This window comes from Oreochromis aureus, linkage group 10 (genome assembly GCF_013358895.1).
Source record: "Oreochromis aureus strain Israel breed Guangdong linkage group 10, ZZ_aureus, whole genome shotgun sequence".
In the NCBI taxonomy this organism is placed as follows: Eukaryota; Metazoa; Chordata; class Actinopteri; order Cichliformes; family Cichlidae; genus Oreochromis; species Oreochromis aureus.
Genome location: NC_052951.1, coordinates 25,586,311 through 25,695,194, shown reverse-complemented (window position 1 = coordinate 25,695,194; position 108,884 = coordinate 25,586,311). Strand labels below are relative to the sequence as shown.

Sequence of the window (108,884 nt, the reverse complement as noted above, 5' to 3'; positions counted from 1 at the left end):
AATGATCACATTTATTCTTCAACACAGCCTGAACTTTCTTAGGGAGGCTTTCCTATAATTTCTTTAAGCAGTCTTCAGGAATACTTCTCCAGGCTTCTTGAAGGACATTCAAAGCTCTTCTTTGCATATTGGCTGCCTTTTGTTGGCTTCTCTGTCAAAATGATCCCAAACTGCTTCAGTAGTGCTGTGGTCTGAGCTCTGCGGAGGTCAATCCATGTCTGATAGTGTTCCTTTGTGTGTATTTTGATCCACCAGCTATGTAGTAAAAGCATACAAAGAGATAAAAACACACAAAGGAACACTGTTGTACCTCTCTCCTGAAAACCTCCATATATATATATACTATACTCATAGTTGGATTCATCACAGCCCTGCGACAGGCTGGCTATCTGTCCAGGGTGTACCCTTCCTCTCGGCCTATTGTAACTGGGATAGGCTGATAAGGATAAGCGGAAGAGAATAGATGGATGAATGAATTCATCACTCCATCAGAGCTGTTGCTGCTGATTTTCAGTCCAGCTCTTGTGTAAATTGGCACACCTCAGACTTTCCCTGTTTCCCTTTCTTAAGAATGGCTTCTTGACAGCCACCCTTCCACTGAGACCATTTCTGATGAGGCTTCAGTGAACAGGTGATGGATCAGCCGAAGGGCCAGGTGCATCTCTCAGGTCCTGTGTGAGGTCTTTGTTGGATTTTTTTTTCCTGTTTCAAAAGAACACGACTTTCAGACACCGTTCTCATACATTTTAAGCTTGCCACTTCTTTTTTTGGTCCTCCACTTTTCCAGTTTCTTCAAATTCTTTAAGGACACAGTGCACGCCATGCCGAGATATGGAACATTTTAACACTTTCCCTCATAAATATGACATTTGGCAGAGACCACCCTCACTAACTTCTGATACTTCATTTTGTTTTATAAGCATGTCTGAAATATGACAGAAACCAGTCAGTTCAGAAAACAGCTTCAAAGATTACTCCTAGATGGCTTTTAAGGAGTAAAGAGTATGAAATTGATGAGAAAGTCTGTCTCCACGGAAGCAAAGTATAAAGAAATGAGACTTTTGCACATTACTGATATAATAGATCATGTCAGGAATAGCACTAAGACTAACATCTTTAGAAGAGAAGCTTAATTTTCCAGGTAGGTTGTGTTTGGTTTCATGAATAGCAGTACACTTTACATCCACTAGATGGAGCTGGACTCTTTGGACATATTTTCACTGAACTGTAGGTTCCCACACTCCTAAAAGAAGCGACTTGCACAATTTATGTGCTTCATCTTACAGAAGAATTTAGGACGTCAAATGCATAATTTTCTTCGGTATAGGTTTCTTTATACCTTTAACTATGTTTTTTTCCATTAGATTTGTCTGACACAGCTCCAATTTTACAAAAAGAAAACACGATGTGCTTATACAGAGACAGCACACTAGTATAATCAGACCACTCGGCTTCTGATTGTTCACAAAAATCAGTGCATAGTTTGTGTCCTTTAACACATTTTATATGTTTGTGAGTTGGTAGTTGTCAGAATACCTTTTAAATGTTTCAAGTGGTTTAACTTAAATCACTCCCAGACACTCAGACTAAAGTACAAAAACAGGTTTGTTAATTAGTACTTAGAATTTTCTTTTTTCTTTTCCCAGTAATCATCACACAACCTCTGAAAATGATCTCATGGCCCTTTAGGGCATCATGCCGTAGTCTGGTGGACACAGAAGTAGCAGTTAAAAAGCTTCTTAAAGACAGTTTTACATTTGTTTCTGACTGTTCTGGCGATAGAAAGAAGCAGGTGCATGCAGATGAGAGGTTAAAAACAGTAGTTTTCTTTGTGTGTGGGAATCCCATCTGCATTTTAACACACTCTGATTCTCAGATTTTCTCTTGGATAACAGAGAACCAGGAAGTTAATGGGCGATCTAGCTCACACACATAACCTTCAGGAATGTGCACACTAACAGGGAGGTTAATAACAAAGCCAAAGACACTGATTCAAGGTCATAAAGACTCGAGGGAACACTCAAATCTGACACTTCACTTCAGTTAAATTTTACATTCACTGACACATTAACAGATTTTTACATTTCAAGTGACTCTTAAATTTTTTTTGCTACTTTTAAGAGTACCTTTTAAACTCATCTCACTGATAACACATCAATTGAAACTAAACACAATTTTACTTTTTCTCTCTTTAACCGACACCTAACAACCTTTCAGGACTTTCTCTGACCTTCTGCTGTCTCACTTTTTAACTCACACTTCACCTGCTTGAATTTTGATTGGCTATTAGGTCATAACAAAGTCAGTCACCAGAACTTTTCTTTTGATGCAGAGTCAGGCCTGTGAGTATTTTGCTTTTGATTCATGTCATGCATAAACAGCATAAGTCTGGTTTCCTTTAGCTCAGTTAACCAGATTAGTGATGTGGTCCCTCAATCTTAAAACTTAAAGAAACACCCACAGTTTTTCTGAAGTCTTCTCCTTTTGCCATATGAGTATGAGAACAGTTGGTCCATCACAGTTGGTCGAATTTAGTGGAAGTGAAGAATATTTCCAAAACATATTGATCCATCAAAACAAGACTTGGTACGTGGAGCACATAGACTGTATATAAAAGATAGAAGTGGACGTGGCGGTGCCTTGAAGCTGCATTCTTTCTGATGGCCAGCAGGGGGCAACTCCTCTGCTGACAAAAGGGCATCAAGTTGTATCCAAGTCTATAGGTTCCTTTGGCTCCCTCACTCTGTGACCTCATTAAACTCAAATGTGATGAGTTTATGATCTTAATCATTAGTTTCAGGTCCTTATTGAGTACAGTATGAGGGTTTTTTAGTAAATTATTATGAAAACATCATAATTTACTACAAAAACGCTCAGCTTGAATGCTTTACTGTGCTTTATCAGTGCGTGATGTCACAGATGCCATCTTTTATATACAGTCTATGGCATGAAGTCTGGCTCCCATTTATTGAGAAATATAAAATAAATAGATAAATAACTGACCATGAGGATGTGCTACAATGAATAAAATTCCACTATGGCATACTAATTGAATCTATCGCAGTATGTTTACCTTTAAAAGGATTTAAATTTCTCGAGGGTCAAAAATATTTTTATACAGATTTTTTATAAATTGTATGAAAACGATTTTTGCATCCACATGTTGACATTTCAGATTATGGTTTCAATTTTGAGTCATTTTTTTTTTCAGAAGTTTAAGTTGTATATCAGTTGTATGTATGTCAGACATCTGATCAGGAATTGCAACTAGATGCCGAGACATCCAACATTTACTTTCCATAACCACTGACAGTGTGAGGTGTTCTGCAGTAAACTGGACAAACCAACATAAATGACTCCGAGGCATCAGCATTGCACTTTTTAAAAGTGTGTTTTCTAAAATTTCTTTCATGCTTGATTATAAATTAAAAGTCAGTGCTGTAGTGCAGACATTAGCTCTGTTGCTTTGAATGTACTGATGTTAAAATGTGCAGCAGACACCTGACGATGAGTCACTGAAATGACTTTTATGTAAAACACAAAAAAGCCATTGTGCCTGCCAAATCATTAACTAACATTACTGTTGCTGTTCTTTTATTATGAGTATTATACTGTAAGAGTAACAAGCTGGAGATCTTTTACAGTCTATAGAAATTTACTTACTATTTGATTCTGTCTCAAATGGCCACCAGTGGAACTGCAGGCTTAGTCTAAAATATATAAGTTTGTATATATTAATATATAAATTTGTGAAGGGAAAAAAAAAGTAAAAACTGATTTTTTTATGTTAAAAAAATGTCCACAAGGGGGCACTAATCCATCCCAGGCTGACATGTTTAAAGGTTTACTGACTCAACAGGTGCAAACATTTGTAACAGTCGGATTTGTTTTTGTGTTGCACTACAAAGGATGCGGCATTGGGTTAATAAAATAACAACAATGTACAATATTGTTGTTTTCGCTTTGACAAGAGTATTACTTATTGACAGTTACTTATTATTAACTGTTTGCAGTATTTTGACATGAAGCCTTCTGCACTGTTTTAACACAAGCTGATTTAGTGTCAAATTTCATCTCCTTTTGCCATCTTAAATTTAAGTTGTTGTAGTTTACTAATGATTTGGCTCATTTACAAGTAGTTTTGACTTCACTTTAACACCAACTTTAATTAAAACTTGTGCATCAGCTGCACTTTAACTCCTGTCAGTACTTTTGTCTTTTACCACCTTTACAGCTTTGAATTCAACTTTTTCTGTCTTCACTCAAGCAAATCTGTGCATGCATGTTTCCTTAGCACTATTTATTTTCAGTTACAACCCGAGGGCTGGATTTAGACAGACCACCTTTTATTCGTTTTTAACTGAAACTGTCCTTCAGACAACTTCTGCAAGCAGTAAATCTGGGCATGTGTGTAAAGCAACAACAACCATAAAAGCAGCAAAACAAACTTGAATGTTGTCCCTACCTGCGGACAGGTAGAGGAGGAGGGCGAGGGGGAAAGGAAAAGCCAGCCCACATTCAGATCACAGTTTACAGCCCAGCATTGTCTCCCATTTCTATTCTACCACTGAATACCACTGTGCCAAAGTTCAGATCTCACAGGTGGGCACAATAGGCGAAAGAAGACACTGAACTACATGTTCTCGGGCAGCTTCATCTTGCAGATCGTGTCAGAGACAAGTGAAAGCAAATATCTGGGACTATTCAACAAGGCAAGACAAAAGAATGTGAGTAGAATACAGATTTATCAAGTAATTAATGATTATTTAAAGTTATGGCAGGTGTTCTCGGGCTTCTGTAATGGTTTACTACCGAGTTAACTTTCAACCTTGTCTAGCAGTACTTTGTAATAGCAGCATATTATTATATATCATGTGGGTTTTTAGAAATATGTATGTGTTCTATTCATTAAATGATTATTTTGCTACATTTTTGTATTGTTCTCTACTGTGAATACAGATTTTGCTTAACTTTGAAATAGCATACCAAGGTTTTTTCATGCTTTGCCTTATGAGACTGAGTCCATTAATTAATGTAAACTGTATATTTTTGAGGTACTGGAGAGTTTTTGTTATATTCTCCTCTATTTTACCGCCACGCTTTCATTTTTACACTTGTCATGAGGCTGTCTGAAATATCTAACACTTCCTTAACGATTAATTATGTAATTTGAGACTGACCCTTTGCCTCTTAATACAACATCCATTGATAGATCTACTTCTTTTATGACTTGATTAGGTTCCTCTGCTATTGTTACGTGACTTTTTCCACTTCAGTCGGCTACTCTTTTCCCTAATTTATGCTTATATAGATAAACAATATCTTCAAGGACAACGGTTTCAAACAATCTGGCCCATTTGATGGTATCAAAACTTTGAAGGAGGGATAATCTTTTGACTTTTAACTATCTTCAAAAGTTAAAAAAGTGAACTTTATCAGCTTTCCCTCCTGATTTTTAATTCTTTAGAATTAAAAATAATTAGATGTGATCAGTGATCCAAGTCAGTTCTTTACCTGCAAATTATTTTTGAAGAATAAGCAAATGACTATAATTCTGTGCCTGATTCTTTTTGCCTAGAATTAGGATTGATACCAGCTTCTTTTTTGAATGCTAAATAGATAGTTAGCTTAGCGGAGAAGCAGTTACCTATCTCTGTCTAAACGTTAAAAAAAACAAACAAGAAAAAACATTAACAACAACACATAATATTCTTATATAATCAGGAACAAAAACTATGTATGCTATATTTGCTGAAACTTCGTTAAAAAGCTGCAAGCTTCATATCCATATACTACATATAGCCATAGCTTAACCTAGCATGGACTCAGGAACCTGAAAAAAAAGCTATCTGGTTACTATTTTACTGTTAAAAAAGTTATTTTAATTATTAAATTAACGATAAAATGATCAAAAGTGTTAAATTACTTGAAAGTTAGATATATCTAATTATCTTATTTCTGAGTGAGTTCAAATTTTAAGTTGATAAATAGAAATTTAAAGATGCGTAACTTAAAATGTTTGAATTATATCGGAATATGTCAAAATTTTCAGATATGTAACTTATTACATTAAAAATTTCAGATAATAATCCAAACTTTTTTGGGATAAAAGCTTAGATGAAATGGCTTCACCTTTAGTGGTAAATTATTTAAATTTCATATTTGTGTTATTTTACTATAACTCCAAACATAGGCTTGCAGATCAATTTTATTTTATCTGCAGTGAAGTTAGGGTATTAAGTAGCACGAACTTAAAATTAAAGTACCTCAATTGTACTTACAAGTACTTTACCAAATGTACTGTATGGCTGTACTGCAACTACATAGTATTGAATGTGCCCTAATTATATCAACAGAACACAGTGGATGGTTCATTTCTCTTTGAGTTTTATGTTAGATGATACTTAAAATATTAAATGTTTACATCATAAATGGATATTTGTTGTTGAATCATTTCCAGTCAAAACCTGGTGGCCTGCACAGAAGGAACACTGTGTTATTTTTAGCAAAACTTAAAGGTACCGACAGAGGCCATAAACTCATTAAGAAAGTGTTTGCTAAGGCCATAAAACAACTAAAAGATAGGCCCACTCCATCATAGACTTCAACACAAGCAAACTTTACATTGGCCTCGCTTTTCAGACCGGGAAGCTATGTCAACCTTTTATATACTGTCAGTGATAACACAACTGGAAAAGTATAGCTCATAAAAAAAATTATAAACAAAATGTCTCAAATCTTTGCAGTTGCTTTGATAACAATTCTGCATACCCTATCATCAAGTTCTAGCACACAAGCGACCATCAGATTGTTATGATACTCACTCTAAATCTAAATAAAACTGAACTAAAAAAATTATTTCAGTTGAGTTTTGCTCCAGTTGAATTTCCTTGGTCCAACAGCCAAGTCACCATGAAGCCTTTTCTAAGCTTCACGGTGGGAACCATACATGCATTTAACATCTGTTCACCTTCACTTACATTTAGCAAAGACTTAAATTGAGATGTTATCTGGACAAATATCCATTCCTAATGTTTTTTGGTGTAAGCAGTTCTTTACTAGTTGTTGACCAGATGATGATTCCTGGCAACATCGAGCAACCAGGGAAAAATGTGTGTTCCCTGACCAGTTGGTGAGTGGTTGATGGCTGTTGCTGGGTGAAACTGGTCACAGAGAGGGTGCTCCACCAAAATCTGCTGTGTGTTGCTCTTAGCACAAGCAGATCGCCATGGTTTCCTGTAAATTGCATGTAACATATCTGCAAATATTTGCCATTTACTTTCTGAGATATAGTGAAACTTTAAAAAGTGTGAAAAAAAACCAGGAATGGAGCTTTCAGAGTGAAAGTTGTACATACTGCTGCAACCAATGCATCTCAAAAGGCACAACTTTTTACTTTAAGGAAAACATTCTCTATTTCCAGTTTTACTACTGCTCAGCATCTTTTTGCAGACAAGTCTGTGTCTTTTGTGCAAATTATGGGTAACTGTGGCAATCTCTTCGCAAACAAAGGAGCACTGAATACCCCTTCAGGATTATACGTCAGCATCCACTCTCTAGTTTGTCAGAGAACACACTTTTGCCAAGCAACCAGGTTGCCAGAGCATCACTGAAAGGTCCAAAGGCTTGCGTGAATGAGGCACTAATGGCGACAACCAGAAACCTCTAGCAACCACTTGCTAGGTGGTTAGGGAATACACATTTTTCCCTGGTGAATGGTAGATGTTAGATGGTTGCCAACTGGTCTTTAGGGTTTTGTAACTGAGGAGTAAGACTAACTTGTTAATTCAAAGCTGTTCTAGGTGCCACTTTCCTTAGGCAGGTTAGGGCACGAGGTCAAGACAACCTGGCTACTTTAACAACCCTTCAGTTTTGTTCCACATTACAGAAAATAGAATAAATAAGTAAAGAATTAGTTGCCATCTCCACTGATTTGACTGGTGCTTCAGCTCAAAGTGAGATATTAATAAATATCTTTTATCTTTTTTGCCAGACCTTCAATTGGCAATGCCAAACTAAAACCTCAGAAGTGACCTTCAGTTTGAATTGACCCAGAGCATCATGGCTAAAGGGAATAAAGATTTCCAGCGAAGGATTGTGTCCAAGGATGGCCACAACATGGTAAGGATCGATAACGTGGAGGGCATGGTCAAGCTGTACCTGCACGACATCTGGACAACTGTGGTGGACATGAAATGGCGCTACAAACTCACCTTATTTGCCTCGACCTTTGTCATGACCTGGTTCATCTTTGGGGTAATCTTTTACTTCATTGGAATGGGCAACGGAGACTTTGAGCCAGATTTAAATTCTACCCACACCCCATGCGTGATGAACGTGGAAACGCTCACTGGAGCCTTCCTCTTCTCTCTGGAGTCGCAGACCACCATTGGTTATGGTTTTCGTTACATCTCTGAAGAGTGCCCTCTGGCCATCTTCACTCTGGTGGCTCAGCTTGTCATCACTGGACTGGCCGAGATCTTTGTTACCGGTGCCTTCCTGGCCAAACTAGCTCGACCCAAAAAGCGAGCGGAGACCATCAAGTTCAGCCAGGTGGCGGTGATCTGCAAGCAGCAAGGAAAGCTGTGTCTGATGGTGAGGGTGGCCAACATGAGGAAGAGCCTCCTGATCCAGTGCCAGCTAACAGGAAAGCTCCTTCAACCCTACGCGACCGAGGAGGGCGAGAAGACGCAAGTCCACCAGAGCTCTGTTGATTTCAACATGGACTCCGGTGGCGAGTGCCCCTTCCTTATCCTCCCTCTCACCTTCTATCACGTCCTAGACCAGCACAGCCCGCTGGCAGGACTGACGGCAGAAAACCTGGAAACCCGTAGGTTTGAGTTGCTCATCACCCTCAATGCCACCATGGAGTCGACGGCAGCCACGTGTCAGAGACGTACCTCCTACATGCCTGACGAGATCCTGTGGGGTTATGAGTTCAAACCGGTGCTGTATAGCACCCCCAGTGGACGCTTTGTGGCAGACTTCAACTTTTTTGACAAGGTGCAAAAGAGCAGTGATCCAGACTTCCACAGCGACAGTTCAGAGAAGCTGAAACTCGAGAGGGACTTCAGGGAAGAATAGAGGATCTTAATAATTACTGTTAATTGATCTGAGGCTCAGCCACTGTGTTAATGTCCCTTACAGCTATGAACTTTGATTTAAACACGTAAAACATTTCTATTGAATCATATAATGTGATTTTTTTAACCGTGCTTCAAACTCTGAATAGTTTTTAAGAAGACTAAAAACCTGACATTATATCTTCACTCTACATTCTGTTTATTCATTTAATCATTGTGATGTTTTTTGTATCAATATTCAAGTAAAATTAATTAAATGTACCAGGATGAAGGGCTAACAGCCCTGTATGATTCTTTCATTTGGGTTTTAATAATGGGAGTCTCTTTATAAATGCTTTTGAAGACCTTTTAAAAATAGAATGTTAAGTTATACACTGATAAAGTAAGAATTTAGTATTTAAAGACATGTTTTGGAGAATTATTTTATTATTAAGAGTTAGATGAAGTAACTGATACTTCTCTCTGAGCTGTACTTAAATATGAAGCTAGAATAAGTTGTTGCTTAGCTTAGTTGAGACGGGGAAAACAGTGCCCATGTAGTTCTGTCAAAATATTCCTCTAAACATCACTACTAACACTTTACAGCTTCCTTTCTAATCGCTCCCAAAAAGCCAGGTGTAAAGATGTAAAATATCACAGATTTTCACTTGTGATTAAAACATTACCTGCAGAGCCCCCCAAAGATCAAGAGTTTTCACTTACAGGACTAGTGATGACACACAATTAGCTCACAGTGTTTGTGCATTTCATCTGAACAGCAGTAGATCCAAACTAATTTTTAGTGGAAAACCATGAGGACTCTCATAAAATGAGCTGTTTATGTAACCATCAATTGATAATTGTTAAGTTTTGTTTTTAAAATTGTTGTTACACATAACAAATGATTTTTATTTTGCTTAACTGTTTTTAAAGTTCACAAGACATTTACAACTCTGTTTAGAAATTTTGCAAGCATTGAGAAATGGTTCCATAAAACAGTAGTTACTATATATAACTCGTGTTCTATGAATGTAAGCCCTCCTAACAGGCTTCAGCACTGGGCTGGTCAGACCTTCCTGTGAGATCAGATGTAATGAAAGAGACTGAGATGGATATTGGTGCCACAGTTTAGACTGATCCACATTCTAAGTATCCCAGGGAAAGATACATAGAATAAAGCAGTGATTTTCGAAGTGTGGTCCAGTGCTCCTTAGTGACCTTTGAAGGTACTACATGTAGCCGTGCAAGAAGTTAAAAAAAAAATTAAAATTAAACCAATACAATACCAATGAAAAATGTACTTTTATATTAAGCGCAGGGCAGGGTGACCCCCAGAAGATTTTCAGATTTTACAATGGCTCGAATGAAGGGATGTAAGTGTGTGTGAATCTGGCTTGTAGTATAAAAACGGGTTGAGTGGTGTATCAATACTAGTTTATTTACCACAGTAAATGTGCCTGCTTCGGTACAAATCTTTGAATCCTACTGATGTGCACTATCTCTCTCACTGACACCTGCTGCAGAAGTGAATTTATGTTTTTATGGTGACACATCAGTTTAGGTAATTATAGGCTCAAAAACATAAATATGGGCTCTACAGTGTATCTGGCAGAAGAATTAGTCCTAAATGCTTCGTGTAACGTTTCAGTTTCCATAATATCTGCAGGCTTTCGATTTTGTGGCCGTCAATATATAACTGGACTAGACAAACACCACCAAAATAAATCTGTAATTTCCTCCTTAAATAAGCAGTTCCTCTGCAGCTTGAGTAATGTTGCACCTGCCAGAGGATATTTCTACATATGTTTGAATCATCACAAAATGTTAAAGCTTATTACACATTTGCAATTGTTAGTGTATTTGTATGACTAATGTTGATTGTGTTATTCTTGGAAAAAACGAATGTAACCTTTGGTTGTTGTGTTTCAGACATAAATATCATGATGGTATTATAATAATAAATCAGGGATTGTGATACATAGGAGTACGGGCTATAAAAAGTAATAAAAATAATCTGTTTTGTTTTGTTAGTGTGTTTCTTTTTACTTAAAAACAAAGTGTTGTGTTTAAATCATCCAGTGCTTTCACCTCCCCCCAACCCCCGTCCTCCCCCATGGTGGGATGATGGAAAGGTGGAAAGTATATTTACTCATGCAGTATACACACCCGTTAATATGACTAGTTGTTATCGAAAACTAAAGTTATATAAAATGACTGCAGAAAATGCTTCTTTTACCTCAGGGCATCTGTATAATAGTAAATGAATGTGGCTGTTCTCTATTAAAAAAAATACTGGCAAGCAAATTTGCACAGCGACAACATCTTCACTGTAAAGAAAGTAGCACCGTAACTGAAAGATGAAGGGCTAGAGCCTTTCAAAGGACGAAACAGGCTCAGCCCACACACAGTTGTCGTTAGCTGTCAGCCTTTTGTTGTGGCAACACTGTGGAGCAGCCATTGAAGTTGAGATGGCTGGTGGCGTTTGTATCTGGTCCAAACAATTTGGTCCAAGGTAACTAATATTTACTGTAAGAGACAAAGCAGTAACACGTCAGCAGAAATTTTGGGGGGGGCTTGAAAAGCATTAAAGCTGCACTCAAGATGTCAAATAATGTGAGAACCACCGGTGAGATATTCTGGAGGTAACTCACAACCCCTGATGCAACATCCCTTCACATGAAATGAATGTTGAAGCAGGTGTTTGCAATACAGTACACACATACAGTGATGTGAGCTGAATTAAAATGAAAGTTGAAAATATAATGATCTGCACACTAAAAGAAAAAAGCCCCTGTTAAAGGATTTTATTTACTGTGACATCTTGTGTGATGTTTTCTGCCTGAAATCTGAGATGTGACAAGTATCCTGTTCCAGCTCCAGCAAGCAAAGAGGGACTTTGTGACATTTAAAAATGTGTTTGAAGGGTGCTTTATTTTCATTTTAATTAAAATTAAGGGTTTATTCACTTTTACTTTCTTAAAGAAAAGCAGGGTTTTTTTTGTCATGGTTCAGCTGAGTGAGGCCTAGTTCCTGCCTTTTCTTCTTTTTCTTAACTTTTTTGCTTTTAGTCTCCGGTGGAGTTGCTAGGCTGGTGCTGAATCTCTGTCCAGCCAATAGGTAGAGCTTTCCTGCCTTGGCCATCCTTCCCCCACCTGTTCCTCATAGTGTAATCAGGTTCTGAGTATTTCTTATTAGTGCCACAGTTCTCCGCTGGATTTTTCCAGGACCCACTGGAGAGATTATATCTTTCAGATAGCTTGGGAACGCCTCAGTGCTCCACCGGATAAGCTAGAGGAGGTGACTGGGTAGAGGACAGTCTGGGCTTCTCTGCTTACTGCCCCTGCAACCTGGCCCCAGATAAGTGATAAGGGGTTTATATAAAACAAATAAAACTTGTAACCTCAGTCAGAATTACATAACGTTGAGATTTGAGAGATATGAGGTTTTCAATAACGGACTTTAATTGTTTGGTTTGTACAGCATATTGACAATATCCGCACAATAACACCTGTTACAAGTACATCAAATCAAAAAACAAGGAACAATCTCATATATCTCATTCTGAACAATTAAAATCTAAACGTAAAGATAAGATTTTTATATATTTGTTTAGTGTAAAGTAGCCCAATATAGCCATCTAGTGGTAAAATCTAAAAGTGACTAAAATTTCCAAAATAATAAGCAACAAAAAGGTAAACCCCAAATATCCAAGGTAAACAGTGGTAAACACCAATTTACTTAAAAATAAATACATAAATAAATACATAAACTTAGGCATCTAGTGCAATTGCTGCTATATTAAAGCAAATGTGTCCAGGTCTACAAATATTCAGGATATATGTTGGTGATTGGCTAACACACAAAACCATGGTAGTAAATTATCTAAATATTAGTCTGAAGTGATGTCACTTTAAGACATCCCAATATGCTCCAGTACCAGTTTGTGGGACACCTCTACTGAGCTGGTTCGAAAATCGTTTTTTTTTTCTCTCCAGGCACCAGCAAAGCTATGAAGAGCGTGTTTTTGTTTCATGGAGAATGTTCCACAGGGTTTAACGGTTTTTTTCAAGTTTTGATTTTTAACTTTTATAAAGTATTTCTCTCCCTTTAGCTTGTTTCGCCTTTTACTTTGAATCATTTGGACCGGAAATCCACACCGTCTTTCGCGTTGTCGCTTTATTGTGAAGGATCGGACCGGATACTGTGTTGTTGTTAGTCCAAAACGGAACATGAATTCGGCTAACAGATGTGAAAATTAGCGCTTTTAGTGTGTTTGTTTTGATTAGTAAGGAGGAGACCGGAGAGGAGGTAGCATTTTTTAACTGTCTATGTGCCGTGTAATAATCAGAAATGAGCGTCACGTTGGATATAAGGCTGAAAAGAGCAAATAAAGTTTATCGAGAAGGGGTAAGTTGCCACAGCTAGCTAGCACCAGCAGCTTCTGCTACCTCTCCAGCTAACGTTAATAATACAGCATTTTTCTTTATTTATGAATAATGCAACTGGTACTAAACCAATGTACTGTAACAACCCGAGCTAGTTATCTAGCTACCAGTCGCCGGCGTCACATGATCGGGCAGCTGACTGTTGGTGTTACGGCGAAATGTGTCTCTTGTGAGGTTCGCCGTAGAAACCCTCACAGATTGATAAGATATATACACATAACATCGTAGCTTATGGTGGAAAATATAAGTGAAACCACAAGCAGAGACTAATGCATCTACACTTTTAGAAGCTCAAAAGTAACTGGACATTTTACTGACAAGCAGTTCCAGCCATGGTGGAGATGAGTTATGGTATGGGTATGCCCTTATTGATCATGTGACTGCTGATAGAAGCAGGAGGATGAACTGTGAAGTGTTCAGGGTTATTTTCTCTATGAGATTCGGCCAAATGTTGCTAAATTGATCTTAGTTTGACCAATTATTTTTGAGACTTTGATAATGTGGGACTGTGTATATAAAAAAAACTGATAGACTGCAGGTCATCCGTGTTGCTTGGTGTGCAGGAAACAGTGGCTGGTGTCATCCTGCTGATTTGTAAGGAGGCACTGCAGCATCATGGCATCTCTCTGAGCATGGAAGGAGTCGTGAATCTGCAGCTGAGTTCCAAGAGTGTCGGCGTCTTTGAGGCTTTCTACAACTCTGTCAAGGTGAATGTCTATTGCTTTAAAACCACTTTGAGTGGAGATGAAGACTACTAAAAGGGTCATTCCCTTTACCATTTGTCACCAAACCCCACTGATCATTTGATAAAGAAGTTTCACCAGCATAAATATGAAACAGAAGTGTTAAAAAAAAGAAAAAAGTATATAAAATCATCATAAATTAATCATCCAGAAGTTTTATTTACCTGAGCAAAGCAATAATTATGAACTTTCAAACAAAACAAGACTATTATAAGCATCTGCCAGGCCTTTTGTTTTGAACTATTGTATTAAGTAAACACTGAAATAACTTGAAATATGATTAACAGACTCTTAATAAGTGATATAAACTGGCTAACCCATTGTTTGATGGTAGAGTCCTTATTTTTCATCTGACAGTGTTTAACTGTCACTGATCTTGTGCTATATTTTACCTACAGGATACAAGTTTCACTTTATACTTTTATAATCATTGAACTCCTGGTTTAAAATGTTTCACTGCTAGGTGAGTCAATTGTTCCTGATAATAATCACATTGAAACATGTTGCAGCCCATCCAGCTGATCAGCAGTAACATCGAAGTGGCCAAGGCTGGAAAAATTCCTGGAGGAAAGACTGAGATTCCCTTCGAGTTCCCTCTGCACACCAAAGGCAACAAAGTGCTGTACGAGACCTACCATGGAGTCTTTGTCAACATTCAGGTGAGTGTGAAGAACATAGTGTATGTTAGGGTTTTCTGTTGCTTTCAGGGCAGCAGTGCAGTTTGTTTGTCCAGAGGAAAGAAAGAAGAACATACAGTTTAGCCCTGGACCTTCAAAACAGACATTTAACTCAGTGATTGGACAGTTGGAGGGAAATTATCACGCATCATCGTCAGCCACATGGGTAAAAAAAGTTTTGTCCCTTTAATGAACCTCACAAGATTCAGTTCAAAGAATGGATGGGCTCCCACATATCTTTAAGACTTCACGCTGCCATGCTTCTTTTAATGTGCCAGAGTTTTTATCTGACAGAAAACACCCCTGCTCGTCACTCCGAACACCAAATTCACACAATGATTAACTAACAACGAATAAACAAATAACTCCTCTGGTTTGTGGGGTTAACATGAAGTCTGAATGAAAGAGCTGTCTGGCAGCTGGCAGGTAAAGAGGTGAAATGTTATAAATATACCCTGCAGTTCAATCTTTACCCACAGCAGTTTAGGGATGTAACAATTCAGAAACATCCTGAATATTCTACCACACTTCTATCTTAATGTAGTGCAATATACATTTGGAGCTGTTAATGTGTGGTTAAAAGCATGATGGTCAGTGTTAAAGGTCCTTTATGTAACAAGTTAACCCAAAATACATCAGGCCAATTTTCTTTTTTTTTAATTCTTTTCTTTCTGGAAAAAAATAAGTATGAATCAAAAGTCTGGCCCACATGTAGAGATATGAATAAAACATATTTAGGATTGTGTCTATTGCCCAGCCCTGCTTTGGGGTTAAATAAAGTGATAGCAGCAACAAAGTCAGAGTGATCAAGTTTAATATTATGTGTCATATATGTATTTATATATCCCTTTTACCTCCTAAAGCAGTATCTTGTACATTTTTGTTATTTTATTTTATCTTTTAAATGAAAACTTTTAAAGAGTATAATGTCGCGGCGTCCCTGCTTTATACCTTTCTGTTCAATCCTCAGTACTCCCTCCGCTGTGACATGAAGCGCTCCCTGCTGGCCAAAGATTTGAGCAGGAGCTGCGAATTCATCGTGCACTGCCAGGTGAGTGAAACACACCTGGTTATTGTGATCTGCTGTGTGTGAATAAGCTTACAGCAAACCTTCCCCATTTTACCCTGTTTCCATCACTGATAGGTAATAAAATATATCAGGTCAAATATGGTAAAGAAATTATTTAATAACACTTTTATGAATCATAATTACCTTTGAATCTTTAATCATAAATATTTGATTGTAATTTCTAACTTTTTCTATCATAATAAACTTCACCCGCAGTTTTCTCTCAGTGCACCAGGGGGCAGTAGTCCATGCTTTGGGAATCACTGTATTAACAGGACTTTTTTTTAGGACTGTACTGAGGTATTTAAAAGCAGCTGGATGATGATATTTTTGTTCTATAAAATTGACATATTGGTAGCCACAAAAGAAAAGACATTTTTACCAACAATTAGTTTCTCTCATTTTTGTGCCACTCACTTGGCCTCTTTGTTGTTCCAGACTTATTTACAATAAAAAAAAGCAAATTTAACCTTTTTAATGCTCACCAATGCTCTGTAGCTCCTGTAAAATCCCACCTGTGCTCAGGTTGTCATGCTTTTTTGTTTGTTTGTTTGTTTTTTGTTTGTTTGGGGGTTTTTTTAAGGAAGAAAGTATCTGTATCAAAAAAAAGACTTGTTTCATCACTTCCTGATTTTGTTGAAAAGTTATCTTTGAACGCTCACAGTCACATGACAGCAGTGTGGGCGATTAAAAACTCAGCAACTGCTTTTTATGGAGGTGCAAACTCAGATGTGATTTTCTGCTGTGTTGAACTGCGTCACGTCATTTTCTGTTTGACTTCCAGCCTCAGAAATCTAAAGTCATCCCCACACCGGTGAACTTCACCATCACTCCAGACACTCTGCAGAGCCGCGAGGTCAGAAAACATGTGTTAAATATCTTTTTATTTTTTTGCTTGATTTCTTCAAATTTAAAGCTGTAAAGCTGTTCTCAAAGGATGAACTTTCTTTGTGTTTTTAGAAAAATTCACTTCCGAAGTTTCTCATCCGAGGACATTTAGACGCCACTAACTGCGTGATCAGCCTGCCGCTTACCGGAGAGGTGGTGGTGGAAAACTCGGACGTCCCCATAAAGAGTATTGAACTACAGCTGGTACGGGTGGAGACCTGTGGTAAGTACACGCTGTGAGACAATCAGTCTAACTTTCATTGGGCAGGGCCCAAGGTTTTATGAGCATGTGCTGTGTTCAGGCTGTGCTGAGGGTTACGCCAGAGACGCCACAGAGATCCAGAACATCCAGATAGCCGAAGGTGACGTCTGCCACGGCCTCGCCATCCCCATCTATATGATCTTCCCCAGACTGTTCACCTGCCCCACGCTGGAGACAACAAACTTCAAAGTCGGTCAGTAAAACCCATTCCTGTGATTCTCACACAAACAGTTTGCTCCAAGGCTCATTTTAGTCTGTTATTTACTAGATTTACTGGTTAACAAGCCTGTGGCTCTTATTTTGAAAGTTCAGCAGACAAATTTTATTATAGTTTAGCATTTTTAACCACAAGTTCTTACTCTGAACTTTTAAATATTTTCAGTTATGTTAAATTCTAGAGTGTGTTTGCTCATGTTGTTTACAATAATGACATTAAAACAGTATAAAACACTCATCACAAAGAGACACTATATGGCAAAAAATATTCATTTGTCTGGCTTCACATGAATATGAACTTGAGTGATGTTCCATTCTTCATCCAGGGGGTGTAATATGATGATCATTGAGTTCCTTTGACTTGAACTAAGGTGCTGAGCCGAACTCCTGAAAAACAGCCCCGCACAAAAATCCCTCCACTGAACTTTACACAGTGCAGTGATACCGTTTTCATGGAAACTGCCAAATTCAGTCTCATCCATCAGATTGCCAGATAGAGAAGCACTATTGATGATGAGCGTTTCTTTCCTTCAGAGTTTGAAGTCAACGTCGTCGTAGTGCTCCATGATGATCACCTGATCACAGAGAACTTTCCTCTGAAGCTGTGCAGACTCTGAACGCATCATTTCTGAGAGAAGCTCAGAGACCTTCACACTTCTCATCCTGCAACAAACTCATCTGCCTGAACAGCCGAGCACATTCTTCAACGTGCAACTGAAGCCGGAGAAATTACTCAAACCTTCAGAGACCTCCCTAATAATACATCATGTTAATGTGACCAAACTCTTTTCTTTTTAAAGTTTTATTTCAGTTTAATAAATTTCACTTGAAACTATTTCATATTTCCTAGTTGTTGTTGGTGTTTTTTTAAGGATGTGCAGCATCACAGGGACTGTTCTTTCAAGACCTGGCGGTTTAGAAGTCCAGCTGACATCGAATCAGCTGCAGCTCTGTGGGTCTAGTCCTGAAAACCTCAGAGCTGCAGCAGAAAAGTGAAAGTCATCTGAGAGTACAGCTTGATTAAATGAGTCAGTCAGAATACAAGTGGGTTTTATAACTTTAATATTTTTTTTCAGTACAGCTAATGCTTCACCTCTGAAGTCAGAGCATCTCTGACTCCAAACCAACACTTTCCTCTTTTATTTCCAGAAGTCACATAAGAAAGACATAACCAGCAGTTGGTTAGCACAGCTTAGCATGAAGATAAAAATAAATAGGTTTAAAAAAAACAAACAAAACAAACAAAAAAAAACCCCATTCACCCTAGTAGCTGCTCTGAAGCTCACAGATGAAGACTTGTTTCATCAAGTCTGAAAGCGGCACATTGTGGATTTACTGGGACTTCTGCAGCCGCTCATTCGCCAGCTGCAGGAGTCTCAGCAGCTGTCCACAAATCTAAAATAACCCTTATTTTATGGCAAATTTAGCCACCATAAAATAACCCCGAGCACCAACACAGAACAGTTATTTCTTTCAATTACATGAAACCTTTCATTTAAAAAAAAAAAAAAAAAAAAGTCAAAAGCCTTTTTAGATTTTGATGCAATAAGAAAAGCAAAAAGATAAAAGCGTACACATGAGCAGTGAGTGGAAGCGATGTTAAGACTTCATGGAGCTGGGCGTCTGCGGCCAGTCAGCATGGGGAAATCTTCTGGCAGCAGGGCGTGAGTCCTGCAGGTTGGACAGGTGCTCTGCTCCTTCAGCCACGACCTGATGCACTGAACACAGACAACACAGCGCTTTAAAGCCTGAAACTAGAGCAGACACCACATCTGACTGGATTTTTAGTGAAAAGCATCCAGTGTGTGGTGTTAACGCTTCCTTCCGTTTCCTAGGCCTTTTTATAAATAAAACAAAACAAAACCAAGCTTAGGTCGTATTACACTGTGCGGCCACAACATTACAACCAATAGGTGAAGTAAAACTCATGCAGTTTGCATGATTTAGCAGCAGCCCTCTTTCTTTGCGGGTTAATATCCCAGCGCCTGTGCAGAACATGGTTACACCCTCCTCTAGTTGCCTTCTTTTCCTTGACCTCACTGAAAAATGATGTGGAGGAAAATTCCTCAGGGCTAGGAAAAGAAGCACAGTGCTTCTCCACTCAGACACAAGACTCCTCAATACTTCAGATGTTGTTGAGAATGTCCTGAAGATGGACTACAACAACTTTCATAGGCCACATGAGTGAAAATATTAGTTAATTACCAACGTCTGGATTTTAAATAAACAGGAATAAACAGACCATAAAGAGAAATGACATGTTGCTTATCCAGCTTGTAACCCTGCCTCTATTCAGGCTTAATTGATGATAACCCCAAAATTGGCACTACTGCAAAGGATTTAACTAATGCAGACTAACTAATGACAAACCTTAAAATTCACTTTAACAGATTTTTATATGTAAATAATCTTTTAAAACAAGGAAATAACTTGATAAGAAGATGCATTATGCTCATAGTTAACCTTTGGGTTTGACGTGCTGTAGCCAGCTGTGTGTCCTCTGCTAAAGGAGGCAATAAAGGAAGCACTGAGGCACCTTACCTTTTTCTAAACACTAAGGAAAATAGCTCCTGTTGTGGCTGCCAAACTAATGCTGTGTTACAAATCTCTGCAAGCAAAACTCAACTATTTATCTGCTGCCATATTTTGCACCTTGCTTGTTCCACACCTTAGACCGTTTGCCGTGAGTCTCTGGTATTGCTGCTCACCTCATTGTGGAAGCTGTGTCTGCACTCCAGCACGCAGGTGTCGTCCGGGCTCATTTCGTCATGACAGATGATGCAGGGATCCTCCATGTTCAGCTGCAATCGACACGCACAGTCAGGCCCTGCTAAACAGCGCTCACCCAACCCTACCAATGCTGCACATACCAGGCTGCCGGCAGGCAAAAGTGTATTAATTCACAAATGAAACTAGTTCTCAGTAAATGCACTCCTTTTGTTTGAGGTTTGCTCAAAGGAATCGATTTTTTCAAAGTAAATTTGAAGATTTACTGGTCACTAGAAATGAGTTACAACTCTGATCAAGGCTTATAACAGCTCTGCAAGTCAACAGCAGGAAAACAACACTAACAGTGAAATGATGGAAATGTGCAGCTTTGAGTCAAACTTGAACACCAGTACTAAATGATGATTTCTGGACTCACAGCGTTGGAACTTCTGACTCTCTGTTGTCCGATTGGCTGCCACACCGGTGCTGGGTTTATCAACGGAGGGGTAGCACACTGAGCTGGACTCCCACGACCCAGAACGCTGGATCTAGCTGAGTTAAGCCTCTCCTGAGAGGAAGAAATGAAGTCAAATAGTTAAGAAAATACTCAAAGTCTCCACAAATCCTGGTATCCGTCACCTGAGACAGGACCTGTGTGATAAAGTAGACTGCAATATGCTTCTTAACTGGTTAGTTTTAAATAGAGACCAATGGTGTAACAGCTCCTGATGATTTTACTTCTGTAGGCAAGTCCAGTTTTATGCTTTTCTGCTTAAGTGGCTTAACCAATAAAATAAGTCTTGGGTGTGGCTCAGGGCCTCCTCCCGGTAGGACATGCTCAGTACACCTCACTGAAGAGGAGGCCTAGTCAGATACCAAACCACCCTAACTTGATCCTTTGGATGTTGAGAGAAGCTTCAGAGAAGCCCGTTTCAGCTGCTTCTATCAGCAATTTCATTTCTTGATCAGAGCTCGTGATCAAAGGTGATGGTAAGAACGTAGCTCAGCAGTTTTGCTTTCAAACTCATCTCTGTCTTTATTGTGTTGCTTCACTAATGGCAATAACCCCCTCACTTGTGAACAAACACTCTGAGATGCCTTAACTCATCCCTGACGTGGAGTGAGTGGGCCACCCTCTTCTGGCTAAGAACCATGACCTCAGAGTTGGAGGTGGTAATTCTCATTCCTGATGCATCACACTCGATTAGGTAACCAAAAATAACTGAAATTATACTATTATCCAGCTCTCCTCTTGTGTTGTGTTCCTTCATTTGCCAGAAGCTGTTATGCTTACATCGGTCAGAACAGACCAACAATTCTGAGATGCTAGCCTTTCTATCAGGGCATCACGATGGTCCAAATATACCATCGGTTTAGACAACACTCAGATCAGTCCATAATTAAACAGATATGGTGTAGTCTGAACCCAGTATTAGCACCATCTCCCCATTTGAGCTTCCACCAAGTCTGTTTCACCAGGAACCTCACCGCAAACCCTTAAAACCACTTTAAGAATGTGTCTACCTGATGGTCCAGGATCAGCTGGGTCACTCCTCCGACTACATCCTGTAAAGTCATGCTGCTAAAACTTCCACCGCTGGATGTACGCAGCTCCTGAACAAACCTCATCAACTCCGACCTGAGCAAACAAACACAGTTAATACATTTTATTATGTGGGTTTGAACACTATGGTCTAAATGTGAGTCTGCAGCAGGAGGATGACACTTTTCTTTTTAAACAGCTGCTTCAGTGTTACCTTGTATAGTCAGGGAACATGGTGGACAGCGTCTCCATGGCTTTGCCGAACACTGTGTTGTGCTGCGGAGGCTCCGCTGTCCTGATTGGATGTTTGTGCTGAGAGGGCGGGGCCGGTGCCTCAGCCGCAAGGGGAGCAGAGTGGTGGATGGGTGGAGGAGTGCCGCGTGAGGCCTGAGCTGAAGACTGAAGAGTAAACTCTTTGGCTGCTGCAGAGAGCTGCAACATTCACACAGAAGAGCAGGAAGAGTTTTACAAGTGTGCTAACAGAGAGATCCTGATCAGGACGTTCGGTCCTTTATCCAGTTCACCATCTGACTGTTAGCTGAACGTGTAATAAATATGAAGTAAAAGGAAGCAAACTATTTTTGACTTCTATTTGATGCACAAAAGCTAAAGAGAATTTATAATAAATGAAGAATAAATGAACATAAAAATATAAATAAATATATATGTGCATATGTATGCATGTGTGCTTGAGTCATTGATTACACAACTGATGTTAACTAATAATTGTGGCCTTTTTTATGAGCTACTTGGTCGAAACACCAAAGCAACTGCTGCAAAGCTGCTCATGTGATCAGCCCAAGTTATTGACATAAAGCTCAGCTGAGTGTGTAATTTTTTTTTTTATATCCTAGAGAGAAAGCTTTGAGTGCTGTGAGTAAACTAACTTTTTGTACTGGTTTTACTGGAGCAGCTGCAGGTTCAGGATGGCTGTTGACCGGATGCAGCTCAGTGACTCGCCTGCCGGTCTTCACCTGATCCATCTGATCCTGGTACTGCCGCTGTGGACCACGTGCAGACAAAATGTCACAACAGGCTTTGAAAGCTTTATAAATCATCTCCACGTGCACATTTAAATCCATGCAGAGCCTCTCATAAACACGCAGACGGTCAAATGATATCAGATTATGTATATTTTAAAGGCAGACTGACTGTGCGTGGTTTTATTTTATCAGGCTGTTCTGGAGAGCGTCATAAGGTGTGGGATGTCATTATGGTAACAGTGATCTCTCCACACAGGTAAAATATAAGCTGCTGCGTTTAATTCAGTCCACCCATAGAGGTGATGGGCAGGACTGAAGACCTCTCAAGCAATGTCAAACAATGACAGCTAAACATTTGACGGAGACATTTTTTTTTTTTTTTAAATGACTGTATGAGGCCTGAGTTTGATATCGCAGTGGAGGATTTGTAGCAGCTATATGCAAAATCTTTATCGAGTCGATCTTACACCTGCGCCACAAACATACGTCTGAATCCATTGTTAATGTGATCTGAAGGGTTCTTGTACCTCGGCAGTGGAGATTCTCTTTTCCACTTCTTTGATCTTGTCTCTGCAGCTGTTTCTTGCTGCTTCCAGGTCTTGATTTGGGAATCTGCAAAGAAGTCAGATATCACACATAAGCCTGAAAACATCTGAGCTATGTCCGGTCCATTCCAACATCAACACCGGCCACTGGGAATATTCACATTCCCAAAGCACCAAGACCTTAATAAGATTCAGCTCACTGAGGCAGAGCCAACCACTCTCCACTGGCTCAGTAAAAGGACGGTGTAGAAGGAGTGCATACCAGGCTGGCATGCAGTCTGGTCTTATGGCACCAGACATAACCCTACCTCACTCCAGTGCTTTAAAGAAAATCCATTTAGTTTGAACAGGAACAATTTCCCATCCTTTTTAACTCACATCACTGCTGCTAAAAGCTTCATAAAGAAATTTTAAAAAGTAATTTTCATCTGGTGCGTGCAAAAAATAAAGAGGTAAACTTTATTATTTAAGGAGTGCTGCAGACTTAATTTATTTTTGCAAACACTTTATCTTTAAACACAATATAGTATAGTCCTTTTGTTACTTTACTTAATTACATGCACTGTTTGAGCAGATTTTACCGACCGTCTTGCTACAGATTACTTTTGGTACTTTAAAAAAAGCAAAAGCATTTCAACGTTTTGAAGCAAACTCAGGCTGTTGTGAGACATTAGTTCAGTTTCTTAAATGACTAGGGTGACATGTACTCTTTCCTGCTCTTACCTGTGTAGCGCTTCATCCAGTTTGTTCAGCAAAGCCTTGGCGTCTGCCAGCTCTTTGTAGAGGCCATGCAAGCTCTGATCGCGACTGCTCTCGATTAGCGACAGCTGGTGAAGCAACACAAGGCTGGGTTAAAAGATGGGTCATTATTTCAAGTCAGTTTTTGAGTCAACAACACGCCCAAAAAACCTCTACCAGCGATAAATAACATGATATTAAAATAAAGATTTCTTGTTACTAAAGCAGTGGAAACATGGAGCTGTGAAGGACTCGAAAAACATCAACATATCTAGTCAGAAATAAGAGATATCAAAGTATAGGCAATACCTGAGCTGTGTGAGACCTCCTGGTGGCCGAGCTAATCAAGGCTTTACATCGTTTGATCTCATCCTCCAGACTCATCTTTTCAGCTGCTAACTGATTACTGGAGGAAAAAAAAGGTGAGAGAGAATCTTAAAAAAAGAAAAAAGAAAAAGAAACTTTCAATTTAAGTGTCACTGTCCTGTCTTACCTCAGCTCTAAGAAATCATTCAGCTTGGCTTCATAGCTGGTTTTCTTCTCCTGGATGCTTTGGGCAAGTCTACAAATAAAAATAAAAAGACCACAAAATTGAAGAAATTTAGAGATTAATGTAAGGGCAGCCACGACAAAGAAACAATGATTTAAGATAAGATTTAAAGTCTTACCTCCCTTGTTGCTCCAACAGCTCTTCTATCTCCTGCTTTAGAGACCTCAGTGCTTCCTGATTGGCTTTCTTCTCCTTCTGGTCCTTCTTCACCTCCTCCTCTAGCTTCTGCTGGAACAGCGTCAGCTCCTTATTGGTGACCTTGACGAGAAAGAAAATATTAATTAAAATACAGACATGATAAGTTTCAGCTAATCACATTTATAAATGTCAAATGTATTGAAATTAAAACTGCATTACTTGAATATTGGCTGTGATCTTCTGCACTTCCTCCTGTAGTAAAATGACGTCTTCTCTCTCGCCTACGTTTACTTTGTTATTTGTCATTTTCTTGATCTGCTGCTCCAGCGACCTGTTGCTCTTCTCCTGCTTGTTGATGTCACCCTGGAGAAAATGTGAACAGTAAACGACAACTTACTGTAAATACTGAAGCAACGCTAGTAAATCTTCATATTTTACATTGAATCCATGCAAGTACAGCGACTTATAGTCTCTCTCAGTGGGAGACTGGAATGGAGGCACTTATAATTTGCGCAGTAGATAAGACTACTACTACTGCTAATTAAATTTACTCACAGTATAATTATTTCTTTGTTTTCTGTAACAACTGTCTTGTTTTCTAGTGTACTTACCTTTAAATATTTGTATATTATTATTTATAAATATACCTCAAAATTACATTTAATTACAGGGGATTTACGCTCTTAGTCGCAGGCCATATTATAAAGTGTTACTGAATATTCTAAGCTTCAGTAAATAAAACTCCACTTACAAAATACTTGCTATGAATCACATTGCTGGAGGCTTCCCTTTTATGGGAAAATCTGTGACTGACCTGGGATTTCTCAAAGCCCTCATGAAGCTCCGTATTCACCGCTACACTCCTCATGGCCTCCTGGCACGTCTGAGGCCACAGCAAACACAGCATTTCAGACAGACACATAACATTGTGCATTTATGTACATATTCCATTTAGTTAACTAAAAGAAACAAATGAGGTGTTGGTGTTGACCTGCACTGCTGCATGGCTTGCATGGCTCAAAAAGATCTCATTGGTTGTCACCGACGTCCCTAAAGTTGCATTAGTTTCCCAAACTCCAGGGTTAAACTCAGATGGATCAAGATACAGCTCCTCGTAGCCATTGGGTAAAAAGTTAGTGTCTGGCTCGTGATCATCACCGTTACTCCAAGCAAAGTAGGACCCAATCTCTGTCTGGTATAGGGGCTGAAAACTAGATGGATAAGGATTTGGGAGCACTGGATAGCCTTCAGTCTGTGCAGATGAATAGTCATGCATATAGCTTGTGAAACTAGTTTCATCGCCTGTATACAAAAAAGGAGATTCAGAGTTATTGTCCAGATCAACTATTTCGTCGAGATCGTCCAGGCTGGCTCCACGTTCAGTCTGCTGCAGGGACACGGCATGCTTCGCCAGGCCAATACACCTCCCGATCTTTATGAAGCGAAGGGAGTTCAGGAGGAACGGCTCGAATCCCCCAGCTGCTTCAATCTTTTGCTTAGCTTCAGAAGGGAAATTTTCAAGTTCACCCACCAGCAGAGGGTCTTCAGCTACCAAGGGGCCATGCTCGTCCAAGATCTGAGCAAAGTAGCTGCAGGGGGAGAGAGACAGTCCAAATATAACTTGCACTTACATATGCTCACATAGGAAAGTGTAAGCGTAACCTCTTTAATGTGTTTCCACTTACTCATACAAACTCTCTTTTGTTGAGTCAGGGTTGTTGTCCAAAATTTGTTTATAGTGACTTCTGTGTCTCCTGCTGTCATACTGATCCTCGAATTCCGCCACTTGGTCTCGAAGGTGGCTCGGCACAGTGAACGAATCGAGCGTGTCAAGGAATGATCTGTAGACAGAAAGCTTGATGTTACCAACAAGTTTCAGCTAAAACTGCATCTGCATGTCAATGAAGGCAAGGGAACTTACAAAGAATCATCTTCAAAAAACTCCTGGTCCCACTCATCCCTTGGATTAACACCTCTCATCCCAGACAAAACAATAACACCCTGAGAGGAAAACGAGGAAGAAACATTTTAGTGTGACGCTGCATAAATTAATTGCTCTTACATGAAACAACTAATATGGCAACCTCTGACCTTTGGCTCTTTCTGTTTCTTTTTCCGGCCTCGACTCTTAGCTTTGATAGGAGAATTCTGAAAGAAGAACAAGTCTGATGAGCATAAAACTAAAACTCCAGTTTAGTGTTGTCTACTCCATGTTTTGTTATTGAGAAAAATTAGTTCACTTTAAAAGAATTAGTTTGACATTTGAGGAAATTATTTGTGTGGACAAACCAAGTTGAAGGTTTCAGGAAATACTTTCAATAAAGTGCTTTATTTACCTCTTTAAAAGCAGCATTTACCTCTGACCAGGTAAATACTACATTATACTACTACAAAATTGCCCCCGATTCAATTCAGTTTTATATATTCAAAACCGAATGTCATCAACAGGCGCCTCATGACACTATATATTGTAAGATAAAGACCCCACAATAAACCCCAAAAATCAGACGACACCCTATGAGAAACCAGTTGGCAACAGAGGGAAGGAAAAACTCCCTTTTAATAGGAAGAAACCTCTGGCAGAATCAGGCTCAGGGAGGGGCGGCCATCTGCCATGTACAAAAGGAGGGAAGAGAGATGGGACAAAAGGCACATTGTGGCAGTCATTACTCACCCTGTGCCTCCAATTGAGTGTGTGAGATAGTTAGAAAGTACTCAAAGGTTTAGAAAAGAAAAAGTTTATATTACCGTAGTTTTCGGGTCATAAGCCGCTACTTTTTCCCCACACTGTGAACGCTGCGGCTTATAGTGACGTGCGGCTAATGCAAATTTTTTTTTCCACCCGGCCAAAAACATTTTGCCTGGTAACAGTAGACCGATAAAATTAATAAGTAGTATATATACGGTATATATTTTTACCAGTTGTTAAGAGACGTTGTAATGTTGTTTGTGCACTGTTCTGTAAAAAAACCATAAGCAACGTAATTTGTGTGTTACCGATACGTAAGTATACTTAAAGGCAGCCGTGTTACAGGCGCTGTTCGAGGAAAAAAAGCATTTGCAGTATGTATTTTTGTTTATGTTACCATGTTTATGTTACCTTACGGATTAAATCCTCACGTGTAATATTTCTGTGTAAATATCTCATATTACAAGTGAAACGCATACGGCTTAAAATCCGGTGCGGCCTGTACAAGTACAAAATTGATCTTTTTTCTACAATTAGAGCATGCGGCTTTTAATCAGGTGCGCTCTGTAGTCCGGGATTTACGGTCATGTGTGCATGAATGGGTAGATGAGGCTTGTGGCGAAAAGTCCTTGTGTGCTAATTTTGAGAATCCACAACTACAGTAAACCCTGTAACTACTCTAAATCATCTATGGTGATAGCACTGAGTAAACGTCGGTCTCTCTCACTCGCTCACACACACACACACACACACACACACACAGGCTACAGGAGTCCTCTCTGCTGTTTAAACCTTCAGTTGGGAGGGGTAGCCAATCAGATTAAGTCTGGTTCAAAGGGGAGGAGCTCAAATGTATTGTTTCAGGCAGAGGAAGAACAGGTCTCTTGTCCCATTTACCCTCCCCTTGACTCCAACTGGTCATGGCAAATGTTTTCCCCTCCCTGAGCCTGGTAGTGCCAGAAGTTTCTTCCTTCTAAAAGGGAGTTTTTCCTTCCCACTCTCACCAAGTGCTTGTTCACAGTGGGTCATCTGACCTTTGGGGTTTTCTCTCTTATCGTAGAGTCTTTACCTATATTATATGAAGCATCTTAAGGTAAATGTTGTTGTGCTTTGGTGCATTATAAACAAAACTGAAGTGTGCATCATGTAAAGCTTCTTTAATGAAGCACAAGATTAAAATTCTGGAGCTAGAAATAAGCCTAATACGTCCACTTTAAAGATCTTTGAGGTAAAAACGTGTAAGTAGAATACAGCAATGTGTTATTCTGCTGTGTGACCCAGTTATGATGTGAAGAGATTTTTTTCTTAAATGAAACAAAGCATGGATTTGGGTAATTGCTCCACCCCTGCTATGATATTGAATAATAACCCAAATCAGAAATCATCAATGCAAAAACGCCCTAAAAATATCGTTTTAGTGCTTTCCCCACCACCAGTGTATTTCTGAAAACGTCAAACTAATCCTTTAAGTTTATAGAGCTATAGTCAAATATATTTTAGATTTCCAAAAACCTTACATTTTGACTTTCATCTGACTTTTTTAAGACCGAACAATGCCCATCTGAAAAACAAACAAAATAAAATCATGAAGTAAAATGAAGGCTCTTCCGATCAAAAGTTAGTCGAGCTCAAAATACGTACCCAACATATCAAAATATTCATCCAGAATAGTGTGGCAGGAGACATACTCATCCCTATGCTCGTCCATAGTCCAGATAAAGAGTCTCATGTCATGTGGCGGGGCCTGTTTAAGGTATTCAGTCACAGTTAAGCCAATGCTCGAAAATAACTCCGGGCTCGTGCCCAACTTCTCTATAATCATATCCTGCAAAGGTCCAAATTTTAGCAGAAGAGACAAGTCCAGTTGCTCCAAGCGTCCTGCGTAGCGTTCAATGAAGCTCTGGGCAGCATTCAGACCTGCAGCAGAAACAGTAATCCATTTAACAGTATGAATACTTAAAACAGCCACTTGTAATGCAACAGAAACTCTTCTGACACGTATTTCAGAGTATCAGATTAAGTCGGAAAAACACCAACCTCCATCATTGAGCCGGTGCGCCCAATTGCTGAGTTTGGGATTTATGTTCACACATCGACTGAGCTCCTGGATAAATACACGAGCCCAAACCCGGTTCTTCCTCTCCAGCAGCAGCTCAACAACTTGTCCTAAAGTCTCTAGCTGCTCCTGCTGCCAGTTCAGCATCCTTCCAGCTAGCTGGTTCCCCCTAGCAAAGTCCAGCTCTAACCAGGGTTTCAGACTGCTGAAGAGAACAGAAATATGGAGGCCATTATCCCCCCTCAGAAGCTCCACGTTCTGGTTGATCTGCAGAAGAACCCGATCTCTGTACACTAACCAGACTGAAACAAGGGAAACAGACAAAAGGTGAATCAACAAGTGTTGGGGTTGAGAAAAGTCAAAATGTTACATTCTAACTAAAGGAAACCTTTTTAACAAAGTTTTAACAAAGCTACAGGAGGCACCTTTCTGCTGACTCGGAGCTGCCGAGTCTTGCTGCTGTTGCAGAATCTGCTTATCCTCCTTATCCTGAAAAGACACTTTATGCTGCTTCCTCCTTAGCTTGTGCTCCTCCTTTGATTTTAACTTCTTCAGACTGAAAAACAGCAAGAAAAAGTACAGATTTTCAGAAAGCAGCTGCACGTGAATGTGAATCATAAAACTAAGGTCATGGTTCGATCCCCAGGTTCTCCAGTCTGCTTGTTGAAGTATTCTAGGAAAGAGAATCAGCTCTGAGTAGTCCCTGATGCATTCACTCGAATTTCATTGTGCGTGTGAACATCAGGCCGGGCGTTAAACACAAAATAATAAAAATACTGGTAGTGGCCAGTGTTCACTGAGACTCGAACTTGTCCACGATTTTTAATATACACACCTAACTCCTACACTGCCCTCTCTCCATCATTGGCTGTCGCTCACACTTTGTAGCTGAGCCGTTTGAAATAGAAGAGCTCTGCAGATACTGTGACGCAAGTTTTAAGCATGTCAGAAAACATTAGAGACGTGTGTGGCTTCTTCAACTGAACGAGCATCTTTGGCAGTCATTGCAATTAGAGTGTTTAAAAGGCCTTACTGGTCAGGGAAATCTTTGAGCTTGGCTTTAAGTGAACTGCCTGTACACACATGCAGATGAGTCAGCTGCTTGCAGGTGTGAGACGGACACACTGTCACTTTATAAATTCAAGAGGGAGTTATTTTCAGTAAACCAGGTCCCTACTACAGCCAAAACAGCTGCTGATACTAAAGTATAAGCAAGAGTGCGAAATAACCAGAACCTCTAGCTGGTAATTATTAGCTAGCAGCTACATAGTTGTTAATTTTTTCTTAAAGTTTCCAGTAACAAACATCCAGGATGAACTGTGTGTAACTTCAGCCTCACCTTGTACATTTCTGATTCACCTTTGGCTTCTTCACAGTCTGTGGTTTGGGGATTGCAGCTTCAAACTGAAAAGACAAAATAACTCAAGTCAACAACTCTGTGACTCATGACCAGAGTTTCTACTCCACCCCTCAAAGACCTTTCACCTCTCACCTTACACTTCACCACGCCCGTCGGACAAAAGATTGTTATACTACAGATCTGACCGATGCAGTCTGGAGTCAAACAAGCTTCTTGCAGCAAATCCTGCAACACAAAAACAAGTCGGTCTGTTCACAGCTGGAAATTGTAGCTTCATGATAACAAGAAAGCAACAGAATACACAGAAGGATGATGTAACAAGGTCTAAAATTACCTTTTCGCTCTTTTCTGAGAAGGCTGACGCTTTCAGGGTCTTCCAACATGTGACGTGATATTCAACTGTGCAGTCCTCACAGCAGCATATACGAATAAAGCCCTTCATAAAGTAGAAAAAACATTATGGTTTCTATCTTTTCTTTCTTTCCTTTTTTTTTTTAAACTGTGAAAAATTGACTGGATGCTGTTTACTTTAAAATCTGGGTCAGTAAAGTAGATTTCAGCTTTCACTGGGCAAAGACATTTGTCAAGGCGACAAATGGCATCAGGTAGGGGAGGAAACTTGCACAACTCTATAGCATTTTCCAGAATTTCCTAAAAAGAAAGAAAACATGAGCAATGCTTGATTCACATCACACATTTGTTAAAATATAAAACACCTGAGACTCACCTTGAAATAGTCTGGCTCTGTTTCTTTGACAATCTCTTTTGTTAAAGGCCAGGTGAGTTTACCAGGTGTTATTTGATTCTTGACCATCTGCAGGGAATCTAAAAACTGCTCCAGAGCTACTGCAAACCTGTCAGAAGCAGAAGAATCCACACATTGTACAGTTTGAAAATGCAAAAGTCAAAATCTATGACAAAACTGCTGTTAACTGATGTTATTTGCGTACCTGTTCTCTCTGAGATACAGCTTGCCAACGGCGTAGTAAACTAGACACTGAAACGTCCTCTCGTCATAGGATTTGATCTTCTCCAGCAGTTTTTCTGCTTCTGTCAGTTCCTACATACGAACAACAATCACATATAAAGTGAATGCAACAAAGTTCACCTTGTTCCACTTCGCTACTGAAAAATTTCCTGCCTTAACTGCTTTTTTTTTAAAAATATATAACAGAACTTCTTTTTACAACAAGGATGTACGCTGACTTAGCTGTAGTCCCCAGTGCTTCTGCCAAAAAAAAAATAAAAAAATAAAAAAAATTGACCACTTTTGCTTAAAGCTTACCTCCGGCCGGCCGATCTGTATCAGAGCTGACGCATGGCCAAACAGTAACAACAGCTCATCTATTTTTGAAAGTCCAAGTTCCTGAGAAGAAGAAGAAGAAAGGAAATTAATCATTCTGCTGAAAGTGTAAATCATCTAAAAGGATTAACATTAAAACCTTTACTTAGGGCTTCGAAAGTAATTGTTCGTACAGCTTAGGGGAGCAGAAACTTAGTTTTTTTCCCTCACAAGAAGAGTTTAATAATCTCACAGGTTTCTACTGGGTTTTTTTTTTCCCCTTCTTAAATAGTGTATAATGAAAAGTGAGAGGAAGCATGGTAGAAGAGGAAGGAAGTGACTCGCAAGAATAGGCTCCCTGCTCTAAATCAGCAATTGACCACAGTGAAAAACTCACTGGATCAAGATCTGAGAAGCTCGACCTAATTTCAAATAGAAACTTCTTATTTTGGATCCCAATTTTAAATTAAAAAATAAAATAAAAAACGTTATTTATCATCCTCAATTTACATCTTACATCTTAGGCCAGATCTTACAATTTTTCTGACTTTTACAAAGACAAAAATATTTCTCAAAGTTTTCTGCAAGATTTTATTTACGGCGATTCTTTTTTCTTTTTTTAAATCTTGCACTTTGACGGACTTTGGTCTGTATGTGCGTATGAAGAGTGCTATGTAAATAAAGCCAAATAATCCAGTTAAGTTTCGTTTCAGTGTTATGTCATCACATCTAGAAAGGATCAGTGTAGTGTGAGAGATGTGGAAAAGACAAAAATTTGTACACAACACTGCAAATCTGCAGACAAACTAAAAGTACTGACACATTTTTTTGTATTTGGAGTTCATTGGGAATTCATACGTTTAGCCACATTAAGAACTAATATTACCTTGGGTGTTACAGTTTCCAGTAAGGTCAGCGCCCTGCTGAAGGCCTGCTCTGCGTTGCGGGTACGGAGGTCAGCCATTGCAGTGTGAGCATCTTCCACCAAAGATCTGAACTCTTTCAATCTGTCGGCTTTACCGTCAACCACTACCTGGCTCTGAACAGAGGACAGCCACTTTATGTAATGGTACTGCTGATGACTTTGCAGCAGTGCTAAATGTGAGAAACATACCTGTTTCCCAGGATGACTGGTTTTGTTCTTTGATTTCTTCTTTGCTGTGGCGCTGGACTCTCCCTTTTCACTCTTCGAAAGCGGCTCGCTACAGAACACAAAAGTTTTAGTCAGTTTTAAATTAAGCTTAAACATTTCCCCTGCTGAAGTTGTTTTTCTGTGTTTGACAGTACTGTCCAATGGAGCCAAAGTTTGTGGTGGAAAAGCAGAGACATAGTTTTTATGGGTTATTAATAGCAGTGTTTTCACCAACCTTTTAGGTGGTTTAAGGTCTTTACTGTTGCTGTTCTTCTGTGCAGTCCTTTCAGTTTTTCCTTGGGAGAGAATATCAGAGTTTAAAAGTGGACCTTTTCTGCTTTTTCCTCATTTCCTGTCTTATACGCACACACTCTTACAAAGTTCATATTAAAACATACACAAAATTCTAACTAAGGACATCCGTGTATATACAAGTAATCTCTGTGATCCCCAGAGCTCTGTGCCTCAGACTGCTTTAAACTGACAGGGACAGAAATGGAGTCAAGCAGTTTGTTTCAGCCAGAATATGGACTGAGTGGCTGCAGCAAGGCCCAGTTTACGTTAAATAAGGAATATATTCAATTGTTACTCAAGTAAAGCCAAATCCGATTTCTGATCCTCCTAAGAGGAAGCAAAGTTTCACCTCGATATTACTCATGTGAATGCAGTTATGTTTGAGCAGCTGAGTAACAGCCACCAAGACAAGAAGAGATAACTATATTCCAGATATCAAAACATTTATAAAAGTGACCAAAAGGTCCTGTAACTTTCTTCACTTTTCTCCAGGTTTTTTTTTTTTAAAGCCAAGTTGAGCCAGTTGCCCTCGAACACCATCAAAAAGGCCTCAATTTCTGATTGTGAGTGCTGTCAGGAGTTAATCAACAGAATATGTCAGAATCACAGCTGATGGGTTTCACTGATTTGGAAAAAAAATTTAAAAAATAAATAATATCCGAATTCACAGCAACTGCAAATTAGCCTCAATTTGCATCACTTCATGGACATCGTATACATTCATGTCATGTGGCAATTTAACAATAAACTTCAAAATAAGCCTCAGAGCCTCAAAGGGGTAACTTTAGATACTGGAAAGTGCAACTATGTGATGAAAGATAAAACCCAAAAGGATGAAAACACACTTACTTGTCTGCTTGTCCATGTTTACTACCTGTCCACACACAAATAAAATATCAACTCTAAAATTAAGCAACAAAACATGAGTCATATTTTTAAAATGTGACAAAACTAAAGCTGCAAATTTTCATCATCTGAATGTTCTTTTAAAACCACCACAATTAAAATTTAAATAGATACCAAAGAATATCTATAGCTGAAGATCATGAGACCATAGTAATAAATACATAAACAATTAAAAATATGAATAAAAGGACTTAATAATCAATGCTAGAATGAAAAAAAAGAAATAAACAGAACACTAAAATAACGAACTGCAAGACAAAACAAAAACTTAAATATAAATGCTTAAAACAAAAACTTAATTCAAAGAAAAACAAAAACATTACAAATATGACTGTTACTCATTTTCTTTCTTGCCACTTCCTCTTTTCTTTCACATATAAGCTCTTCTTATTAAAATATTAATAATTTGACATTTCCCCTTTTATCTTTGACCAACAGACCTAAAACTAAAGCTTTATGATTACAAAATACAGAAAAAAGAACCTGAATTAAGGTTTTGTTTAGCATTTTTGACTGAAAACTGGATTATCAGAATTACTATTAATCATTTATCAATTAAACCACTCTATTAAAGATTTCATTCACTTAATATTTCGACAAAAATACTTAAAAATCTTATTCTTACCTATCAAACGAATTTATTATTCTGCTTTACTGACAACTGCAAATGATGCGTTACAAACCTTTGGGGACGTGGCAGCTGGATGACTCTTATGTGATGGTGTCACGAGGCCGAGTCTTAAACTGCAAAGAAAAAATAAAAGCGCATGAAATAAGAATTTTACTAGTGGTTATTACCAAGTGCACAAAGCACATACATACCTTTGACCTTGCTCTAGTGGTCCAGCTGAAATCAGAGCACAGAAATCAAAACAATCAACAACAAAACAAAAAAAGAAATAACCCTTTACCATTAGCCACTTTAAGAAGACAGGGTTTTTAAGTTTACCTGAGACATATCCTCGAGGTGGGCCTGGATGTGGCATTGGATGTGGTGTTGTGTATTTGTATAACTGTGTTTCCAGATCTTTGACTCCCTCGTGGTCATCTTTACAGAGCATCTGGGCCAACTTGTTTGCTTTGATTGCCATTTCATAGTGTCCCAAGGAGAACAAGGCCTCACAGTAACGGTAGTGACCCTGCACAAAAACAAGAAAGATGATTTCCTCATTCACAGCAGCCGTTTGCTCACACAGTTCACATAATAATGATCAGTGTGAACCAGCTAAATAAACATTTTCTATGTTTCTTTCCATTTGCTGTTCAGATACCGTACTGTACACTAAAGCTAAACACAAAGTTACAAGCATGGTGGTGGCAGCATAATGCTCTGGGGCTGTTTTGCTGGTACATTGCACAAAGTGGATGGAATAATGAAGCCGGATGACTACTTCCAAATTCTTCCACTTCACCTCAAATTAGCAGCTAGATGTTTGAAACTTGGACACAGCTGGGTGTTCCAGCAGGACAATGTTCCCAAACACACATCAAAACTGGTTTTGGAATGGATAAAGCAGGCTAACATTAAGCTTCTGGGAATGGAAGCTTAAGACCACCTCTTACCAAGAGAGGTGGTCAAATACCCAGTCAGGATTATGCTATGCGCTTGTTGATGGCTACTAAAGGCATCTGGTCACAGTGCAAATTGCAAAAACAAAACTAATCCAAGGAAAAGTCATCAAAATCTGTTGTGACACAGACTTGAGTCTACCCTGATAACAGAAACTCAGCAGAAATGAAAGCAACAGTGGAGCAGAAATTTATTTTACTACCATCCACACCAATCCCCACGATCAACTCAGAACATTACAAAGATTATAAAAGAGACAAATACCTTTGCCCACACGGGTTTAATCAAAGTGGCACATTTTCCATCGCCGACCGCTTTTCTGAAAAGAAAAAATAAGAAGTTTGGATCGAAAGATCCACGAGCTTGTGACTTGCTCTGTTCACAAAAACAGTCAGCAGTAAAACACACCTCAGAATGGGTGTGACATAGTTTTACGACAATCACAGGTGCAAAGTGAAAGCATTTATGATAAGTTGTTTTCAGTAAGTTTCGGGCACAACTTCAACTTCTTCCGACGAACACAGAGAAGAGGATCAAATGTGGAGAGGTTAAAGCTCCAGTAACGTTGGTTTTACATGAAACAACTTGTTTTAACAAATCTGACGGATGAGTTTCTGCGTGTGGTTGTTATGCGTAAGTGCTTCCAACACTTGCTTTTTGCAGTATCAGATAAGGGTAATAATGTCCTCGTGTATTTGAACTAGATGGCAAAGCTTTTAGTACATGTCTGTTTTTTTTATTTGCTGAGAATAAATTGAAAGTTTAGGTCACTTCTGTCTTGGTTGAAGACAAAAGTGACGTCCTACACAAAGAAAGTTGGTATTAAAACATTTGGCAGCCTAACAGCTTTTAAAAAAGGCCAGTTTCAGTTAAATATTGACTTTAGATCAAGCACAGATTAATTATATCAATAGGATAACAGCACTGTGTTGACATATTTGGTTTTAAATTCACTTTATTCCATAGCTATGAGACACTAGGGGTTGGCGATACAGCCTCACAATCATAAGATAATATTTCAAAGAAATTTGTAATTATATTTATGACAACATAGGGGAAAAACTCTGAACAGCATTTTGATCCATTACTGCACCCAGAAGGAAACAATATTTATTAATGAAGAAGCACTGAAAGGCATTTTCTATTCTTTTTCAGTGAGCTAATGTCTCTGATGACACACCCTAATTCAAATTGTGTACAAGAAACAATAGTAGCAACTTTGAGCACAACTCAAATATAAACACCGAAGCAACCTAGGTTGTGTTTCCACAGGACATTTTCATTTAAAGCGTTTACTACCTTAACAACAACAATTAAATTAACTTTACCTTGTAACTTCTCTGAAGCCTGCACAGTAGCGTCACATAAGAGAATTGAAACTGATGAACATTGTCTACCTAGGATGTTGTGGCTGCATAAACCGTTTCCTGTCATGTGGAACGATGACACCAGCCAATGCTCCAGCAATGCTCAGCCCAGTCATTTGTTTACTTTGGTCTTACATCATCAGCTGCTCGCATCTCCTCCTCAGCTGCTATCACAGCCTGGTTCTACCTCAAGTGGTGAAACATTTGAGGCATTGCTAAATCATTCTATCCTAAAATTACAGTTTGATATCACTTAAAACTATATCACTGTTATGGCAGATAGCTTAACAGAGGCCCGATCTAAACCAGACATTTATGTGTTTATATCTATGATAGCCACTAATGAGGTTCAGAGAATAGGGTGCCAGGTAGGCTAGAAAGTACACAAAGACACAAAGATCAACAGGAAACATACAGTGCTTAACAAACCTATTAGGCCACTTGCCATAAAAATAAAAGAACCAAATATATTAGAAATGAACCAAATTCATATTTTTATAACCAAATTTGAGCACTGGATATCTCTGAGAAGTCAGAAATTAATCAAGCAAAACATTCAACCACTAAAACTATTTTTCTGTTCAGGGATGTAAGTGAACAATTAAGAAAAAAGTACAAAAGATGTGTTTTAATATTTTCTCAGCTTTTTTTGTTAAACAGAAAATTAAAAAAAAAAAAAAGATGAAAAAACATTATGTTTTAGCATTAATAATAAGATTTTGACTAATGAGACTGCGCACACTTGTTGATTAACTACTACAGAAATATAAAAATTACCAATGCTGTTAATTTAGGGCAGCTGTGAGTTAAAATTTACAACCTTACATTGGGTGATGGTATAATAAATTTATTAAGCATTGCATTTTCTGCTCTTTATCAAACAAAACAGTGGTAAGTGTTCCAGAATGAGTGGTACTTACAGATATTTCTTACACCTGATAAAGGATAGGGCTCGGTTTCCATAAAGTTTATGATTGTCAGGGCTGGGAAGAGAAATAAATTCATTTCAACTACAAAAGGCACAACTTTACTTATTAGTGGACAGATATGTAGAACGTGTTTTTTGACATATTTCCATGGATTAAATACACTCAGAGACAAACAACATATTTAGGCTGTATTAAGAAATGTACAGCTACAGTCACATGGGCTTAGAAGCCGGCCAACAACACCCTGGCAACCAGTGGTTGCTAGGGTGGGGAAAAAAAGTGCATTCCCAAACTGGTTGGACAGTGGTAACTGGAGGTCACAAGATAAAAATTTGTGTCAACAGCCAGCAACCAGTAACCAGTAACCATTCACCAACCAGTCAAGGCGAATATACATTTTTCCCTAGAAACCGGGGGTTGCCGGGGGTCACTGAACAGTCTCTTGGCATATGTGACCAACACCTTATCCATCTCATTATGATGATGCTGCAGTGTATCACAGTTGTCATAAGGTAAAGGCATGGCACTGAAATTCAATGTCAGAGAAGTATTACTTACTAATATTCGATGGCTTTAGAATAATACTTCACCGCTTCTTCATATTGTTGTTTCTCAAAGTGCTCATTTCCTTTCTTCTTCATCTCTTCACTTTTCTGGGGGAGGAATATATTTATTTCCACTGGCGGTAGAGAAATGCATTCAAACACAGGAAGGAAAAATTAAAAATTAAAAATTAAAAAAAAAAACAAAAAAAAAACAGCATTAAATCTACTGAGGAAGCACTTTAAAGTTATTGAGCGTCTGAGGTTGTTTTCAAGCATGTTACAGCAAGTAGACTGCCTGCTGGCTCTACTATGAAGCAGGACTTGTGGCTGAGCAAGGTCACGTCAGGGCATGCATGCAGCACATTGGTGTGCTGTATGAAATAAGTTCGATATAACCAGGCTTTATTTCTGTTAGCTGACCGTTAGCTTGACAAAAGTTAAAATCCCAGTCAGAGGTAATGAATATCCAGATAGTGGTTTTCAATATTTCTATGTTAACCAAGTTTCAGTTTCAGATTAGCTTTAATTCACTTTCAGTTTATTTTTAAGCTTTTTTTATTATTGTATCCAATCAAAATATTTTGATGTTTTACTTGCTATGCGTCAATATGATCAACATTCATTGTGTTTAAATTTATAAACTTGGAATAATTATGTGCCTTTATGTCCATGTTCGAACATGGATACTTATCTTTAATGTGTAGCTTTTATTCAAACTGTGAAGCACTCTGATACTTTTCAAAACACCATAAAGGTGGAGTTAGAAACCCTGTTAAACTATTACTACTCCCACTAATTTTTTAAACAGTGACTCACTGATGACTGTAAAAATTTAACAACGTCAGAAATCTCCTCAGTAGCAGCAGCTAAACAGGCCCAAAAGAAGTGGGGCAGGGAGAGAGGGTAGAAGTGACCATGACCTGGGAATTTATAGTCTGACCATCAATAGGTTTTAATCTGGGTTTCAAGTCATTTTGCCCATTGTGCTCTCTGGTTCTCCTTTTGTTGGTTTGCAAAAAAATATCCTTGATATTCCAAACCTGTCACCTCTCCTGGTAAACACTGTCAAAGTATCAGAAGCCTCTTTATCATTAGTACCTAAACAGGTACTAATGATAAAGTACGTAAAACCTCTACTCGTTCTTGGTCATTATAGCAACGCAACCGAAAATCCCATGACGTCATCTGTATGAGATACAAGTAGCAATGGAGGATGTCGAATCGATGGTATAAATACCGGTCAGTTTGTGTTGTTTTTTTATCCATGTCTCTCGTGGCCGGGTTTCAAAAGCTCTGATGACTCATTTAGTTACGTTATTGATTGCCCAGTCAGTGGCTTGCAGTCTGTTGACATCACATTTCCAGATTGAGCCATCTTCCTTGGAACCTCGGCGCAAAAAGGTACTCAAAAAGTACCTGGTACCAAGTACTACCACTTAATGGAAAACCCTAAAAAGCGAGTCCAGTCGAGCTGAGCAGGCACCAGTGGAAAACAAGACTATGAGAAACAGTGTGGTGGCTCTTACCTCAACATGAAAGTCCAACGGTCGAGCCATCAACTCGTTCATCCTCCTATCTGGGCTGCTACCCATGTCCTGAATAAGCCTGGCATCTGAACAAAAGACAAGTATCAGCTTTTAAGTCAAAGAAAATTATCAACAAACGAGTTCACCATTTAGAAAAGGAAAAAAAAAAAACTGTAACTATCACAGACTCAACACATAAAGATAGCCACAGGAATTACTAGAGCTGAGCACTCAAAAGTAGATACTGTGTCTTACACTCTGTGAAGATGAAGTGGAGAGCTGTGAAGCAGGTGTGTCCGGAGTTGAGCTCAGTCATTCGCTTTTGTATATCAGGTTCTCCTGTTCGCAGCAACCAGCGAAACGCATCATCCAAGACCTCTGCACTGCGCTGGTTTCAAACAAAGTCAACACACCATCGTTCATAAGCACTATTTGTATAACTGCATTATATTTTTACCCATTTTGGACAAAATAACAGAAAATACACTGCACGTGCACAGTGTCAAGTAATCAGGTGAAACCTGCTACCAAAAATACATTTTCGGTGAATAACTCTGACTTTTGACATTCACATGTCAGAAACCAAATGAAAAACTGGTCACTTTTTGGAGCTGTTTCATATATTTATTTTTAAAATCACCCGACAAACTTCCAATATCAATAATTACAATAATTTTTTCGAAACTTACCAAGTTAAGCCTGTTGCTAAGTAGAACAATATGTTTTGACTCATTCCTTTTTACCTGGGAGAGAGAACAAACAAGCAGCTGTTAGAAAGAAAATGAGACTTACAGACTTACAATCTTATCTCTGTGTCTGACTGACACATTTAACTTACAAATCCTCTCTCCAAGGCCCTGAAGATCGTTTCTACTATTTCTATTCTTCTTATGTGCTTTAGATTTATATCGTTGTTTTCACTGAAAAGAGACCATTACACATTCTATTAACAGTTTAAACACTGATGATGAAGCGGTATTAACTCCAGGTAATTATAACTGTGCTTACTTTGCGCTGATTAGACCTATTTCAATAGCCCAGTGAACAGTAACGCACTCATCACGCTGCAGCAGAGTGGGAAGCCAGAAGGAACAAATTTTCATCCTCTGCACTGCTTCTCTTTTGATGTCAACAGGGATATCATACCATCGGTTAAAAATGTCCTCTGGAAACAAAAACATGGAGAAAACAAAGATGGCACATTATAGGATCATTATTCTATCTGTTCGTTTTAAAAAAGGAAAATAAAACATTAAAAAAATGTTTTTGGTGATTATTACTATTTTTGAACAACTAAACTCAATAAAAACAATTACTTGGCTGTTAAATCCAGTCACAACTAATGCATATAAGAGGAGTTTGTAACCAAATAATCCACATTTCACAAGTTTGCACTTTTCATAAAATCACCCACTTGTCTTATGAAACATGTTGTGCAATATGAGAAAACATCGCTTTACTTTAGCCTTTTAATAGCATCATCACTAAGACTCACGCTACAAAAGTAGTGAGAAAAAACAAAGAACTCAGAAAAGTACATGTAACAAAATATATATGATTTAAGCTTCCCTTATCATTCTCATTGTTACATCTGTACTGGAGACACTGCTTTATACAGTCATATCAATAAATCTTTGGACAAAAACTCGATTTTTGTCATTTTGCCTCTGAGCACCATCGCTGTGGATCAAGCAATCGTGATGTGACTGAAGTGCAGACTTTCACCTTTATTTCAGGGGGGGGGGGTCACAAAAGTATTGCAGTCATTTTGATTATCACAGGCTCAAAATTACTTGAACAAACTTTCATTTTAATATGTGTTGTTTTCAGTACTTCTGTGAAATTCCTTTGCAGTCTGTGACTGCCTGAGGTCTATAAAACACCTTCACTGAGCTGGTGATTGTTTTCTGGCTCTCTGTGGCTTCGGAAACTGAAAAGCTCCTCTGTTGAGCTGAGATCAGGTGACTAACTTGGCCAGTAAAGAATATCCAATTTCTTTTCCTTGAGAGACTCATGGGTTGCTTTTGCAGTATGTTCTGGGTCATTACCCATTTGGACTGTGAAGCGCTTCCAATCATTTTTACAGCATTTCTCTGAATCTGACCTAAGAGTACAGCCCTGTAATGCTACTTCTATCAGTAGTCACATCATCACACACACTAGTGACTTATTTCCATTGGCAGTCATAACATACGTGGTCATAACATAACACTGTGTCCATAATGTTCAGATCAAGAGGTGTTTCTCTTCTTTTGCGTACTCTCTAATTTTCCCATCATTTTGGTCCAGGCTCATCCTGGTTTCTACTGTCTTTTTTCTACTTAGTCTGACATGAAACAATGGAGGAACGAGCTTCACCTGGCCATGGAAATGGTTAAAAAAAAATCAAAGGACTTTTGAACCTCTGACAATTGAGGTCTGTGTACTACAAAACAAAAAATGAAAACCGTAGCTCCTAAAAAATTAATTCTAATCTGCACTTCAATCGCGATTGATTTAAAATCCACTGTGGTGGTGTAGAGGCAAAATAGACCTACTACTACATTTCCTCCTACTGCTTCCTCAAATTAAAAGCTTTTACATGGTGAACATCTGGGCCGGAAGGCTTTTATAGTGAAATAGTATCAGAATTGAAGACTACAAGACCAACAGTGCTTTAAACATGCAGAGCGAGGACTCAATGGGGCGCTACATGACGCAAAGTTTTGGCATCTCGCCCTCAGTTTGAGTCATCCACCCGCATCAGTTAGACAGCTGTCCTGATAGCATCTCCTATCTTATCCTAGATAAATAAACGGGTGCAAACTGTAACAGCTGCATCAGGGTATATCATTTCAGGGTATATCACATCACTCCTCTATCTGAGAAAACATTGTTTCTATAGGCCTCCAAATCTTTCTATGAAAAACTGAGGTGGTCAGGTTGGATGAATTTGCTTTATTCCGCAGTCATCAAAGGGAGACTCCTACAAATGCATATCAGTAAGGGTCAGTGTAAAATCACCTGTATTCATTCTTTTCAGTGAAAAAACTAACATAGTCTCTCTTTAGTAAACAGCACCTTTTTAACGCCCAAAGAGGCTCTGTGCAGCTGCAGACCAAAGATGTAACCCTTGCTCTAAGATCAAAGCAATATGTAAGTGAGTCTAAAAAAATATAAGTATGTATGTATAATATCATGTATAATATCATTGCTTATTCATTAGCAATGATATTATACATTTGATTTATTTTATAAGGTGTCATTCAAAAGGGTTGCTCAACATTAAATGTGTTAAATTACTGATTGTATATGACATGAAAGAACACAGTTATTATCCGATTATTATGATGACCCAGTATGTAACATTAACTCTAGAACACCAATTTGCAGTTCTGAAACATTACCACTAACGTCATGTATAATTTACTTGATAAAACACACTTCCCATAAAAGTATATTAAATTACAACAATACATGGCAAATTAAAGTACTCTTATTTCCCCATGTACATTGTCACAAAAAGAAAAAAACAATGAAAATCATGAGGGTGAAAAAAATAAATCACTCAACATTAGTATTATAGGGTTAATTCCTCATAACTGTTTGGGCAGCTTCTTACCTGATGGACGAAAGGTGATGACCGTATCTTCCATTTTCTGAGTGACCAAACGGAGGAAAAATGTTAATCAGTGACATAAAGGAAAGACAAATAAAGTAAGTAAATCATTTTATTAAAAGATTTTTAACTCACCAAAGGTACTCTGGTGCTGCCCAAGACACCATTGTCAGAATCAGAGTCGGAATCTGACATTTTGTTCAGCTCTGCAAAAACATTCACATCAATTACCAAAGCCAATTTTACAGTACATGGTTAAAAGATGTAAATGAATGTCTCCTGATGATTTGAATTTATTTCAGTGAATGCAAATCAACAAGCAGAAGCTTCTGTCTATATTACAGTGAAACTACAACACAACTGACCATAGAAGAGAAAATCTAGTTCAATTTATTGATGCTTGGCTCCACCTCTCTGCAATTGCATTTTCAAACTGTTTAGATATGATGTGAAAAAAAGCTCTAAAAAAAATCTATCACACCATAACCTGCAATCTCACTGAATGTCATGCTTTTTGTTCCTTCTCTGTTAAGATAATCCCACACTGTGTCAATATGGTTCGGGCTCTGGGGAATCCAAACTGGCAGACTGATAGTGTTTCACTTTGTGGTTTTCTATCCAGGTATATTTTTACCGCACTGGCAGTGTGTTTGGGATCACTGTCATACTGAAAAATAAAACCATTGCCAATCAGATGTTTTCCAGGACACGACTTTCAGATATTCTTCATCCGCTATAGACATTTTTTTAGGCTTGCCACTTCTTATTCCACTAGTTAAGTTTTCTCAAATCTTTTCAAGGACACACTGCACATTATACAGTGATACATCTAGTTTTCAGATAACAGCTCTTTGGGAATCACCTTTTTGCTGCAAAAAAGTATTATTTTGTGCCTATCAAACTGTGTTTGACATAGATTCAGATGGGGTTATTCCATCTTCAATCATCATTGGCTTTCTGCTTGACAATTTCTAAATTGTCCAAACTTTATGGTCCAAAGACTGGACATATATCAAATACTTTTTTGAAGAATGGTCATCTCAAAAATCAATCAGAACCTGTAATTTGGGACAGACAAAAAAAAAAAAAAATCTCTAGCATTGATTAGTTAAAATCTGAAGATAGATTGAAGCCATGATGTAACGTTCCAAATTTGTATACACAATGAGATACAAATTTCACCGCAATTGTTAAATAATGTCCACAGTTTGGAATATAAAAATTGAAAAGTGTTGTAAAAAATTTGATTTAAGATGCAACTTTTGCCTGTTAGTTGTCAGTTACATGTAGACATAACACTGCTTCGTCCCTAGGTCTTTTTTCTTTATGCTTTAATGATTCATAGGGCAGTGTTCTATGATTTAGCAAACAAACAACAACAAAAAATACTGGACTGAACACGAGTGAAAAAATAATCCAAAGAAAAACCTGGAAAACTACTGCTCAAGACAACTTTAAAAATAAAAAGTCTGGTTACCTGCAAAATATAAAGGAATGAGCGGTGGCTCAAGACTTTTTGACAATATTGTACTGTCTCTACCGCCATCCCTGGCTGAGTTTGTCATTTGTTTGCTCAATAAGGTTTTAAACACCACACCCACACATACAATTGACAGTGTTATCCAGCAGAACCAGCCCAGATACGCCCAGACCTCCTCATGCAGTTCCTTCTTCTCTCAAGGCTTAATTTTTTACACAACTTGGGAACATACTGAGCACCAAACTGCAGTTTCCCCAACATCCAGTGACCGGGTGTGGTGAACTAGTCTTCCATCATAGCAAGGCCATTACGTAGGGAGCGGGCATGTAAGACACCTGAAAATCATGAGGTGATGCCCAATATACATGCAGGCAACCCTGGATACAGTCTGAGATATTACTAGAGGTGCTTGAAGCTCATGGCCCCCCGACCTGAAAGAAAAAAGATGGAGGACTGTCCTACTAGCTGAAACCTAATCTCACAGGAATTTGCCCCAATAACAATGTTAGCACTTTAGCCTATGAGCTAACCCTACGTAGTGGCTTACAGAGCCATGCTAAACGGCTGGAAGCGGAAATATAACACAATGCAGTAAAGATAAGCAACCTTAGCTTTAGCTTACACACACTTTCTAACGACGTGGCAAACATTAAGGACTGTTCAACAACGTTTTTACACTTTTTCTCCTACTTTGTCTTAGCGCGACGCCTCACAGCATCAGCCTCAGCAAGCCTCGTAGTGTAGCTGAGTGTTGTTTTTTACTGGGGGCGAAATCAAATAATACGGACAAATAACAAACAGCAGAAAGTCAAACACGTACCTTATGATAACTGCTGTATGGATGCTTCACAGTAACCCTCGTTGCTCCAGTTCATGCTAGTGTACGGAAATGAAGGCGCGGTTAACACACGCATGCGTCAAAGTAGGCGGATCCCGTGAATGAATTGCGTAAATTTCCTGCAATAAACATTTTTATTATTTCAGGGTTTGTTTGTTTTTTTCTTGATTTGGTGAAAGAGCTTACGAAATTAAATATAATTATTTTAAAAATATTTTTTTGGAATAAAATACCTGTTAGGGAAATCACAACGAAAGCTTGTAGCTTTATGGCATCATCATTTTTATTTCAGTCATGAAGCTAACAGAGAGCATTAGCTGAATCATACCGTCTCGTAAGCAAAACCGGTCATGATATTATAATAATATTATGAATACTATTCTTATATAAACTAAAATATAATGTGCACTTTTTTGTCTAGAAGGGGGGAAAAATCATTATTTTACCCGTTTAACTGCGTTCACTACTATTCACTGTTAAATAGCGCCTCCTGCTGCATCCGGAGCTGAAGTACAGCTGGTTACTGTACAATGGGAGTGGTGGTGCCCCTCCACAGATGTACGTGCTGTTATTAATTTTTATCTTTAGGTAAACAAATTACGTTAAAAATAAAGTAACTGAGTAAATTATAATGAAACTTAACACCTTTTCAGTTTTATTAGCGTTTATTATTAGTAATTGTTAAGTTTTGTTTTTAGTTCAGTTTCATTTCAGGTAGTCTCCATTGGGAAACTGCTCATTGAAGTTCAGTTTTAATTCTAATTAAATGTTAAGTTTCAGTTTAATTTTCTCGTATACAATGTTAGGTTTTGTTTAGGTTAGTCTCAGTGTAGGTTTTCATTTATTACAATGTGTGCTATATTTTTATTGTCTTCTATTTGGATTAGACTATCTATAGTATCTAATAGTTTTGCTTTTGTGGTACAACTTGTAATGTTTACTCAATCCAGCAATAGAGTTGAATTAAAAATACGTTTCCATAATTTTTCTGATTAAGATGTTCAAAGTAGTAGTTTATAAAAATAGTAGTTATAGTTTTTGTCTGCATTATTGTGAAAAATAACTCTATACCATTCAAGAACTATCACTAGTTCTGTTTTGCAAATGTGAGGTTTTTTATTGGGGTGTGTTCAAATTTAAGATAGTCAAAAAACCCGCACACACTTTAAATATATATATATATATAATCTTTACAGCAGTCTTTATGTATGTCCATATTTTGGACAATGAAACTTTTAGCAAATTTGAGATGTTTAAGCCAAAAGCCCATGATGTGATGATTTGAGATGACATTTGGCATTTAGGAAATGATGACAGTTCAAAGAAAACACTTTCATTTGTTTCCTAAATTATCTGAAAAAGTTCATTCTGGTCATGTGAAATTTGTATTGAAAGGGTCTTATATTTATATATGTGGTAACTGACCCAGTTTAATAGACTGGTAGAAAATAGGAAAGAAAATTATGCCTTACTGGCTGTAACAACCTTGTGTTAGTTTTTGTGGCTGACTAATCAGATATTTGTTTTTGTCTAATTTGTCCTCAGTTGGAAGTCGTCCCTCTGCCTTAGCAGGCTCTGAAAAACTCTGTCATGATACAGGAAAAAATTTCTGTTCCTGTCCAGGTCCTGCACGTTGATTATTCGAGTCACCAGAGCTTCTTGTATGGCTGGAGACTCACAGGGGTGATGCTGCACACTGTGACTTATGTTTCTCGAGGGCTCGATAACTAACAGTCCAAGCATGCTGCCTTCCTCCTTCCTGCTGTATCTGGATGAAGTGTTGAGGGTGTCTCCTGTCATCATGGTGTCATTGCTTCCATTTAGGACATTAAATCCAAAGTCTCCACCTGATTCATCAGTTTTACAGCCTCTGTTAATTCCTGCAGTTGAACTGGGTGTGGTAGATTTATTACTTGGACCAACCTGGCTACCATTAACAAGGAGGCTGTTAGAGCATGTCATATTGGTTACAGTAGATGTGTTAGCATGTTTAGGTCTGTTGGCAGCACTGGTTCTTGGTTTTTGTGGACCAAGAGCTGGAGTCTCCTGGATGTTTGCACGTAGGTAGGCTGTATAGCCCCGAACCAGGTGACCTAACCCCATCTTATAAGAAATGCGCATTGATTCAACTGATCCTGATGGCACAGACTGCAGACGGGCCTGTAGGAAGAGGAAAGTGCTTTAAAATCAACTCAATACCTCCCACTCAAACCTCTCTGTAGCTGTGGTTTTGTGCCATCATCTAAAGGGAGAGAAAGAACCTGCAATATGGGATATAAACACTTACCTACATACAAAGTAGATTTTACAATGTAGAGGCGTACAGATGCAATACAGCAAACACATACTATCATAACCTGAGCTGGATGTGTTTTCATCTATCTGTCCTGACCTGGTGGATTCTCATGTGCAGGTGAATTGCAGCTCCTGTCAGCCACTGCTGCATCGACACTGAACTCATTCTTTTCTTTGTGGTCATCCTCTCATAATGGTCGAGAAGCTCAAATTTCAGCCAGTTATCGTAGAGCTCTGTGGTCTCAGCCATCTGATCCTGGTTGTTGGCGATGCCTGGGATAAGGCTGAGGAAGCTGTGGATAATCCAGCCGATTCTTGATGAGCTGCTGATGCCAAAAATCCTCTTAGGCCGGGATGGTTGAGTTAACGAGGGACCCTCTGTTGATCCTTGTGCTCGGACCTGTTTGGAATACGAAGCACATTTTATAACACAAACTGTCATGCTGGCCCAAACTGGGACAGAAAATGAGGTAGTATTTGTGTCAATGGAGTACTTCAGACATTAAAGAAAGACACCTCATAACTCCAAACACAGAAAATTTTTTGCCAAAAGTGGGAAAAAACAAAAGGCCTTTTCATTTCATGAATTTGTGACTCCTTGGATACATTCCAGTAGTCCATTTTGCTTAGAGAGGTTTCTAACTGAGTGAAATGACACCAAAGTATCTGTATGGCAGTCATCATTTGAGCAAAGAGTGACATACATTCTCCAAATGCTTAGGAAAGGAGCTTCCATAGAGCAGCGGTCCCCAACCTTTTTTGCGCCACGGACCGGTTTATGCCCGACAATATTTTCACGGACCGGCAATGAGGTGTCGCGGATGAATACAACAAAATAAAACTAGTGCCGGTACCGAAAAAAAGAAGATTTATTCATAACACACGTGAAAAGACCCAGGAAAACCGAGTTAACGATAAAACGATAACAAAATAACGTTGAAAACCGATAAAAACCCTGAAAACCATACATTTCACACCTGAGCCTCAACTCTCGCGGCCCGGTACCAAACGACTCACGGACCGGTACCGGTCCGAGGCCCGGGGGTTGGGGACCGCTGCCGCATGCCATAGAGGATTCAACTCTATCCACAATCACTCTCCTTTGTCCTCCAGATATCTTTTAGGAATTGAAACATCTGGTGCAGGAGGGAAATAAAAATACTCTTCAAAAGTAGATCTAAGCCCCAGAATTTGAATGTTTGTCCCTCGGGAGATGCCACAGGTTTTTAAAACAGAACCTTCCTGCTGCAAGACCATTAAACCACTGCCAGTATATTTATAGCCAACTCAAGTAAGTAATCTAATTACACTATCAAGTACATATAGTTGGTTAGTCCTTTGCTCACTCCCTGTTTAGTCTGTGGTCCATTTTCTTCCACTTGTGCACTTCAGCATCATGGGCTGGGTGGCTGAAGCCAGGCTGGACTGGTAATCGGGCATACTGGGCATTTGCCCAATGGGTCAATATAATTGTTTTTTTCTTTGTCGATATAATTATACATGCTACAGACCGGCTGCTGTGCACCCACCCTAGAAGCACTGACAGCAGCCCATTGGTTCATTTTTATTACTGACTCTGGATTGTCTGATCAAATCTCTTAAAACAACTGGCGCTTCCCCTTTTCCCCTGTGTGCTCATGGTAAGAGGTAAGGAACTAGATGTAGGGACAGTTTTTAGGAGGGAAGAAATTCAAGTAAAATGAATAGCTACTATGATCATGAGCCATTTCTAAAGTGTAGCCTGTAATTGTCACATATTGCACTACAGTCCAACTAAGATGTCCTAAGCCAAAATAAAATGCTTTTCATTTTATGTATTTATTTATTTATAAATATAGTATGGTGGTCAAAACAAAACAGAAAATGTTAAACTATAATCCTGAAAACAAAACCTAAAATTTGACTTAATAACTCAAAATTTCATTTTATTTTCTTGTTTTTGAGTCATTTTCTTAGAATTTTCATTTAGGAAGTCAACATTTGAAATTTTGTATGACATAAAAAATATATAAATAAAATAAAATTTTGTGGTATAAACAGGCTTCCATAATTGTACAAACAGCAAAATGAGAAAGGATGATATACTAAATAGAAGGAAGTAAAAGGTATAATATTGGGGGTGGGGGTAGTGTAGGAAGTAAAAAAGCAACAAAACCACATGAAGATTGGACCTTCAAACTAAAACAGGATGTAAAGTGAAAGTGGGAACACAGACACAGGGGAATGCAAAGAGGGGGAAAAGTGATGATAATAAAAATAATCTCATACTAACATTAGACAAAATGCAACAGTTTTATCTACCTGTTGGGCAACCTGATCAAAAAGCATGGACAGAGCCAGAGCAACAACCCCCACTCCTCCACAGATTACCCTGCTGCCTCCCAGCTGTGCCGTCAGGTTGAGGTTGAACGTGCTCTGCTGCTCCAGGCTCATGCTCCGCTGTAAGAAGTCGTACTGATGCTGCAACGCTGCTGACGAGTCCAGCGACAGGAAGGTGGTAAGGACAGGATCCACGGAGATATCAGGGATGATGCTGGCATCTCGAGCCACCGAGAAGAGCTCCTGGACCGTGGCTCGAGAAGGAAGACACAAACTGCGGCCCGTCAGGATCATGGCTGAATCTGTCTGTGTGTGCTCAGTGTTATCAGTGTTTCTAACCCACTGTGTGTTTATTTGACCCAGTCAGAAGGATGTTATCAGCACGGCCAGTCCTATAAAAGAACTCATGAGCAAAAACACTAATGAGCGAACCATTTACTCAAATAAAACAAGGTTTTTACACACATACATATAGTAGCTGCACAAAAAGCTTATTTTTTATGTTGGTGCAAAGCTGTTTGAGTCAAACAGTGACTCCCTTGTGTGCTTATTAATTTCCTGTCTCTAAATGTGCAGAAGTAGGAGTGGAACAGCTGAAGCAGGTGGTTTGGTGCTCATTTTGGCATCAAACTATTTATATTTCAACAAAGAAAGCAGTTTCTGTACCCTTAAAGAGAAGCATAACAGCGGATTGGTTTCACTTCCCTTCATCCTTGAAGATTTCGAGTCTGGTTCACCTCAGTAGTCAGATCACCCTCATCATGTTCAGTGAATCACTGAAGTCAAAAATCTTTCATAGGTTTTATTGCTGGTGCAAAAAGGAAGTATAGAAGAACGTAGATGCATTTATACTCCATACCTCTCATGGTTTGTATCTAAGATTTGTATAATCAAAACTCTGAGGTTTTTGTGTCTTGTGAAGAGCTGAGGTATGAATTCAGTATAAAAAGAATAAGTTACTTTAAATGTGATTATTCTGTATATGATGTTCTGCTTAAGCTGTTTCCCTTTTATCTGTGTGCACACAGTATACTGTATCTCATTTCTTAACATTTTGCTTCCTTCAAAAAAAAAAAAACTTTGTTCACATTTCTTTAGTTGAATCTACAAGAAATTCCGAAGATTTGACATTTGACAGGCATAAAATTGTATTTTTGGACAAACAAGGTGATTCCACAAGATCTGTTAGCTCATATCCTGCCATGGTGTGCGCTGTGTCCCTAAAAACACTTGTGGAACCTGGACAGATGAGGGACAGAAGAAGACGTGGCAGCAGTAGAGGAGCAGAGTAATATTTTTTTAAATGCCTGTCAGGGCATCCGCACAGGAAGTGGGTGCCTAGGTAACCCTCTACCATCCTTTCATATGCCAATCAATCATACCCTTCACTCTCATTAGTAGTCGCTTCAGTCACTCGACTCAAAGCTGAGAAAAGTTTATCTTTTCTGTAGACAAAGAATAGTTTGATTTTTTAAAAGTTGGAATCAATGTAGTTAAAGCATATAAGCCAATAATTTTATTTTGTTATGACATCATCCTGCTGTTCTTTATACTAATATCTCAATAATATTCTTTAATAGATTAGATTACTTAAGTGGATGTCATGCTGTGTTTATTTCACTGTTGGAGCCTGATAAGCCTGACCATATTCTGAAATTAGTTTATTTTTCTATCCATCTGGTCTTGTTTTAGCCTCAGATTGGATCTCTTGTTCTCTTTTTCAAGACAAATATTTTTAAATTCCTTGTACCTGACTGCTTTGTTTGAAAGTGCTGAAAATGATAAAATGTCTGAGAGCTTTGATAAACTTAAATCTAGCCTACCAGAAGTCAGAAGTGCCAGGTTTGTTTAAAGTTCAATCAATAAACGGAATCAAAATCAGAGCTCTTTTGTAATTAGATCGACATTTAGACACAAACACCGATCATTAACCTCAATGTCAATAAACAAGGTTCACTCGGATAAATTTACTGTGCTGCCCTTCGGTAAAGTCTGAGGCTCAAATAAAACACAGAGAGATGCCAAGCTCATTTTTCAGTCCTAGGTTGGTTAATATTTAGCTAACAGCACTTCTTGGCTGGGCCTAGGATGAGGGCCTTAAAGGGTGATATCAGACTCTTACCCATTTGTTTGAGCTCCTCAAGATTCTGTTTATATATTTTTTTATATACAGAATGAACAGCATACTTTCTCTATACAGTCTGTAAATTAAGTTTCTCTTCAGTCTTTCTGTTTATAATATTCAAAGTCTTGAGTTTAAAGTTTTTATGGTACTCTGTGCAGTCCTGTGAAAAGCTGAGTACATCCCATGATTCAATAGGGTCATGTTTTGTAGTGGGTAGAGGACTCAAATGCAGGACTCCAAAGTAAACAAGATAAACAAAAAAACAAACCTATGTTAAAGATCAAAGGTAAAAGTCCCAAATACACTTCTCCAGGGCAAAAGCATGATTGTAGAGTAGGGACATACAAGAACAACAAGCAGGGTAAAGTAAGACACTGATCACAGAAAACACTCAAGGTTAATCGGGAGGATGAAGCACAGCTGGAGAACAAGGAACAGGTGAAATTAATCAAAGAGAATGAGACATTAGAAGTAAAATTGAGGACAAAGTGGAAGAGAGATAACAGACTATGGTCTGACTATAGTCTGTTATCTCTCTTCCCATACCAAAATAAAATGGGAAGTGAGATAACAGAGGAACAGTATAAGAGCTTTGCATTGAAATGCTGTGGTTTTCTCCAAATATGGTGCTGTGCATTATGGCCAAACATCTTCACTTTGCTCTCATCTGTCCAAGAAGTCGTGGGGTTTGCTCAGATGTTATGATGTACTTTTTCAAGAGAAGAGGCTTTCTTCCAGACAAATTATACTTATACATAACAGTTTTCAAAAGCATGCAGTCTCATTTCTAAATTGAATTCATATTCAATTCAATTTTCAGTTCAGTTTTATTTTTAGAGCTCCAAATCACAACAACAGTTGCCTGAAGGCGCTTTGAGGCAGCTGTTGTAAACATGAATGTAAACGGTGTTAGACATGCACCCCAGGGGTCTGCCAAGTTTAAAATGTTTAGTTTCAGATCTGTTGTTAAGTTACAAGAACTCTTTATGTGAAGGTTTTGTGCCTTTCCTCTGGGAAGTGTAAATTATAATGAACATGTAAGGAGGAGAGAGTCAATGGGGGCGGAAAAAGTGAGATCCAGTGTCGAAACTGTGATCTCAGGCTGTTCATCAATATGACAACAATAATCCATCCTTTAAAATAAGTCCTCCATCTGAAACCGAAGGCACTCTAATCACAATCCTTGGTTAGCAGAGTCCTGTACGTTTCTACTTCCGCTCTGGGTAGTAAAAATGCTTGCGAATAAATGAGATATCGCGTAGCTGCCGGACTTCCGTGTTGTCTGCGTGATGACGTAGTCGTCCGGACCCTCACGGTCTGGTCAGCATACCGGGCACAAACGCATCGGAGGCGGAGGTCTGTTTCCAGCTCCTGGACGGTGAAATCACAAACAGGTGAGTACCCGATCGGCACAGCGGGCACACGGCGTGTTCAAAAAGTAACAAAACAAGTAATATTTTTATTGAGCGGCCTTATTTTCCTGCGACGGCCGTTAAAACATAGCTGGGCTGGCTGCTCGATGACCTCCAGACTGCAGACAAATTGAAAGGGAAACCTGATTAAAGCTTTAAGGACTTGAAGGAGGGCGAAAACTTGTGATGTGTGTGTTTGCGACCATCTGATCTTGGCTAAATCGACCACCCGTGAGAGATTTGGGCGATACAAAAATACAGGGTAGGGAAACATTTTCGTAATCTTCACTGATTGGACTGCTCAGGAGCTTTAAATCTGCTCTAAAGCTGTAGCTGGAACCCTCTTTTGGAAGCTGGAACAAAGAAGCAGCTGGGGGGTGTCGGGAGCTGCAAGAGCGTTCATGGCCCTCTTATGGTTGTAATGGACAGGGCAGCTCCCAGGATCACGGCAGTGGGGGGCCCACAGCAAATCAAAATGCTTGATCAGGAGAAAAACAGATGTGGAAACCGCTGCAGCTCTGTGTCTTGCAGAAGAGTTTAAACATTGTTTTTTCTTAGATAAGTAGTCCAGTAAAAGTCACACCCTGCTAATCAGTTTTAGCATCAAAATATACTTAAAGAGTTAAAGTATTCATTCTTATTAGTAGGTCAGAATGATTTATTCGTTTATGTGTGTATCACGTTAATGTTGCAGCTGGTGGTGATGTTAATTACTTATACACTGTTGGGTATCTTTAGCTATAATAATACAGCATATGGTAGGGGGGGGGGGCTATTGATTGTCTTGGTTACTTGGGACTTGACACTTACATGTGTGATGTGCTATACATAGAAAACAGCCTCAATATAAAAGAAAAGTGGGAGCTTGGATTAATGATAGGGTGGGGCTAGGTTTCACAGCGGGTTCACCCGAAACCTTGGCTAACTGTGACCTACACCCATTTTCACACCTTGGCTAGTGTGATTCGGTAGAGGATCAACGGGGGTCCATGTCTCTCTTGGGGGGACACTCGCATAGGGCTTTAATCTGGGACTCTTCACCATTTGACCCTAGAACTGAAGAAGCTTCTCAGATGAGAGGTGAAACGTCTTCAAGCAACTTAAAGAAGTCCAGACGCTTTTCTTTCCAAGCTCCTTAGACCCCGAGCTTGGATTAAATGTGTCCACTGAGGACAGCGCCCGGGTGGACGTGTATGACTAGTCACAAAGGATAGATAAAGATTGGAGGAGCTGCAGGTTCATTGGGGATCATGTCTTCTGGGCCTGCCCAATATCCGGGGATATTGGCAGTTATTACTATGTTCCTATGGTGTTTGCACTTCCTCGGAGCACTATAGATAACTGTTAACTGGAGGAAAACATTACTACCAACACTAATCCAGTGGATGCATAGATTAATATAGATAATTGAGTACATGACATCAAATGTAACAGTAGTTCTGATGTACTTGAATGCTTGCTCAGAGTACTCGAACACTGCATTTTTTATTAGTTTTAATTTTTATTATTAAAATCTTTGCTTTTACATCTTCTTAGTTTCAGCTAGCTTCTGTGTGAGTTCACATGTTTCACTTTAATTTTAATTTAGTTTGTAGAAGTTTCTGTATTTGCATCATCTGCTGAACGAAAAAAAACCAAAGAATTATTTCTTATACAGAAATAATTCAGGAAACACAGCGATCCCATTCACTCTGAGGAGTATTTATCATTTATTACTGCTGTTCATGAAACATTTATAGAATAAATTATGAAGTTAAATTGAACAAAGTGAGAACTGAAACAGATAAAATTGCCTTAATATGTGCAATATTCTCATTCTCATGTTTTCAGACTGATGTAATTCAATCAGATGTAATAATACTGTTTAAATTATTAAATTCCACTTCCACTTAGTGCTGTTTGGCCTGCCGTGCCATTTGACTTAACTGACAGTAATGAGGAAAAGCTAACCTATGAAGACAACTTTTCAGCAAGTTTAAGATTCCTGATAGAACCTGATAGGCTGAGAAAGGCTGTTCCAAAGTTTATGTGCTACAACCTCAAAAGTGTGATTGCCTCTAGATTTAAAATGAAATTGTGGAGCCTCTTAGATCAGATGAACTAAGAGGCTCACTGCTGTTATAAGGTTTCAGTAGCACTGCTATATATATAGGACTGTGTTGGAGGGCTTTATATGTTAGTAATAAAATGCAAAGATGGATTCTGAATTTCACTGGAAGCCAATCAAGGGTGGCAAGAATATGTGTGATGAGTGAGCACCGCCTAGTTTAGTAGATAATGTCAAAGAAGCAACAGAGCAAAAGGCAGTTGGTTTAAAAAGAATGAATAGATATTCCACTACAATAGATTTCTACATAGCAAACAAAACAGCCTGCTTTGATGACAGTGTTTTTCCACTTTGCTGCATATTGTCATTTGCAGCCATCTTTTGCCCACAGTGTCGTGTTCCCTGCATTTTGGGAGCTCATGATTCTTTTTGATTCTGCTCTAGGTAGTACTTTGCGCTCTTTATGGTTTGATCTTTGCTGTATTCTTCCACCTGTGAGCCTTTAGTTCTTCTTAGTTTTAGTTACCTGTGACTGAGGGTCGTATTCAGTTAGTTCCCATTTTGTGTTTTCATTCACTTCCTCCTTCTCTCTTGTCTGTTTGTCTTTTGACTTTAAGCCTGCCTTCCTCTTTTTTCATTCATGTCAAATTAATCTTGTTTCCTGTTTATTTGTGTTTTATTTCCCGTTTTATTTTGGTAGCTGTTGTCTATCCGTTGTCATCTCAGTTTTCCTTTGTTGTGTCGTCTATGTAGCTGGTTGTATTTCTAGTGATTTCTGGCTTTCCTCCTTGTGTATTCTCGCATTTTGGACTGTATAATACTCTATTCTCTTGCTGCATTAAATGCTGACTTTGTCTTTGATTTTCACCTGCTGCTCTTGGATCTGTAAAACTATGAATAGGACATGCAAATCTTCATACTGGGGAGTAGGCAACTCTTCATATCAACTCTTCAGATCATAGTTAGAGGTAATAAACACGTGAAACTGGCTTTGTGTTCTACAGCGTCACAGACCACAGGTTCTAACTCTTGAACGATGCCATGAATTACAGGCAGGTTAAGGTTTATCTGCTCTCAGGATCGCAGGTCCTAAAAGTGAAAATCAATTTTAGACCAATTCTCACCAAGGGGGCATGCAGAATATTTACTTTAATTATTCTGATACATTCTGAACTTCTTAAGAAGTTCAGAAGAGATTTTACTATACTAACTCAGGCACCAACGCCAACCCCATTATGGTTGCCTGCTGCTTAGTGCGAATGTACAATGACTGGCTAAACAACATGCAGAAATGTGTACATACTGACATTTGACACATTGATAGTCACTTAGATACTCAGATCCATCATGGAAGTTGTTACAGTGGTAAATATTGGTAAATATGGTATGTGTCCCTTTAGTCACGCCTCCTGAGTAGGTAATCCCCACTTGAAGTCTCGGGTATAGAAAATCTTTTCAAAGCGCGGTCTGAAACCACACTGCAGTGAACGAATAATTAGCATTCGTCCAAGTCAAGGTTTTTATTCTCAGTGTCATGAATAATAATACTGTTAGATAAGAGGAGTTTGAGACACAGATTGCAGGTCATGCTGGCTGTTAGAAAAGCTGCAGGTTTAAGGCACTCTGCCATAGGGTTCACATCCATCTATAATATACAGTCTATGATTAATTGCACAAGCAAATACTAATAAAACAGAAAATAAGATTAAAAAATGATTAGAAGTCATTGTATATTGGTAAAAATAGAAACTGTAAATTATCAAAAATTCACCAGAGGGTGCTAAAATCACTTTTCATCCTTTGATTTCTCTCATGTCTTTTGTGCGATGGACTAAGATACAGGAAAAAGTGGAAGAAATCATGGATGCTGGGAAGTATGTAGAGGAGAAAGACAAAGTGAAACTGAGTTATGAGGAGTCTCTAGTAAGACTGTTTTTATTTTAGTCTGTGTCTGAGTGTTACGGAAGAACTCGATAATTAGAGTGTTCCATTTTTATTGCAGAGTTTTATTAGTGTAGCGCTGCTGGACTGGCATGTTATTCCTGCCTTAACTGTGTGTGTAAACTGTTTAATAATCTGAGCTGCATAAACAGGCAGCGGCGGGGAGATGGGTCTGACCAGCAGCGCATACAAACACACTAATAAATCAGATGATGAATTTTTCATCCCGTGTCGTCCAGCATTATGAGTCAGCGGACGGAGCGACGGGGGATACACGTGGACCAATCAGACCTGCTGTGCAAAAAGGGATGCGGTTACTATGGCAACGCAGCCTGGCAGGGCCTGTGCTCCAAGTGCTGGAGGGAGGAGTACCAGCGGGTACGGCAGAAACAGATCCAGGACGACTGGGCACTGGCAGAAAAGTAAGACCTTTAGCAGCTAGTCCTCAAACGTCTCCAGAGGAAAGCAAATTGTGAGAGAGGCTAAAAGCAGAAACACAGAACAATGTGCTAAATAGCTCCATTAATGAATGAACCACTTTATAAAACACCAGGTGCATTCATTTGAAAAGAAACAGTCATGCTCATTGCAAGCTTATCGTTTCCCCTCTGATCAACTTTGCTTGGTTCCAGGCTGCAACGAGAGGAGGAGGCAGCGTATGCCAGTAGTCACGGCGTGCAGACTCAGTCCACAACGCCCCCGCAGCCCGGACATGCCTCGCTGGGTCCCTTCTCCAAGTTTGAGGAGAAGAAAACCAACGAAAAGACTCGGAAAGTGACCACCGTCAAGAAGTTCTTCAGCCCTTCGTCACGAACTGCTTCTAAAAAAGGTATCACATTCATTAACATCAATGTGTGTGCACTTGGGGTGCTTTGTGAGTGTTTTATTGATCGACTCGCAGCTGCATGCTTTAGCCTGAAATAGTCAGGGGCTGAGATTAGGTGTATATTGTCTTACCACGTCCTGTTTTTTTTTTTAGTGGGACAAATGCCAATAATAAGCAATTGCAGGAGGTTGTAACTTTACTTTTTTAAGGTGGAATGTTTTAGTGATAACAGCTCTGCAAATGAGGATGGTTACTAGTGATAAGTCATCAGTTAAAAGCAGGAATATGAAAAACCAGTGGTTTAATATACAACTGGAGGTCCCAAGAGAAATGAAGACTTTGGGAAGCACATGCTGATTTTAGAAAGTGGTTTCTGTCCTAAGAGCATAATCCATATTCTTCCCCTGTCATCAGAGCGCCCAGCTGCTGGTCACATTAAAAATGGCTTAGTTTGCATGAGTTAACAATCATTGCTTTGGCTGTCAAAGCTGAGGAGAATTGTTGTTTTTCTGAGTCCATTCAGTTAAACAAGCTGAAAGTAATATTCAGATGTTTATAGTTTTTTTTTGTTTTTAAATCTTAAGCCGCCGGAGACAGTGATAGGTCGAAACAGATGTTGTTGTTCTAGGGGTATCATGCAGTTGTTGGTCAGAGGATAACAACAACTGAAGTTCAAACCAAGCATCAGAATGATGAAGAAAGGTGATTTAAAAGATTTTAAATGTGGGATGGTTGTTGGTACTAGATGTAGAAGAGCATCTCTGAGCTCACAGCATGTGGAGCCTTGAAACAGATAGGATGCAGCAGCAGCAGAAGACCACCCTGACTGCCATTTCTCTCAGCTAAGAGCAGTAAGCTGAGGCTACAATTCACATAGGTTAACCAAGATTTTAAAAATAGTAGATTGGAAAAATGTGAGTCTTGATTTCTGCTGTGGCATGTAGATGGTAGGGTCAGAATTCAGTGTAAACAACATGAAAGCATGAACCACCGTGCCTGGTATCAGTGGTTCAGGATGTGTCCGGTGTCCGGGATATGTTCTTGGCACACATTTGGGCTCATAAGTACCAACTGTGCATCATTTAAAGCCCACAGCCTAGCTGAGTATTGTTGCCAACTATTTCCATATATTTCCATATATACACCCATGGTGGGGAGAATTTTTTTAATTTTAAATGTGATTTTTTTTTTTTTCCTAACTAGAAACCCAAGAAGGTAAAACCAGTCCGTCCATCAGCCGCCATGCCAGCTTCGATACGGACCAAGTGTCCAAAGACTTTGTGGAGTTCCTGAAAAACCTCCAGAAGCCCGGCCGGGAGATCCACAAGCAGTGCCGAGCCTTCCTCGTGAACATGTCAAGCAAGAAGGTGCGACGTACTCTGACGCTCAGTGACTTAATGACACCAGTCATTTACTTTTGAATGTTTCCATGACTTTCCACATGAATAACCTTCTAAGGTCTTTTGTCAACAGGACCTGGGTGCCGATGAGCTGTCAGAGTGCGTTCAAGATTTCTACCAGAACTTGGCCGACCGCCTGATGACTCACTTTAAAGGTAGGATTCCAGAAGTTGCAACTTTACCTCAAGTATTTACAACAATCATTAAGACGTTCTCAACTCAAACAGTCTGAGGAGCCACTAGATGGCAGCACAATCAGTATTTTATATGCTCTAATGTGCCTTTGTTCACCAGGCTCCTCTGAGTCTGTAGAGCAGGTGATGGACCAAGTGGAAAAGTACATCATGACTCGTCTGTACAAGAGCGTTTTCTGTCCAGAAACCACGGATGACGAGAGGAAGGACTTGGCCACACAGAACAGGATAAGGTGGGCCTTCCTGGACTTAACAACTCAGGACAGCCTGATGTTTTTAGAATATATTTTATGTTATAATGTCATTTTTGTGGAGTTTGCTGGCTTTGGCATTAGATTTTGTGCAAACATGGGGGTTTTATGTGTAAGCTGTGTGTGTGCCTGGTGAATAGAAAGCCTCAGTGCACAGCGCTCGCCTTTAATCTTCATCCGCCTGTGAAAACTTCAGTCTGAATGCTTTCTGAGTCTGTGCAGTTGATTACACAATAGCCATTTTTAGCTGTGTTTTTCTTACATGTGAAAGCACAGTGGCAGCTGCTGACTGCACGTGTCTGATGTGTTTGTCACCCTGGAGCGAAGTGACTGTAACAAATGTGTATGGTTACATCATATGCAGACACACAAAATACAAAAAATAAGGGTGTCAGGCTTATGTGAATGAACACAATGCCTTTTTTTTCTCTGATTCTGATTCTCTGTGTTGCAGGGCTTTGCACTGGGTGACCATCCAGATGCTCTGTGTGTCCATGGATGAAGAAATCCCGGAAGTCTCTGAGAATGTGGTGAAAGCGATAACAGGTCAGCGAGCGCTCAGACGTGCTGTGTGATTGCATTTGATCCTAGCGGTGCTGTCGTTTTGCAGTTTTGTCCTGAACTTCACCGAGACCAAAATCGGAGTTAAAAAAGAGTGAATATTTTACCCCATCAGATAAACGATTGCTCATGAGTATCACTGCTGTCCTCGCTTGTTTCTGCCACACACAATGTGTCCACATTAAAACAGTTTTGGGGAGTTAAAAATCCAAGTAAAATTGTACAGAAAATGGTTATAAAAAACACTGAAACCACAGAGTCCCTGGGTGCTGGAATTCACGTAGGCATCTGTCACCCACCTGGTACCTGTTGTTGGAAACCTAGAAATGACTCCCAACCCTTCAAAGACAGTGGCCTACCCAGAAAAATGGTATACCCTGCCATTCAGAAAAATATTGAGGAGTAGCTCGAGAAACACAATGAAGAGCTTCCAAGCTCCCAGAATTGCAATCCATCCATCTCCAGAAGTGAAGAATGTATAACTCCACCTGAATATGGGCCATCTCTCCTGTAGGGATCCGTTGCAGTTGAAGGCAAAGGCCTTGGCGGTCTGAAACCCCGCTACTGAAAGTGATTAAAAATGTGAATTAGAACCCAAAACTAACAACTGCAGTTCTTCTGATGGCCACTTGAGGCTGGTTCCAAAAGTGACTCTGTCCTCATAGACTTCCATGTTAAAATCTTAAAGTTAACAGCATTAAAAACCATATTTACAGCCACCTACAAAACATGGCTTTGACCTCTGTGAATTATGCCTTTTTATAACATCTCTATAACTTCACACACAGATGTGCCAGCAGTCTATGAGGGTTCACCTTCACTGCTTAGACTCACTTAAATTTAGAGTGGCTCATTTACTCCATTTATGAGTCTTTTATTAGAATTGTAGGTGATGCAGCACGGGAAAAGGTGCAGACTGAGAAATCCTGACTGTGCATATCTTTACATCAATGTCTGTAAATATGGTAGAGTGGTTTGAAGGTCGGGGGTTCAAATCCACTGAATGGCTATCCTGAGGTACCCCTGAGCAAGGTACCGTCCTTACACACTGCTCCCCGTGCTGGATTGGCTGCCCGCTGCTTCACTAGAGTGAATGGGTTAAATGCAGAGAGTAATTTCCCTAAGGGGATAAATAAAGTATGCATTATATTACAAAATTATGTCAGAAAATGTAGTTTATTGAACATTTTAACCATTTCTGATGTTTAAACTCCAAAAAAAGAACATTTTGTCCTGCTCAGCGCAGCCACACACACCTAGAAGGGCGATGGGGTCAGTGAAACTTGCCCCCTTTAATGATGCTGGCAACCTTTCCATCTTTGGCCTGAGGCGATAATGCTGTGTGGATTGCAATTGATTGGCTGTTCTTGTAAACCTAGTGAGTTTTTATCTGAAGTTTAATCATTTACTAAAGCTCAATAATCCAAAGAACAGAGACAGTTTGACACAGTTAAGCCTGTCAGCCACTGCCTATCTACAGGGTCCTAACCCATGCACGGGGCCCAATGGCTATGAGCCACAGGACACCTCCTGATGGTTTTTGTAGCCCAGAGGGGACATAGGCTGTTTCAGGCAGGTGTTCTTAATATTGTGGAAAAACAGTGTATATCTGCTCTTTGTTCTATGTTCTCCTTTGAGAAATAAGCAGCCTTTTGTCTGCCTTTGAAGAGGTTTTTCTTGTCTTTGTAGTCTTTAAAACTGAGCTGTATGGTTTTCAAACAGTTGCTCCATCCATCCTTCATGTGCAGAAATGAGCTTAACTTGCTAATGGATTTGATCTGGCAGCGCCGTGCGACGTCTGGTGCTGCAGATGGTGAAGACAGACGCTCTGCTGTGAATATATAATGTTCTTTAAGTGCCAGGATGGAAATAAGTCATTTGTAAATCATCCTAATATATTTTACCTCCAGAGCAGAACAAACCAGTTTTACTTAATAAACGTACGACCTGATTAGCTCTTTGTTTCAGCCTTCATGAGCGAATCTTGGTCTGTTCCAGATATCATTGAGATGGACTCGAAGAGGGTTCCTCGGGACAAACTGGCCTGCATCACACGCTGCAGTAAACACATCTTCAGCGCTATTAGGATCACCAAGAACGAGCCGGCGTCCGCCGACGACTTTCTCCCCGCGCTCATTTACATCGTGTTGAAGGCTAATCCTCCACGACTTCAGTCCAACATCCAGTACATCACCCGATTCTGCAACCCCAGCAGGCTGATGACCGGAGAGGATGGATACTACTTCACCAACCTGGTCTGTTTTTCTTTCTTCTTGTCCTACTTCAAAGCCTGTTCAGATGGTGACCTGTGGTCCAATGAGGGTTTTCTCGCTAGTAGTTTAACATGTCTCACCTGTAATAGTGTTTCTCCTGCCTCACCAACAGATTTTGAGAGGTGATTGGTCATGTGAGCACGATGAAGTCGTGCACGAGAAAGGCAATGAGTCTGAGCTGCTTTACTGGAAAGAATTCAGTGCATTGAGTAAATGAAACCCAAACTAACAAAAAATGCACAGAGGAAAAAAAAAGTTTAGTTGTAGTGTCGGTAATTTCCTTCCAGGATTCATTATAAGGAATCGATTTGTGTTGTTTTACCTAAGAAGTGTGTTTGCTTCAGGTGGCAGAAAAGCTGATTTAATGTGTTTTTGTATACTTAAGCTAAGTTGGCAAACATTATGCATGAACATTTTCTGGTCAAAGCTTCTAAACTGTGACAAATTTCTGCTTCTTCCTGTTGGATTTTTTTGTGGATGGATTAATTATTTATTTGTAGTTTTTACTCGAGTCTCTGAAAGTTAAATTTGGAGGATTCTGTGAGATTTTACAGTAAAAATTGATGAATCCAGATAATGAAAAGTGAAATAAGTTTTGTGTTATAATTGTAAAGTCAAAGTAATGATTTCAGTGGTTATTTAACAGGCAACACATGTTAACAAACATCAATACACCAAACCTGCTAATTTACATAAGACCCCTGTTCAAGATGTGCCTTAAATGCTGGGAATGAGGAGCACCTCTTTATTGTCTTTGCTGAGCTATTCGTGCACTTAGTTCCCTTTACTGACGGCACAGTTTGTCCAAATGTAATTAAACCCCTTAATGAATAATATCCAAAGATATGTGGGTGTATGGAGTAATTAATGAGTGTTATGTCATAGACAAATACATTTTTCAGATTTGGAGGGCTTAAACATCTCTGTCCGCTTTTTTTCATTTTAAAGAAACAAGAAATAACCTTATATAATGCTTATCTGCCAGTTTTAGAGGCACTGATAGGTGCAATTGCATGGCCTTCAGACAGAGCCACACAAGCTCTTCCTCACTAAGCTAAGCAGAACAAGATATACGCTCAAAGGCCACTTTATTAGTTATACTTTGCTAGGATCCCATTCTTGTATCTTCACGGCATAGTAGCAACAATCCAAGCATTACAGCAGAAACCGAGACTCATCAGACCAGGCAACATTTTTCCAATCTTCTGTTGTCCAATTTTGGTGATCCTGTGTGAATTGTAGCCTCGGTTTTCTATTCTTAGCTGATAGGAGCGACACCCGGTGTGGTCTTCTGCTGCTGTAGCCCATCTGCTTCAAGGTGTGATGTGCTGTACATTTAAAGATCCTTTCTGCACATCTTGTAACAAGTAGTTATTTATGTTATCGTTTCCTTCCTAACAGCTCAAAGGAGTTTGGTCATTCTCCACTGACCTCTGGCTTCCTCATTTTCTCCCAGAGAACTGAGCGCTTTTTTTGGCTGTTTGGGAAAATCCCAGCAGATAAGCTGTTACTGAAATATTCAGGCAAACGACCATGCCACGTTCAGTTTCTCTTATGTCATGTTTAATCCTTATTATGATGCTTGGCAGGTCGACTACATGCCTAAATGCACTGAGTTGATGCCATGTGATTGGCCAATTAGATATTTGCATTAATGAGTGGTTGAACAGGTGTATCTGATATAGTAGCCAGTGAGTATATTTCTTAGTTGGTTTCTTTTATTTAATTATTTTCACGTGTGTTTTAAACCTGCATCCTAAGGCTTTAAATGAGGCCTGCAGAGACGTTTATGTGAATCTTTAGAGAAGCATAATTGTCACGTCATGACACTCTGTTTCCTAAAATGTTGGACTAACCCTTGTAACATAAGGCCATCTGGCTCTCTGTGACTCAGTTTGACGTGCTGTCAGAAAATCATCCATGACTTCAGTTGGTGTTTTTAAAAAAAAATTAATTAATTAATTTTTATTTTTTAGTGCTGTGCAGCTGCCTTCATCGAGAAGTTGGACGCTCAGTCTCTCAATCTTTCCCCGGAGGAGTTTGAGCGTTACATGTCGGGCCAAGCTTCGCCAAGATGCAGCAGCGCAGAGGGCGAGTGGCCCCACACCGGTCAAGGGGCTGGCGTGGCTGCCACCAACCCTGTCCTGGCCCAGCTCAACCACAATCTGGAGCAGCTGTCGAGCATCAGCAGCCGGCAGGAGAAAGTGATGGAGGCCGCTCAGAGCCTCCAGGCTGACCTGCTCTCCTGGACCGAGAGCGTCCAGCGGGAGGTGAATGACATCCTGGAAAAATATCCGCTGACCTGCACAGTTTCTGCCATCGATGCCAATAACATAGACAACGACAACCTGCCGCCACCGCTGACCCCACAGGTGTTTGCAGGGTAGTAAAGTTAGCAAAGGGAGAAGAAGCATTTCACATGCCATGAAGGTACTTTACTTTGAAAATGGGAGTTTCACAGTAGCCTCTGCACCTTAAATTTAAAATGAAGTCATTTCAGTCAGAAAAAGGAAGAGAGAGGGGTGAGCTACAGGGAGAAGCTGCTTTTATTTGATTATTACTATTATAACTGTAACTATAAAAACACACTCCACATACAATTGTTAACAAGGGATACACGAGCTATGGAACATTTCTTTTTGTATAAGTTTGTTGTATTTTGGGGCATTTTACATGGAAGTTTATGCTGACAGTCTCCATTTATGAGACTGCCTCATGTGGCCATTTATGGAACTGCAGGAACTGTATGTTTAATTTCTCAGAAATATATGGTCAAATTACAAGGAAAAAATAGAAAATTTACCAATAAAAAAAATGAGAATTTTTTAAAGAGTTTTAAGAAAGAAATTCATGAGAAAAACTGGACAAGTTTGCGAGGAAAAAATAGCAAATTTGCTGTAAAAATGTTTATGAAAAAAACAGGTAATTTTGTAACCAAAAACAAACAAATTTATGAGAAAGAAATGGCAAAAATATAGCATATATTAAACTCGCCAGCTGCTATTATACCTAAAACTTGTCACTATTTTGTCCAAACATAACAGGCAGATGATGCTAACCGGCTGGAGAAGACAACACTCGTGTTAGTACTAAATGATGATATGATATGAAGTAAACGCACCTAAATTTACGTAACAATTAAAATAGATTTTAAGTGCGCAAATACAACAACCAGCTTCAGATGACTATCACTTACTGTCAGCTTTGATTTTGATTTTGCTCTTATTAATGCCAAAATAAGCTCCTAAATGTAGACTGATGATAAGCTTCTGTCTGCCCACATTTCTTTACATGTTCACTCTTTATTTCACTAAAAAGCAATCCCGCAAAAGAAATAAATTCAGTAGCAGACTACTCTGTGTGTGTGCAATTACGGTTTCCCTGTAATGCCTTCAGCTGCCATTGTTCTCTGCCACAGTCTTGAATTTTTGTTGGCGTGGAAGTGTAAACATCTGCAGGCCTGCAGATCGACGTTTTAGTCCGAGGACAGTTTCACGTTTGTCATTTTGTGGAGAAAGGAAATTCAGGTCTTACACATTTATAACACAGAACCACTTACAATTATCCTGCAAGCATGAATTTACCGTGAATACACACATCAGGTTTTGTGTAATTTATGTTTCAATATTGTTCTGTGTGGGGGTTTTTTTTTTAAATTTTTTTAAAGATTTACAGTGTTTGTCTGGCTTTCTGCACCACATACTGGCCTCTGTAACAAACCATTGCAATAATACGCATGTTACATGATAAAAATACTATTACTAATGTATTTTAGATATTAATTTTTTTTAAATCTCATTTTGTGTACTGTATATTGTTAAAACAGTCCAGTGTCTGCCACTTTAAACCACTCCTGGTCCTGTTTCTGTGTTTATTTATTGACCGAGGATCTTTTTAAGTACTGTCAAATTCAATAACATTGCTAGTCGCTGAAATAAAAGCAAAGGGATTGTATAAAAGCCTATAAAATGTGTGATTACTGTAAATTTACTCAGCTGCAAAAAGCACCTCCATTTGCCACGTGTGGCTTGTTTAATCCTGAGTAGCAACCGCTTGATCTTGAAAAGGTTTTTGCTGTATATTTCTTTTTCTCTGTGCCACAGAGCTCTAATATCAGAGCTACATGTTCAGGCAGTAGCAGCAGCGCCAAATGTGTATTAATCCACAGCGGAAACTAGTCCCATGCGATTTCACTATTCACTCTAAGCTACAGTTCCCAGCTATTTCATCTAAATTTTATATGTTTGTGATTTAAAAAAAATAGATTTATGCCTTAAGATGTAATTGAAATATTTTGAGTGCGTATGAAAAATAATGAAATCTGTTGAATTGAAATGAGAAAACAATGTGTGATGAGCCAGACTTGTGAAGCAAGTCTGCTACTTTAACTTTAACTGATACTTAACTAAAGTTTTAAGTAAATTAAAGTGAAATCTTCAGATGAATCACAGATGAAAGAATTAACACAGTTAATACCAGTTAAATATTGGAGTGATAGATGATGTTGGTTTTTTAATTTTTTTTTATTTTTGTTTTTTTTTTCCTGAGTGGAATAAAGAAAACAAAAAAAGTGTTTTGGCCTTGTTCCTTATTCCAGGGTTGTCAAACATATGGCCCAGGGACCATGACAGGCCCGCCAAAGGGTCCAGTCCGGCCCACTGGGTGACTTTGAAAAAAAATTTTAATCGGTGAAGAATTTCTGACTTTTAATGTTATTTGTTGTAAATAATAGGACATAAAAAGAGAGCTGAAAGTGTTTATGAATTCTGAGCCAGAGGTTTAAATCAGTTAGTTTTACAGCCGTCATACTGACAAAGACCTCACCGATGGTGTGTACACAAAAATGTTAAAAGCATTAACCCTGTCAAGACTGAACCATTAAATGATTACAAAAAGTAATCATTTAATAGTTAAATCTGGAGTGTTTATTGAACAATTTGGCAATTTAAAAACAAAAGAAACATCAATTTAAATTTTCATCGTTTTGGCCAAATCCAGCTATTTTTGTGCAGTTTCAGATTTATCAGCAATTTCCTTTACAGAGGTCTCATGTATCAGAGATCAGGGTTTAAGGGTTTTCTTCCTAGTATTAGTAATGCATAAAATAACACAACCCCCCTTTTTTTTTTATATCACTATACAACAATACTGGGGATTTAGTTTTTCCAGTGAAGCTGAACACAGTTCTGCTCAATAGTAATTTTATCTCTTCGTGGGTGCAGCCCTCCACAACAGTCTCAGTTTCTGTGGCCTCTGCTAGATGAACCGTTAAACGCCAGAAAATTCACACAGTAAAAAAACAAATAAAATTCTCTTTTAATTATGGGTCATACTGCAGGCAACGAGCTGCCAGTGTCAGTATGTGTGGTTAAAAAACAGGCTGTCCATCATCAGGTAAAGGGAAAAACTTCACACCTTAAAAAGGTTATTAGGAAAAAAACAACAATGATTTTAACACACCAGACTTTGTCTAGTCTGTGGACAGGAGCAGAAATACACTGTACACTTCGTTATCTGCTCCTTAATGCAAATCATCAGCCAATCACACGGCAGCAACTCAGTGCTTTTTTGTAGTCATGGTGAGAATTAGAGCTGCAGTAAACAGAAACTAAACAGTTAATATAACCATGAAATATGAAACTAAAATATGAATTCAAAGTACATCTACAAATTATCTTACTGTCTCGGGACAGTCAAATCTTATGTTTTGTTGCCAGTTTGTGGTCAAAGTCAGCTTTTCCACATGTGCAAGTGAACAGATGTATGTCAAAAGAAGGAAAAGTTTTTTGGACGTTTTTTGTTTTTTAGAACACCTTCCAGTGACGTTTACCCTTTGCTCTCCTTTGCTGCAGAGAAAATGTTCAGTAGGGTTTAAATCTGGAGCCTGAAGTGGACACTTTATTTAAGACTGAGGCTGATGAAAGCTTTGGTTGCACCTCGGTGTGGCTGGGGGGGTGGGTGTCACTGTCTTGTTGCAGGATGAACGTCCTGCCAAAATAATCTTTACACTTCTAAACAACACCTGCTGCTCCCCCCTGCCGTCATCTGTTCCTCTGTCAGTGAAAATGAATTATCCGAGTCTGCCGAGGATGACGGTTTTCGCTGCTGTGTGCTTCGCTGAGGAGCGGAAATGATTTGAGTCAAGGGCACTTTGTGGTTTTCTTCACACTGTTGGCTTTCCCTGACTTTGGCAAAGGTTGGATTTATGTTCTCATCTGTCTCATAACTTTGCTTCAAGGCCATTTTTTGGGTGCACAACACAAACTTTTTCATTTTGAATCTCCACGTTTTTGAGGCTGTTGATTGTTGTGCTGTCACACTTGTTTTGTGGTTATTCTTCAAAGCTTGGACGATACAGTTTATTTTGAAGTCCATCACTAGTTTCTTTTCTCTGTTTTCTGAGCTTGATGCCAATCCTTTACTTTTTGTTTCCTCTTCTTACAGAGAAGTTGTTTTTCTGTCATGTTCAGCTCTTTGGTCTTCGTGCAGCCTCCTGGCTCCAACTGATGAAAGATGAAAAGATGTGAAATAATGAAATGAAGGCTGGACGCCCACTGCTCTCACCTGCTGTGAAGAACTGATTCAAAAGGAAACACCTGGGCAGCAAGTTACACCTGCCACTGTGTTGCTTGCTAACTTTTGCACAAAAGACTCCAGCCTCTACTTTTGCTGGTTTGATCTCAGATTTAAAAGCCTGAAAGTACTAAAATCAACTAATTATGCTGTACTGTTTACACACTTTTGAAGTGCTATCATAGGGACATTTCATATTTCATCTTCTGTTATGTTACAAACTAACAAAGATTAACCAAGAAAATAATGAAGATGATCGTTACTTATGTTGATACCTTACTTTTGCTTGTGTTAAGCATTAGATTATCATAGTAAATTAATAAATGCTTTATTTTTTGGATACATATTTATGAGATAAAAGGGACACATTTTACAATGATGCAGGCTTTAGTTGTGGGTTAACAAACTCACACTGAAATTTGATCACCTAATTGTAGGTGTGCAAAAAAGCAGTCTGTGGACTGATGTGCTACATTGATGGACATTGTCTACTTGCGATTCCAACCAGTAGTTTGCGGAAGCCATGAGTTCACCATTTTGTTTGCGACCGTCTGCGTTTTGGGAGGACAGACTCACAAATGTGACGTGGATCTGATTGGCGAGGACCCATGTTTGCTTTTTATATGGTAGTCTATAAAGTTGCTGCTTGATTTTAATTTATAAGAAACACCAAATTTTATGCGTTACAATGGTCCCTCGTTTATCGCGGGAGTTACGTTCTAAAAATAACCCACGATAAGTGAAATCCGTGAAGTAGCCAGCTTTATTTTTTACAATTATTATAGATGTTTTAAGGCTGTAAAACCCCTCACTACACACTTTATACCAGGGGTGTCAAACTCCAGGCCACGAGGGCCGGTTTCCTGCAGGTTTTAGATGTGTCCTTGATCCAACACAGCTGATTCAAATGGCTAAATTACCTCCTCAACATGTCTTGAAGTTCTCCAGAGGCCTGTTAATGAACTTATCATTTGATTCAGGTGTGTTGACCCAGGGTGATATCTAAAACCTGCAGGACACCAGCCCTTGAGGCCTGGAGTTCGCCACCCCTGCTTTATACACTTTTCTCAGACAGGCATGAACATTTTCACACTTTTCTCTATTATTTAAACACTCTCAAAGTTCAAACCTTTGTAGAAAATAAGTCCAGTATTATAGAATGAAACCAAAGATCAAACCCTATATTCAGGTCTAGAACATGGGAATAGAGCAACATTAATGAATCAATGGTACAGAAGTAGAGGAAGCAAGAAGAATGAGTTGAGTAAAGTTTGACTTATCATTATGGTCCGAAAAATACGGTAACTTCTACCTTCCTTTAGCATGTCCAGAAGTCCAACTTTTTTGTGCCATGGTTAGCATCTTCCTCTGCCGTTTGGGTGCCACCGGAAGTGCCTATACGATGCAAAACGTTTCGTCGACATTGTTGTGTTTGTTGGGGAGAAAACTTACAAACATACAGTACAGCACTACAGAGTCACACTGCTAGCGATAGAAGACTTATGTAAATTTGACAAGCTGAACGCATTCTGTACCGTACAGGAGACACTGCGCCGAGGAGATTCATTGACAATGGTCTACAGCCAATCAGGACGCAGATCACGATGCGCTGTGAAAAAAAAAAAGAGAAATTATGCAAAATTGCACAATAAAAATCCGCGAAACAGCGAGGCGCGTTATAGCGAGGGACCACTGTATTCAATTTTATGTGCAAATTTCAGAATTCGTAAACTAATAGGAACAGCAGACAAAAATCAAAAAGGTGTCCTGACAGTACGTCAGTAGATTCTGGATTTGAGTAAAAGTGTTGCAAAAACCACATCTCACCAAATGCATAATAAGCAACTTACTGTTTATTTATTGATACTTTTAGGTGACAGGTGAGTTATTTCTGGAGACTCAAACAGCCACTAACCTTCATCAGAAGACTCCAGTGTGCAAAAGTGACAAAATGCAGTTTTTAAAGGGCCATTGTCTGAAGTCAGTCAGCTGTAAACAGCAAGTCATGGCTTCGTGTAGTACTACTTTAAACAAACACTTATCATTGGGGAAGAATCTTTCATTGGTTTAAACTAGAGTTTGCATCCATTGAACTGTATGTTTTCCTTATAATAATAATAATAATAATGATAATAATAATAATAATAATATCATCATACAGTATATACAGAATACAAGATAAATCAACTGCAGATAAAGTTTATACATGCTTATATATTCCTGAAAAACAAATAATGAAAGCTTTATACATACAGTAAGGCAGAGAATATATACAGAACTAACCTAAAGGAAGTAGTATCAAACATGTGTCAAATATTCACACTGCAACAAAACAAAGAATTTAAAACATTTTGTAGTATATACAAAAATACTTAGCAAATGCCCCTAGGAATATCTTAATAGAAAAAATAATAGGAATCTTGTCAGGAGGACATCACATTATATTTGAAACATGCACTTGCCGCAGGGGGTTTTCACTCCAGCGGTGGGCCACATGTCTACGTGTTTTCTCGTTTTTGGGGTAAATGTAAATCACTGAGAAAGAAGCGGTTCGTGGTGCAGGGGTACTTGGTCTACTGTGCTCATTGGTCCTCATTGGGTGGCCTTCCTCGGCGGGAGACCTACAGTACAGTCCATTAATCTTGTTTCGACCTCACGCTTGCCTCTTGCCACGCTCGCTACACTTTGGACTCACTCTCTAAATTGGCAATGTCCCCGTTCCTCTCGGTCTTCTCACTCTTCCCCTGGTCCTCCAGGTTGGTTTTGGTCTCCGGACCCTCCTGTTCAGACTCTGGCAGCCCCTGCTGACTCAGCTTGCTAGCCAGCGACCAAGTTAGGGGCAAGCGGGCGCGGTTGGCCATATCAGCGAGGTCTTTGGCACTGCAGGTGGGTGTGTCAGTTTCGTAGATGTCATGGAAGCTGTTGTAGTCCACCTCGTAGAAGCCGTCCTCCAGCGTCAGGACGGGTGTGAAGCGGTAGCCCCACTTGATCTCACTGCTGACGTAGGAGCTCCTTGCCTGGCAGGTCATACCTGGAGAGACAAAACAAAGAAAACCATTAGAAACTGTGGGACTAGTGTAGTCTTAGCAATCTTTAGTCAAAATAGGAGTTCTAGTCTATTTGCAGTAATTTATCTTTGGCTGTAAGTCTCCAAAGAGCAGCAAAGGACACAAAAAAAGTAGCTTGAAATGCATGGGTGGAGGTGGGTTGCAAAGCAGCTTGCAGGGGCAGCAGCAACTTCATGTAGGTTAAAGCAGTTTAAATAGCACGCCCCATCAGAGAACTTTCAGTACGAGGTATAGAGCGTATGGACTGGTATCATTGTCCTTTTGTACGACAATTTCTGCCAATTTTTAACTGTTGGACAGGTTGTTCTTATACAGACGCAGTGACTTTAATCATCCCTCCACCACCACACTTCATATTTGGTTTGAGTGTTTGTGCTGACATGTGGTGTCATCTGTCCAAAGGGTTGTTCAGTTGCAGTTTTGCAAACCTAAGCTGTGCTGCCATGTTCTTTTAGAGAGAAGAGGGTTCCTCCTGGTAACCCATCCAAACCAGCCATTTGTTGTTCAGTTTTTTCCCAATCATACTGTCACGAACTTTAACACTGAACATGCTAACTGAGACCTGTAGAGTCCGAGATGGAGCTCTTGGGGTTTTTGCAGTTTCTCTGAGCACTGCATCGTCTGACCTTGGGTGAATCTGCTGGAATGGTTACTCCTGAAAAGATCTGGATGCTCCACACCAGTAAACTGCCAGAACACTTGCTCTTATAGAGGTGCTCACACTTCCTGATGATCAGTTAACCAAGTAGATTTATAAATATATGGGGGTTTTTGGTTATATTGTTTTACAGTTTTGCAATTTGACACCATTTAGTTTGCAACTATCACAAATAACTGGATTATTTTGATACCGAAGAGAAATTAAAAAAATGTGACAATTCTCGGACAACGTTGGCAGCTATAAGGAGCATCTTTTTTCTATAAACACTCAGCAGATTTATGGCAGGTTATTTGCGATAAACAGCAGGAATAATCATATCCTCGGAAAGTGTAAATTACTCAGGGAAAAGGTGTGATTTTTTTTCCCTTCCCTCCCTCTGTCCTCTGTCATCACTCCCAGGGTCCCGTGGGGGTCTTCACAGCTCAGAAGCAATAGTAGATTTATCCTGAAGCCTCCCCGAGGCTCCTGTCATCACCCTGCGTCACCATCCCCATCTGCCAGATACTGCACACACATTTTATCTTCCACAAACAACCCATTTGCTTCCCTTTGAATTGCTGCGATCAAGTGCATTTTAAGTGCTATAATTCCCTCTGCATTACAACTACAGTAACTAACTTTCTGTTATTTTCAAAGCTCCTGTCCCTTACATTTGCACCTATCTTTGAAAAATCAAAGCAAGAAGTGACAGCATATTCCAGTTTCCCGCTTTGGTGGGAAGAAGAATGATTTCTGAAAAATGGGCATTGGTGGCATTTATTTTCTCCTGCTTGAGCTGTGCTAATGATGGTACTAGCAGGTATAGTTGGATTTAAATGAGGCTCATCCCTAAATGTTCCCCTGGATGTACAGGCGTGTTGTTGTAATCTTTACAGCGTCGTTACTGCAGGTGATTTAAACACACTTCCTCCATGGTTAGTTAACTGTAACCAGGAGTGGGTCTTAATCACTTTCCAGCAGCGTTTACTTGTGTTTTCATATTCATCAGTGAGCTCTTTGGCTCAGCTGTCTGCAGGAAACAGAGTCCTCTGTGAGCCTCCAGCAGCTGTTTCAAAACACGTCACGCAACCATTATGTAATTGGTTCTTTTTGTTTCATTGAGTCTGAGAGTGAGACAAATGATCGAACACCACTTCAGAATTCAGGCATTTCAGCAATCGTCTCATCTAACATGGTGATGCGAATCATTACAAGTGATCTTTGGGTTGGTGATGCAAATCGTTGGTATCTCCCTCACGTCTCCTGCTGCCCATCCAGATGTTTTGGTCATCCTGCTCTCGGCTGTGCAGCTGTGCTTTGCAGAGACTCTCATCTTTTTAAATCTCACTCTAACGCTTTACATCTGTCTTTATATACATCTCTGTTAGCGTTTCCTCCTCCCGGGGACATTCTTTAAGATAGACGATGATGATGTGTGTCTGAATTGAAAACACAGTGTAATAAAAAAGAGCTACATAAATTGTGTTGACTGTTGCGGCATGACTGAAAGGAAACTTAATTGGGACACATTTTAAAGTATACCAAGTGAATTTGAGGGCTCAGCTATGATATTACAGTTCATCATTTCTTAATTATAACATTCTACAGTGGTGTTTAAAGGTAGTTGAAGGTAACAAAAGGAACAGAGCAGTAGAAGTGGGGAATAATATGAGAAAAAAGATTAATGCTGGACATATACAAAATAGTGTTGCACCTATTGTTTACATGTGTGGTGTGATGAGGTTAATTAAGCCTTAAATAATATTGCAAAAAGTAATTTTTTGCGTGTTACATAAAAACCGACCACATAGAAACCAAAAGATGGATAAAATCCTCCCATATGTGATCTTGAAACCACTGACTATCCCCTGTCTACACTTTAGCATTTTACTGGTTTTATAAAAGAGTTATCTGCATTAGTAAACAACGAGTGGCATGTGGAACAGGAAGTCTTGTCCCAGTTATCTCCTGCCACCCTAAAATTATCTGAGGCTGTCGTCAGGCTTACTGATGGGTTCCCAGATTGACCCTGTGGGAGACATGTGTGCACCAACTTTCAGTGGAAATCCCTTCAAAATAAGATTCCCTACCTTCGTGCTAGAAGAAGAGTCAGTGAAACTTAAAAATGTTACAGTGACTTAAAAATGAATGTATTTCAAAGGACATTGTAGTACATTAAAGCTGCAGAGTGCAAAGCAGTAAATGAGTCACCTCCAGTGTCTTAAGGTAAGATGTGGTTCATTGTAGGTCAGCAAGCTCTGACTACAGGTGAGCTTTTGTACTGAAGCCCACTGCATTCTAGTTTGCATTACAAATCCAACAACAATACAGTAAGTCCAAGTAAACCTGAAGAGATGTTTTTTTGATAACCTTCTGAGATATATGAGAAGTTGTGGGCAGATATACTGGTGTTCTCTCAAGATTGGCTATTAAGGGCAGATCCAGCGTAATGGCAGCCAGTTCACTATTATCAGAAAAAAAACTGAAATTCTAACGGCAGATTTAAGTATTTTAGCAATTAGTATTCATGCATACATACTGAATTCTTAGCACTGAGAACATGTTTGTAATCATTTTGTTAAAATTACAAAATTAACTGAGCACTACTCCAGAGATATGGTGAAGCAGTTCTCTGCAACAAATAATGCATTAGAAAGTCATTGTGTGACATTAGATCCACTAAACAGCAATTACTGTACACCTTAAACCTCTGAGTTTTTGAATCTGATGACTCACCTGTGGCCTCCACCATCCCCTCGAGGATCACAACAATTTCCAGCTCTTCCTTGGCCAGGTGGGCCTGTGAGATATCCCAGAAGGGGCTGTTTTGATTGATCTCATGGCAGATGATGAGTGGCGATACCAGGAAGAGCCTGTCATCTCCTGTGTTGTAACCCACGTTTATATCTGTCTGGTTCAAAGGGATGAACTCCCCCTCCTTGGTCTGCTTAGACTTGATAAGCTTGGCCCTGATTGAAGCCTCGACGATGTGTGAGTTTCGGAGGTCTCCAACTCTGAACATCAGGCACAGCCGACCATCTCTCATGGAGATGACTGCATTGGTGGAAAACACTAGTGTCTCAGCCCGTTTCTTGGGCTGCGAGATCTTAACAAACATGCAACCCACCATGAAGGCATTCACGATAGATCCCAGCACTGACTGAACTAAAAGCAGCACTATTCCCTCGGGGCATTTGTCTGTGATCACTCTGTATCCATAACCAATGGTGGTCTCTGTTTCAATGGAGAACAGAAACGCTGATACAAACCCGTTGAGGTTATTGACGCACGGAGTCCACTGGTTGTCTGCTATATGGTCCAGATCACCCCGGAGGTAGGCAATAAGCCACCACATGAAGCCAAAGAAGAGCCATGTCACCGTGTACACCAACACAAAGATGAAGAGGTTAAACCTCCATTTGAGATCTACCAGTGTGGTAAAAATGTCTGTCAGATAGCGGTATGTCTCTCGAACGTTTCCATGATGGACGTTGCACTTCCCGTCTTTCTGGACATACCGCTGGATCTTTTTCGCCCGGTCGATTTCTGCCAGGTGTTTAGGCAGGTCCTCTCTGGCCTGCTTTGGCAACTTGGGCTTTCTGATTATTGGGCTCTCCACATCCTGCTCCATGGGGTTTCTCGGTGGATTCAAGCCTGCAAGAGGAAGAACATGGCAGTGATCATGAGTTTGCAAGTGCAGGAACTCTAAGATGATGGTGACACATCTAGATGGTTGTTCAGGACCTATATAATACAATCAATTCAATGGGTACCTCATTTGGCGTTATTTTACTTTAGACGCAGCGTGGTGCTTTAGAGAATAACATTTGACAGACAAGGAAGTATAAAAACAAAGTCCACATTTGGAGCGTAAAAGACCATACAACCTTGGTGTTTTGTAACCACATGTGATAAGTGAACTGCAACTACACTGTAAAAAAAAAATCCTAATATAAAAGTATTTTACTGTGTATTTTACAGTTTTGTTCTGTTCTTCTAGAATATCATTAAATTTACATAAATAGACTGTGATTTCACATTTCAAATGTAAATTAACGTAAAATCACTAATAAAATCACTAAAATGTAATAAAACATAATTTCCTTGTTTTATAAATGTATCTGTCTGTACATATGCATATTTAAATTGTTAAAATACATTCACAAATGTATCATGATTTCACAAATATGTGTCCGTTATTTGAAAGATTGAACTGTTACATTCAAATGTAATGCTATGGAAAAATATATAAAATGATTCTCATAAACTTTTTTGACATCAAATAATAATAATAATTATTGCTATTTAGGGCGATCGTGGCTCAAGGGTTGGCAGTTTGCCTTGTAATCAGAAGGTTGCCGGTTTGAGCCCCGGCTCGGACACTCTCGGTCGTTGTGTCCTTGGTCAAGACGCTTCACCTACCGCCTACTGGTGATGGCCAGAGGGGCCGATGGTGCGATATGGCAGCCTCGCCTCTGTCAGTCTGTCCCAGGGCATGCAATCCATTATTATTTAAACCAACTGTTAACTGTATATTTCTGCACATTTAAGTATTATTATTCATATTGCCACATTCATTGACCTTGTTTATAGGTAATTTCATTGTTTAATCACATTAACATGTTCCTAATTTAATGTTTAAAAGCACTTGAAAAAGGCAAAATCCCATGTAAAATTAGGGCAACAAACTGTATTGTCATTACTGAAAATAACCGTATTTTTATGAGAAAGTTATTTTCTGTTATTTTCTGGTATTATTTTGGCGCCCCAGCTGCCGGAATATTACTGTTTTTCTAGGATTTTTTTTCAACAGTGTATGACTATCAAACCACATGCTCATTGGCTAAGTAATTTAATTTGACCAGATTCCATTAACTTTAATGTTTCACATTGTACTTGCATAACAAAATCACGCAGGAAGTGTACATGTAATCAAATTACTTAAAGTCAGCATTTTGAGCATAAATAATTTGAGATGTATTTGTTTGTTCTTTTCAGAAAACAAATATTATGTAACAAATATTTTACAGTTGTTTATGTTTGTAATTGGAACTTAAATTTTAAATATATTAAATCTGTCTAATTAAGGTGAAAACAAGATAATATGAGTCTGCACAAGTCATTTTTTTCACACTGGGTTTTTCACCAATCAGCCATCTCCAGTTGTTCGCCCCTTCCCCCCTTCAGTTTCCCAATAAACTGGAGCTGCCACGACTCGCCCAAAACAACATCATCACCATAACAAATTGTACTTGACGTGTAGCAGTGGTGGTCTATTTTCACAGAGATGTCTGAATTAGTTTGAAAGCATAAACAATTGAAGAGTTATCATAAGAAGAAGAAAGCTCCTCTGGCTTGGTTGGCACAGAGGGTTAATTATTTTTTTCATTTGGACATGAATTATCCACGCTGTGACGCCAAGTCAAGAGCGGGGCTTTTATTGAAAATGCCACCCGAATAATAAGATTCAGAACTAGCTTTGGAAAACACGTCACTCAGCTCAGATTCATTAAGGAAAACAATTACAACTAAGCAATATTATATTGTTATTCCCCACGTTAAATGGCTTTTACCACTGTGCGTACATCAGTACTGAACCCAATTCATACTTTTTACTGCATTGGTTAGATTAGCAATTTAAATTTAATTCCACGGCGCCATCTGCAATAACAATGAAACCATTTGTGTGGAAATTAGCGTTCCTGATCGTATTTCCGTTGACCTCTGCCCACAAAGAATCTAACAACAAATTAAATTAATGCAGATGGACATTTTTGTAATGCATATTTTCTTCCGTATCACTTCCCAGACTACTCAACAGATTTCACTAAACAACACATTAATCAGAACTTGTTCTCGAGCTGCTATGTTGCCCCGATTAAAACCCACAAACTGAATTTAAATGTACAGCTTCTGTCATAAATCTGACCCTTAAATGGAGATCCCAATTGCATGTTTTCTTTCTTGGACTCTACTATAGTAGCTTTGCATGATTCATGGTTTAAAATAATCTTTATTTCTATTACTGGGCTTTGGTGCTTTAGCCCTTCTCCCTTTAATCACACGTTGCTCGCAAATAGAGGCAGCCAGTGCATTTGTGCATTTGATGTGACCATATTAGGGATATCCCCGGTAAACATCATATAGAGCCAATAGAAGAAAGCAGTCTGATGTCTGAACTTGTCTCACAGTTTGTTGAATGCAAGACCCAAACAGCAGGCAGAAGTAACAAAAATGCACCTTTTATTAGGTTAAGTCCACAAGGGAAATAAACAGAAAAATCCAGAAATCAGAGTAGGAAGGTGACACAGACGCTTTGATAAACACTGAAGTGAAGGACTGGACTATTTAACCACATGGTAATGAGGGAAGTGGAGGGAGCTGGGGAAATGAGGCACAGGTGGAGACACTGAGGACACTCAATGTCCTCAGTGTCAAATCAGTCACAAAACACCTGACAAAATGAAACAGGTAATAAGAAGACAACTAAACTAAGGAAACTCACTGAACATGGGAAACTGTGGCAGGTAGAATAATAAACCAAATACAAAGACATAACTCAAATAACAAACTCCAAAACAGTAAACTAGAACTTACACACTACAGAGGACTAACAAAGAAGACGAATGTCTCAGTCACACTACAGTGAAAATAGGACGGAGTCATCCTTCAGACTAAATCGATGGTTGCACTGAATTTTTCACATTCAGCGACAGACTGAAAGTAGATACGATGAACTAACTGGACACCCAAAGGTCAAGTGTGGACCACCCTCAACCTCAACCTGTGCAATCACATTCAGGGTGATTGTGACATCACTGGGTGGAAGACAACCTGTCTCTGAACAACTGTGGTTTGACTTCTGCTGACAGTAAAAAAGTTAAGCTTTGCAAATAATTGTTGTTGAATTTCTAAATGAGCGACACTGGGCTGTATTTGTAACAGACACTAGGGGGAACATGTTTCCACCACGAGGCCAGAGAGGTTCAGTAAGTAACAGCCATACTCGATGAGTCAGTAAACACTGAGGCTGTTCTATAAATTCTCAACTGCAACTCTACCAAATTAGATGCGGCAGAAATGAAACACAATAAAACGCTACATCCAGTTTAGTCACAGTAATATAAGGCAGGCTCTTTATCGAGCCTCTCAAAGATCACGTCGAAGTCTACAGGTTCGCTCTTTACATTCTGTCAGTTGAAACTGCTTTTGTGAAAAAGGAAAATGTCTGGAAGGAGTGCTCACAGATGCATTTACAAATTAAACCGACTTAGTGTGGACAGTGTGAGTGGCAGCTACACAAACAAGGCACGCATGCAAATAATATCATAAACAATAGACCTCCTACTCTGCCATTGTTTAAAGCCCAGTGCGCAGATTCACCACTGCTAATAAACAGGCTCAGCGTGAATCCGTGCAGCTTCGGGTGCAGCCGAGGGAAAGCGTGTCACCGCCTACGCTGCCAACAGCAAACTACGCTTTGTCACAGTAACTCATCCAGTGCAGAGCGAGTGTGTAACACCGAATTCAGGTTGTAATTCAGCTCCGTGGGTGCTGAGGAGCTCCCCGGCACCCACGAGGAAGCCATACTGCGAGGTGAGATTGAGAGCCATCACCCAAACTCACTTCGTATCCTGACAGCCCGTTTAAGACGTTATTTTTAGCTCAGGTTGGAGATTTAACTTAGTTTCCCAACAAAGCATTGTGTACGGTGGAGTATTCTGTGTGTGCTGTACTGTTGTGGCAAAGAGGCTTGGACAGGAAAACTCATACATGTACAAAATACTCATATATAAAAGTTTTCAAGCAACACTTTTGAAGTTGGGCACTTGTTGGGATTTTCATTCATTGCGACAGGATAGTACAGAGAAGACAGGCATTAAATAGCCTCTGCATTAGTCTTATGGCAGTGGGTCACCTAGTCAACCCAGTGAGCTACACAGAGACCATCCAGTTTCTTTTTTAACTAAAAGCTTGGAAAACTGTGTGTATGTGACACGAGAGTCGTCTAATGACATCAGAAAAGCTGAAACACTCTTTTCAGAAAATGAGGAACTTGTGCAGCTGCTGCAATATTGCTATTGTAAAATAGTTTACACCATTTGGATCATGACATTTCCAGCTTTCAAGTGATGTAAAAATAAGGTGATGCCCTTTAACCTCCGTTATTCATAGCTTTTCAGCCCTGCCACTTCTTCTTTTGTCTTCCACTTGTCCAGTTTCTTCAAAAGTTTTAAGAACAAACTGCAGACCATGCTGAGATATGCCAGTGTTTGGAAATCATCTTCTTGGTGCAAAAATTGAATTTTATGTCTGTCAAACTGTTACTTTTGGCATTTTTCATAGATTCAACTAAAGAAACAAAAACAAATCATGTTTTTTAACAGGCTACTAGTAACAAAATGCCTAAAGATACCATAAACACAACACTGGTTCATCCCTTAAGTTAGTTGCCTTTTTTATGCTTGATTGATTCATAGGTCAGTGTTAAATGGCTTACGAAACAATAACACAAAAAATATTCTTCTGAAAATGGTCAGGTACAAGGAGTAGACTGCAAATGAGTGAAAAAGGAGCCAATGTCCAAAGAAAAACTTTGGACCTTCAGGAAGCCTGGAGAAACAAGGAGTGGCTCAAGACTGAAGCATGAAGAATAGATTCAACTAAATCTAACCGAGACTTTGGAGTATATTTTTAAATAAAGCATCAATATGGAAATTACATATTCAGATAACATAGGGTCACATAGGGAGACCTCACAGGGTTAAAATATAGCAGCAGAATTATCACTCGGTCCATGTCACGACCTCTGAGTATTAGGAGAAAAAAATGTCATTTTGTTTAACAGACATTATTAAGATATTAATGTCATTATTCACTCTGTCCATGGGTCACACAATCTATATCGAATCTCTTAATGATCCCTGATCTGCTTCCTGCAGCCTACACATGTTGTATGATCTCTGAGTATGAACGCTAAAAAAAGAGCAGACTAAAAGGTTCGCATGTGACTCAGGTGTCCAAAAAGCTCCGCTGGCTCGAGTTTGACGTCATTGTTATGAAATGCACAACTGTCAGAAAAACATGCCCGCATTGACAACAATAAATAAATAAATAAATTAAGCTCTGAGGACAATTTGGAACCAGTTCTCAACTGAACTGGTTCTTTAATCCACACTGTGGTTGCACAAAATTAACTCGGGGAATCATTTTCCATTGATTGGAGGTGTATAAGATATCTAAATGCTTCATAGTCTAATTAACCCTGGGAAGCCTGAACCATGAAATAATTGCCAAAACATTTTCTTTTAACGCAAGTGTTTATTGAACATTTTAAAAAATGTTTGAGATATGATAAAGTTGGTCCTGCAAGGTTAAACTTTGCGTAAAAATAGAACTTTTAAAGACACTGAAAAGAAAGAGTTGCTCTGTTATTGAATTTGCTCACTCTGAAAGTGGAGTTTAGTTAGGAGGAGTGATTCTGTCAATGTTATTGAACTGCGCTCATCTTGCCTATAATTTAAGACCCAATCATTTAATTATTTAACACTAGTTTGAAATGCTTTTCTGGTGGTTTATGGTAAATATTGTGATATAAAATCCATCCATCCAATTTCAGGTCATGGGAGGGCTCAAGCTTATGCCAGGCAGGGCAGATCCTGGAAAGCTCGCCATCCTATCACAGGGCCCTTGAAATAGCCAAGGCAATTAAAATTATATCATCCCATTTTTTTGTACTTTCTTGAGGCTGTGCATATTGTGTTTTTATAGATGTAAAACAAATTATGTGAAAAAAGGATGGACTGCTTGGCCAGAGAGTGGTCTGTAATACGATATCCAGGACAAATGTTGAAATCGGGCCTCATCATCATCCTTTTGGACAGAGCTGCAGATAAGAACCGACACTAATTGCATTTGGTAAAAAAAAAAAAAAAGGAAAAAAATAACCTTGAGTCAGATTTAAGGAAGGCTGCATTCTGTAAACCCCTCAGCCTCTTAAACTTCATGAACCTGACCTCTCCTCCTTAAAGGTCCCTGCTGCGCCGTCCTGTCCGTTTTTATTCTGCGTGTGGTGCTGAAAACTGAACACAGCGGGGCTGTTGTGTGATCCTTCTGATGAGTCTGTCACTTTAGGAGTTTCTCCCCCCAACCTCCCACCCCTCCGCCCAAGCCCGAGCCTGCCCCTCGACTGTCCTGAGATCAGCAGTGATTTCCTTTACTCCGCACATACGATCCTAAGCCACCACCATCAGCGTTCCTACCACTGGAACAAATGGCTGTGCTGAAGCCGTTCTGCTCTCCATTCACGGGGGAATATTATGAGCTTGAGCAGCACTGGTTTCCATGGTAACGCACAGCTCAGTCTACCAAAGTGCTCACAATATAGCAGGAATGTACTGGATGAGGCCACGGCGTTGGATAACATTTGTCTGTTTCATCTCGTTTCAGCGGGGCCCGAAGGAAGAACAATGTGCTGCATGTGCTTTGTGCACAGAGCTCCCATTCATGTGACATCTGTTTTTTTATTCTAATGCTGAATATCTGTGAATAAATATCTGATAACACGGGCTTATTAAGAGGATGTTTGGCACAGAAAACAATAAAACCCAAGATAATGAAATAAAAGTTTCTAAGGCTGGTGCTGCCAAGTCTCACGGGATGAATTTTATCTCATTTGTGTGATCAATAAGTAAATATTGATAACAAATTACAGCAGCTGTTATCACCATACTGCTACTCTGCCCCCCGGCTCAGTGGAGCTTTTCAGCATCTTTGAGCTTTTGGTTTTGGTTTCATAACCCACAACTTTACCACTTTTGTCTCTCATGGCTCTTATAGTTTCCAAGTAGCTGCTCTAAATATCTCTAGACAAATGGTGACTTAAGTAGCTATTTCATACATATTAAATATACATATTACACAATATACATATTAAAAACTGAGTGGTGCAGGAAACTCTGACAAAGGAATGCTTTTTCGGTGAAGCTCACTGGTTCCAGAGAGGCTTTGTGGTTATTATCTGTATAACAGCTGAAAGAGAGAGAGAGAGACAGAGCTGGCACACACGAAGCAATCTCCGTGAACAAATATCTGCTTATGAACATGCAGAATCTGTGATTACGAGAAACGATTTTTAGTACCAGAAACTTTCTGGTTCTCAGGCGTAGTTTCTGGATGCTGCTGACCAATCATGCTTGAGTGGGCTTTTGCAGCATGCAGGTAAACAGATGGCGTGTAGAACAAAAAAGGGGTTAATTTTTCCAAAAATGAAAAAGCTGTTGCTTTTAGGGGTCACCACAGTGGGTCATCGACCTCCATTGACCTCTCTAGTGCACTGTCCCTTGCTTTAAACCTTCACTCTCTCTTCTCCTTGCAGCTTCCCTGTTACACCTGCCTGCCTCTTCTTCACACACCTGTGCTCTCCTGCTTTTACTTTCATCCCTCTACACTATAGAGTATACCTCCACCTCTGCAGTCTTTCTTCCACCTGCTCCCTGCTCTTACTACAGTGTCATCTGCAAACATCATAGTCCACCGAGACCCCATCGGTCATCCCATCCATCAGGACTGCAAAGTAGAAGGAGATCTGACAGCAAACACATTTTCTACAGTTATTTATAAATGAATCAATGACTGGTGCATGAACCAATAAGCTGCTATGTAGATATTAAGACTGAAAGCCTCCAAATACTGTCTGTTGCCCCTAAAGGGTAAGTCAAGACAAGCTGATGGGCTCACAGCTGGAAAAGGAAGCCAACTAAGTGCCGAAAACTGCAGTTCCTCAAGTGGCCACTTGAGGCTGTCTTCAGTGTGCTTCAAATATGTTCTCGTGTTAAAATGTTAAAACTTCACAATATTAAAAAGTATGTTTACAGCCTCTGTGGATAGTTCCATCCAACATAAATACACTGATGGGGGAACATTTATGTGTGCGCCCTCATCAGCCTGCAGATTTGAGCTGATTATTAATGAATTATTTGTGTTTTATTGAACTCTAGGATTTTAAGCTTCGAAGCAGGAAGTCTGTTATTACAGCTTTGAATTTTCTAATTAGTTTTTATTTTTTTATTTCATTTTGACTTCTTGTTTTCAATTCATTTTAGTTTGGGTAAGTTTTTTTTATTTGAAAATGTTTTATTAGTTTCAGTGTTAGTTTTAGTCTTTATTTTATTAATATCTAAAATATTATCTTCTATGTCATCAGTAATATTTAGGAAAATCAGCACAGGTATTACACACGCAGTCTTGTAGACAAAGTCTCAGTAAATGTGTAACAATTTTCGCCAAACTGACAAATACTTAACCTGTCAATACTTAATATTTCATCTCTACTTTTATTTTATTTTACTTCATTTTCAGTTAGTTTTAGTTGTAATTTTTATTTTATTTTATTTATAATATACTAAAATGTTTGGGGGGGGTGGGGGGGGGGGATTTAGTTTTAGTTAACTATAATAATGCTGCCCCTCGTATACACTGTGCCAACACTCCCTCGAGGATAGTTCAGCCAAATAAGGCTTCAGTCACAAAAGCCTACAGATTGGTCGGTGACCCCCAGATGACCTCCGGTTGCCAGGAAAATGTGTTCTTTGGTTGGTTGGAGACTGGTTACTGACATTTGCTACATGGCATCACTTACAAAGACTGTGCTGCACCAAAGACCTCATCCTGATCGCTTTCATTACTGGCAAATTTTGGTTGTGGCTGCTGGTTTGGATGGTTTATTTCTCAGTTTTCACAGTCTCACCATCTCTTCGTGAGTATTTTGCAGGCAATGCAAACTATGGGCAACTACTCACAAACTGGTTAGAAATTCCTTATTTTGAAGACTGCTGGTTTTACAGGTGGTTTCAAACTGGTCTCTAGGCCCCTGTCCTATTTGAACCTTGATATGGTGAACCTTTGGTTGTAGGCCGTCTATCCGTACACCCACAGAGTTTCAGTTTAACATTTTTTGGATAGCTCAGACCTCCATACCAAACACAGATAATTATAACAGACTATTGTGAGAACTGAAAGGAAAAGCTTTTGAAGAAAATTCAAATTCAACATTGTCAGCTTGATACTTTCTAGGTCACTTTCTAGGCTTCTCCAGTTTTTGCTGAGGTTGTTTGGGGTTTCCTGTCCATTCCTCTATGTTGAACAATCATTTTTGCCATCTTCCTGGATGGTTGGAGGCTAGTTTTTGCCAGTTCTTCAGCTCTTTTAAGTCTTTTTTCATCACGGTCAGTCTGTGGTTAGGCTACACATGAAATTAACAAGCCCATCTATAAACCGTATATGGCCTAATGAGGCCTAAAGGTAGACAAAGATGACTTTTACAGGAAAGCATCCCCCAAAACAGCTCATCCCACCAGATCTGCTCATGAAGCTACAAACGGTGCTAAACTGAAACACTGGAGGTTATTACAGACAAGATGGTCCGTTTCACAGATGGTTACACAAGTGCAACGATGCTGAACATCATTTGTTGGCTTGCAGCAGGATGTGCTGCATGTAGATGTGCTGTGTAGGATGAACATCGACTGATGACACGCGTGAACACAACAGCAGCAGCAGACAATCGTGTCATTGGTGCTTCAGCTTCTGCGTCTCTATTTTCTGTGTCTTTGCCGTTTGGGGGTGATTGTTGACCAGGTAGCAACATCCAGATGTGGCTAAAATCCGGCGGAAGCCGCATGGGGGCTCGAGCTATTTTTAGCCACACAAACAGCTGAGGACAGGCACTATAGACGTCACATGCAAATAATTTTCACATCCTAGCACAGATTTGATGTGGATCTAACCTTGTGTGTTTTAAGTGAGCTGACTCTTTCACAGGAAATGTGTGGGCCTGGTCAGTAAGAATGTTCAGGTTGATCAGTTTAAGGTTATTCATCAAGTCTGCATTAATCACTAGAAAGTCATTTGTAAAGGCTAATGGGTTTGTTCATTATTGATAAATTGACTTTTGTGAGGGCATCACCCCTTGGGCTGAACTCTGGGTCTCAGTTACAGTTTTTTTCAGGATCTTTATTAATGGGTTATGAAATCCACAAAGCCTTTAGTAATCTTAAAGTAAGCAAGTTTTAAAACACATTTTAAAAAATGTGTAAATGTCAAAAGCTCCCTCAGGCTTTGAAGCTCGTCTGTGCAAATATTCATGTGCACATTTTGATCATCGTTGATATGCAGCCACCCAGAAGTCTAGGCTTGGTGTCTGTGTGTGTTTTTCTGTGTATTACGTCTCTTTGATGTTCAGTTTTAATAGTAGAGTGTGTGTAGTATTTTTTTCCGGCCCTCAGTTGTGATTTTATGTATTAATTTTGGGTTACACACCACACATGCATGTATTCATTAAAACCTGACATCCTTTAAAGATGGGCCAAAAAACACCTTTCATGTTTCAGCAAACTTGTTCATTCTCACATCATCTTTGTTCTCATAAAGAATGTAAGACTGGTTTTCCACAGGGTTTCTGCACACAAGAACAGAACTAGATTTTTTTTAGATTTTTAAAATGTTTCCAGCAAGAATTTTTCACTTTTCTGAGCTATTTCGTTTCATCTAGGTTGTTTTTTTAATAGAAATTTCCAAATTGTTAGGGTTAACAAAACGTATTTCAGTTATATTCTATGTTTTATTAATCAGCTTAACATTTGTTCAGCATCAAGCCATCCCAAAAGGAAGCAGCCTTTTGGGAACTGTGGTAAGAAGGTATTAAGCAATTTGGCCATTGCTTAATAGCTTCATTTAACCTGCGCAGCTTGAGAAAAGAATCTTAGTGCAAGAGTAATTCTTAAACCTGTATTTTACTGTTAAAACAACTTCTCTAAGTAATGACTTTTGTTAAAGTGCAATAATTTTAAAAACAGTAATCGCATTAGAGGTGCTAACTGAGTTTCTAGAGGCAGGACAGACAGCTACTGGGCAACAAAAAGCTAAATGAGAGAGTTTTACTGTAAACAGCTTTTGTTATTGTCAGCATTTTCAGTGTTTCTCCATCAAAAATGAAAAAAGAAAAGAAAAACAGACACCCATCAAAACTTTATGCCAGCAAATGCTTTCAGCCTCCAATGGCAGCAAAGCAGCAAAAATGTGAAGCTATGCTGAAAAAACATTGATAATATAACATTATTACTTTATAAACCTCTAATACTTTCTTCTTCTCCTCTGTCAACCAGCTGAGGCAGTATGCTACGACTCTCTGAGCCTGGCTCTGCTGGAGGTCTCTTCTTGTTAAAGAGGGAGTTCTTCCTCCCCACTCTCATAGCAGAGGTCATTGATCGGTGGGGTTCTCCCTCTAATATTATACAGGCTGTTGCTGTGAACAAAAACCAACTTATTGCCTTCTTTAACAGGCTACCTAAGGCCACTTATAACTGGGTTTATAGTGCAATCTTTGGATGCTTGTTCCACCTACACACTGCTGCAGACCTGCACTCTCCAACAGCAGCAGTCTCCTCCACCACAACAGCGTCTTCTTCTATAGCGCTCAGAAAAAAACTGCTCAGGAAGGATAAGCCAAGGTTATGGCCTGGTCTCCAAACGCCCCGATTCCTCCTCCAGGCCTCAGCGCACGACATGAAATAGTCATGGACAGGAAGTATATGTCCAGGTCTGCAGCATATGTTGTGTCGAGGCTCTTCAAAAGGCAACGCGTCACCCTAGCAACCAAGAAACAACTTGGCAACTATATTTTAACCCAAATTGCGATATTTATAAACCTAGCCAAGTAGTTTCTTATGATTGGAAATGCTTTTTAAAAAAAACACACAACTGAAGTGAGGAAATCTAAATGACTCCCATCAGTTTCAGAATGTGGACTTTTTCACCCTTTAAAAGGAGAAAATACCGATTTTGAGCACATTGACAGAAAAGCAGCACACGTGCCAAGAGAAACTAAATAAAAGAATAACAGTTGGGACTGTTTTAGAAACTGCTGTGAGACTGAGGTGGATTCTAATATGATGTTACTGTGGATCAAGCTCTGAGGCCTCAGCCATCAGGATCTGCTGCCAACGTCCTGGTGCCAGCCACCACAGGACAGAGGGTCAGAGCTGCTTTGGCAGCAACAAGGGGAGAAGGGGTCTGCATGTTATTAGTCCAGTGGATTGGTTTACGCCACAAGAATATTGTTACTAATGACCTGATTTCTGATATTTTGACATGTCTAGCCAGGGTGGTAGGACATTCAGACAAACTCCAGGGAAGGAAAATGAGCCTGAAACTGAAAACATTAATTTTATGCAGACAAATGCAGAGTGACTATCAACAGAAAAGGATTCAGTTAATATCAACTCTGCTGCTTATTTTATGACTGTTTGAGACACAGTATCAGCAGGAAAACAAGCACAGAGAGAATTCTGCTGAATCGCGTTACCAGCACGAAAACGGCGTTACTCCAGAGGAGGACCACAGAGCGGGGACCGGCATCAGCCTCAGGTAATCGACTTAAATGAGCAACACAGAAGAAAATGTTTTTATAAAGGAGGCTGGGATCCAATGTACTCACTGTCTATTGGATAAAACTATTTATACTATACTATTTCATAAGGAAAAATCACTGCAGTTGGAAACTGTGAGTCAGATTTACACCTGAGCCGATTTTGATAGCCAAAAGCTTTATAAAAAGAAAGAAAGAAGAAAGAAATGTTCATAAATTCTACATTTTAAGGCTTTAAAATGGAAGTGGTCAAGGAATTACCGGTTTCATTAACTGCTTTAGATCACAGCCGTCAGATTTATAACCCTAAAGGACATCAGTGGACACAGTAGAAGTTGCCAAATCATGTCTCTCTTCTTCTCTTTTACATTGTGCAGGGTACAATCCAATAACTAAACTGCAGACTGCCCTGAAAAGCTTTATTATGTGGTGTTGCCTAATGGTTTTTGTCCATTGTGGTTGTGTTGCTGCATATTTGTTTGCTGCTTGTGCAGAATTATTAATGTTTCTCGGACCACCCGATTAAATGGCTTATAAATAATTAATTACGCCACTCCATTTCAGTTAATTATACCCCGGCAGAGCCTGCTTTTCACTGCATTTCTTTTGCATTTCAGCGCCTTTCTGGAAAAACCTCCAGCACATCCCAGTTCGCCCAGTTTATAACCCCTACAGCACATTTCTAAAGCACGACTGAAAGGAAATTAAGCATTTATGGACTTCGTGCTTGCTTTTGCACCATCTCAGATTTATAAATGTTTCTGGACACACATTTTAACCTGGCTGCCTTATGAAATTAAGTTAATGAATGAATGAATTAATTAGAAGGGGCTGTGTCACGACCTGAGGTTATTCAAGTGTGAGGAGCTGTTAGTTTAAACACATTTTTTCATCTTTACAGTCATTTTGGTTTTATATGCGAGTATAATTTCTGTTTAGGGGAAATACTCACAGCTTCAACCTTTATTTAAAAACTTTTATATGTATTAAAGAAAAACACGAGTGAGCTGGTTAAGGGGAGGAGGAGGTTTAGCTTCACCTGTAATCCAGGGAAAAGTGAAGTGAATATAACAGCAGGGGTTTTTATTACGACCCGGCTAAATTATTTCTTTTTTTTCCCTGGGATCAGGTGTATCCGCAGGAAGCGAGAGCAAACCAAGCAGGAGATATTTCCCCCGCTGTCACGGGTGTGGGGGGGTGTAGGTGATCGCGATTACAACAGCAATAATAATGATAATAATGATGATGATGATGGCCTCCTGTCGTTGCTTCATTTGCTGCCTTTATGTGCTGCAGTGTGGCTCGTTTATTAGCCTTATCTGTGTCCTGTGGTGACGTGAGGCCTGCAGGCGCTCACAGCCTGCAACATTTTCTTCAACACCTTCCAGTTTCTTCCATCCGAGCGGCTGCTTTCCCCTCCTCATCATGTCAGCGCACAAAACCAGCCGCCGGGAGCTTCCTCAGTCAGCTTCCACCATCTGAGATGCGCCTTTCCCCCCTTATCTCTCTCCCTCTGTGTGTGTCTCTCTTTCTCTTATGCTGATTATTATTGTCTTAATTAATCTCTGATATGCACTGTTATGTAACTATCCACCCCCACTGCCCTCCTCCCCCCCTTCCATATAAAACACATGATTACATTTAACAAGCCGATCATCAGCGTCGCCGCAAGGAGCCGCGCAGGAAGGAGAGGCTCTTACCTTGTGCAGCAGATCAGCGATCACTCCCCGGCTCATTTTAAGCCGTTTCGTTCCCATGAAAAATCTCCGCTGAGGCTGCTGGTCTCTGATTACTGGGACGCTGTTGCGAAGACCGAGTGAAGAGGAGCCACTAATTCCCCCTTTCCTCCATCCCCTCTCCGCTGAAAAAGCATCGGCCGTCAGCCTCCACCCCTCTCAGCTGGGAGAGAGACATAGGTGGGCAGTGAGGGAGAGCGAGAGAGCGCGAGAGAGGAAGAGGAAGGCTGAGCAAAAAGAGAGAAAGAGTAAGCAGAGAGAGAGAGAGGGAGGAGAAGGAGGAGGACTGGAAATATGGGAGGTGATACAACACGGTGCGGATACACAGTGCGTGGAAACATCAGGAGAAATAAGCAATATATCAGTAAAACAATGGAAAATAAATACAGAAGCCTTTCTGAGATCATTGTAAGACTGGTGAACGAGGTCGCTTTAAATTTCTCAGCAGTTCGTTAGCCAATAAATCAATAAACTTGAAAAAATAAAAGAGGCATCATTACAGGAGCTGCAGTATTTTGGTCAAATAAAAAGGACGTCATTATAGGACATAAGCTATAGCATGCATACACTTAGTGGCCACTTTATTAGCTACACCTTGCTGGTACCGAGTTGGATTCCCTTTTGTCTCCAGAACTGCTTAAATTCTTCTAAGCGTACATTCAAGGAGACGCTGGAGGCAGAGAGATTTTGGTCCATGTTGACGTGATAGCATCACACAGTTACTGCACATCAATGATATCAATCTTATGTTCCACCACATCCCAAAGATGGTCTATTGGACTGAGACCTGGTGACTGTGGAGGTCGTTTGAGTGCAGTGAACTCACTGTCATGTTGAAGGAACCAGTTTAAGGTGACATGGCACGTTATCCTGCTGAAAGCAGCAATCAGAAGATGCTACACTGAGGCCACAAAGGGATGAACATGGTCAGCAACAATATTTAGGTGGGCCAAGCAGCGCCAGTAAAATATCCCAACACCATTATATCGCCAACAGCCTGAAACATAGATACAAGGCCAGAGGGATCCATGTTCTCATGTTGGTTATGCCAAATTCTGACCTTTCATACTAGCTGCTTACATAGATACTTACCCTAACATCTGAATATCACAGCAGAAATCAAGACTCATAAGACCAGGCAACTTTTTTCCAGTCTTCTATTGTCCAGTGCTGGAAACCCGTGTGAATTGCTGGGCTATATCATAAATAAATGCTCAGTTTGAGGCAACAAGGACTAAAACTCCTTTATATATTAAATGAACATATAGTAAGAGGAAAAATTAAAATATATTTTTCTAGCATGTTGATTTTGTTATTTTTACACTCAGGATGTATGCCTTGGTGCTCTCCATGGTGCTGAACCTGGATCCTCCGGGTCTCCACTCGCATTGCTGGAAAAATCCAGGCAATAGCTCATCATTGCTGGCAGGATTGTGCTGACTTGCTGAAGTAGCATCCAGTGGTTTAAGGCACTTGCCCTCATTACACTCATCCTGGACATCAATGTCATGGTAATTTTGGGCTGTTAATGATTTCTGCAGCATAAAAAGGATTTGTTTGACATCACTGGACTGACAAATACTCAGATTAATGAGAAAGTCCAAAAAAACTCTGAAGATCTAAGAAGCATAATTGAAGATTCACACAAGTTGGGAAGCCATTTCTAAACAACTACAGATTCCAAAATCAACCAGTTCGAACACCTGTATATAAATACTGTATATAAATATACCTGTATATACCTATATATCCGACATGTCACCACATTGCCAAGATCTGGAAAAAGACCAAAACTGTCCTCCTTAGGTAAGAGGAAATGCATTGAGATCTTCAGGAACCACTGGGATCAAACCTGCCATGAACTGGAAATTGCTGGAACATCAGTGTCACTGTCCACTGTGATGGACTGAGAGGCCAAGCCAAATGCCTTCTGCAGAAAAGTTTTATAGTCAGAAGAGACAAAGACTGAGCTATTTGGTAACAGTGACAAGAGGTATGTTTGGAGGAGTAAAGGTGAGACTTTCAAACATAAGAACACTGTACAAACTGTCAAGCATGGTGGTGTAAACTTCTGACCAGAGCTGTGTAAGAACAATAAAAAATTTATTAACTCTTTTATAAATACAATATTGTATTTAACTTTATTCCTATGAATCTTCACCACAAAATGGTCAATAAAACATGAACAAAGCTGTGGATGCACTTAACAGTTTTAATTTTACCATAAATAATAAAAATGACACATTAGTCTTTCACACTACAAACAAACTGAAGTCGACTATATAGAACCAGAGCTTCCTGGAAGCTAACAGAAACAGATAAGTAACCATATAAAAACACTATAAACAAACACAACGCTGTAAAAACAAATTTACAAGTAGTGCTCCAGGAAATAATGTAGCATCGCTCCTGCATAATCAATAAAATAAGCATGTTTGCATTTCTTAGTAAGGATAACTGAAGTGAGGCGACACTGAGGTGAAACTTGGAGATGTCTTTGTTAAAGTTTCAAGGTGCTCTGACTTTATAAAGTACAGCAGTGTGAAAAGAGGTGGAAAAATAACAACTGAGGTTGTTAACAAATATTTCTGAACTCTAGACAGCTTCACATCTGCCGCATTAACTACAAATATTTATTAGTGTGCGATAAAACAAACTCCTTCAACCCACACTGTGAATGGCAATATGGATACAGCCCCAGCTTCCTTATAGCTTTAAAAACTCACAGCTTAATGAAAATATACTCTGACTAGATTACACCTGAAGCAAGTTAGTCTTAAAATATACACATCTGACTTCAGTTTACTCACAATATACAATATCCACTATAAGGGCATTCAAATGATGGCTCTGGAAATGTGGTGGGTCGTGAACCCTGACACAGATCAGTCCAAAGCTACAGTCAGACTGATAAATCAGGAAATGAATTAATGCATAAACACACATAATGGTACAGTTAGGATTTAGAGCTGGCCTTTAAAGTTGATCTGTGGTTACATCACAGACGTCTTACTTACTTCTTACAGCTTCAACTTCTCTTTGCATCTTGTCTGCTTAACCACAGCACTGCTGGTGGCTCAGACACAAAGTCATCATAGATATACACCAACAACCTTCCAAATCCAAATCACACACTTAGAGTCGAGATTATCAGATTTAAAATGGGGTTGATTTTCTATAAAACCATGGCATTCCTGACGTTCTTTAACCTCTCTGTACATGGTGGATAAAGTCAGCTAATGATTCAAGAAATTTCTGCATGTCCTCAACTGTTTGTTACATCTATTTTAAACTTGGCGGGTAAATTTCTGTGGACCTGAGTAAGTACAGTGCTGAGTTTCAGCTGAGCTAAAATCACGCAGCAACCTTTAGAGCTGAAAAATGAACCAAAAACATTAAGTGAAAAAAACTGTAGTTCCTCAAGTGGCCACTTGAGGCTGCCTCCAAAAGGCAAAAAGTCCCCATAGACTCCCATGATAAAATACCCACTTTCACAGCATTAATATGTTTACAGGTTGGCACTAACTGTGGATATTTCCCTCCTTCATATCAACTGTACAGGGCGTGGCTTGGCCTTCACTAAGTGTATTCACTGAACTCGACCTCTTAAAGATCTTTGTGTTGTTCTAGAGGCTTTTGGAGCACTTTTAATAGAATTAAATAATCTTTGCTAATCCAAGACCGTGTCCGGGTTTTAGATTTGGTGAGTGAAATTCTGCTATCTTTTAGGTTGTCCACACAGGAAACAGTTTCCTCATTGTCTATCGCTTTGTAGCCGATGGGTGATAACAAGGCTTCAGATGCTCCCTGTCACAGCTAAATCAATGTTATCCCTCCCTCTCATTGAATGTCAGTGACTTTCTATATTCTAATCCTGTGAGGACGCCCCTTAATCGAGTGATATATGTGTCCTAGAAATATAACTACAGGTCGCACGGATGCAGCCGCCGATTGCAGACTACTGTAATCGGCGCCTTAACTACCAGCGTTTCATCCTACGTTTTTTCCCCAACGTCTTCTTCTGTTGGAAGAGAGAAACTTCATCCCCTTACAGTGTTTGGAAGCAAGGCTGCAGAGAAAGCGAGGGACACCGTGCACAAGTAAAACTGCTGGTGGCATAATTGGGAAAGTGGTGACAGACTGTCCTCACATGGATGCAGCTGTCACTGAGGAAGCACTGCAGGTCTGTGCTGGAGTGCAGATAGGTGATCACACTATATGCATAATGTGCCCGAGTGCAATGATGGCTCACTTACTCGCACTTTGGCACAGCACGCAGCAAACAAACTGGACTCACCCTCACCTGGTGTGAGTACACCAGGTGTAGTTGTGACTACATTGGCTGATGTTTCCTAAAACTGTAAGTCTAACAGACAATGCCACAAGGCATGTGGATTAAATATGAAGCGATCAGCGGTTTACATCAGAAGCAGCCATACTTTCAAATTGATCCATGTTAGAAAACAATTCTTTTTTTCCTTCAGACCTGCTCGCATGCTACATGTGCACAGCCGATCGTGAAGCACTATTGTTTCTATTTTTCTATGTTTAATACATAATTGTACATATTGGTCTCAGAGTTCCTGCATGACTTAAATGTGCTCCTTTTTAAAGGTCAGTGGATTATTTTAGTCATTTAAAGTGAAGTTAATCTTTCCATCAGGAAATTTATATCCATCTATCTTTGTGTGTCTAACAGAGTAGATATGCTTCAGCTACACAGGTTGCCTTTCACCCATGCCATTTGTGCATGATGCATAGCATTTCCTTCATCATTTGTTAATAACTCTGAGTATACATGCAATAAGCAGTAGGTATGATGTATGCGGCCAAAACATTTCCTGCTTTGACAATTAATTAAATACATTAAATCCAAAAATGACCAAAGTGCAGGTTGGTGCTACGATGGTCAGCGCTGCCACCTCACAGCAACCTCACGGGGCCTTTTGTGTGGCATCTTCATAGGTTCTCCAGTTTCCTCCCACAGTTCAAAGACAGGCTTGTTAACTTAGCTGGTGATTCTAAATTTGCTATAAGTGTAAATATGAGCATGAGTCTCTGTCTTATCCTTCTGATCCACTGCATGCCTGTCCAAGGGTACCCCCTCTCAACCAGTGTTAATGCTGAGACCCTCGGGTGGGTTTCTCAGAGTAAAGCTACTACTCTACATCAAAAGGAGCCAGCTGAGGTGGTTCAAGCATTTCACTAGCGCCTCCCAGGTGAGGTGTTTGGGCATGTCCAACAGGCTGAAGGCCCCGGGTCAGACCCAGGACAAATGGAAAAGATTATGTCTCTTGGGTAGCTTGGGAAAATTTGTGTCCCCCCAGGAAGCGCTGGAGGAGGTGGCTGGGAGAGAGGTAGGTCTGGGCATGTCTGCTTAGACTGCTGGAAACAGCCTAATTTAATTTGTGGATAATAACCTATTAATAGGCTGAACAGCAATCTAACTGATCTAACTGAAAGCATCACCTCGTCTTGAAGGCTAACGAGTGTATCACACATGTGCACCTGTGGTGATCTATTGCAGCACACCTGCACACCACTGAATCAAGGTAAGAGGTTAAACTAGAGGCCACCAGAGTTAGGGGTGTTATGGTACTCTCTACAGTACTTTTAAGACGCTATAGAAGGTTTTTACCTTGAACAAGAAGGAAAATATAAAACATCTTGGGGAAACTGAATACTTACAGCATGATTTAAAGGGTCACATTTTTAAGACATCAGCACAAAATACTGGCAACGTCAATACAAAAACCAGTATCGGCTGAGTTAAAAGTGAAACATCCATCCTGTTGCTCTTTGGTCCTATCAGCCATCGAGCTTCACCACCATGTGATCTTGAACTCGTAGATGGGCCTCTTGCAGTAGTAATGGTTGATGAGGTGTTTATCGCAGACGCCGATACACTGCTGCTCGGCGGCGATGCCACGCTCGGCCAGGTCACTGACGATGCAGTGCAACAGGTCATAAACGTCCGCCACCGCCTCCCACGGCCCGAAGGAAACGTCTACCTCGCAGTGATGCTCAAAAAGCTTGGCCTCACTGTCCGAGCGCTCGAAGCGCAGAGAGTTAAAAAGAGGACGCTCGTACGGCGTGATGGGCATCTCCTCCTTGTAGACGCAGATCTTCAGCTTTGCAAACCGCGCCTTTTTCTGCATGGCCCTCAGTTTGGCGATTTCCACGATACGCTCCAGATTGTCTGAAATTAGAACAGAAGCATTTATCTATACTCGTGATGGAGCTAGGTAATTAGTTACCGTTTTTTAGAAATAGAAATAGTAACTATTTGTAGTAGTTCATTTCTTTGCACTGTCTCTGTACCTCTTTGTTCCCTTGTTAAGTCTTACTGTTACGTGTTTTTCTGGATATTTCCTGTTTTACTTTGAAGGTTAGTTGCGTTAATTTTGCTTCCTGTCTCCCTCTTCCCCCATTCTTTAATTATTTCCTCATGTGTATTGTTGGGATGATAAACATGTATCATATTGTCTTCTACTTTTTTAAGTAAGTCAATTTAGTGTTCACATGTTCTTGTCTGCTGTACGGCTGTATCTGATGTTTCTATAACAGAGACTGCTGAGCTGGCTGAACTGAGAGACTGTTACTTCCTCTGTGATTGGGGTCGTGACCGCTGCTTTGCTGTCAGAGGCAGCAAATGCCACAGCAGATGGTTTACTCCACAGCAGGAGAGCCTTTAATTTTTTGCCATCTTTCATCTTTCTTGAAGTGATTTTAACTCACTAAGTGAGAGCATTTAGACTCCTCATGGAGGAAAACTGTCGGCACGTCATTTGGTTTTAGTCGTCACTTGGCAGCAGCATCTGTGAGCTCTTTTAAGTCGACTAAGGCGAGAACACGAGCATTTTCTAACTCCTTAACCTCTTCTTATCGACAAGAAAAAGCTATGAACACCAGAATCACTGTCTGTGTTTGTTTTTGCTATGAAACTGTGCCTTTTTTGATGCTTTTCAATCAAAATAATAATAGTTATAATACCAATAATAACAGCTGAATGACTATGAATGACTTGCACTTGCGCAAAGTAATCTGCAGCCTTTGTGGGTCAATATGTGAAAAACTGGCACAAACTGGATGAACTCGTGTGCCATAATATTAGCCACCCTTAATGACCTTTATATGATGAGCTTCAGACGATTGCATCAGTGCAAAGGTTTGTCTCCCACGTTATTCATGGTAACAGCTTTGTACATTGCACCATATGTACTGAAAGTGTGTATGTATTGTGTTGGACTATTGCCTACAGAGCAAATGCCTTAAAGGGACATTAAAGTTTTACTCTACTCCCTAACAGTGTAAATATTTCATGTGTTTTTAACAGCGTGATTTTGTAGGACAGGACATTTATGACGTATTAAGACTCAAGAGTTACCATGTAGTACATGGTACATGGTAACTTCGTCTTTAGTCTCCAGAGTTTATGGATTTTTATTTTTATATGTATTATTCTAGACACTTCATTTGCTTTTTGTGTGCGCCATAGATAAATAGCTGACTTTATGTGTTTATGAAAGCATGTGTTTTATTAAGTACACAACCAGTCTTGACTCAAGTCACTGTCTAATCTAGTTGCTTTCTTCCATTTTTAAATAAATCTGCCTGAGTACAGCCTCTCCGCTTCCTTTTCTCTTCCTGTCATCTTTTGTATTTATTTTAAATCAACCTTAATTCACATCTTATAAATAAACCATTTCCTTGGTATGAGGCCATTCTCGCTTCCATTAATCGAACAACACTTTACACTTCACACAGGATACGCCAAACTCATTATTAGGAGCTGCATCTCGTCAAATTTCAGCCTTCCGCAAATAAAAATCTCATATTAGACTTTGATTCATTTACTTGGGTTTTTTTTTTGGTTTTTTTTCCAACCCTATCAGCTTACTTATAAGAACCTGAGGGTTTAAATGCTAACGACAGCCAGGTTAATCCAAAGAGCATGGGGTGACTTCAACACAATGAAATAAAACACAACCATACTTTAAATATTGAGGCTCTAAAATGTAATTATTTGGTTCAGAAGTCGCAGAGACCCAAGAGTGTACTTCCACTGCATATAATTTACACTGCGTGCACATAGCACACATTGAAAAGTTAAATGTGTAGCTGTCGCAGCAGTATTACAGTCTGGAACATCTTTGAAAAGTTTTCTTTCACAAAGGTTGCATGTGTGAAGGACGGACTTCCCCAGATACCTTTGTAGTAGGGCAGCAGATCGAGGAAAGCTTGTCGAACTTTCTCCCCTGTGAGTGGCTGGATGTCCTCCAGGCTGTCCAGCAGCGGGCCGATGGCATAGTACTGAGCCTCTCTGTATACCGCTCTCACTCTGTCACGGTGAGGAAGCTCGCCTTCTCGGAGGAAGTTCAGGATGTCCCTTTAGATGGAAACAGATTGATCAGAAAACATCTCCAAAAAAAATTAAATGAATGTGGCGACTTCCATGGATGAGCGCTGGCGCCGTTGATAAACTGATAAAAAGCCTTATTACTGAATCCCAGCAGTCACTGGTTATGTTTGAGCTTTTTCAATATGCAGAGTGTTCTTCCACAGGAAGAAACACTTGATTGAAATAGATCCACAGATTAACAGAGCCTGATTATTGATCACCTTCTGTGCTTTGACACAACTTTAATGGTGTAAACAGCCGGCTGTAATTATTCTGTTGTCACTGTTGCCTCTTTTGAAAGCTGAAACTATTATTTTTTTATATTGATTAGCCCTGCTGGGTAAAATCTGTTAAAGGATGAATGTACAAAATGGCAAATATTATGCAGAAAACTATTCAGGAATCCTTTTCCAATAGCTTGTTGTGCCTGGAGCACTGTGCACAAAGCAGACAATATTAAGGTTACCATGTCTGAAACAGCAAATGAGCACCTTGCTCAAATAAACAGCTGTGAAAGCAATGTGTAACCCTCAGCTGAGTCTGCCACTTCCTGATGGTATTTATATTATTTTATGATCAGTTTTTACGAATCAGAGACTAAACATCAAACTCATTTTGTCTGAAGTCCTGGCAACTATTTCCTCGCATTCAGGTGACCAGTTCCTGAATATGAGGTCTTCGGGTGTTGGAATAATGTAAAAGGCAGGAAAAAAGAAGAAACACACAATGTTCCTGAATGCCCTTCAGTCAGGACAACAAATATCAGAAGAAGATTATTATTGTTATTTGACAGATGTGACACTGATTAATATCATAAACAATATAAAAGAAGGAGCAGAGGTGGAGCTGGGTTTCAAAGCAGCTTGCAGCACCTCAAGCCAGGCTAATGTAGCTTAAATAGTGTCCCTGTATGAGATTTACCAATAGGTATCCAGTCTAGGAACACATCAACCTTAATGTCTAATGATGACCTGCTCTCTGCAACCAGTCATTGCTTACAAATGCAGATACATTTAAAAGCTAATACTCTAAATGGTAAACATGATAGCTGAGGGTTGTGAGATTGAATGCAAACACTGAATGCAAACACAGGCTTTGTGTAACCAAGGCCTGCTCAAACACAAGTGGCAAATACAAATAGTAAGAGTGGACTGCAAAGGAAATCAGAAATCTTCCAGTAGCAACACTTTTTCCAGAGGACCATACAAAGCAAGGGTCACATACTGGACAACTGAAGAAAAAATTGGTTACACTTAAAATAAATGTATACATGTTTAAATTAATCTGCCCTGCTCAAACACACTGCATTGAAACGGAGTTAAAAAGCATTAAAGACTCATGCAGTCACTTATCTTGACTGTCATGGGTCAGTCCCAGCCCCCAGGCCATACTTTGCCAATGTGTGATCTAGGTGGTGATTATCAAACTAAAATAAACCCACTTGGTGTTACTGAGTGATCCTAAAAACCATTGACACCTGACCCAAATCAGACAGATCGTAGCACACCTCTCATCATCACCTGGAGATGCTGAACACAGCATCTTTTCCTCTGGAATAAAACATCGTCCACACTACTCAAATCGTTAACCACAAACGCCTCCACAGCAGAGGAAAATGATTGTGTGACTGCATCATTACTTTCCTTTCAGCCAGATGTGCCACTGCCATACCAAGTCAAGAAAATCCTTAGCAATACTGAAATCATGACAGGAATTTTGAATCCAATTTAAAGTGCTGGAGCATATCCTAGTAATCACACACCAGGCGTCGGGCCATTGAGACATACAGACATACATTGAGACATACAGCTGTATGTCTCAATACATGCATACATGTTCATATGCCTTCTTCATATAGTTGTATGTCTTTTCCTTTATTTATCCTGCATATCTCATGTAGATTCACTGAGAGACACTGACTCAGAAAAGTTGGTTTCCTTCTGTTTCTCTGCAGCAGAGCCTGGAGGGCTTGTGAACTTAAGAGGATAAAATGAATGCAGAAAAATACTGGACGAAAAGCTGCTGCAGTGCACAAGATAACAGCAGCCTGGAAGAAGATTTATTTTCCAGCGAGACAATAGGAACCAGAGCACAGGATTGGCTAAAAACATCCCAAATGAAAAGGCTCCTTCTGAGCGTGTGCAGCCTGCAGTGCCAGCACCCTCTGAAGTTTTCATTTTATTACTTTATGCAGTTACTGTATGTTCTACCTTTCAAGCTGATTGAGTTATGTTTTTAAATCTTTAATTACACCCCCTCACACATTTCAGCACTGACCTCAGGTCAACCCACTTCTTACATAAGTCATCTACTCCGTTTGCTCTTGTATTCATATTTAAAGCTTTTCCATTGTAACAATGGACAGCTCTGGGGATGATAGTGCTGGTGCACCTTCTTTTACACTGATATCTCTTGAGCCTTTAGTTCTCCGTTTCGGTTTCTCTGCACTCAAATTCTGGTTGGGGTTTATTTGGTATAATTACTCACATTAGTTTTCCTAGCTTTCTCCGACCCATCTTCTTCTATATATCTTTTATATTTGAGCATGTCTTGTCTAAGTGTTAGTCACTGACTTCCTGTTTTATTTTGGCAGTCATGTGTCCTTTGTGCTTTGTGTTTAATTTTACTTCCTTTGTCTCATTATCCCTGATTAGTCTCACCTGTGTACCCAGCTGTTCCCTATTCCCCTGACACCCAGTCAGTAAAAATGGTTTCAGTTGTCCTTGCTCTTTGTCACAAAGTCAGTTGCCCTTCCCTGTGTGTTTTTTTTCTGGATACTGCTTGCTGCATTCTTGCTGTGCTTTCCACCTGTAGAATTAAAAATGTGTTTTCTGTTTACTCAGTTTGTTTTGAGATTTTGGTCACAGGTAAACTTGTCGATCAGGTGGTTTTATTAAGGACTCTCCTGGTCGCAGCGCTGCCTCTTTGCTGCTCGCTGTGTGTCAGAGAGGACAGGCTCCAGCTCCACTTAAAACTAGGACAGAGTTACATTCCCAGCTACTGTGTCACTGAGCTTTTTATTACTGCCTGTTTTTCTTTTTTCCCCCCCAAAAAACAGGCTACTTGGACTGACTCTGGGAATAATTCCATTCCCACATGTGCTCCTGCATACATTCACAGTCTGCGTGCACTTACTGCAAATGCCAATAATATGCTTGTGCTGTCCTGTACAAAGAGCATCGCCTGCCTGCTGTTCTCCACAACACTAAAAAAAAATCCTAGTTATCACGTCAAACTCTTCTTTAATGCAAAAACAGACTACTGACAGCCAGATAAAATACTTACTAACAGCCGTCACTAGTCCAAAAATGCAGGCAGCTAGCTAACCAATAGGCACCAAAATACTCACCAATCAGGTAGACTAATTAAGACTCCAGTCGCACAGGCCTAGAGACCAGTTGGTGACCCCAGCCCCTGTGGCAACTATTGGTTGCTAAGGAAAATTATGTCTTTCCTGGCCAGCTGGTCCATGGTTGTTAGCGTGTGCTATTGCCTGTAAATTCAATTGCTAAAGCCCCACTCAGGCAGGCTTATAGACCAGTGACTGACCACCTGGCAACCTCTGGTCACTAAGGAAAATATATATTCCTTAATTGGTTTGAAAATGGTTGCCTGGGCTTGAAGCCAGTCGATGGTGAAACTGGTCGCAAAGAGGTATACAACACTGCACCAAAAACTTCCTCTGCAGAGACTGTTCACCTTCAAAGTAAAAGCTAAGCCTCACTGCTGTAGCAAACATATTTCAAAAGGGGCAACTTTTACTTTGGCAATCAAACATTCATGTTTTCAATTTGCAATGCACGTTTTCAAGTTTCACTAACGGACCGTTAGTGAAACTTGAAACGTGCATTGCAACTACGCCAGTAGTTGGGAGTGCTTGCAGAGAAGTTGGCATCTTTCAGGCAAACTTTGGGAGACTGCAGCAATCTGCTCGCAACCAGAGCAATCGCAAAATTTTGACTGCTTTGCAACAGCTAGCAACCACTCGATAACTAGGTGAGAAATACTCATTTTTCCTTAGCAAACAGAAGCAGCTATCCCCTCAGATATGTTTTATTTTATCTGGCGAATGACTGACCTATGTGTGAAACATAAAGTTTACAGATCTCAGTAAAGTCTTGTTAAACTCTGCTGAGGTTGATTTTTATCAGAGATGTCTAGACAGTAAACTCTCTTTTTTCTTTTTAATTTGCCACACCTTTTCTGTCATGGATTTTTAGTATTTGTGACATTGAGTTTTGGTACTTGTCATCTTCTTATTGTGGCCTTTCTAATCTTCACAGTGGTTTCATTGTGTAATCATTGCCCTGTGTGACTCTGTCGGTCTGTTTATGCCCCCATTGCCGTTTCCTGTTTATTGAAAGTCTCACCCTTCATGCTCACTTTGGATTCCAGTTTGTTTCTTCAGATAAATAAAGGTTTGCTTTCTGTTTAATGCATTTTGGTTTCCTCTGCACCACTCATCCATGACATTTTCAGTCCTTTTCTGCTGACTTTGTTCGCAACTTGTCTGCCCTCCATAATCTGGAGTGACAGCAATCTAACTAAAGGCCACAGTGTTATGTTGTGACAGAGGCTGCAATTTTCATCCTATCACAAATACAATCTCAGTATGGACATTATATCTTCGGAAATAAGCAACAAATAAGAAAAAGCAGCGGCACAGAAATAGATATGTAAATCAACTTTGAGTGCTAGCATAAGAGACCAATTTATTTCACAGAATACCTGATTCACCGAGACCTGTCAGAATATAATGAGCTGTCTGCAGCAACTTGAAAATCTTCAGATCACAGAGCGTGAACCTTTCAGAAACTAAAAGTTTGTCCTCCACTAAGTTGCCTTTTAAAAACTTTGTACTCCCACATATAACCCTCCTCTCCCTCAAACTCATGAGGAGATATCACTGCAGGCAGCAGCACCGATAATGATGGTAATATCTTTGCTTGAATCTCACCCAAAGTAGGCTCCATCCCGATCGATGAAGTAGCGCCCCTCGGCATCGCGTGGGATGTAATGACGGCCGCTGAACATGGCAGCCAGCATGGTGTCCTCATATCGCCTCAGTGTGGACAGGCGAGTGGTGAAGTACGTGCCCCCGACGTTTAGAGAGATGACCTCTGGAAACTTAAAAGGAGAAATACGACAGGTTTAAAACGAAATGCATATTTTATGGTGCATAAAAAGCAAATCATAAGTAGGTTTTAAGATATTTCCAGTGAAATTCACCATGTGCATTTTAAGAGGCTTTAAGAGGCCAAGGTAAATGTGATATTACACCAAAAAGATGGACTGGAACCGATCTGAGATTCCACTTAAATTTGTTTAGATCTTATGATAATTTACTGGTCAAGCTTCAGTCTCCATCAACAGCTTTACTTTCTAAATCATGTTCTTTCCAGCTGATGAAGATTTCTTTTTAAAATGTATGGTTCAGTAAAAATGTATTTTTAATATGATGATTTCACTTATAAAGGAAATACAGTTATCCAAACTTGCCTGCCCTGTCTTAAAAAGTAAACCTAATAAGTGGTTGTGCCAGCCTTAGCAGCAAGAACTACAATTAAGTGTTTGTGATAACTGACAGTGAGTCTTTCTGTGGAGGAGTTTTGACCCACTCTTCTTTGCAGAATGTTTTTAAATTCAGTCACACTGGAAGGTTTTCCAGCATGAACAGGCTGATTAAGCTCATGCAAAAGCATCTCAATCTGATGTAAGTCCAGAATTCGACTTGGCCACTCCAAAACCTTCATTTTGCCCTTTTTCAGCCATTCAGAGGCGCACTTTCTGGTGTTTCGGACCATTGTCCTGCTGTAAGTCAGAGTGCTTTTAACCTTCGGGGCATGAACTGATGGCTGGACATTCTTCCTCAGGATTTAATAGTAGAGAGCAGAATTCATGGTTCCATCAACTACTGACCCTCACTGAGCCAAGTGAGGCCCACAGTTCTTCAGATGTTGTTCTGGGCTCTTTTGTGACCTGCTGGATGAGTTGTTTTTGAAATTTGTGGATAATGGCTCTCACTGTGGTTAGTCCCAAAGCCTTAGAATTGGCTTTGTAACCCTTTCCAGAGTGATAGATGTCAGCGACTTTGTTTCTCGGCTGTTCTTGACTTTGACGTGTTGCTTTTTGAGATTTTTTTACCTGCTTCGCTTTGTCAGATAGATTTTATTTAAGTGACTTCTTGATTCAACAAGCCTGACAGTGTTTATTCCTGAGTGTGGCTGGTGAAAATGAACTCAGCTTTCCAAAAATGGGATTTATTACAGTTAATTTATGATTTTGGGGAGGACGTCAATTACTTTTTCACACAGGGCCAGGTAGGTTTGGATAGTTTGAAGTAAATTTAAAAACTGTATTTTGTATTTACTTGGGTTATCTTTATTTAACATGCAATTTGTTTGATGATCTGAAACTAAAATATTTCTCGGCAGCTTTGAACTACATAAGAGGCAAAGTTAGAGAGGCAAGGCTAAGATGGCTTGGGTATGTGCAGTGGAAGGATAGTGGATATACTGGAAAAACAGATACAGCATATTTAGCTGCCAAGTGAGAGCAAAGGAGGAAGGCCACAGAGAAGTTTTATTGATGTAATGAAGGACGAACTGCAGAGGGCTGGTGTGACGGAGGCAAGAACACTCTTTTCAGTAAGTGCAATAGGAAAATGAATATTACTTTATTTTCTATTGCACATCAAGAAAATCTTGCTGTGTGAGCAGGTCTGAGCAGCCTGTGGTTAAGATGATTAACCTGCTGTGCCTGTGTTTAGCTCCATCAGTCATGTGACACAACTGCTAGCCAATCATCACAGGATTCAGCAGCTCAACCATCCTCTGACCTCTGCATAAATATGTATACTCATCAGCACAGTGTTGTTATTTGGTAGTAATAAGGTGGTTATTATTAATGGGAGGTTTATGAGAGTGTACCTGCAGTTGTTGTTTAATGAGTATGAGTTTTATATGAATATGAGTATTTCTTTATGTTAGAAGCTGTGTGGTTTGGTGGCTTGTGCCACTGGTTTTTTCCATGTAAAAGGGGCCTACCTCCTGTTCCTGGGTGTTCAGCGAGGAGCGGAGTGGCGTGCTCAGAGCCAGGCTCGGCGAGGGGGAGGCCGGCTTTCGGAACTCGTCCTCCACAGAGTCCGAGCTGGACATGGCATCGCCCGGTTTCTCGGTGTCCCCAGCGGCCGAGAATACCACCATCACTCTGGGTAGAGGCAGCGTCCGTCTCTCCTGAATGAAGCGTCTCACCCGCGTAGCGGCAGGCAGCGGGCTGAAGGACAGAGACTGGCGCTCTCTGCTGCTGCAGCCGTCAGAGCCGTTGGAACCGCTCGAGCCATTCTGCTGCATGCGCGCGGCGGGCCAGCTCTCAGCCAGGCAGGTACGGCACAAAGCAGAGCTCGCGACTGGTACAGAAAACAACAACAAGAAGAAGGAGAGGGCAGGAGCGGAGGGTGTGGCCCGAGCAGCTGCCAGAGCTCAGTCCGCCTTTCACCGGAGCGAAAGCGGAAGAAGCGGTACCCCGCCTCCGGCGAAAGCAACGTAACCGGTGTAGGTAGGAAAAAGATGAAAATTTAATCCCTACGTTAGCGAGCAGCACGGGGACAGTGAGGTTTTTGGAGCGTGCGTACTCTGACGTTCCACGTCGTCATCACGTCAAGAGAGTGAAGTACGTTGAGATTGAAAACGAGCACTTTTTCAGTAAACATATAATGTTGATTGCAGTTTTATTTTTATAAATGTAATAGTTCTAATGCAAAACCACTTTTTAAAAAACAGACTGGAACTATACGTCAAACATTTCTTCAGGAAAAAAATCTATAAAAAATATTTCACATTTTTCTTTAAATATTGTTGTATTATACAAATTTTACTATTTTTTCTTTTAATATTATATTTTATTTATTTATTTTTAATTAATTAATTTTATTTTTAAAAGTTTAAAGCTAATTGAACTTTATCTTTACATGTTGTTTTTGAAGTTTTTTCTTTGAATATATATATGGGATTATATGCCAAACCTTCATTTAAAAATTAAATAAAATAATGAATTCAATCAAATATTTTGTTTGTTTGTTTGTTTGTTTGTTTGTTGTTGTTGTTGTTCTGACTGACCTAGAGTATTTAGAAGTAGGATGTGAGGCAGAGCCTTCAGCTTTCAGGCCCCTCTTCTGGGAACTAGCTTTTAGTCTGGATTCTGGAGACAGACATCGTCTCATCTTTTAAGATCAGGCTTACAACTTTCCTTTTTAAA

General features: G+C 39.6%; 7 protein-coding genes and 1 long non-coding RNA gene across 13 annotated transcripts; 3 read left to right on the top strand and 5 right to left on the bottom strand.

Annotated features, from left to right (window-relative positions):
- The first annotated feature begins 4,554 nt into the window (after positions 1–4,554).
- On the top strand, positions 4,555–11,092 carry kcnj15 (potassium inwardly rectifying channel subfamily J member 15). 2 transcript variants are annotated; one of them, XM_039618616.1, is made up of 3 exons: positions 4,559–4,703; positions 5,530–5,537; positions 7,995–11,092. In XM_039618616.1, exon 3 carries the CDS (start codon positions 8,062–8,064, stop codon positions 9,082–9,084), a length of 1,023 nt encoding a protein of 340 aa, XP_039474550.1. In that variant the 5' UTR covers positions 4,559–4,703; positions 5,530–5,537; positions 7,995–8,061; the 3' UTR covers positions 9,085–11,092. The 2 variants fall into 2 exon arrangements, with proteins under 2 accessions (XP_031594144.1, XP_039474550.1); XM_031738284.2 differs by lacking the exon at positions 5,530–5,537 and having other exon boundaries at positions 4,555–4,727; positions 7,994–11,092.
- A 2,145-nt stretch (positions 11,093–13,237) lies between these two features.
- vps26c (VPS26 endosomal protein sorting factor C) lies at positions 13,238–18,208 on the top strand. Of its 2 annotated transcripts, none has more exons than XM_031738290.2 (8): positions 13,238–13,469; positions 14,071–14,214; positions 14,760–14,909; positions 15,898–15,978; positions 16,781–16,852; positions 16,957–17,107; positions 17,187–17,339; positions 17,897–18,208. In XM_031738290.2, the coding sequence occupies exons 1-8, from the start codon at positions 13,413–13,415 to the stop codon at positions 17,977–17,979; spliced, it is 891 nt and encodes a 296-aa protein (XP_031594150.1). In that variant the 5' UTR covers positions 13,238–13,412; the 3' UTR covers positions 17,980–18,208. The 2 variants fall into 2 exon arrangements, with proteins under 2 accessions (XP_031594150.1, XP_031594151.1); XM_031738291.2 differs by having other exon boundaries at positions 14,046–14,214.
- A 199-nt stretch (positions 18,209–18,407) lies between these two features.
- Positions 18,408–46,223, bottom strand: ttc3 (tetratricopeptide repeat domain 3). 2 transcript variants are annotated; one of them, XM_039618383.1, is made up of 47 exons: positions 46,123–46,223; positions 43,958–44,028; positions 43,826–43,862; positions 41,233–41,389; positions 41,063–41,144; positions 40,914–40,967; positions 40,480–40,612; positions 40,225–40,310; positions 38,712–38,806; positions 38,145–38,207; positions 36,122–36,176; positions 35,237–35,426; positions 35,110–35,134; positions 34,971–35,031; positions 34,231–34,255; positions 33,323–33,383; positions 33,070–33,157; positions 32,842–32,994; positions 31,959–32,039; positions 31,624–31,733; positions 31,401–31,527; positions 31,202–31,324; positions 31,008–31,109; positions 30,806–30,898; positions 30,653–30,717; positions 29,739–29,869; positions 29,612–29,615; positions 29,295–29,518; positions 28,899–29,174; positions 28,775–28,818; positions 26,660–26,716; positions 26,490–26,569; positions 26,254–26,409; positions 25,560–26,157; positions 25,383–25,451; positions 24,788–24,931; positions 24,549–24,688; positions 24,374–24,442; positions 24,190–24,286; positions 23,866–23,969; positions 23,125–23,209; positions 22,502–22,615; positions 21,829–22,046; positions 21,596–21,710; positions 20,508–20,639; positions 20,071–20,163; positions 18,408–19,080 (listed from the first exon to the last, which is right to left on the bottom strand). In XM_039618383.1, the coding sequence occupies exons 2-47, from the start codon at positions 44,015–44,017 to the stop codon at positions 18,970–18,972; spliced, it is 5,187 nt and encodes a 1,728-aa protein (XP_039474317.1). In that variant the 5' UTR covers positions 44,018–44,028; positions 46,123–46,223; the 3' UTR covers positions 18,408–18,969. The 2 variants fall into 2 exon arrangements, with proteins under 2 accessions (XP_039474317.1, XP_031594089.2); XM_031738229.2 differs by having other exon boundaries at positions 29,295–29,615.
- Positions 46,224–47,234: 1,011 nt separating this feature from the next.
- LOC116319065 lies at positions 47,235–51,063 on the bottom strand. The gene is made up of 3 exons (XM_031738292.2): positions 50,737–51,063; positions 48,533–48,835; positions 47,235–48,300 (listed from the first exon to the last, which is right to left on the bottom strand). Exons 1-3 carry the CDS (start codon positions 51,046–51,048, stop codon positions 47,671–47,673), a joined length of 1,245 nt encoding a protein of 414 aa, XP_031594152.2. The 5' UTR covers positions 51,049–51,063; the 3' UTR covers positions 47,235–47,670.
- Positions 51,064–54,067: 3,004 nt separating this feature from the next.
- rabgef1 (RAB guanine nucleotide exchange factor (GEF) 1) lies at positions 54,068–67,135 on the top strand. 2 transcript variants are annotated; one of them, XM_031738271.2, is made up of 9 exons: positions 54,068–54,273; positions 58,519–58,701; positions 58,912–59,108; positions 60,309–60,472; positions 60,579–60,660; positions 60,800–60,932; positions 61,405–61,496; positions 63,510–63,766; positions 65,761–67,135. In XM_031738271.2, exons 2-9 carry the CDS (start codon positions 58,523–58,525, stop codon positions 66,169–66,171), a joined length of 1,515 nt encoding a protein of 504 aa, XP_031594131.2. In that variant the 5' UTR covers positions 54,068–54,273; positions 58,519–58,522; the 3' UTR covers positions 66,172–67,135. The 2 variants fall into 2 exon arrangements, with proteins under 2 accessions (XP_031594131.2, XP_039474487.1); XM_039618553.1 differs by lacking the exon at positions 54,068–54,273 and adding an exon at positions 54,309–54,553.
- Positions 67,136–67,440: 305 nt separating this feature from the next.
- LOC120442291 lies at positions 67,441–72,035 on the bottom strand. Of its 2 annotated transcripts, XR_005614644.1 has the most exons (3): positions 71,893–72,035; positions 71,670–71,752; positions 67,441–70,287 (listed from the first exon to the last, which is right to left on the bottom strand). It is a non-coding gene; the product is annotated as an uncharacterized LOC120442291 (long non-coding RNA). The 2 variants fall into 2 exon arrangements; XR_005614643.1 differs by lacking the exon at positions 71,893–72,035 and having other exon boundaries at positions 71,670–71,875.
- A 200-nt stretch (positions 72,036–72,235) lies between these two features.
- kcnj6 (potassium inwardly rectifying channel subfamily J member 6) lies at positions 72,236–92,363 on the bottom strand. Its single transcript, XM_031738259.2, has 3 exons — positions 92,192–92,363; positions 76,802–77,719; positions 72,236–73,388 (listed from the first exon to the last, which is right to left on the bottom strand). The coding sequence occupies exons 2-3, from the start codon at positions 77,694–77,696 to the stop codon at positions 73,036–73,038; spliced, it is 1,248 nt and encodes a 415-aa protein (XP_031594119.1). The 5' UTR covers positions 77,697–77,719; positions 92,192–92,363; the 3' UTR covers positions 72,236–73,035.
- A 2,062-nt stretch (positions 92,364–94,425) lies between these two features.
- kctd7 (potassium channel tetramerization domain containing 7) lies at positions 94,426–108,438 on the bottom strand. Its single transcript, XM_031738275.2, has 4 exons — positions 107,675–108,438; positions 105,586–105,755; positions 100,438–100,616; positions 94,426–98,426 (listed from the first exon to the last, which is right to left on the bottom strand). The coding sequence occupies exons 1-4, from the start codon at positions 107,978–107,980 to the stop codon at positions 98,050–98,052; spliced, it is 1,032 nt and encodes a 343-aa protein (XP_031594135.1). The 5' UTR covers positions 107,981–108,438; the 3' UTR covers positions 94,426–98,049.
- Positions 108,439–108,884: the final 446 nt, after the last annotated feature.

Coding starts and splice junctions, on each gene's coding strand:
- kcnj15 (XM_031738284.2), top strand. CDS start 8,062: ATGGCTAAAGGGAATAAAGATTTCCAGCGAAGGATTGTGTCCAAGGAT.
- vps26c (XM_031738290.2), top strand. CDS start 13,413: ATGAGCGTCACGTTGGATATAAGGCTGAAAAGAGCAAATAAAGTTTAT. Junction 15,979..16,780: donor AATTCATCGTGCACTGCCAG/GTGAGTGAAACA, acceptor TTTGACTTCCAG/CCTCAGAAATCTAAAGTCAT. Junction 16,853..16,956: donor ACACTCTGCAGAGCCGCGAG/GTCAGAAAACAT, acceptor TTGTGTTTTTAG/AAAAATTCACTTCCGAAGTT.
- ttc3 (XM_031738229.2), bottom strand. CDS start 44,017: ATGTCAGATTCCGACTCTGATTCTGACAATGGTGTCTTGGGCAGCACC. Junction 38,208..38,711: donor TCTAAAGCCATCGAATATTA/GTAAGTAATACT, acceptor TTCTCTTCCCAG/CCCTGACAATCATAAACTTT. Junction 30,899..31,007: donor TCTCAGAAAAGAGCGAAAAG/GTAATTTTAGAC, acceptor TTTGTGTTGCAG/GATTTGCTGCAAGAAGCTTG.
- LOC116319065 (XM_031738292.2), bottom strand. CDS start 51,048: ATGATCCTGACGGGCCGCAGTTTGTGTCTTCCTTCTCGAGCCACGGTC. Junction 48,836..50,736: donor TTGATCAGGTTGCCCAACAG/GTAGATAAAACT, acceptor TATTCCAAACAG/GTCCGAGCACAAGGATCAAC. Junction 48,301..48,532: donor TGCACATGAGAATCCACCAG/GTCAGGACAGAT, acceptor CTCTTCCTACAG/GCCCGTCTGCAGTCTGTGCC.
- rabgef1 (XM_031738271.2), top strand. CDS start 58,523: ATGAGTCAGCGGACGGAGCGACGGGGGATACACGTGGACCAATCAGAC. Junction 60,473..60,578: donor TGAACATGTCAAGCAAGAAG/GTGCGACGTACT, acceptor TTTTGTCAACAG/GACCTGGGTGCCGATGAGCT. Junction 60,933..61,404: donor GCCACACAGAACAGGATAAG/GTGGGCCTTCCT, acceptor TCTGTGTTGCAG/GGCTTTGCACTGGGTGACCA.
- kcnj6 (XM_031738259.2), bottom strand. CDS start 77,696: ATGGAGCAGGATGTGGAGAGCCCAATAATCAGAAAGCCCAAGTTGCCA. Junction 73,389..76,801: donor GGGGATGGTGGAGGCCACAG/GTGAGTCATCAG, acceptor TTGTCTCTCCAG/GTATGACCTGCCAGGCAAGG.
- kctd7 (XM_031738275.2), bottom strand. CDS start 107,980: ATGCAGCAGAATGGCTCGAGCGGTTCCAACGGCTCTGACGGCTGCAGC. Junction 100,617..105,585: donor CGGGATGGAGCCTACTTTGG/GTGAGATTCAAG, acceptor TTCCATCTAAAG/GGACATCCTGAACTTCCTCC. Junction 98,427..100,437: donor TCTGCTGCCCTACTACAAAG/GTATCTGGGGAA, acceptor TTCTAATTTCAG/ACAATCTGGAGCGTATCGTG.